General features: G+C 46.4%; 2 protein-coding genes and 1 long non-coding RNA gene across 7 annotated transcripts in view; 1 reads left to right on the forward strand and 2 right to left on the reverse strand.

Annotated features, from left to right (window-relative positions):
* Positions 1-21910: 21910 nt before the first annotated feature.
* LOC115083916 (retinoic acid receptor responder protein 2-like) lies at positions 21911-71046 on the reverse strand. Its single transcript, XM_029588012.1, has 4 exons — positions 70816-71046; positions 58370-58474; positions 52076-52174; positions 21911-22243 (listed from the first exon to the last, which is right to left on the reverse strand). The coding sequence occupies exons 1-4, from the start codon at positions 71011-71013 to the stop codon at positions 22133-22135; spliced, it is 513 nt and encodes a 170-aa protein (XP_029443872.1). The 5' UTR covers positions 71014-71046; the 3' UTR covers positions 21911-22132.
* Positions 71047-74426: 3380 nt separating this feature from the next.
* On the forward strand, positions 74427-115489 carry LOC115086016. 4 transcript variants are annotated; one of them, XM_029592595.1, is made up of 7 exons: positions 74427-74684; positions 90256-90387; positions 92681-92839; positions 96333-96497; positions 102363-102536; positions 108487-108636; positions 115332-115489. In XM_029592595.1, exons 1-7 carry the CDS (start codon positions 74568-74570, stop codon positions 115353-115355), a joined length of 921 nt encoding a protein of 306 aa, XP_029448455.1. In that variant the 5' UTR covers positions 74427-74567; the 3' UTR covers positions 115356-115489. The 4 variants fall into 4 exon arrangements, with proteins under 4 accessions (XP_029448455.1, XP_029448456.1, XP_029448459.1 ...); XM_029592596.1 differs by having other exon boundaries at positions 102363-102506; XM_029592599.1 differs by lacking the exon at positions 108487-108636 and having other exon boundaries at positions 102363-102506.
* A 27193-nt stretch (positions 115490-142682) lies between these two features.
* Positions 142683-144179, reverse strand: part of LOC115083917 — a 15367-nt gene continuing 13870 nt past the window's right edge. For both annotated transcript variants that reach the window (XR_003854423.1, XR_003854422.1), the window contains one exon: positions 142683-142928. This is a non-coding gene — a long non-coding RNA (uncharacterized LOC115083917). The remainder of the gene's footprint in view (positions 142929-144179) is intronic.

Here is a 144179-nt window from a genome sequence, read left to right on the forward strand (position 1 = left end):
GGTTAATACTTCCTCTGCCTGTAGAAGGGTTTTTGGGGAAAAACCAGGAAAAAACCCTATACTTGCCAAGAAAATAAGAAAAGGAAAGAGCTCCTTGCACCATGAGGCAACTGCACTGAGGAATAAAGAGACTGAAAAGGGACCTTGCATGGACAAGAGGACATGCTCAGTGTGCTGTCAAAGCTTTTAGAAAAACTTGAAAAACGTTTTCCGTGCTGGGCTCCATTGGATGATGACATCCACATGTGAGGACCAGCATCCTGCTTGTCTTAGGAGAAGGACCATGTTTCACCACTCCAGCTGCGTTGGGAGGGATAAAATGAAGAGACCAGATAAAACAAAGATCCATAAACAACAAGAGGGTACATAATATTGTAGTAGCATTATATACAATCATACCCAATGAAAAACAGTATATTGAAAAACAGTCAGCGTGTCCAGACTCTGAAAGCAAGGAAATATAACAGAACTTTAAGCATTACCACAGGGAAACTAAGACAGCAAAATAGTTGGTACATAATGAATAATAAAGGGGGAAGCAATACATACCACAGTATAAGATCACAATAGAATACCCATTCCCCCTAGAGAGTTTGTGTCAACATATTTATGAAGGACCCCATCAGAGAATTGTGCACTTAGGCCCTGTTGGATTCCCTGTGTCATGTCAGACAAATGTGCCTCTCTAGATTATATACTTCAGGACATCCAGGGACATGCACAATCATACCATGAGGATGCTGTGTTTCTACTATGACATTTGTGGCAGCTGTCATGTACAGTTTCCATGCTAGAGGGGTGCTAGAAATGGCTTCCGAGAGCTTGGTAGTGAGTGACATGGACATGTTGTGAGGGAATTCAAGAAGCTGTTTCCCACTCAAGAAGATCTAACATAGCATAAGGAAGAACTAGAGTGTTCATATTCTGTCCACAGGAAAAGGTGGCATTGGCTTAGGGCTTTCCAATAGCCTTATAAGCCTCATGTCAGGCTAGAGTCTAGCGACAATTGTCTGATATCATACTGTGTGTTGGCAGTGAAATCACAAACTAAGGGTGGTAATAAGAATGATACAGCCGTTCTCTGTTTGTTGCCGGAGATTTGGGATATGGTTGCAGGATGTGGTTTCTGACACCAGTTGCTTTTCCTAACACGCCCGCAGAGATGAGATGCAATGAGGCCTTATGTTCTACATGCTGTGTCATAGAACGCACCTTCGGATTCTCAAAAGTAGATTTCACTGTTTGGACAAAATGGGGGGAGCTAATAACCTAGCCTGTCATGTCACAGGTAGGCATGGGAACTATTGAGATGTCAGAGCACAGCAAGGCCCTTGGCCTATCCAGCTCAGGGTTAGTCACACAGAGATTATCTTTAGCTAACAGACATATTCAGATCCATGACCTAGGCAGTATAGGGGTGGCTGCCAGTCTGTTGACATTTGTCTGGTCCCAAGCAACAGCAGGTCTCATTGCTGTCTGCTCTTGGGCTGTGGGGATTCTCTATCCTACACGAGTCCATGACTCCTCCTCATTTGTCACACAGCAGCTGACATGGAGTTACAACAGGCTGCAAGTAGATGACAGTTTTTTTGGTGTGAGACCTAAAAAGAGTTTGGTTTCAGTTGCCTTTTAAGTGGATTGAGGACATAAGCAAGGGGCCCATTGTAATGTCTTGTGGAGTGATTAGTGTCACTTCACCTTAAAACCACACAAGATTTACATGTGTACCTTATACTTTCTGGCCTCTACCCAGCAGCTGCACATTTTGGCTCCCTAGACATGAACCAGACCTATGGCTTTCTCACTTTTCAAATAGGCCTCTAACTAATGATTTATGTGATGACAGCATTCGGTGCTAGAGCCAGAGAGAAGGCCCATTGTTGCTGACCCCCTGAGGCTTCCCTGAATTCTCCCCAGGTAGCTTCATTGTCCGCCGGGCTCCTGGTAGATAAGAATAGGGGGGGGGGGGTGGGGAGCTGGTCTCGTCAGTTCGCCTGGGCTCAAGGTTATATCGAAGGCCAAGGAGAAGGGAGTTTGCTCTAGCTCCCCTCCTCCAGCGGCCGCCTCCTTCGGCATCGTAACCACATTGCTGGCGAAGAAACCCTCTATTTGCGGCAGGAGTCCTTTTTAAAGATCGGGATTACATTGGCCACCCTCCAGTCTTTGGGTACAATAGACAATTTTAATGATAGGTTACAAATTACTAATAATTTTCATATTTTCATTTGCAGGAAATCCAAACTTATTTGTGGCCTTAGACTTTTAAGACCTTTGTAGCAGGGTCATGTCACCTTCTATCAAAGTCAGATTAAAAGGGATGGGAACTGAGAAGGCTTCAAGCCCAGGCCCTCAGCTTACTCATAGTAACATAACAACATAGTAGATGATGGTAGAAACAGACCAATTGGCACATTCAGTCTGCCCAGTTATTCTTTTCCACACTGCGAAGGATATATCCCAGCTGCCAGTCATAGATGGTGATTGCCTACTACACCACTCTGTGTTCCAAAAGGTAGAAAATGTATTTAAAAACCTCAAAAACCTTAAATTTAGTAATGACAATAAGGATAACTTTAATGTACAATCCATACTCTCAGTCCTTTTCCCGTCCAGGTTGGTCATGTTATCCAAAATACTAGTACCCACGTTTTCCACTGTTTAGATGTTGCATTTAAATCTCACTAGGCTACTCCCAGAACTTCACGGGCTCTGGTTCACCTCCCCTTTACACTCTGCCAGGTTATTCCCAGAACCTTAGAGGGTCCTGCTTCACCTCCTCACAGTCTCTGAATCACAAAACTCCATAGGGTTCTATTTCTCCACACAACTTTCCCTCACTTCTCTTCACACTGCCTCCGCTTTTCAGGACCAAAAGGGTGGTCCTGGATGAAATCCTCCCTTTTCTTACAGAAGTCATATAAATTTATGCATATTTCGGAAGCTGTTCAGCTTTCAGACATCTCATTTCAGCCGCAGCTCCAGGGTCAGGGCAGTCCTGAGCTCTGAAATGAAATAACCAGCTGGTATCTCTCCCTAAGGCCCAGCCAGCACCCCCACCACAGATTCTTAATACAATCTCCAATCTCAAAACCTCTTCTATCGCTGCACGCTGTAATCACACTTCTGACAAATCTCATTCAGCAGCGCTGATGGGAGATCTCAGTTGATATTTCGATCCTCAATTGGTTTCTTCTTTCACCTCTGTTATCCATGGTCCCCACACAGATAGCACTAATTTCCTTTCACACCTTTTGGCCTGGACCCTCCAGATATGCTTATTCCACCTGTATCAGTGACTGGCCCCTTGCAAAGGTCAAACATTCTCTTTTATAATCACACACTCTCGCTCTGTCACTGGCCACCACCACACAAGCCACTCACGCATTGTCACACTCTCATTGAGTTCTTCCCTTAAAAATTCTCTGGAATTTTCTCAATATAACAAATAAGTTAAACTTTTAATCTTTTAGAAAAACCCCACGCTGAACATCTAGAGCAGAGGTTCTCAACCGGTGTGTCGCCACACTTCCCAGTCCCCTGCTGACCCAGCTGCTCCCCCTACCCAAGTGAAATAGGTCCTCTGCCCGGGCTTAAAATGCTGATAGCCCGGGCGGAATGCTGCAGGACAGCTGAAGTCAGTGGCACCGGAATGCTCTCTTCTTCCCCCCCCCCCCTGCAGCCCGGAAGAGGAAGTGATGAGCATCAGGTGCATGCGCAGGAAGAAGAGACCATGCTAGTGCGGGCAGCATCGGCCTGAAGAAGAGAAGAGAGGCATGGCCTGAAGAATGAGCAGCGTGGCTTGGAGTAAAACGAGTAACAATGTCAACCCCCGTGGCCGATGGGACTCCTTTCTCTGCGAGGGATGAAAGTGAAGGAGATTGGTGCTGCCTTTAGGGTTAGAAGTGGAGGAGGCTCCTGCTGCCGCTAGTTTGAGGGGGGAGGGGGAGGGGGAGGGGGAGGGGGAGAGTGAGTGAATGAGCAAGCATATGTGTTTGAGGTGCTGTGTATGTGTGTGAGTGAGACAGCATGTATGTGAATGATTGAGAGCCTGTATATGTGAGAGTATGTGTGTGAGAGAGAGCATGAATGGAAGTGTATAACTGAGAACCTGTATGTGTAAGTTTTTGATTGAAAACCTGTTTGTGTGAAAGAATATGTGTGTGTGAGATTAAGATCCTTTGAGTGAGAGAGATCATGTGTATGTTTGATTAAGAGCCTGTGTGTATAAGTAAGAGAGAGCATGTGTGTCTCTGTGTGATTGAGAGCTGATTTAGGTGAGGGAGTATGTGAGTATGGGATTGGGAGCCCATGTGTAAGTGAGAGAAAGAGAGAGAACATGTGAGTAAGCATGTGAATGAGAGTCTGTGTGTGAGAGAAAAAGTTAGCATGTATGTGTGTGATTGAAAGCCTGTGTGTGTAAGCGGGAAGATAGACAGCCTGTGTGTAAATGTGTAATTAAGAGCCTATATAAGTGAGAGAGAAAAAGCATGTGTATATGTGAGCGATTGAGAGCCAGTGTGTGAGAGAGAGTAAAGGAGAAAGTTGCAAGCAAACCGTCCCTCCTCCTGCTAATTCAAAACAATCTCAGGGCACCTGGATATCAAACATTCCCAGGTATGCAGAGCAAAACATTTTTTATCTCATAATTTTGCATTATTGGGCCTTTGTGTCTATTTTGAAATATTTTATCGGTATCTAGAAATTTTTTATATGAGTTTTTAATTATTTGCTATTCCATTCATCGGCTGTTTTGAAATAATCTGTTCTTGTTGTTAGTATGGTTTTACTGCTGTTGATTTTATATTTCTTGATTTGTTTTATGAGGACTGGTGATGCTTCTCTTTTTCCTTTGTTACACTGCATACAGTCTCTCTGGCTTGTTGTGGTTTCCAGTTCAGCTTTTGTCTGCATGTTTCTTGTTATGCTTTATGGTCTCTTTATTCTTTGTTAGGTGAGGGTCAGCACGTGATTCAGGTGAGGTTTTCTGCTGGCGTGTAGTTTCTGTGTAGGGCTCTATAGTTGTTACGATCCCGGTCACTAGCCTAGTGACCGGGCTCTTACCTTCCTCCGTGGCGCCGCGAACCGCCGGGTTTCTGGCCTCCAGGGCCACATGGCAGCGGCGTCTCCTCGTGGAGACGTCGTCAGAAACTCCTCCCCCCAGCCCTGGTACGCGCGCGCGCGAAGAGCCGTGTTTTAAGGCATCTGCACCCGGATGTGCAGACACGCCTCTTTTGACGTCAGCTGATTGAGCAGAGGATTTAAGCCGGGACTTTTGAAGTTGCAATTCGCCTTGCAACGAGGTTTCTCTTCGGAGTGCTAGTTGCCATCGTTTATCTGCCTGCCTGGTTCCTGACTTCAGCCTGCCTGACTCTGGTATCGTTTATCTGCCTGCCTGGTTCCTGACTTCTGCCTGCCTGACTCTGGTATCGTTTATCTGCCTGCCTGGTTCCTGACTTCTGCCTGCCTGACTCTGGTATCGTTTATCTGCCTGCCTGGTTCCTGACTTCTGCCTGCCTGACTCCGGTATCGTTTGCCAGCCTGGTTCCTGATCTCTGCCTGCCTGACTCCGCTCTCTGCCTGCTTGTACCCCGGTTCGTATCGCTTCCTTGGATTCTTCTGTTATCACCTAAGACCCAGTGGTCCGGGTCCCTACAGGCTCCTCCTGGGGGGATCTCGGGCTTCCAGGGCGAAGACTCCTAAGCCCTAGTGACCCGGGCCTCCACAGCTCCCCTGGAGGGGTCACGGGTTCCCAGGTGAAGATTCATCGTTTCATCTAGTCTGCCTCCCGTCCGTCTCCCTCCAGCGGTCGGCCCAAGGATCCACTTCCGGATTGGTCAATCACAACAGTTTGCAAGGCCATGGATCCGGCAGAGCTCGCTGGGCTTCAGGCCATTCCTGGGTTGGCACAACGCCTGGTGCAGCAGCAACAGGTGTTGGATTCGTTAGTAGCCACGGTTGAGCGCATGGCTACTCGAATGGACAATGAACCTCCTGGACAGGCTCCGCCTCCGGTTCCGGCTCCAGTAGTCACATTCCAGACTCAGACCCAGCTGCCTGCTCCTTCTTGTTATGCTGGGGATGCCAAAGCTTGTCGTGGTTTTCTCAATCAGTGCTATGTGCGGTTCGCTCTACTTCCCAATCAGTTTCCTACTGATGCAGTCAAGGTGGCGTACATTTTCTCCCTGCTGGATGACAAGGCGCTGAATTGGGCATCTCCTATGTGGGAGAAGAATGATGCCGCTCTCTCGAGTCTGGACCTCTTTGTGGCTGAGTTCAGAGCCGCGTTCGATGAGCCTGCTCGCCAAACTTCAGCGACTTCGGAGCTCTTGCAAATTCGCCAAGGACCACGTACACTGGCAGAGTACGCTCTGGAGTTCCGCACTCTGGCGCTTGAGGTGGGGTGGCGAGATGATGCCCTTCGGGGGATTTTTCTTGAAGGTCTAGCAGGCCGGATTAAAGACATTCTTGCTGCCAGAGAGCTCCCTGAAGATCTCAATGCTCTCATAGAGCTTGCTGGACGCATTGATCAGCGGTTGCAACAGCGGGCTAGAGAGCTACGCCCACTACGGCGCATGTCGCCACTAGCGCCGGTCTTGTCTAGACCTCTTGCCTCTGTTCCCCGGTCTACGGGGGCTACCGCAACACCATCTTCTGATGAGCCAATGCAGCTGGGAAGAACTACCCTGACTGAGGAGGAGAAGCGCCGCCGCAGGACACAAGGTCTGTGTTTGTATTGCGGCGGGAAAGGACATTTCCTGTCTAATTGCAAGGAACGGCCGGGAAACGCCCACGCCTAGGAGTAAGGGAGGAGTGTCCCCTGGGCTGTTTGAACGCTGCTCCTCAATGTACGGTACCGGTAACTTTAAAATTTCCCGAGGAGTCTTTTGAAACTCGGGCTCTGATCGACTCAGGGGCTGGAGGGAACTTCATTGCTCAGTCTCTGGTTGAGCGCCTGCAAATAACTACTCAACCTCGGGAGCCCTCCTTGCAAGTCACCTCCATTCAAGGGACTCCATTGGCCGGGAGTATCTCCTTGGTTACAGCTCCGATTTCTCTCCAGACCGGCCTATTCCACAGCGAGGTGATCTCTTTCCTGGTCTTGGAAAAGTCGGTACATCCTATAGTTCTTGGCCTACCGTGGTTACAGCAACACTCTCCCATAATTCACTGGGACAATTTACAGATTGCTCAATGGAGTCCACAGTGCTTCCAGTCCTGCATTACTACTACTGGGAGTTCTCCCATCACTCTGGCACATGCGGGGCCAATTCTTCCGGCGGTGTACAGTGAGTTCTCCGATGTATTTTCTAAGGAAAAGGCGGAGTTGCTGCCACAACACCGTCCCTTCGACTGTGCCATCGAGCTTCTTCCCGGTACTACACCACCCCGGGGTAGGGTGTATCCGTTATCCCAACCAGAGACTAAAGCCATGTCCGATTATATTAAGGAGAACCTCGCTAAGGGGTTTATACGTCAGTCTACGTCTTCTGCAGGGGCAGGATTCTTTTTTGTAGCCAAAAAGGACGGATCTTTACGTCCTTGCATCGACTACCGTGGTTTAAATAGGATTACTAAAAAGAACCGCTACCCGTTACCCTTGATCCCAGAACTTTTGGACAGACTCCAGGGGGCTCGAGTTTTTACCAAACTGGACCTAAGAGGAGCCTACAATCTTGTGCGCATCCGTCCCGGGGATGAGTGGAAGACTGCTTTCAACACCCGGGACGGGCACTACGAATATCTGGTTATGCCATTCGGCTTGTGCAATGCTCCTGCCGTATTCCAGCACCTCATGAATGAGATTCTTAGGGAACTGCTGAACACTTGTGTCATTGTCTACCTGGATGATGTTCTCATATTTTCGCAAGATTTGGATTCTCATCGCCGACAGGTCCGGCAAGTTCTTCAAATTCTCCGAGACCAGCACCTTTACGCCAAACTGGAAAAATGTCTCTTTGAGCAGGACTCTTTGCCTTTCTTAGGGTATATCGTGTCTGCCACAGGATTTCGCATGGACCCAGAGAAGGTTTCGGCCATCAAGAAGTGGCCTCAGCCTACAGGATTAAAGGCGTTGCAACGCTTTCTGGGCTTCGCCAACTTTTACAGACACTTTATTCCAGGATACTCCCGGCTGGTGGCACCTTTGACAGCCTTAACAAGGAAAGGAGCGGATGTTCGCCACTGGTCTGCAGAGGCTTGTAAAGCGTTTCAAGATTTAAAGGACGCGTTTCTGTTGGATACTTGCCTACGACACCCTGATCCGTCACGTCCCTTCATAGTGGAGGTAGATGCGTCCAGTGTGGCGGTAGGTGCAGTACTTTCTCAGCACTCTAGTGCAGGAACTTTACTCCCATGCTCGTATTTCTCGAAGAGATTCACTCCTGCCGAAAACAATTACGGTATCGGCGATAAAGAACTTCTCGCCATCAAGTTGGCGTTTGAGGCATGGAGGCAGTGGCTAGAAGGAGCTCAGCACCAAATCACGGTGTACACTGACCATAAGAACCTGGAGTTTCTTTCCCAAGCCCAATGCCTCAATCCCAGGCAGGCGAGATGGTCATTGTTCTTTAGTCGGTTCGATTTTATCCTCAAGTACCGACCCGCCGCTAAGAACATCCGAGCCGATGCTCTGTCCCGTAACACCATCCTTGAGGAAAGGAGTGACTCTCCACAGTATATCATTGACCCAGCCAGGATTTCTCTTGACTGCACTAGTGTATCTCAGCAAGGACGAGTAGTAGTACCTCGACGAGACCGAAGGAAGGTTCTGGAGTGGGCTCACGACTCCCTTACAGGAGGTCATGCCGGCCGAGTAAGAACTCTCACTCTCTTGAATCGATTCTACTGGTGGCCTCGGGTACGTCAGGACGTTCAGGAATACGTGGCATCTTGCCCAGTATGTGCCAGGCAAAAGCCACTTTCGGGTCGACCTTGGGGTCTGCTACAACCGTTACCCATTGCCACAGAACCATGGACACATATTGCCACAGACTTTGTGGTAGATCTCCCTCCTTCAGAGGGTAAGACTGTAATTTGGGTTATTGTGGACCGTTTTTCTAAAATGGTACATCTCGTACCACTGGACAAACTGCCTTCTGCACCTGAGTTAGCACAACTGTTCGTACAACACATCTTTCGAGTCCATGGTCTTCCACAAAGTATAGTCTCTGACCGTGGACCTCAGTTTACAGCTCGCTATTGGCGAGCCCTTTGCAAACAGTTCGGGGTTCAGTTAAATTTCTCCACCGCTTTTCACCCCCAAAGTAATGGACAGACGGAAAGAATGAATCGGTCTCTCAAGTCTTTTCTCCGCAGTTTCATTTCTGAGAAAAGAGATAATTGGGTGGCGTTGTTGCCTTGGGCAGAATTTGCATATAATAACCATGAACACTCTGTCACGGGCCAATCACCTTTTCAAACGGTTTTTGGTCGTCATCTCAAACCTCCTGTCCCAGTTCCAGTGGAGGTGGCATCTCCTGCGGCTCAGTCAGCAGCGACTCAATTTCGTCACCTATGGCAATCTCTTCAGCATCGTCTTTCTTCTGCAGCACGGAAAGCACAGACAACAGCAAATCGTCATAGACGGGCTGCTCCGACACTACTACCTGGTACTAAAGTATGGTTAAGTACCAAAAATTTGCACCTTTCAGGCTACTCTCGCAAGTTGGCTCCTAAATTCTGTGGTCCATTTCCAGTGGCAGAACGTATTGGATTGGTATCCTACAGACTTCGACTGCCATCATCATTGCGCATTCACAATGTATTTCATGTGTCCCTGTTAAAACCTGTGGTCCACTCCCGTTATCATCACCTCACTCCGGATGATGTCTCAGCATCATCTCCTGGGGATCCGGTCTATCAAGTACACGAGGTACGGGACGTACGATTTCACAATCGTCGGTGGGAATATTTGCTAGCCTGGGAAGGCTGTGGTCCTGAGGAGGATTCCTGGGAACCTGCGCGGAATATCCTGGATAAGACTCTGCTGTCCCAATTTCACTTGGACAACCCTGGAAGGCCCGGTCCTTCAAAGAGGGGGCGTAAAGTGGGGGGTACTGTTACGATCCCGGTCACTAGCCTAGTGACCGGGCTCTTACCTTCCTCCGTGGCGCCGCGAACCGCCGGGTTTCTGGCCTCCAGGGCCGCATGGCAGCGGCGTCTCCTCGTGGAGACGTCGTCAGAAACTCCTCCCCCCAGCCCTGGTACGCGCGCGCGCGAAGAGCCGTGTTTTAAGGCATCTGCACCAGGATGTGCAGACACGCCTCTTTTGACGTCAGCTGATTGAGCAGGGGATTTAAGCCGGGACTTTTGAAGTTGCAATTCGCCTTGCAACGAGGTTTCTCTTCGGAGTGCTAGTTGCCATCGTTTATCTGCCTGCCTGGTTCCTGACTTCAGCCTGCCTGACTCTGGTATCGTTTATCTGCCTGCCTGGTTCCTGACTTCTGCCTGCCTGACTCTGGTATCGTTTATCTGCCTGCCTGGTTCCTGACTTCTGCCTGCCTGACTCTGGTATCGTTTATCTGCCTGCCTGGTTCCTGACTTCTGCCTGCCTGACTCCGGTATCGTTTGCCAGCCTGGTTCCTGATCTCTGCCTGCCTGACTCCGCTCTCTGCCTGCTTGTACCCCGGTTCGTATCGCTTCCTTGGATTCTTCTGTTATCACCTAAGACCCAGCGGTCCGGGTCCCTACAGGCTCCTCCTGGGGGGATCTCGGGCTTCCAGGGCGAAGACTCCTAAGCCCTAGTGACCCGGGCCTCCACAGCTCCCCTGGAGGGGTCACGGGTTCCCAGGTGAAGATTCATCGTTTCATCTAGTCTGCCTCCCGTCCGTCTCCCTCCGGCAGTCGGCCCAAGGATCCACTTCCGGATTGGTCAATCACAACAATAGTAGCCTGGCTTGTTCCGTTTTCCTAATAGGAGGTGTATTGGTGTCTTAAGGCCTGGTGTAATATTTTCAGTGTTGTCTTTTCTTAGGTAAGGTGTTTACTATTTGAGTACTGGAAATTGGTTCTGTTTTGGTGTGGGATGTTTACTATTTATGCAATTTCTGTTCAGACAGAATACGTAGATTTCTCTTGTGTCATTCTTAACAATAAAAATAATACTGGACCTTTATTTTTTATTTCTGCCGTGAATTGTAATGAGCAGTGTGTCACACATGTGAGTGTAGTCTGTCAGGTGTGTCACGATGGGAAAAAGGTTGAGAACCACTGGTCTAGAGGGTAAGAGCTCCTACTAAACATCCCCCCCCCCCCCACCCGGATTCTTAATAACACCCACAGGAAACCAGTTGAGTTCACTTTTGAACTCAACTGTAAAACACAGGCCTAATAACAGATTAGCCCATAACACATATAGCAAGTATGCCATCTAGTGACCCTTTAGGGTTACAGCAGGGCAAGAGGCAATAGGCATATATCGATGCAGAAACTAATTCATATTATGTTATTGCCATGACCAATGTACATTTGTAGGGAAAATACCATTGTTGGTGCCTTCTCCTGCCGCGTAAGCCACTGCCGATGCCCTCAAGGCACTTTGGAACCAGATGAATCTTCGCTTATGCCAAGCCACTTCCCGGACCAAGAGATCTGCTGACAGCCATTGATGCTCGGCTCCTGAGTTCCTTCCTGGCCAGAAAGTCTGGTTAAGCATCTGTTATATTCGACTCAAAAGATACCTTCTCAGAGGTTTGCACCAAGGTATATTGGACCTTTTCCAATCATTCGTCATGTCGGACCAGTAACTTACCAACTCCAGCTGCTGCCTACATTGGGAATCCACAATACGTTTCATGTATCACTCTTAAAACTTGTGGTCCTATCCTGGCCTTCATGAAAGGCTCCTGTACTTTCTCCGCTGGTCGCGGAGACCGACACCACTTATAAGATCCACAAAGTCCTTGGCGTCCGTTGTAGGGGCCACCGGTGGGAATATCTCCTTTCCTGGGAGGGTTACGGCCCTGAAGAAAATTCATGGGAGCCAGCCTGTAACATCCTGGATAAGAAACTCCTCCTCCAGTTTCATCGTGCCCATCTAGGCAAACCCAGACCTACAAGGGGGGGGGGGCTGTAAAGGGGGGTACTGTTACGCGTGCCGGCCGCAGCAGACCCGCGGCTCGGCCCCCTCACCTCTTTCAAAGTAGTCCAGCTTCTGGTCCCTCGTCTCTGGCGACTGTGGGCCGCCGGCTCTGTCCTCAGGCTGCCCCTGGTGCCTTCGGCTCTGCTGCAGTTCCTCATGCTCCATGTCGGGCCTCTCCACGTAGCCCGCAGAGAGATGCCGTCCCAACCAGCGTCGCGCCCCTGTCTAGGCAAGCGCACGTGAACAGCTAGTCATTAAATAGGGCCATGGCGGGAACCTGGCCGCAGCCCCGGATGATGACGTCGGCGGAGCTCTAGTATGTAAGCCTGGGTTCTGCTCTCTCGAATTGCTTTTGCAACAGGTCCCCTCGCTAGTCGAGTACTCGTTGCCTCTTCAGTTCCTGGTTCCTGAACCCAATTGCCTTCGTTCCTGTTTCCTTGTTCCTGTGTTCCTGTTCCTTTGTCTCTCCTTCAGATTGCTGACCTGGTTTGACCTCTGCATTGCCTGACTACTCCGTTGCCTCTCTCCAGCCCCGGATCTCTGCATTGCCTGACTACTCTGTTGCCTCTCTCCAGCCCCGGACCTCTGCATTGCTTGACTATGCCGTTGCTTCTCTCCAGCCCTGGACTTCTGCTTCATCTGACCATCCTTTTGACTCTCTCCTTGTCTAGACCTCAGCCTTGCTTGCCACTGCTTCCAGATTGCTGCCAGCCCTGATCTCAGCTTGCTTAAAGACGCTTCTTCAGCTTTTGTCCTGAACGTGGTTCATTCAGGCTTCGGCCTGCTCTTGCTCGGGCACCCTCTGTCAGACTGTGTTCCTATTGGCGCCCGGGTCTCCAGGACTCCGTCTCGTCTAGTACAGATTGATACCTATACTAGTTGCTGCCTCTTGGCTGACCTCGATCCACCCATCGACGACCACTGATGGAGGCCACCTAAGTCCAGCCGGTCCCGGCACCCAAAGGCTCAACCTGCGGGGAACGAGGGCTGGTATTGGTGAAGCACCAGCCAGCCTCTGTCCATCAGCTCTCTCTGCCTGCCGACGGTGGGGACCCGTAGGATCCCTCCTATGGGTAGCGTCAACCCCACCTTGGCCCAAGGGTCCACCTCCGGCGCAACACTCTGGAATTTGTTGCCAGAGGATGTGGTTAGTGCAGTTAGTGTAGCTGTATTTAAAAAAGGATTGGATAAGTTCTTGGAGAAGAAGTCCATTACCTGCTATTAATTAAGTTGACTTAGAAAATAGGGATGTGCAGCCAGAAAGTATTCATTGCATTCGGGATATGTATTCGTCAGGGCCCAGATACGGTCGTTGCATTCGTTCAATGGCATCCTGATACTTTGATACGTACATTTGTTTTCCGGTTCCCATTAAAGTCAATGGGGGAAGGATTTGCAGCCTATTTTTGGCTGCAGAATTGGGGTTTTATTATCTGATGAAACTTTTGGGAAGCAATCATCAGAACAAAACAGCTCCAAGGTACTTAGACTGTGGCAAAGTGGCACCAAAGTGGCATGAATAGCCTAAGGTACTTTAAAGGGGTAAAGGGGTACCAGGAGTGGCAAGAACAGTGTTTTAATAGAGGCACAAAGCAGCAGCGAGAGTGTCAAAAACACACCACAGCTTCAAAAGAGAGCACCGATAAGAGATGCATAAACCCTCGAAGGCAGTACTTCAGGCGAAGCGGCAAGACAAGTGGCATCGACATCCTACAGCACAGTGAAGGGGGAACATAGCAAGCAGAAACACTAGCACCAACACACTGAGCAACCATAATAGTGGCCAGAACACCAAAAGGAGTTGAGTGAGTTATCTGGTGTATGGCAGCAAGGCAGAGGGTAGATACAGGCTGGCTATACCCGGGGAGAGTTCCCTTTCCTTTGTGCAGGAAAGTGCTCCCTAGAACGGGTTCGCCCCTAGAGAGGGGTGTTTCCCTTGGCATCTAGTGAGCTCTCGCTGGTCTTTTAAAATCTGTTAGAGTTATCAGATATATAAAAGAGAATTTTCAAAGCTGAGGGGGAGGAGGTTACCATGTAAACAGCGGTTCAACATGGGTCAAAGGATAGATACAGGCTGGCTACACCAGGGAGAGTTCCCTTTCGTTTGAGCCGGGAAGGGCTCCCCGGAATGGGTTGGACCCTAGAGTGGAGCACAAGCCTTCAAAGCGTGGCAACCTGGAGCAGGATCTCACTGTGTTGTGTTTGCCACAGTCTAAGTACCTTGGAGATCTTTTCTTATTCTCAACATGGGTCAACAGGTGGTATGAGATAGGCTGCAACAACGGGGAGAGTTCCCATTCCTTTGAGCAAGAAAGGGCTCCCTGGAATGGGTTGGCCCATAGACTGTATAATGGTACAAATTGTTAGGATTTAAACATTTGCAAACAGATCATGACTTCATAAGCAAGACGGAGGAAGTTCTCTTCTCTGCCATGAAACTAATGAAAACTGTTTGTTTTATTTAAGGATCCATGCTGTGAAGGATTACTAATTTGAATTGCCAGAGACTGAGGTTTCTCTTTGCAATGAGGGTTCATCCGTTAGGACTGGACATAAGGCCTGGACGGACAGGCAAAGCAGTCGAGGACAAAGGTGAATCCCATCTAGGGACATAAGGCCTGGACAAACAGGCACAGAAATCGAGGTCAAACCCTTGTAGGGACATAAGGCCTGGACGGACAGGCACAGCAATCGAGGACAGAGGTCAAGCGCATGTAGGGACATAACGCATGGACGGACAGGCACAGCAATACAGGACAGAGTCAATCCCACCAGGGACACAAGGCCTGGACGGACAGGCACAGCAATTTTTTTAAAATTTATTTATATTCCTCTTTTCACGCTTTTCTAGCACTTCATAGTGGATTACACTCAGGTACTGTAGGTATTTCCCTATCCCCAGAGGGCTTACAATCTAAGTCAAACCCTTGTAGAGACATAAGGTCTGGACGGACAGGCACAACAGTCGAGGACAAAGGTGAATCCCATCTAGGGACATAAGGCCTGGACAAACAGGCACAGAAATCGAGGTCAAACCCTTGTAGGGACATAAGGCCTGGACGGACAGGCACAGCAGTCGAGGACAGAGGTCAAGCGCATGTAGGGACATAACGCATGGACGGACAGGCACAGCAATACAGGACAGAGTCAATCCCACCAGGGACATAAGGCCTGGACGGACAGGCACAGCAATTGAAGACAGAGTCAATCCCACGTAGGGAAATAAGGCCTGGATGGACAGGCACAGCAATTGAGGACAGAGTCAATCCCACGTAGGGAAATAAGGCCTGGATGGACAGGCACAGCAGTCGAGGACAGAGGTCAATACCACATAGGGACATAAGGCCTGGACAGACAGGCACAGCATTTGAGGACAGAGGTGAATCCCACCTAGGGACATAAGGCCTGGACGAACAGGCACAGCAGACGAGGACAGTGGAGAATCACACCTAGGGACATAAGGCCTGGACGGACAGACACAGCAGTCAAGTATAGAGGTCAAGCCCACGTAGGGACATAAGGCCTGGATGAACAGGCAAAGCAATCGAGGTCAAACCTTGTAGGGACATAAGGCTTGGATGAACAGGCACAGCAGTCAAGGACAGAGGTCAATACCATGTAGGGACATAAGGCCTGGACGAACAGGCACAGCAATCGAGGACAGAGTCAATTCCCCGTAGGGACATAACGCCTGGACGAACAGGCACAGCAGTCGATGACAGAGGTCAAGCCCACGTAGGGACATAAAGCCTGGAAGAACCGGCACAGCAATCGAGGACAGAGTCAATTCCACCTAGGGACATAAGACCTGGACGGATAGGCACAGCAGTCGAGGACAGAGTCAATCCCATGAAGGGACATAAGGCCTGGGTGAACAGGCACAGCAATCGAGGTCAAACCCTTGTAGGGCCTCAAGGCCTGGACGGACAGGCACAGCAGTTGAGGACAGAGGTCAATACCACATAGGGACATAAGGCCTGGACAGACAGGCACAGCAGTCAAGGACAGAGGTCAATACCATGTAGGGACATAAGGCCTGGACGAACAGGCACAGCAATCGAGGACAGAGTCAAACCCTTGTAGGGATATAAGGCCTGGACGAACAGGCACAGCTGTCAAGGGCAGAGGTCAAGCCCACGTAGGGACATAAGGCCTGGACGAACAGGCACAGCAATCGAGGTGAAACCCTTGTAGGGACATAAGGCCTGGACGAACAGGCACAGCAATCGAGGTGAAACCCTTGTAGGGACATAAGGCCTGGATGGACAGGCAAAGCAATCGAGGTCAAACCCTTGTAGGGACATTAGGCTTGGACGGACAGGCACAGCAATCGAGGTCAAATCCTTGTAGGGACATAAGGCCTGGATGAACAGGCACAGCAATCGAGGTGAAACCCTTGTAGGGACATAAGGCCTGGATGGACAGGCAAAGCAATCGAGGTCAAACCCTTGTAGGGACATAAGGCTTGGACGGACAGGCACAGCAATCAAGGTCAAATCCTTGTAGGGACATAAGGCCTGGATGAACAGGCACAGCAATACAGGGCAGAGTCAATCCCACCTAGGGACATAAGGCCTGGACAGACAGGCACAGCAGTCGAGGACAGAGGTCAAACCCTTGTAGGGACATAAGGCCTGCACAGTGGGCAGCCAGGCACAGCGTTTGAGGTCAGGCCCTTGTAGGGACATATGGCCTGGACAGTGGACAGTCAGGCACAGCATTTCAGGTCAGGCCCTTGTAGGGATGTACAGCCTGGACAGTGGACGGTCAGGCACAGCGTTTCAGGTCAGGTACATGTGGTGCAGTGCTTATATTATCTGGAGCATAAGAAGCAGTTGGAGCTGCTGCAAGGCTTTCAATTGCTTTTATTCATCTTGCCATTCACAGGGAAAATTTGGAAACACAAGCAAAGGCAGGTTTACTTTCAAAAACCCTAGCATTTCCATCAACTCTGGTGCCAGCCTTGAGCGGTGAGGGTTCATGATATCCCCTGTCATTGAAAAGACACGTTCACTGGGCACACTGGTTGGTGGACATGACAGATATTGCTGAGCCACTTTGGCTAGGTGTGGCTAAACAGTGGACTTGGGTGCCCAATATGCCAGCGGAGCTGTCTGCATGTTCTCTGTTGGCTCTGAGAGATACCGTGTCACTGACAGCTGTGCTGGTGTCTTCTTTGCTTGGGTGGGCTGAGAGTCACTCATGCCAGCTGCTTTCTCTCTATCGCCCGTCGCACAACAGATGAATCTTTATGGGCAACATGCCTTTGGCATTCTGAAGTGGAGGAGGAGGTACTATCTGTCGCTGACAGAGTGCTGCTCCTGCTTGGGCTAGCAGCACAACTCTCTGAAGTGCCCGCCGTTTCCACCTCTGCTTCACGCCTAATCTGTCTCCTCCTATGGCGCTCCTTTTCACACACTTTTGCTAACAGTGCTCCTTCACCAATAAGAGAGAATCGTACTGTAGGGCGAGTTTCCCTTTCACACGGGGATCACAGATTGTGGCGAGAATGTATGTATTCTGTTCTGTTAAAGGCCTTAATCTCTCTTCCACCTTCTGCTGCAAAACATCCAGAAATGCAGCACCTCAACTGTCATTCCCTCTTCCTGTTTAAATGCCTCCAAATGTTCATCCAGGAGATTAACTATAGGGATGATGTCAGCCAAGGTGGCACTTCTGGAACTCAGCTCCTCCGTGACATCCTTGAAGGGCTGCAAGATTTTTACCAGCTGACTCATGACTAACCAATCATGATGCCCTAGGGGATTCTGCATACCTATGTCCATTGTACCAGAAAGTTCATGAAGGGGTGTCTGCAGCTCCACTAACCTTTCCAGCATCATAAAGGTGGAATTCCACCGGGTGGCAATGTCTTGAATGAGACGCTTGTGAGGCACCTCCAAATCAGTTTGCTTTTGTTGGAGAACCTGCCCCGCCTTCACACTTCTGTGGAAGTGCGCTGATATGTTCCTGCACTTCGGTATTAACCTATGCAGGTATTCATTCTCTTTGTAATTGGAATCCAACCCCAGAGATGACTTCACTACCAGGTGCAGAGTCTGTGCAAAACATTAGATGTTCTTAAAGTGCCCGTCGTTTATTGCCTTTACCATGTTTGCACCATTGTCTGTGACAAAGAACCCTGCCTGAGTATTCCTGACTCACTGGTGTAGTTGCCAGCCCTCCAGCATCTGTCTGATGCATGCTAGAATATTGGCTGCGGTATGGCCCTGGTCCGTCAGGTGGGTGTGCAGTAAAGCCCACCTCCACCCTGATACTTGTTCTGTAATAGAGCTGCTGGCTGCCCCTGCCTCAGCCTGGTCCCACCAGTGTGCTGTCAGGGAGAGGTAAGAGTGTGCAGCATTCATGGCGGTCCAGAAATCACAGGTGAAATGCATTCTCCCCTCTGCCTTAGCTAGCAGCGCTTGCATGCGACTGTGATACTGCTTGTACAGGCTGGGGATGACCTTACTGCTAAATGTGGTTCTGGAGGGGACTTTGTAATTTGGAACTACGACCTTCAGAAAATGCTTGAAACCCACATTCTCCACTAACCGCAAGGGCTGGTCATCAAGGGTAATCATTTCCCCAATGCTCCTGGTTACAACTTTTGAGGCTGCCTGCCTCCTACCCCGGGATAGCGTTACCGCACTCCACCCCATTTCCTCCATGGTAGGTTGTCGCTTCTGCCACATGTCAGGGGGTGCTGGCCTGCCACCTGACTGCTAGAAGGGGATGAGGGCATGGGCTGACTCTGCTGCTTTTGAACTACTTTACGCTGCTTTGAAGGGGTCCCCTAACTGGTACTGCCACCATCCCCAGATGGCAGTACTCTTGTTGGGTATTGCCTCGTCATATGATGCATCATGCCAAAATTAGATAGATGTCCCATTTGCTTGCCTCTGCTAATAGCCCTGCCACAGTAATTACACCGAGGAAAACGTGGGTCATCCGACACTTTAAAGTGGCTCCAGATCGCAGATGTCTTTCGTGATCCTCCCTTCTCTAAAGCATTGGGGGTGGATGCTGGTACTGGAACTGAAGTACTGGGTGCACCCTGAGAAGCAATGCCAGGGGCTTCAGTCACCCTCTGTGCCTGCGCTGACTGCTCTTCCTCCTCCTCCTCATCAGTTTCACCTCTCCCCTGCTGCAGTGAAGTGGAGGCTAAGACAGGACTAGCTGATCCTCCTAAAGCTTCGTCAGCTATTACTTCTTCCATTTCTGATGAGAATTCCACACAAGATGATTCTTCATCTGAATCAGAAGCAAACAGTGACTGCGCTACATTGTCAACACTAAGTGTTAGTTGAGACTTCTGTCCCCCTGCTTCTTTTGGGTGTCGACATTTTGTCTGGCATGACTCAGCCTCCCTTTCCCTCACCTCCAAAACTACAGGGTCAGAAACAGGTGGTGGCGATGGTGATGCATCATGGTCAGATTTCTTTTTTTTCTGGATGGAACTGCCTGCCCCTACAAAGAGTTTAGATTGCGACAGGTCCCTTTTTAACTTTAATGGGGGAGTGGCACTACCCACTGCCCATTGTCACAGTGCCTTGATATGCACTAATCTAAAGCGTGTGGTGTGCACACACACACGCAGCTTGCTTGTAAGCACAAAAGAGGTAGACTGGGGATTTCACTGCACAGACCGTCCCAATAATAAAGTTCAGTCTGTTAAACTACCCACTGCCCACTGTCACGGTGCCTTGCTGTGCAATAATGTAACGCGTGTGGTGTGCACACACATGCAGTTTGCTTGTAAGCACAAAAGAGGCAGACTGGGGATTTCATGCACAGACCGTCCCAATAATAAAGTTCAGTCTGTTAAACTACCCACTGCCCATTGTCACAGTGCCGTGATATGCACTAATCTAAAGCGTGTGGTGTGCACACACACACGCAGCTTGCTTGTAAGCACAAAAGAGGTAGACTGGGGATTTCACTGCACAGACCGTCCCAATAATAAAGTTCAGTCTGTTAAACTACCCACTGCCCACTGTCACGGTGCCTTGCTGTGCAATAATGTAACGAGTGTGGTGTGCACACACATGCAGTTTGCTTGTAAGCACAAAAGAGGCAGACTGGGGATTTCATGCACAGACCGTCCCAATAATAAAGTTCAGTCTGTTTAACTACCCACTGCCCACTGAAGCCCAGTGCACAGAGAGACTGAGTGAGTTGAATTAAACAAACTCAGTTTTAAAAAGCTGGATTTGTTGCCACAGCACGAAAGTCGATGAATATATTTTCCAATGCAAATTCTAGCAAAATCAAATATATCTCTCCCAGCCACAACACCCAAATCATGCTTGCTTGCAGCCTAGCCCAGAGGGTGAATGAAAAAAAAGGGCACTGCTAGTAGCTTCTCTCCCTGACACACAGAGACCATCTCAGATCACCTAAATAATAAACTGCTTAAAACACAAACAGGGCTAGCTGGCACTGCAGCAAAATAAAGAATAAATAGCTTTTTTTTTCTCTTTACTAACTAGCCTATCTCTCAGTGCAGCCTCCTTCACAAAGCCCACTTCCCCACACCACCCCTGCAAAGAAAGTGCGTGGCATGCCTCGTGCTGAAGAATATATAGTGCTGGGTCATCAGTAAAATGGTCACCGAGCACTGAATGACAGCACGAATGGCTGCATTCAGTGCATTTCACAGAATGTAAGTACTGATAGGCTGCATTCCGGTATCCGTGCCAACCTGTCCGACCCTTTCCTGTGAGTCACTGATGACTCACAGGAAAGGGCTGGTTTTTGGCTCTGGATACTGTGAAATGGCGTCCTTTGGGACGGATTTTACAAGGGTTACGTGCGTAGGTTACACGTGTAACCCTTTAAAAAAAAACCTGCGCACGCCGAGCCTATTTTGCATAGGCTCGGTGGTGCGCGCAAGCCCCGGGACACGCGTATGTCCCGGGGCTTGCAAAAATTGGCTGTCCGGGGGCGGTAGCTCCGGGACACGCGTATGTCCCGGGGCTTGCAAAAATTGGTGGTCCGAGGGCAGGGCCACAGTCCGGGGGTGGTCCGGGGCGTGGCTGAGTGCCCCGATACAGCAGCCTGTGTCGGAGCCTACAACAAAGGTAGGGAGAGGGGACGATTTAGTTAGGGCTGGAGGGGTGGGTTACATAGGGGAAGGGAAAGGAAGGTGGGGTGGGGCCATAATAAAGTTCCCTCCGAGGCCGCTCCGATTTCAGAGCGGTCTTGGAGGGAACAAGGAAAGCCATCAGAGCTCCCCTCGGGCTCGGCGCACCGACCCCGGATTTTATAGGAATTAAAATTAAAATCGCCATCGCAAAATGGCGGACAACGAATGCAACGGATGATAAGTTATATTCGTGGGGAGGCGCGATATGTTTCGCCTCCCCACGAATATAACGAATAGGGACATATACGTTGCGGCACCCCTACAAGCAAATCTAGTGCTTGTATTATCCTATTGTATGCATGGACTGTAATCCTGCTTTTCTTAAGATTAGTCAGTTCCTTATGACAGTGATCCTTAAATTCAATGCTCGTGGGCAAAAACTAGTCTGGTTTTCAGGATTTCCATAGTAAATATGCATCATATCTATATGAATGCACTGCCTCTATTGAACACAAATATACCTTATTCATATTCACTGGGGAAATCCTAAAAAGCAACTCGGTTAAGGTTCCAAGGAACAGGCTTGGAGAGTCCTGCCTTATAACATGGAGCCTAGTTGACAACCCTTAGTCTCTACGCCAACCATTGTGCAACATTGAAAGTACTATACTGATCAAAAGGGTAAAGGATTTATGTACCCCAATAAATTCTGAAGTTTTGAGCTGGAACACAACTCAAAGATCTCAATATTACACAGTATTTATTTTTTAACATCAAGAATATTTGAATAACATGTTTTTAATGTTCACAGCTTGCAAATATATTTACTAGATCTCAGACTTGCTACATTTTGATTCAGAATCTTTTCTGAAGTATTTTCATTTGTTTAAAAAAATCAAAATTTGATTGTTCAATTAAATACAATTTTACAAAGGCTTGTGCAGGGTTTTCTTGCAGCAGAGGCATCATTGTTGCTCGAACGCATTCATCTTCAAGAAAGAGTACTGGCCAATGTGATGAACTGGGATTTTCTGTTTCACTTCTTCACATTTCCTTTGCTGCTGTGCAAGTCGCTCCTGCAATAAAATCACAACCAGCAATAAGAAAGCTCTGAGCCTGAGAGGCCAGGGGCATAGTTTTATTAGAAGCCTACTCCAAGGCACGCTGGTGAGTCCAAAACCACAAAAGTCCGGAATGATAAAGAATAATGTCAAAGATAAGAGGAAAAGGAAAGAAGAAACATCTGAAGCATGGGGGGAGTTCTAGCACTTTCTTTTATTTTACAGCTATTAATAGAATCAGATAATACACACAGGGGTAGATTTTAAAAGGTTTCGCGCTTGCAAGGAGGTCCACAATTGTGGACCTCCTTGCAAGCGCCGACCTTTTCTTGAAGGTTGAGAGGCCTCCCAGCCTCTCAACCTTCAAGAAAAGACTCAAGACCTGGTTATTCATGCAGGCTTTTCCTAACTCCAATATTATTTAACTCATAACAATCAACACACATCACCACCAAGATCACTATTAGCTACCTCTTACGATGTAATCATATGTAATTATCTGGTTTTCCTTTTCCTTTCTTCCTTCTTACTCCAAGTTCTATTTTCCCCTGTTACATGTAACTGCTTTTTCCGCACTATTGTTCAAGTTTAAGCTTATTTTGCACCCCTGTTTCATGTGAACCAGCATGATGGGACTATTGTCTTGAATGTTGGTATATAAAAAACTTAAATAAATAAATAAATAAATAAATAAAATAATTTAACCTGCTCCATGTAGGTTTAATTTATATTTTCATAATTTTTTTATGACATATGTAGAGATTCATTGGAACCCTACTGGGAAAGGGAATAGAGGCAAGCCACTTTTGTTTTGGCAGGAAACATAACATCTGTAGTATGGTTGTAGAGCTCCCCCATAGAGATGAGCGTAAATGATGTATTCCTTTAGCCAGCCCATCATCTTAAGGTGTGGATTTTAGTTTATTTTTTCCAGAGGCAGCATGTCTTGGCTTTCCTCTGCTATTTTCTGTTATTTGAGCTTACCTTCTTCATGGACTTTTATTTTGATTATGAGAATTTCTGTCCCTCTCTCATATCCTATCCCTTTTATATTTTTATCATGATTTATTTGAGTTCTAAGTACCTACTAACTAGGGACTTAGTTATTTTGGGGTTTTCCTGTTCTAACAACAAAAGGGAGAGGTCCCTTCCTTGAGAAGAAACCTGAGGATCATTATTATCCAAAGGAGAGATGACTAATAGCCATCCAAAGGAAAAGGAGAGAGGGGAGAAAGGAATTGAGATGGACCACCAACAGGGTCCAAAAATATCTACTGGAAATTTTAAGAAGAAGAGTAACAGGAGTAGCCTTCTGATACTGGAAGGAAGAAAAGGAGTATACTTGGGGCCATTCAGGTACTGTGAGGAAACTAAGGAGTTCAGAGGAGAAAACTATGTGGAGAGATAGGAGATAAATGTCTGTGTAAAATGCATTTCACCTTACTTCACCAACATTGGGAAGGAAGCTGTTATGGGTGTCGGCCGCAGCAGACCCACGGCCCCGCCCCCTCACCTCTCTCAGATTAATCCAGTGCCTGGTTCCTCATCCCTGGCGGCGGTGGGCTGCCGGCTCCATCCTTGGGCCGCCCCCGGTGCCTCAGTCTCAGCTGCAGATCCCTGTGCTCCGCGTCGGGCCTCTCCGTGTGGCCCGTGGAGAGACGCCACCATCCAGCGCCCCTCCCTTGGCAGGTGCGCGTGCACCATTGAGTCTTATGAAGGGCCCGCGGCGGGAGCTGGCCGCGGCCCCGGATGATGACGTCAGCTGAGTCCCGCTACTTAAGGCCGGGCTCCACTCCTCAGGTTTGCCTTTGCAACAGGTCTCCACGCTGGTTGTGTACTTGTTGCCTCCTGGTGATTCTCCTTTGTTCCTGGTTCCTGATCATCGCTGACTCCTATTCCTGGTTTCCTCGTTCCTGCGTTCCTGATTCCTAACCTTCACTTGGATTGCCTTCTCGGAGATGACCCTTGCTTTGCCTGACCATAGAAACATAGACATGATGGCAGAAGAAGACCAAACGGCCCATCCATTCTGCCCAGCAAGCTTTCACACTTTTTTTTTCTCATACTTATCTGTTACTCTTGGCCCTTATTAGTAACTTTTTACCTTCTACCCCTGCCATTGATGTAGAGAGCAGTGCTGGAGCTGCATCAAAGTGAAGTTTCAAGCTTAATTGGTTAGGGGAAGTAACTGCCACAATAAGCAAGCTACTCCCATGCTTATTTGTTTACCCAGCCTGTGCAAGTCAGTCCTCGTTGATTGTTGTCTGAATATACATCCTCTTTTCTTCATCCCCCTGCCGTTGAAGCAGTGAGCTGTGATGGATATGTATTCCAAGTGAAGTATCAGGCTTATTTGGTTTGGGGTAGTAACTGCCGCAACAAGCAAGCTACTCCCCCACTTTTTGTGAATGCAAATCCTTTTTTCCACATTTCCTCTTGCTGTTGAAGCATAGAGCAATGTTGGAATCGCATTAACCGTATGTATGTTTATTGAATAAGGGTATTAATCACCAGGTAGTAGCTGTCCATTTCCTGCAAGCCACCCCATGCCTCTTCTCTTCATTCACATCCTCTAGACTTTATGGATCCACAGTGTTTATCCCACGCCCCTTTGAAATCCTTCACAGTTTTGGTCTTCACCACTTCCTCCAGAAGGGAGTTCCAGGCATCCACCACCCTTTCCGTGAAGAAATACTTCCTGACATTGGTTCTGAGTCTTCCTCCCTGGAGTTTTAAATTGTGACCCCTGGTTCTGCTGATTTTTTTCCAGCGAAAAAGGTTTGTCATTGACTTTGGATCATTAAAACCTTTCAAGTATCTGAAAGTCTGTATCATATCACCCCTGCTCCTCCTTTCCTCCAGAGTGTACATATTTAGATTCTTCAATCTCTCCTCATAAGTCATTCGATGAAGACCATCCACCTTTTTGGTTGCCCTTCTATGGACCGCCTCCATCCTGTCTCTGTCCCTTTGGAGATACGGTCTCCAGAACTGAGCACAGTACTCCAGGTGAGGCCTCACCAAGGACCTGTACAAGGGGATAATCACTTCCCTTTTCTTACTCGATATTCCTCTCTCTATGCAGCCCAGCATTCTTCTGGCTTTAGCTATTGCCTTGTCACATTGACCATGCCGCGGACACTCTCCAAGCCCGGACCTCTGCTTTGCCTGACCTCGCCGTTGACACTCTCCAAGCCCAGACCTTTGTTGTTCCTGTCCACGCCGTTGACTCTCTCCAAGCCCAGACCTCTGCATTGCCTGACTACGTCATTGACTCTCTCCTCGTTCAGACCTCAGCTTCTTCTTGCCACTGCTTCCTGTTTGCCACCGACCCTGACTCCATCTTGCCCTACGACGCTTCTTCAATCTACGTCCTGGACTTGGCCTATTCAGGCTTCAGCCTGCTCTTACTAGGGCGCCCCCTGTCTGACTTTGGTTCTTTTGGCGCCCGGGTCTCCGGGACTCTGCCTCGTCCAGTACAGACTTCTTCTTTCCACTGTTGCTGCCTCTGGGCTGACCTCTCGATGCTTCCATCAACGACAGCATACGGAGGCCCACCTAAGTCCAGCCTGCTCCGGTACCCAAAGGCTCAACCCGTGGGAAACGAGGGCTGGTATTGTTGAAGCGCCAGCCAGACTCTGTCCTTCAGCCCACTCTGCCTGCCGATGGTGAGGACCGTAGGATCCCTCCTACGGGTAGCGCCAACCTCACCTCGGCCCAAGGGTCCACCTCCGGCGCAACAGAAGCACTAACTTGCCCTATGCCAATGGATGGAAGAAGCATCAGATTAAAGACTGAATCAACTGGCTTTAACATCTTAAGCTTAAGCAAGACTATAAGAAGTCACAAATGTATTTAAAGCACTTATACCATTGAAGCATTAACTGAACCACTGTATAGAACATTTTCATCATTTCATACTATATTAGTCAAGGTATTGTTGGAAGCCAAGTCAGCTTTTAGTGTGTTTTTACCACACAGCGACTTTAACACTTGTCAGTGCTGTTATAATCACTGCTGTATCCAAGACATTGAATTCGGACTTAAGGGAATGCAATGCAAAAACCTTAAAAATAATTTTTCCCCCTGCTCAGGGAACCCTGCAGTTTCAGATATTTTAATGTTATGAGGAGTTTACCACCTGAAACTGTGATTTGAGATATAGCCTCTGATACCACTATCAAAGTACAACCAGTCCAATATATAAGTGAAATCTGCTTTCATATTTATTTATTACTATCCAACATCCTGAACTGGAAAGACACTAATACTGCTAGTACTACTAATATCAATTATTTCTATAACATTACAAGATGCACACAGTGCTGTACAGATACACATAAGCGATTGTCCTTGCTCATGGAGCATACAATTTAGTCAAGACAAATAGATAAAACACACAGACAAAACAACTAATAGCCTTCTGGTTAAATCAATAAGGCCATGATTGTGGAGTACCAGAACTACATGAGATATAAATGGGAAAGGGTCTAATTTATCTGGGTAAAGTTGCAAGAAAATCATGCCTCCACCTCTGAATGGGACTCTGACTAGTTTGGTTTTCAGAATATCCATAATGAATATGTTGAAGATATATTTGCCCAACTTGGAGACCCAGTGAATGCAAAAGTATTTTGTGCATATTCACTATGGATATCCTGAAAAGCCAAACTGGCTAGGTGCACCTCCTAGACTGGATTGGGAAACATTGATTTATATAATGTGTATGAGATATTATTATTGATGACTGGTATTATAAATAAAACTACAACTCTTCAGAGGCCAGCCAGCTGTGTGACAGCTTGGAGGTAGTAGGATATCATCCAAAAAGGCTATGGGTACCTAGCAGGCCAGATGTTTGAGCCAGAACCACACAAATTATATTAGATTTAGACAGGGACTTAAAATGTGAAACATTTCAATGTTATGGGGCCAGGGCCAGATAGGCCCCTGAAGAATTGAACACCTCACTGAACTGTATAAATTGTAAATATATATATATGTATGATTTGTTAAGCCTTTTGGCAACTCTTTTCTGTTAAGCTTTATGTCTTTTCTGAAAATCTAAATCACTGAATTTTGTGTATAAGTGGCGAGTCTCTGAGGCTCTCCGGAAATCCGCATTATTGAGTTGCCTATAGGTCATATTCTGCTGACCTTATTATGATCCAACATATGGCAGGGCCTCTCTGCCTTAAGACTAGAATGTATGAGAATGAAGAAAGTGAACAGTATGATTGATGGCTGGGTATTGTCAGGAAAGTCAGACAAAGAACGAGATATTCTATATAAACCACTTTACGAGACCAACACCTCAGTATTGGCAGTAATGCAAGATGTTCAATGACATGCCATGCTCCAGCTCACTGAGTCCTAAGAGTGACAGATTGCTTCACTGCTGAAAATTCATGGGATGACCTCAGGGATGTGAGTACAGACAGGGTTATATATGTCATCTTATGCCCATGTCTAAAGTTGTACATTGGTCAGACTAAATTACCCATATGAACCCGCATTATACAGCATAGGAGCTGCATACATACGGGTAAAATTGATTCCCCTTTGGTTAAACATTGGCAGGATCATGGTCACACAGAGGATCAGTTAAAATTTTGCATTTTACAGCAGCGCCCTAATAGGAGGGGAGGACATATTTCCCAGGATCTTCGGCAAACAGAACAGAGATTTATTTACTATTGGCAAACTACAGCACCTAAGGGACTTAACGCCACAATTGAATGGGAAGCGTTTATGTAAATAACAACATTGAGTTATACAGATATCTGGTATGATGAGGTATATAAACAATAAGGAAGAGAGATGAACAAACCATTCTTGTACTTCAAAATAGGCTGATGGTTATAGTGGTAATGAAAGGAATATGAGAGGTAATGTGTAGTGGAGGTAATGTAGTGGCCTTATTATGTATATGAACAGATGTGGACTCAGTATAGGTTGATCATAATTTATCTCTGGAATATTAACTTGAGGAAGTTTGGATAACACCTTATGGTTAGTGAAGTACAGATGAACATAATTCTTTATTTTGTTATTAGTGAAGAATTATATTCTTAGTTGATTATGTTTTTCAAACATATCTTGGGAGGTTTGTGAAGCATAGCTAAAACACAAACGGGGTAGATACATAATCTAAAGGTGGGGCTAAGATACACTTTTTACTCTAGTATGCTGGTTGAAGAGCAAGCGGGTAAAGTGAAGGAGAAGAGGTAAAAGTAGTATGGGCAAGTATTGATTGAGCTAGTTAAATGGCAGAGACTGTGAAGAGGCGGAGTTGATGCATAGACATACGTCTGTGGATTGGTTTACAAAAAAGAGGTGGAATGATTGGACAGGCTTGTGAGTGTGAGTGTGGATTGGATGATACAATATAGAGAGGAGGAGTATAAAAGGAGAGTCTGGCGATATCAGTTCCATTAAGAAACAGCACTGAGACAAGACGCACGGCTATAAGACGACTAAGGTGAGCGTTGCAGCTTTCTTTAATATATGGTGAGACTCATTGGTAGAGGATCGTCAAGCATTTAACCCTGTTCTGTTTTTTGTATTCGTATAAATAGACAGTGGTAGAGAAATTTTGGGACACACTATGAAGATATCTAATAAGGCACTTTGTTTGTACCGTGCGGTTCATTAAAGAGTTAGTTGGAAGTCCGGTGGAGCAGTGGATTCGTCTTCATCTTGAAAGTTGTAATAATTTAAAATCAGGTACAAAAATAAACCTTATACTGAATGCATGATATTTTTAGATTAGCGTGGATATAAACTCTGTGGTCCTTGTAGGTGTGGAGAAAAATTTGGAGATCCCGGGAGAGAAATTTATGGTCTACATATGTGGAGTCGGGTTTCTGACGGAGCAGAGAGGTAATATAATGATGGTTTCATTGTGGGAGCATCTTAAGATTATCCTGACTAAAAAGAAATATATTTAAATTATTTTTTTTAAATTATTTTTGAGATGATTATAATCAAACTGCTGGGGAACAAGAAGTTGAAAACATATTCTTGTTTGAATCATTTCACAGGTTTACATTCACATTCGGGAGTTTTTTCACATTAAATGATGGGAGCTTTCGAGCCGGAGTGAATTGAATGTTTTTCTGAGTCCACTCCTTGATGTTCAGGTAGGAGTGGGACTCAGGAGAAGGTTTTATAAATTGTAGTGTTGATTAATTATCATTTATGAATTGTAAATTAATATATTTATATATGTTTAATGTTCTAAATGATGTCTGTGATAAGAATAGGGCAAATATGATGATATATTATATATGGTATTTGAACATATTTATTTTAATATTGTTCTATGCATTATAGATACAAGTGATGGCAATTGTGGGTTTCTATTGATGTTTGGTCTTAACGAGAACATTCCCCTGAAGAAGCCAACAGTGGCGAAACGAGGTCCTTGTCGGGATGGAAGATAGAACCTGTTGAACGGAATACACCATTAATATATGTTCATTGAAAATATATTAGACTAATATCATCTGATTAATAGAAATAAGATAAGAACATAAGAACATAAGAAAATGCCATACTGGGTCAGACCAAGGGTCCATCAAGCCCAGCATCCTGTTTCCAACAGTGGCCAATCCAGGCCATAAGAACCTGGCAAGCACCCAAAAACCAAGTCCATTCCATGTAACCATTGCTAATGGCAGTGGCTATTCTCTAAGTGAACTTAATAGCAGGTAATGGACTTCTCCTCCAAGAACTTATCCAATCCCTTTTTAAACACAGCTACACTAACTGCACGAACCACATCCTCTGGCAACAAATTCCAGAGTTTAATTGTGCGTTGAGTAAAAAAGAACTTTCTCCGATTAGTTTTAAATGTGCCCCATGCTAACTTCATGGAGTGTCCCCTAGTCTTTCTTTTTTTTTTTTTTTTTTTATTTAAAGTTTAAAGGAGGCTGAAGCAGTACAAACACAGACAGCAAAAAATGACACATACCATCACTAGCTACAGGCTCCCTTGCCTCAACATGGTAATGAAACTGAAATACAGTGTAAAGATCCAAGCTGAAGCATACTTTAACCCCATACCCCCCAGAACCCCACCCACCCTCCCCCTTACCCCTCTCATCAGCAAAATACTGTACGGTGTTGAAGAACTTAATACCTCTCAGGGAGAAAGTGAGAACAAAGAAGTGGTATAAGAAAGATCTGGAATAATACAAAAAGCATGGTACCATCTGCCATTCACCCCAAAATACTCATAAAACTCTTCTCCCCCCATCTCCAACAAGAGCAGTCCGTCAGTGTCCAAAGCTCAACCTGTATCTGCAGGAATCCCAGGCGGTTGGGCAGCAGCTCGGGTCCAGTCCACGAACGGCTGCCATCTCAACTGAAAGCGAGAAAGTTTCTTCTGCTTGATTGCTGTTAACTGTTCCAGGCGATGGATCTGCAACAACCTTGTAATTACTTGCTGTCTGGTGGGAGCCTTTTCTTGTTTCCAAGCACGTGTCCCCTAGTCTTTCTACTATCCGAAAGAGTAAATAACCGATTCACATCTACCCGTTCTAGACCTCTCATGATTTTAAACACCTCTATCATATCCCCCCTCAGTCGTCTCTTCTCCAAGCTGAAAAGTCCTAACCTCTTTAGTCTTTCCTCATAGGGGAGTTGTTCCATTCCCCTTATCATTTTGGTAGCCCTTCTCTGTACCTTCTCCATCGCAATTATATCTTTTTTGAGATGCGGCGACCAGAATTGTACACAGTATTCAAGGTGCGGTCTCACCATGGAGCGATACAGAGGCATTATGACATTTTCCGTTTTATTTTCCGTTTTATTCATCAGAAGTAAGTGGTGTATCCACTAAAGAAGACCTAACATTACATCAATGTGGTCAGATTGCACAAAGTTCTATTAGGGTAAGATTCAGGGAAGTAGTAGGTAAGGATTGAGGGTCAAAATTCAGTGGACTTAATGTTGACTTTAGTGTATATATAATATCTAAGGATATATGGAAAATTTTGATTATTGTTAAAACGTTCAATAAAAGAATAACAATTTTAAGAAACATCACCTTTTGAAATGACTTATTGAATACACAAGAGTGCTTGGTGTCTCCCACATTTTTATGTTGGGGTTTTTTTTGCATATATGCTAGTTACAGCACTGGTAGAGACAATACTGCCAACAATTTTTTGATTGCTATATATATATATAATATATAGTCTCTGATTTTTAATTAACTTATTCTATGCATATACTTTCTTTTATCTTATCTTTTATTATACTTGTTTTATTTGTTCTTGTTTACATTATACCTTATTCTTATGTGCATTGCAATTTTTATTAGACTTTCATTATAATATATACTCAATTCACTGAGACAATAAAAGTGAAACTCAACTAAGTACAGTGTATAGACATTTCTGGGAATTACAAAGAGATTTAATACCACCTGGTGGCCTTAACCACTCCCTTGCCATTACACTAATGTTGGTGTCTATTTAAATTATCAAAAGGTTTTATGCTTAAGACAGGGGGAGAAAGGGGTACTGGGTGTGAAATAAGTTGAGGATTTTGTTTGCTCCTCTATTCAAGATGGTTGGGTGCAGATGAGAAAGATAACAAAACAACTGCCTCAGATAAGAAGCAGTATCTTGTAGGCAATCACCATCTATGACTGGCAGCTGGGATATATCCTTCGCAGTGTGGAAAAGAATAACTGGGCAGACTGAATGTGCCAATTGGTCTGTTTCTACCATCATCTACTATGTTGTTATGTTACTATGAGTAAGCTGAGGGCCTGGGCTTGAAGCCTTCTCAGTTCCCATCCCTTTTAATCTGACTTTGATAGAAGGTGACATGACCCTGCTTCAAAGGTCTTAAAAATCTAAGACCACAAATAAGTTTGGATTTCCTGCAAATGAAAATATGAAAATTATTAATAATTTGTAACCTATCATTAAAATTGTCTATTGTACCCAAAGACTGGAGGGTGGCCAATGTAATCCCGATCTTTAAAAAGGACTCCTGCCGCAAATAGAGGGTTTCTTCGCCAGCAATGTGGTTACGATGCCGAAGGAGGCGGCCGCTGGAGGAGGGGAGCTAGAGCAAACTCCCTTCTCCTTGGCCTTTGATACAACCTTGAGCCCAGGCGAACTGACGAGACCAGCTTCCCCCCCCCCACCCCCTATTCTTATCTACCAGGAGCCCGGCGGACAATGAGGCTACCTGGGGAGAATTCAGGGAAGCCTCAGGAGGTCAGCAACGGGAAAAACTCACCGAAGAACGTGGGGAACCCTGGTCACCGGCAACGAGGACCCTGTTAGGGTTGGAAAGCAGAGAAGACCATGCGGACCAACAAACGGTGAGAGCTGCCGTGAAGATTAAGGAGAACATTGATCAAGAATTAGAGGAAGGAGTGGGCAGCAGTGGGAGTGAGGCGCTGGCTAACACGAGCTCTCTCGGTAATGAAAAATCCTCCGATTTGATTAAAGCACAAGGTATGTGGACAGTTATGAAATCAATTGAAAAATCTTTAATATCACTAACTCAAACGATGACTGAGACAAAAAATCAAGTTCTTATTAATACAAATTTGCTTACAATGTATAACCTGAAGCTTGAAGACCTAAGTCAACGGGTTTCTCAGCTTGAAAATGTTCAAAATAATTTGGTGAAATCAGAGACTTCTCACAATAAAAGGCTGGAAAATGTGGAGAACTCAATGAGGGCGTTGAATCTGAGGGTACTTAACTTTCCTGTTGTTAACCTGGTATCACCGCTTGATCTTTTCAAAAGTTATTTACTGCAAGTGCTTAAATTGCCAGAGGCAGCAATGCCAGTTATTACTAAGATTTATTATTTACCCCAAGTAAATCAAGTTAATGTATCAGGACCAGGAGGTTCAGTTTCATTGGACATTTCAAGAATATTGGAAACATCTTTAGAGGAGGAGGTCCTTCAAGGAAGATCTATGCTAATTTCTTTTGCATTCTTAATGGACTGTAACAATGTTTTAAAACAGTTTTTTCGTAATAGGCAATCTCTTTTTCTAGGCCAAAAAGTGTGGATGTTCCCTGATCTAGTGGAAGACACTCAGGCTAGAAGGAAAGAGTTTCTTTCGTTGAGATTAGAGGTTCAAAAAATCTGAGCTAAATTTGACCTCAGATACCCCTGTAAATGTTGTATATTACATAATAATGTTAAATATGTTTTTTTTGAAGTGTCACAACTTAGAGGGTTCTTGGAGGGTCAACCTCAAAATACCACTACTGCTGCGTCGATAGAATAGTTAATAACCACATTAATCACTTGAGCCACTCTTTTCCTTTTTTTTTTTTTTAATTATTTTGCCTAATTACGATGCTCGTTTCCAATGACGCCCCCCTATATTACTTATATTGTGATGCATAGATAAATATGGTATTTCAATACTGGATATTTCATTTTGTAATTAGTAATATTAAGTTGTATTATATCTATGTACCTGATTTCTCAAATGATATTCTCTATAAAAAAGAGTGAAAATAATGAAAATTAAAAAAAAAAAAAAAGGACTCCAGGGGTAATCCAGTAAACTATAGATTGGTGAGTCTGACTTCAGTGCCAGGAACGATTGTGGAAGCTATTCTAAAGAACAAAATCACAGAACATATAGAAAGACATGGTTTAATGGGCCACAGCCAGCATGCATTTACACAAGGGAAATCTTGCCTCTCCAATCTATTACATTTTTTTGAAGGGATTAATAAATAAGAGGATAATGTTGAGCCAGTGGATGTAGTATATTTGGATTTTCAGACGGTGTTTGACAATGTGTCCCTGAGAAAATTAAAAAGTCATAGGATAGGAGGCAGTGTCTTGTTGTGGATTGCAAACTAGCTAAAGGATCTGAAACAGAAAGTAGGATTAAATGGTCAGTTTTCTCAGTGGAGAAAGGTAAACAGTGGAGTGCCTCAGGGATCTGTACTGGGACCAGTGCTTTTTAATATAAATGATCTGGAAAGGGGAATGAGTGAAGTGATCAAATTTGCAGATGACATAAAATGATTCCAAGTTGTAAAATCACTGACAGATTGTAAAAACAATTGCAGGAGGACCTTGCTAGACTGGAAAACTGAGTATTCAAATGACAGATTAAATTTAATGTGGAAAACTGCAAAGTGATGCACATGGGGAAAAGTAACACACACTGTAGTAACACAATGTTAGGTTCCATATTAGGAGTTACAACCCAGGAAAGCATCTTAGTGGACAATACTTTGAAATCCTTGGCTCAGTGTACAACAACGATCAAAAAATCAAACAGAATGTTAGGAATTATTAAGAAAGGAATGGAGAATAAATCAGACAATGTCATTATGTCTGTGTACCACTCCATGGTGGGGCCACACCTGGAGTATTCTGTGTAGTTCTGGTTGCCATATCTCAAAACAGATACAGATGCATTGGAAAAGATACAGAGAAGGGTAATCAAAATAATAAAAGGGATGGAATGGCTCCCCTGTGAGGAAAGGCTAAAGAGGTTAGGGCTGCTCAGCATGGAAAAGATATGGCTAAGGCGAGATATGATAAAGGTCTATAAAATCATGAATGGATTAGAATGGGTAAAAGTAAATTGGTTAATTACTCTTTCAAAAAAACCAAAGCCTAAGGGACACTCCATGAAGTTAGTAAGTAGCACATTCAAAACAAATCAGAGAAAATTATTTTTCACTCAATGCACAATTAAGCTTTGGAATTCATTGCCAGAGGAAATGGTGGAAATGGTTAAAATGATTAGCATAGATGGGTTTAAAAAGGGCTTCAAAACGTTCCTGGAAGAGAAGTCCATATATTGTTATTAACCAAGTAAACAGAGAATAGCCACTATTTATCACTGCGAGATAGCAGCTTGGGAATCTATTTACTGTTTAGGATCTTGCCAGGTACTTGTGATCTGGATCGGCCACTGTTGGAAACAGGATTCTGGGTTTGATGAACCTTTGTTCTGACCCAGTATGACAGTTCTTATATTCTAAATTAACTTGGTTCTTTGTTCAACTTCATGCAAAACGGGGAAAGCCATCAGGGCTCCCCTAGGGCTCAGCGCGCGCAAGGTGCACAAGTATGCACCCCCTTGCGCGTGCCGACCCCTGGATTTTATAACATGCGCACAGCTGCACGCGCATGTTATAAAATCGGGATAGATTTTTGCGCGCCGGGTTACGCGCACAAATCTATGCCCACGCGTAGCTATTAAAATCCAGCCCTGTGGGTATTCTAAGAACCAGACTCCCTTGCTTCAATATTTACTGAGGAAGATGTAAGGCAGATACCAGGCCAGAAGTGACATGTAAAGGAGATGATTCAGAGGCACTGTAATAAATCTCAATGAACCTAGGGCAAATTGACAAACTAAAAGACTAAGGGGCGGATTTTAAAAGGCGCGCAAATAGCCTACTTTTGTTTGCGCTCCAGGCGCAAACAAAAGTACGCTGGATTTTAGTAGATACGAGCGGAGCCGCGCGTATCTCCTAAAAACCTGGATCGGTGCGCGCAAGGCTATGGATTTTGTATAGCCGGCGCGCGCCGAGCCGCGCAGCCTACCCCCATTCCCTCCAAGGCCGCTCCGAAATCGGAGCGGCCTCGGAGGGAACTTTCCTTTGCCCTCCCCTCACCTTCCCCACCCTTCCCCTACCTAACCCACCCGCCCGGCCCTGTCTAAACCCCCCCCTTACCTTTGTCGGGGGATTTACGCCTCCCTCCGGGAGGCGTAAATCCCCGCGCGCCAGTAGGCCTCCTGCGCGCCGGGCCGCGACCTGGGGGCGGGTACGGAGGGCGCGGCCACGCCCCCGGACCGCCCCGGGCCATAGCCACGCCCCTGTACCCGCCCCCAAAACGCTGCCGACACGCCCCCGAAACGCCACGACGACCGGGCCCGCCCCCCGACACGCCCCCCTCGGAGAACCCCGGGACTTACGCGAGTCCCGGGGCACTGCGCGTGTAAATCCGCCCGGTTTTGGGCGGATTTACGCGAGCAGGGCTCTGAAAATCCGCCCCTAAGAGTAGCAAATCACTTGAACCACATGGTATACATCCCAGAGTGCTGAAAGAACTTAAAAATGAAAATGCAGGGGGAGCCTAAGGAAGGTGGTGAGAGGCTTCAAACGTACCTGGGTCCGGTGAGCCTTACCCTGGAATATCGTTTCGAACCCCCGGCAGAGCTCGAGAGACCTAGCCAGACTGTGGAGGAGGAAGAATGCGGGACTGACCTACGTGAGTGACGTGAGGGCAGCCCGTGCCCTATAAGATCAAAGGGCAGGCGGCGCCCCGCTGTCGCAGCGCGCTGCCTAAGCCGCGCGCTCCTTTGGAGCGCGCGGCTTTGACCGGCTTAGGCCGGAGAAGGCTGGTAGGCTGCCCTTTACGCTCAATTGTTTTCTCACATCACCTCTTGAATTACGGATTTAATTGCAGTAACTGTGTGGAAGTTGCAGCTTGTTTTTTTGTACCAGAGTTTTAAGTTCCTTTACGCCGCACACCAAACGAAAGGGCAAAGTTAGGCAAGAAGCCTCAACCCTCGCCAGACCGAGCCCTAAACAAACAATGCTGACAACTTTCTATCCGGCTACGGAGCTTTTGACCCCAGAGATTCCCGCTACAGATCTGGCAGGTGAGCAAACTTCAGTTCTGTTGGGAGAAGCGACTCTCAGTCCTGGGGCCCCAATAACACCTACACCACCCGTGAGCGCTACAATTGTCACCGCAGCAGGCTTGGCAGAGGAACGGTATCCGTTTTTTTTTCAATCAAGTCCGATTGAGGGGGGCAGTGACATGAAAGTTCCGCTAGAAAGGGGGAGAAAGGAAAATCCCCCCCTGGAACAGGAGGTATCGAACCTCGGAGGTAGATCCGACCGAAGTATTGAAACACCTGGAGGAAGTACCCCACCCCTTTTAGGGACTGCTACTAACTAGAAATTGGCTAACCCTCAGGAATTATTATCTACGCCAGTATTAGATAAGGGTACAGCGACAATGGAAATGTTATGGCAAGCGATTTCTACGCTTCAAAATAATATTGTGAAATTAAATGGGAATATCGAGGATATGCAAGACATCCTACTAAATATAAACCCATTGGTTACAAATTATGGGGTGACTTTGAAAAAAGTTGAAGATGAGATTAATACTGTTAAGAAAGGGCAATCTTCTATTATTCAGGGGGAAATGTCAATTACAAAGAAAGTTGAAAATCTGGAAAATCAAATTAGATATTCTAATTTGAGAATGGTGAATTTCCCAAAATGCAAAATGGTCTCATTAAAAGAACAGCTGAAAAATTATTTCTTAGAGATATTACAAATGTCTCCAGGTAACTTCCCAGCAGTTCTAAGTGTCTATTTTATAAATAAAGATCGAGGTAAAACACCTCCCCCAGATATACAGGAAATATCATTGAACGTAACCGATTTGATTGAGACGTCATGTAGTTCCCAGGTAGAGGAGAGAGGGACTCTCTTAGTAAAATTTGCTTTATCATCGGATAGAGACACAATTCTTCAATTATTTATGTTAAAAAGATCCTCCCTTTACCTGGGACAAAAAATATGGGTCTACCCCGATGTCTCAAAAGATACACAGCAGAGACGGAAAAAGGTTTATAACATTAGCCAATGTGGCAAGAACATATGGTATTCAAATAATGGTTAGATTTCCATGCAAATGTATTATGTATAAAGATAGTAAAAGATATGTTTATTACGATCCAGAGCATTTGGAAAAATGTTTGGAGGAATGCAAGAAACAAAAGGAGGGTAGTACTTCATAATGTTATCCTAGGTAATTGGTTAATATATAGAGAGATACACTCCGCAATCTGCAATTTATGTTGTATTAATTATAGTATTTCTTTTGCTCAATTAGGCTCCCCAATATTGTTTTGTAACAGGAATACCGGGGGACATAGAGTTTCTTTTCTCCTTTCTTTTTGTTGAATTATTGAATAATATTATGCGAAGTAACCCTGGTCCTTAAAAATGTTCAATTGGGATGTTGAATATATGTAACGATTTGAATTTTGTTTGCATGTTCGTAAAAAATTCATAAATAAAGAATTAAAAAAAAAAATGAAAATGCAGACCTACTGTCAGTAATCTGTAAACAATCATTACAATCAGCTATGGTAGCTGAAGAGTGGAGGGTGGCCAATGTAAGGCCAGTTTTTAAAAATGGTTCCAGGGAAGATCTGGGAAACTACAGACCACTGACTGGTGAGCCTGGCTCCAGTGTCAAGAAAAATGGTTGAAACTATTCTAAAGAACAAAATTACTGAACATTTACATAGACATATGGCCCAATTTTAAATGGCTGGCGCACGTAAAAAATGGGGGTTACGCATGTGGCTGGGCCATGCGCGCACCGCTCACATTTTAAAAGGGGCCCGGCTGCGCACGTAACCTTCGTCACACGCACAAGAGCCGGGCCTCAGCAGAGGGGCGGGGAGGGGTGGGGCTGGAGGCACCGGTACAGCAGCCATTTGCCGCTGTACCGGGGAAGTGCACGCTGGCAAGTTGCTTCTGCTCTGGAGGAGCAGCAACTTAAAAAACAAAAAAAAAAACCCCGAAGGTAGGTACCATTTAGGGGGTGGGGAGGAGAGGGGAAGGGGAAGAGAGGTTAGGGTAGGTGGGAGGGAACAGGGGAAGGCCACGATGCGTCGCCAGGCAAAACTTGCAAATTTCTACTCCCCCTTGCGCGCACCACCCCGGATTTTATAATGTTATAAAATCGTGCATCCATGTGCGCACGTCGGGTAGCACACGCACATGGATATGCGCGCGTATGTTTTAAAAATCTACCCCATAGTTTAATAGGACGAAGTCAACATAGGTTTAGCCAAGGGAAGTCTTGCTTCACCAATTTGCTATATATTTTTGAAGGCATAAATAAACATGTGGATAAAGGTGAATCAGTTGCTGTAGTGTATCTGGATTTTCAGAAAGCATTTGACAAAGTCCCTCATGAGAGACTCTTGAAAATCATGATATAGGAGGCAATGTTCTATTGTAGACTGAGAACTGGTTAACAAAGAGAAAACAGAGAGAAGGGCTAAATGGTCAATTTTCTGAATGGAGAAAGGTGAATAGTGCAATGCCCCAGGGATCTGTACTAGGACCGCTGCTTTTTAATATATTCATAAATGTCCTAGAGATGGGAACAAAGAGTGAGGTAATCAAATTTGCTGATTATACAAAATTATTCAAAGTTGTTAAATCACAAGAGGATTCTGAGAAATTGCAAGAGGACCCTTGCAAGGCTGGGAGACTGGGTATCCAAATAGCAGATAACATTTAATATGGACAAGTTCAAAGTGATGCATATAGGAAAGAGCAACCCAAATTATATGTACACAATGCAAGGTTCCACATTGGGAGTCAGCATCCAGGAAAAAGATCTAAGCATCATCATGAATACTATGTTGAAATCCTCTGTTCAGTGTGTGGCAGTGGTGAAGAAAGCAAAGAGAATACTAGGCATTATTAGAAAAGGAATGAAGAATAAAACAGAGACTATCATAATGCCTCTGTATTGCTCCATGGTGTGACCACACCTTGAGTATTGCATGCAGTTCTGGTCACCACAGTTCAAAAAAGATACAGCTAAAATTAGAAAAGATACAGAGAAGATCAACCAAAATGATAAAGGGGATGGAATGATTCCCCTATGAAGAAAGGCTATAGAGGTTATGACTCTTCAGTTTGGAGAAGAAGTTTATAAAATAATGAGTGGAGTGGAACAGGTAAACGTGAATTGGTTGTTTAACCTTTCAAAAAGTACAAAGACTAGAGGCATTCAATGAAGTTACAAGGTGATACATTTGAGACAAATAGGAGAAAATGTGTTTTTATTCAACCCATAATTAAACTCCGGAATTCGTGGATTGGGCTGAAAGATATTAGGGTAGCTGGGTTTAAAAAAGGGTTAGACAAGGTCCTGAAAGAAAAGTCCTAAACCATTATTAATGTGAACTTGGGGAAATCCACTGCCTATCACTGAGATAACAGCATGGAATCAATTGACATTTTTGGATCCTTCCAGGTAATTGTGTCCTGGATTGGCCACTGTTGGAAACAGGATTCTGGACTTGAAGGACCTTTGAGCCAACCCAGTATGGAAAATCTTATGTTCTTATGTGTTGCACCGGAAGGTGGACCCTTGGGCCGAGGTGGGGTTGACGCTACCCGCAGAGCAAGCCCTACGGGTCCCCATCGTCAGTAGGTAGAGCTGGCTGATTGACGGAGGCCGGCTGGAGCTTCACCAATACCAGCCCTCGTTCCCCGCAGGTTGAACTCTTGGGTACCGGGGCCGGCTGGTCTTAGGTGGGCCTCCGTCCAAGGTCTTCCGGAGAGCGATGTGTGAATCATCCAGGGGCCAGCAACAGTGACTATGATTGGAGAACAAGTCCAGACGAGGCTGAGTCCAGGAAACTCGGGCGCCAAGGAACTCGGAATAAATAGGGGGTGCCTGAGAGAGAACAGGCCAGAGCCTGAAAGGCCAAGTCCAGAGTAGATTCAGCAGAGGCTTGGTAGAGCAGACTGGGATCATGGCAGGCAGCAAGCAAGGAGACATGGCAGATAGGTACGGGTCAGAACCAAAGTCAAGCGGAGGATGGTCAGGCAAGACAAAGGTCAAATCCAGGAATCAAGCAAGAACGTAGTCAGACAAAGCAGGGGTCAAGCCAGGTATCAAATAGAAAAGTAGTCAGACGAAGCAGGGGTCAAGCCAGGTATCAATCAGATGCGTAGTCAGACGAAGCAGGGGTCAAGCCAGTTATCAATCAGAAGTGTAGTCAGACAAAGCAGGGGTCAAGCCAGGTATCAATTTATTTATTTATTTATTTATAACTTTTATATACCGAGGTTCAATTAACAGGATTAATTATCACTTCGGTTTACATTACAACCAACAAAAATATAACAGAGACAAAGTCTTGTTTTACAATGAACAGGGTAGAAATAACCTGGATAAACAATGAACCGGGTAGAAATAATCTGGAAAAAACATATTCTGGAAAAACATAAAGTGGGTGAAGCAAGTATAGAAAATTGGGTCTGTATAACTTGGGCGAAAAACAGGGAAAGTGAGTAGAGGAGGACTATGAAGGCTTAAAGTTGTATAGTGTACTCATGATACGGATAAGAGCCATGGCTGAGGTGAGTAGTTATGGAAAGGCTTGTTCGAACAACAGAGTCTTAAGTCTCTTCTTAAAGGTGACTGGACATTGTTCTAGCCTCAGTTCAGGAGGGAGCAGGTTCCATTGCTTGGGGCCCGAGGCAGATATAGCTCTCTTACTGAAGGAGGTCTTGATGGTGGGTGTTTGAAGAGTTCCTCTCTGGGCAAGTCTAATTGGACGGACCGAGGTGTGGAGTTGTAAAGGTATTGTAAGATCCAGAGGAGTAATGTTGTGTATGGCTTTGTGAGTGACTGTTAATAGTTTATGAAGGATTCTAAACTTAATTGGTAGCCAATGTAGATTCTTTAAAATTGGAGTTATATGGTCCCTCTTGTTGGATTTTGTGAGGATCCTGGCCGTAGCGTTCTGTAGTAGCTGGAGAGGTTTGAGTGAGATATCAGGCAGGCCGTGAAGGAGTGAATTGCAGTAGTCAATTTTGGAAAATATATCAGTCAGAAGCGTAGTCAGAAGAAGCAGGGGTCAAGCCAGGTATCAATCAGATGCGTAGTCAGACGAAGCAGGGGTCAAGCCAGCTATCAGTCAGAAGCGTAGACAAACAAGGAAGACACAGAACTCAGGAGCAGGAACAGGTACCAGGAACAAAGCAGGATCAGAATCAGGAACACAGATGAAGCAGGAACAAACTGGGAACCAGGAATGCAGGAACAAGCAACTAAGCACATGACAAACGTGGAGACCTGTTGCCAAGGCAAGGAAACACTGGCTCGGCCCGGCCTTATATACCGGGACCCAGTGACGTCATCATCCGAGGCCGAGGGGTGGTTTCCCGCAGCGGCCCCTTTAAAGGAAGCCTGGTTGCGCGTGCGCGCGCCTAAGGTGAGGCGTGGCGTGAGATGGTGGTGTCTCCCCGCGGACCATGTGGGGAGGCCCGCCGCGGAGCTGGAACATCCGCGGAGGAGATGGGAGCAACGGGCGCAGCCCGAGCACGGAGGTGGCTGCCTACAGCCACAAGGGAGCGTGAACCAGGTTCTGGAGCAGGCAAATGGGGGTAAGTGGGCCCGGCTTCGGGCCTGCCGCAGCCGGCACACGCAACATTCTGTTTATATCATAAAAACGTATAAGAACATAAGATATGCCATACTGGGTCAGACCAAGGTTCCATCAAGCCCAGGATCCTGTTTCCAACAGTGGCTAATCCAATGGATCTAATCTAATGGATTTTTCCTCTAGGAACTTATCCATATCTTTTTTAAACCCAGTCTAGCTGAAATGCTGTACAATCAGAAAAAAACATTCTTGGGTTGGACTGTGAAGTACTATAAGAAAATTATTATTTACCTGCTAATTTTCGTTCCTGTAGTACCATGGATCAGTCCAGACAGTGGGTTATGTCCCCAATCCAGCAGATGGAGTCAGCACAAGCTTTGAGGGGGCGTATCCATATATACTACTACCCCCTCTGCAGGAGTTCAGTATCGAGTATATCAAAGCCCGAGTAGAAACCCCCGAAGGATCAAGTTTGTGGAAACAGATAATGAAAACAATTGTAACCGCAACAAGTAACTGCAAACATCCTACCAACTTGTAGGGAGCTGTGAAAAACAGCGAAAAGAAACAACTGTGAAGACACAGAACACTGCGAGCAAGAAGCAGCGCAGAGCTGAGCAGGATCAAGAACCCAAACGCGGTGGGCGTCTGGACTGATCCATGGTACTACAGGAACGAAAATTAGCAGGTAAATAATAATTTTCTTTTCCCTGTACGTACCTGGATCAGTCCAGACAGTGGGATGTACCCAAGCTTCCCTAAATCGGGTGGGGTCCTGCGAGGCCTGCTCGGAGAACCTGCTCGCCAAAGTGTCCAGAGACCGAAGAGGCGAGGTGCAGACGATAGTGCCTCGAGAACGTGTGTAACGATTTCCAGGTGGCTGCCCTACAAATTTCCTGCGAGGATACCGAGCGAACCTCCGCCCAGGAAGCCGCCTGAGAACGTGTAGAATGCGCTACGATTCCGGGTGGGGGAGTCCGACCCGCCCCAATGTAAGAAGCAGCAATGCCGGCCTTCAGCCATCTGGCAATGGTAGTCTTCGAGGCCTGAGACCCCTTCTTAGGACCGGCCCAGAGTACAAAGAGATGGTCAGAGGTTCGGAACTCATTTGTAGCCTCCAGATAGAGGCGCAGAGTGCGCTTGACATTCAAGAGACGGAGAGACTTCGGCTCTGAGGAAGAGAAGGACAGCAACTCCACCGTCTGGTTCACATGGAATGCAGAAACCACCTTCGGAAGGAAGGAGGGAACGGTGCGAAGCGAAACTCCAGAGTCGGAGAAACGGAGATAGGGCTCTCTACACAACAGAGCCTGCATCTCCGAGATGCGTCGAGCGGAACAGATGGTCACAAGAAATACAGTCTTGAGAGTGAGATCCTTTATCGTTGCGCTGCGCAGCGGCTCGAACGGTGGTCCCGACAGGGAGCAAAGCACAAGGTTAAGACTCCAGGAGGGACAAGGGTCCCGTAACGGAGGACGCATATGCTTGACACCCTTGAGAAAACGAGCAATGTCAGGATGCTGTAGAAGAGAGCCCCCATCGCTCAACAGCGAACCAAGGGCGGCCACCTGAACCCGTAGTGAATTATAGGTGAGCCCTTTTTCCACCCCCGCCTGTAGAAACTGAAGGATCTGAGGTACAGAAGCCTTAGCGGGTCTCGTGGCCTGGCTGGTACACCACAGCTCGAACACCTTCCAGACTCGAACATAGGCCGATGTCTTTCGTGCCCGCAATAGCGTGGATACTACCGCCTCCAGGTAGCCCCGACGCCGGAGGCGGCGCCTCTCAAAAGCCAGGCTGCAAGACAGAAGAATTCTGCCTGCTCGAAAAATACCGGGCCCTGATGTAGGAGCTGGGGGAGGTGCCCCAGCCTGATTGGCCTGTCGATTACCAGCTGTAGCAGGTCCGCAAACCAGGGTCGCCTGGGCCATTCTGGGGTGACGAAAACCACGGTCCCCTGATGGCTTTCTATTCTGCGGAGCATCCTGCCCACCAGGGGCCATGGTGGAAAAGAAAGATATGGCGGCCACGGGAGGACCAGGGCATCCACTCCCTCCGCGCTCTCTCCGGCGACTGAAGAAGCGTGGAGCCTTGGCGTTGAGAGCGGACGCCATCAGATCCAAGTGGGGGGCCCCCCACCGATGGACGAGAAGTTGCATTGCTTTGTCGGAGAGAGACCACTCTCCGGGTCCAGCAGTTGACGACTGAGGAAGTCCGCCTGGACGTTGTCCACACCGGCGACGTGCGAGGCCGCTAGCCGGACGAGATGACGCTCCGCCCATTGCATCAGCAGCGCCGCCTCGAGCGCGACCTGCGGGCTGCGAGTGCCTCCTTGTCGGTTGATGTAGACCACGGTGGTAGCGTTGTCCGATAGGATTCTGACTTCTCGGTTCCGAAGAAGCGGGAGGAAATGTCGCAGAGCTAGCCGGACCGCTCTGGTTTCCAGACGGTTGATTGACCACTTCGCCTCCACCGTGGACCACGTCCCCTGCGTGGCGCTTCGATCGCAGACTGCACCCCAGCCTGCTAGACTGGCATAGGTGGTCACCACCACCCAATTTGGCAGATCGAGGGACATGCCACGGGCCAGGTTCGGCGGATCCAACCACCAGCCCAGACTGTCCCTGGCATTCTGTGGGAGCGGGAGAATCATCTGATAGTCCTGCAATACTGGTTTCCAACGGGAGAAGAGCGCCCACTGTAAGGTCCTGAGGTGCGCGAAAGCCCAAGGTACAAGGTCGATGGTGGACCCCATCACTCCCAGGAGTTGCAGGTAGTCCCAGGAGGTGGGCTCTGGTAACGCAGAGAACCATCGTGTGTGATCCCGCAAGGATTGAGCTTTGTCCTGGCGCAGAAAAACTTTGCCCAGTAGGGTGTCGAAAGTTGCCCCCAAAAAAAACCCAAGCGTTGCGAGGGCATGAGGGAGCTCTTGGAGAAGTTCACTACCCATCCCAGGGAATGTAGAAACCGTACTACTCGAGTCACCGCTGAGCGTCCATGATCGAATGACTTCGCCCGGAGGAGCCAATCGTCCAGATAAGGATGAACCAGGATGCCCTCCTTCCGGAGAGCTGCCGCCACAACTACCATGATCTTGGTGAAGGTGTGCAGCGCCGGCGCCAATCCAAACGCGAGAGCCGTGAACTGAAAATGCTGGTCCAGAATTTTGAAACGAAGGAAACTGTGGTGGTCCGGGCGGATGGGAATGTGCAGGTAGGCCTCCGTTAAGTCCAGGGAGGCGAGGAACTCCCCCCGATGCACCGCCGCAATCACTGACCGGAGCGTTTCCATGCGGAACCGAACGACTCGAAGGGATTTGTTGACTTCCTTGAGGACTAGGATAGGCCGGAAGGAACCGTCCTTCTTTGGTACGACGAAATAGATGGAATAGTGGCCCGAGCCCACCTCTCCGAAGGGCACGGGCGCAGTAGCGCCTATCTCCCGGAGTCTGTCCAGAGTCAGCTGCACCGCTCCTCTCTTGAGGTCCGAGCCACAGGGGGAAAAGATGAACCTTCCCTGCGGGGGGCGGACAAATTCCAATGCGTAGCCGTGTTTTATGGTATCCAGGACCCACTGGTCCGAGGTGATCCGTGCCCACTCCGCTTAGAAATACGTTAGTCGGTCCCCAATCCTGGGGACAGGGGAGTGGGCGAGACTGGCATCATTGTGAAGACTTGGTATAGGGGTTCCCGGTTCCGGGAGTAGTGCGTGCGGGCCGATGCCCGCGGAAGGCGCGCAACCAGGGCTGAGACCTGGGGGCGGATGGCCGGGAGCCCGTCTGTCTGTAGCCCCTGTAGCGCCGTTGCGCTCTGGCTCTGGTCCGAGAAGAAGAAAACGCTCTGGATGGTCGAAACCTATCCTCCGGCAGCCGATGAACAGCGTTCTCCCCCAGGGACTTGATGATCTGGTCCAAATCCTCCCCGAAGAGGAACTTGCCCCTGAAGGGAAGAGAGCCCAGACTGGACTTAGAGGACGTATCAGACGCCCAATTGCGTAGCCACAGTAGTCGTCGTGCTGCCACTACCGAAACCATGGATCTTGTGAGGACCCGAAAAAGGTCGTACGAGGCGTCCGCCCCATACGCCACTGCGGCTTCTAGCCGATCTGCCTGGGCAGCCTCATCGGACGGCAGGTTCTGAGACGTGAGGAGTTGTTGCACCCAAAGGAGACTAGCCCGCTGGGCAAGCGAACTGCACATCACCGCCCGCATACCCAGAGCGGAGACCTCGAAAACCCGCTTAAGGAAAACTTCCAACTTACGATCCTGTGTGTCCCGCAACGCCGCACCTCCCGTCACTGGGATAGTCGTCCTCTTCGTGACCGCCGACACTGCGGAGTCCACCTTTGGGACCTTGATGAGGTCCAGAAAATCTTCGGGGAGCGGGTACAGCTTTTCCATAGCCCGGCTGCTTTTCGGGTAGGAAGGCGGGAGGCCCCCACTCCCGGAGGGTCGGGGGGGGGCCGGCGTCGAGGGCGACATCCGAGGGATCTTAGGAGGGGGGGGGGTCCCACAGGTGCTTCCAGCCCCTGCAGATAAGCGGTATGCATGAGCAGGATAAACTCCGGAGAGAACCCCGGCCTGCTCGGGTGCGCTTCGGGGGCGGCGTGGTTCCTGCTCCCTGGCTCTGGGTGCTTGGTTCCTGCACCAAAATCGGGGGAACACCCCCGCTGGTAGAGTCCTCCAGGGATCCGTTCTCCCTCGTGGCCTCCAGGGATCCGTTCCCCCTCGTGGCCTGCGCCTCAGGGCGCTCAGAATGTAAAATGGCCGCCGTTCCCGCCAAAAATGGCGGAGTGGCCGGCCCGCACCGCCCGGGCAAAAAAGAGAAATCAGTCAGGGACTGTGAGGTACCTTCCCCCCCGGGAAGGCATCGTGCACAGATGCCCTCCCGGGAAATCCGGGACCCCGGGTCTCCGCAGGCCGCACAGCGGGACGGCCGCGGCATCGGGATCGCTGCAGGAGAAAAGAAAAAGCCACGGGGGGGGCCACGCGCACAAAGGCGCCGCTGCGGGGGGGCCCGGTCGGCCCGCACTGCCCGCTGTCTGAAAATAGAGGAGGGTGCCGCGGGGGGGCCTTCCTGGCCACACGACCCGCCCCAGACATCTTTCCCTAAATGGCTCAGCAGCCCATGAGGAGCTGTAAAATGGCCGCGGGTGAGGGAGTAAAGAGCGAAGAGGCCGGCTCCACCGGCTTTCGCGGGCACCGGGGGCTGAGCTGTAAAGGAAAAAACTACAAAGGAAAAACAAACTTACCCCTGGCTGCAACGAGAAATAAACAGCAAGGCCGCAGAGAAGAGACAAGGAAGATAAGCCACTCCCCAGAAGTTGAAAGAACTCTGCCTTTTTTTTTTTTTTTTTTAAACTTAATACAAACTTGATCCACAGAAAAAGACAACAACAAGCCATAATCAAGCAAGAAAGTGAAGGAAAAGGAGGGGAAGCCTGATTCCCTACTCGCATCTGCTGGAGTCAGAAGATACTGAACTCCTGCAGAGGGGGTAGTAGTATATATGGATACGCCCCCTCAAAGCTTGTGCTGACTCCATCTGCTGGATTGGGGACATAACCCACTGTCTGGACTGATCCAGGTACGTACAGGGAAATGATGGTTAGAAAATATAAATAAACCTCTCTTGAGTGAGTCAAGTATGCATTTGGCAAACAATCCTGCTGGCTAAATCCTTAATCTCCTTCCTGTATTAGCTTCAAAACAAATCAAAATACCAGCAGCAACTCATGGGGTTCTCATTAGACTGAAAAACAAATGGAAATAAATCTGTCATTATGTCCTACTGTAGAATAATAATGAAATGAGCTTTTTATGATTTTATTGGTGGAGGGCTGCAAGAAAAATGAATGTGAACCGCCAACAATGATCCTTCCAACTATTGACAAACATGCTTTGATCAAAAAGGTACTTTTTTGCTTTTCAGCTTAAATGGACTTAACAATGTCTCTATAAGCTATGAAGATGGGACATCTCTGTACATGCTCCTGGAGAGTAGATGCAGAGTTAACGTTAAATATCTAAAATACTACTATCTTTAATTCTAGGGAAAAGGTTTCTGCTGTTATTATAGGTAAACACATGCAACATCATTCCACATTCATTGCTTCTTTCCACTGTCTGAAGGATGGACAAAAATGTCCCATGTTTTTTTATGATAGCCCCTTATTTATAACATGCTCTTGCTCCCTTTCCAACTCTCTCATTGGGCTACAACACAAGTCCCAAATGTGGGGAGTTATCTTAAAAGAAAAGTAGCATGGAATCTCTTTAGTTCTTCTGCAGTGCTTCAGAGAAATCCAGTAGCCATCTTCCAGTCTATGTGTGCCATGTGTCATTGACTGCAAACCCATCTCTTTTATGTAGGCCCTAAACTGTATCCTCCAAAAAACTTTAAAAGTCCCATCACCCTCTTACAAAGACAAATCTCAAAATTATTTCTGCTCTGTGGCACGGTTCTCTGGTCAAAGAAACCTGCTATAAAAATTGAGATTTTAATACGATGAGGTCCTCTGCCATACAGATTTTCTAGTTGCCCTACTGTCATTAAGGCTGGCAGTTCGTTATCAAAATATCCTAGGGGCTGGCAGACACATTGCCAAAGGTGTGGCGATGTGTACATGTAGGCCCCCACCTCATGTGCTGTCTGGTAACTTGTGCTGTGACCCCGTTAAATCTTCCTGGAACTATAAGGCTAAATCGGGTGGACAATGATTTCACCCAACCCGCATAAGTAATCCCTAGTTTGGACTGATACTTGGTGGGATCAAGTTTGCATATTATAATATGTGAGGATTTTTAGCCAGTCCTCGAAGCAAGTGATACAGCTCTGCAAGGCTTCTTAGCCAATCAGGAATGAGTTTCCTCTGAGGAGGATGCCTGGGTACTCGCCTCAGAGGGAAGGGACAGAGAGAGCTACAGAGAGCCTCTAAGAGAGCTGTGGAGGGGATGGACGTAGAGTGCAGCTGCTCCCCAAGCCGTTGGGAGAAAGATGAAAGTTCAAAAGGCTGAAGATAGAGACTGCAGCAAGTCTTCTGAAATCCCATCATCTGTGGATTCCCATTGTCCAAGAGACGGGAGTTGGTGTGAAGCATAACTCTAGAGGATGCAGCCATGGAGTGGAAGGCGTGCCCTCCTGAAGGAAAAACAGGGTCGAGCAACCAGGACTGAAACCAGACGCTGGGACCCAGTTTCGAGAGTTCATCCTACACACGTGGAGAACCATGAGTTATGGGTTTCCCACAGAAAGCTAAGGTGCCGGTGTATTATGAAGTAAAGGTATCAACATAAACTGCAAGATGAAGAAAACTAGGATTCTGAGTGGCGAAAGGAGGAAAAGAAACCTAAACTGCACCATCTAGAGATCTCTAATTTTATTTTTGCAATTTTTTTCAGAATTGCATCTATTCCATTTTTTCCTTGGGACTACAACATTTTCAGATACACCGCATCAAGAACTCAATTTGTAAGCTTTAAACAGATTCTATTATTACAGGAGTTGAATAGTGAAGTGGTGTATAAATGTGAAGTACATTTCTACTCTGATAATGTTTAACACATTCACCCCTAGATGCATCAAACTGCAATATTCTTTCACAGAAGTGGTCCCACTGTCGTGGGCGGATGTCGCCGAGATAGTGGGGCCCCCTCCCCCGAAAAAATATTGTGGCTCTAAGGCAAGCTATTTTGTCTTCCAGCCAAACACCGTGGGCTATAAGAACACGCCCAGCGGCCCTTTAGTGCGATGGCAAACCCAACCTCACAAGGCCACCATCGCCTTAAAGGGCTGGCAGCCCAAAAAGAAAAAATTGTGGCAAAAAGGGGAGGTTGAGTGGGGGTCAGTGCTGATCCCCCATCTCAACCCGGGGTCTCCACTTGAGGCGGCCCCAACTCCCCCAAATTGTAAAAAAAAAAAGTTAAAATGTTGCAGCGAGGCAAGGATCTCAGCCCCCACCCTCCACCCCAAATCATCAATAAAACATTGTGTCCCAGCCACCCTTTCCACACCCTCCTCACACACACACCCCCCCAAGTCAAAAATAGGGTCCTAACCCCCTTCCCATACCCCCACCTTCCCAAAAAGCCCAAAACATAAATTATGGTACCGGCCTCCACCCCACCCCCAATCCCCCCTCATGGCACCCTCCCCCCCCCCTTGCACTTCCTGAACCTTCAAATTAAGTAGCAGATCCCTTGACAGGGCCGGGGCACCACCTAGCACCCTGCCCGGTCAGCACCATTTTCCAAAGTGACGCCGACCTGAGTTTGCCCCAGCTACGTATCAAGGGCAAGGTCAGGTTGGCACCATTTTGGAAAATGGCACTGATTGGGGGGGGGGGGGGGTTGCTAGGGGGCACCCTGGCCCCGACAAGGGATCTACTACTTAATTTGAAGGTTCAGGAAGGGCAGGAAGGGGTCGGGGGATGAGGGAGGGTGCCATGAGGTGGGGTCAGGGGGTGGGGTGGGAGCCAGGATCCTAATTTTTTTTTGTTTTGTTTTTGGGGGGTGGGAAGGGCAGCCGGGACCCTGTGTTTTATTGACTTGGATGTGGGGGGCTGGGATCATCACCATGCGGCAACATTTTAACTGGTTTTACAATTTGGGGAGTTGGGTCTGCCTCAAGGTGGCGACCTCTGTTGAGATGGGGATGAGCACTCAGTGCTCAACCTCCCTGTTCGCCCACTATTTTTTTTTTTTGCCACCTCTTTAAACATCAGACAGGAGCCTCGAGACCCGCTTTAGGGTCCCAAGCTTCCTGCCTCACATTTACTGCTTTTCCAAGAAGTGTAGGTATTTTATCACGGCTGACCACTTTCTCAGGCAGCTGCGATAAAATATTTGCATAGGATTACCTATGCATGACATTCTTTGCATGCATTTGCATTATTCATGCTTGCAAATTGCATCCAAAGAAGGTCATTGTAATAGGGGAGGGAACCTGGGCGGGAAGATACAAAATATCGCATATATCGTGCGATATACACGATAAAACGCATGTTAGAGCACTAAAGAGGCTTGATGCATCTCCCTGTCAGTTAGTAAAGTTGGGTTTAATTATATTTGCTATTGGTATTCATTTTCTTCAACTGAGGGAGAAGACAATGCTCTGAGCACACCTCATAGAAATCTGGGTCTGTGTAGTTATTCTAAGTTCTTAACCAATGGCAAGAAATTGTGTGGTGTGTACAAAAAAAAAAAACTTTTCATACTGGACCAGCTGGCTTTGAAGCTGTATTTGGTTTCCCCCCCAATCTGCATAGCATACAGTGATATAAGTGTGATATTACAACTATTTTTGCCTATAGTGATCCCCTCTCATCAACTGGCCTACTAACCTGGAGTGGGGTTCGCATACAGTTAGGCAAGAAAACATAACAGTGTGCCATCGGCAGCTCCACCCAGTCTCACACTAAGGGGCTACGAAGGGATGTTTTATGTAAAATAGCATCTGAAGCATCTGACAAAGAACCACGGTGACGCTACACATTGGAAGCTCTCCTTATCAGACAGTGCAAGACCACACGTGCTTCAGGCATGGCAAATAAGTCCAGAGGGACCCCCCCCCCATTGCTGGCTGGTCCCTGGGCGGTGACGCTGTTCCTGTGAGGGTAAACGTTTACAGGATGAATAGAAATTTTGAACTCACCTGAGCAGGTTGCCGTACTGGGACACAATCCATAAACTGGGCTAGAGGCTCTGCCGTCTGGTCTTCAAATGCAAAGCATGCAATGCAGTGAAGAACCCGCTGAAGTAAAGAAAGAGAAAGGTAATGAATCAGAGGCAAAAGCCGCTCAGAGGCACTCGGATGACAGTTTTTCCCTCTCTGTCTGGGTGCCACAAAGAGTAGTGAGGGTTTAGGATCTAAGCAATGAGTTGCAAGTCAAGAGCATTCCTGAAACACAAATCTTGCTCTGGCCTTCGCTCTGCATAAGACAATGGAGTTTTAGTCAATCAGAGAACACGTTTCTCTCAAAATCAATTTCTATGTGTGCTTTCACAGAAAATCTGTATTTTGGTTGGCAGTAGAAATTCAGTGGTCAGGGTATGGAGACCCCCCCCTGTTTTGGTTTCCTTAGCCATCGCTCACTGTCTGACCTTCAGCAAGTTGGATGAGCTCCCGGAGCTCAAACTTGGGGGTGGCCGCTCATATCAATGTACTTTGATAGGAGCGACTTAGAAATAATTCAAATAAATAAATAAAATACTCAGAAAGAATCAGTGGGAACTGCAACAAAACAGAAAGCAACCAAAGCACAATACCTGAACCCCCCTACAAACACAACAGTGTCATCTGACGGACTTACTAATACATGTATTGCAGTCTTGGCAATATACTAGGCTTTAACTTGTGGCTGTTGCATATCTTGACAAAGTGATCAATGAAACATATTCTGAATACATGCAATTTCGTATGTATGCCCATATTCCCAAAGTTCTACAATTGAAATCCATGGTCCCGTATGTTAAGCTGTACTGACTGTGGTAAAGCAGCAGCTGGCCACTGGTGATCCTTGACTAGCTGCAGGAGATCCCTGGTCTGAATCAGTTCTTTGAAGATTCAAGTTCTTTGCTAAATGTTCTGATTAGACATATTACAGGAGATCTGGGGTCTGCTTCATGAACCCTTAGCTTCGTCAGGAGATTCTGGGCCTACCAATGAGCTTTTGGCTTGCCTCGGGAGATTCTGGCTGAGCCAAAGTAGCTCTCAGTTCAGATGCAAAATTGGTCTTGAGTTCTCAGCTATTTCATCTTTGCCTGCCTCTCCCCCACTTCTTACCTCTACCCTTTCCCTAGCCTCCGCCACTCTCTCCTTCTTTCCTGAAGTCACAGTGGAGGAAACTGCTTGTCTTTTCTCTTCCTCCAAACTCACTAATTGCTCCTCTGACCCTGATCCCCACCCGATTCCTCAGCTCCATCTCCACTGCAGTCATCCCTTCTATCTGTCACATCCTCAATCCATCACTCTCCACTGCTACTGTTCCTGCTGCCTTCAAACATGCTGTGATCATACCACTCCTAAAAAACCCTCACTGGAACCTACCTGTCCCACCAACTATCGCCCCATCTCCCTTCTCCCTTTCACCTCCAAACTACTTGAACGTGCTGTTCACCTCTGCTGTCTTGACTTTCTTACATCTCAAGCCGTTCTTGATCCACTCCAGTTTGGTTTTCACCCTCTACATTCAACTGAAACAGCCCTTGCCAAAGTTTCCAGTGACCTGTTTATGGCTAAAGCCAAAGGTCTTTACTCTGTCCTTATCCTCCTTGACCTGTCTGCTGCTTTTGACACTGATGATCACCACCTACTCCTTGTTACTCTGTCCTCACTTGGATTTTGGGACTCTGTCCTGTCTTGGTTATCTTCTTACCTCTCCCATTGCACTTTTAGTATTTCCTCTGGCAATTCCACCTCTGCTGCCATTCCACTATCAACTGGTGTGCCACAAGGCTCTTTCCTGGTCCCTCTTCTCTTCTCACTATTTACTAATTCCCTTGTTGCTCTGATTTCCTCTCATGACTTTCAATACCATTTTTATGCTGATGCCTCCTAGATCTACCTTTGTATAAATCCAGTCCTGGATCTTGGCCTACTTGTCTGACATTGCTACCTGGATGTCCCACCGCCCCCTTAAACTCAACATGGCCAAGATGGAGCTCCTTATTTTTCCCCCCAAGCCCACCTCCCCTCTTCCTCCTTTCTCTGTTTCTGTGGATAACATGTTTGTCATCCCGGTCCCATTAGCCCATAACCTTGGAGTCCTCTTCAACTCCTCTCTCTCCTTCTCTATGCATATCCAAAACACCGCTAAAACATGTCATTTCTTTCTTTATTACATTGCCAAAATTGGGCCTTTCCTTTCTGAACACACTACCAGAACTCTTATCCATTCTCTCATCTCCTCCCGCTTAGACTATTGCAACCTGCTCCTCACAGGTCTGTTGGCAGGCCATCTCTCTCCACTGCAATCTGTCCTAAATTCAGCTGCACAACTTATCTTTTGCCAACTTTGCTATGCTCATGTAACCCCTCTTCTGAAGTCACTGCATTGGCTCCCTATCTGTTCCCGCATATAGTTCAAGCTCTTCTTTCTCACCTGCAAATGCCTTCGCTCTACAGCACCTCACTACCTCTCTTCACTTATCTCTCTCTACACCCCTCCTTGTGCACTCCACTCGTCGGATAAGTCACGCCTATCTGTGCCCTTCTCCTCTACTGCCAATTCCAGACTCCGTGCTTTCCATCTGGCTGTGGCATGTGCTTGGAATAGTCTTCCTGAACTGGTGCATCATTCTCCCTCTCATACCATGTTTAAATTCCATCAAAAGACCCAGCACTTTGAAACAGCTTTTAAATCTTATGCCCGATTGTCTGCTTTTAGTCTTGTTAACTAACTTTCTTTTCTTTTTAACCATTGTCTTGCTTTATGAAATACCCCAAGCCTCTTGTCCTGTATGTTTGTCTTATTAGATTATAAGCTCTGTTGAACAGGGATTGTCTTTTTGTATGTTGGTACAACGCTGAGTATGTGGTCTAGCGCTATAGAAATGTTAAGTAGTAGTAGTAGTAGTAGATGCTGAGGATTCCAGAGTCAGCTTCAGGATTATCAGTCACCATAGAAAATCCACTGCTAGAGAAGAATCCGAGACCCACAGGAGGAAGGGCTGTAGATTGGCCACAAGAGATTCCTGGGTTGACCACCCTTTGAAGATTCTTGAGAGATCCACAGAAGGTTTTCAAGTGGCCATTACAGGCCACAGACACCACATATTGTTACAATAGGCACTGTGGCTATAAGAATTATGAGAAGCTTTTAAGACTAAACATTTCATTTCTCCCCATTTGCATACCTATTTACAATTGGTTACATCTGTGCTAAATATTGCATCTTGTGCCCTGCATTAGGAACTTAGTAAATACCATGGTAAAAATAACATACTTTGCTACACAGACATTCTTTTCCCCCGAAACATATTATTAGAACATCAACTGTGACAAGACTGAGGAGAATACCCTGACTTTCATAATAGAGTGTCTGCATCATAAGTATCTATGTAATTGGATATAATTCTTTATAGAAGATATATGTCACTGGATGCTGCACATTGTAGGATGCCTATGAAATAGAGCAATCACATGATAGGGTACAGAGTTTGAGCTATAAAATGCCTGAATTATAGAATACTCATGTAATAGTCTATAGACATTCCACATTATAGGATACCTGCGTTATCGCTGGGTATCTGCTAATAGGATAAATACCTATGTAATACAACTCACAAGCAACTAGGTATCCATTTTATGGGATGCCTGCATGAAAGCATGTCCAGATTATCTGATGCCCATGTAATAAATTACTTATGATACAGGATGCCAATATCCTGAAAACAGAGAGATCGCACCTGCAAACTCTGTAACAAAAAGGCAAAGCCCTCAAATATATGGAAAAAAATATTTTCAAAGCACTGAAAAACTCTTAGGGCGTGGATGTACAAAAGGTTTTGGTACATAAAACTGGAATTTAAACACGTTAAGTAGCATATACGCTCGCAAGTAGTATTCTATAGAAACCTGAAGTACATGTGTTCTAGCAGTGTCGCATGTAAGGTGAAAGGAATTTACACTTTCGGATAATAGAAGGACTAGGGGGCATTCCATGAAGTTAGCAAGTAGCACATTTAACTCTAATCAGAGAAAATTCTTTTTCACTCAATGCATAATTAAGCTCTGGAATTTGTTGCTAGAGGATGTGGTTAGTGCAGGTAGTGTTGGGTTCAAAAAAGGTTTGGATAAGTTCTTGGAGGAGAAGTCCATTCACTGCTATTAATCAAGTTTACTTAAGGAATAGCCACTGCTATTTATTGCATCAGTAGCATGGGATCTTCTTAGTGTTTGGGTAATTGCCAGGTTCTTGTGGCCTGGATTGACCACTCTTGAAAACAGGATGCTGGGCTTGATGGACCCTTGGTCTGACCCAGCATGGCAATTTCTTATGAATTAAAAAAAGAGGAGATTTAAGGGCGGTCTGGGGCACGGTTCACAAGTTCTCGCACAAGCTGCTATTTTTTAAGCGGGATTCCCGCATACACTTCCAAACTGACCCGTGCACTTTTACTCCCGCTAACTGACTCATGGAAGTGAATTTGCACTCGTCTTATGTCAGCAGTTCATGGGTGGGGACGAGATCCGGGGTTAAGTGTTGTGGGGAGAGGTCAGGGTGAAGTGCCGGAGGGTCTGAGTGAATTGGTGGAGGTATGGGTGAACTGGTGGAGGTATCGTCAATCCGGTGATTGCAAGCGTGCGCACTTGGAGATATTATCATAAGCAGAGCACGCATGTGCTTTCTACGATACCTACGCCCACATGTGGCTGAGGGCTATCATACACACTTTACAATTATTATGCACCTAATTTGTATGGGTCGTCCTTGATTAAAACAGGCAGGAAACATGTACACGGGCTTGACATACATGCATGTTCTTTTACGGCCGAGATAAGTGGTACTTTATAATTATCATCATCGTCATTGTTTACTTGTTTCGTGCCTTTCCAGCCAGAGAGTTCCAGTCAGGTTACAGATAATGCAATAGGTAACAATTTTAGAGACCATCAGTATAGAAGTTATTGTGGCTGCATGACTAGAATATAAATCTGTTCGAAATCATCAGCAGGAAGTTGCTATGGTTACATGACTAGAATATAAACTCCCGAGGAACGATCGGAGGAGAGCAATTCCTACATGGGATTTGCAGGAGAAATATTTGATAGGTATTGATGGATACCATCTGTTGAATAATATTGTCCCATTTCTGATAAATCTTATTTATGGCACATAAGTCTAGGAAATGGGGGAGCTATTAACAGCTTGGGATCTGAGTCCTAAGTTACTGGGAAGAGTATACAAAGGTTGGCTCCTGATGCACAGTTTATAAAATACTGCTCTTAACTCTTCACGGGCTGACTTACATGTGTATGCGCTGACTTGCAAAGACTGCTGAAAATTACTCTTACAATGAACGTTTTTTGACAATATCATACACGTCAGCTTACAGTCATATTTAAATCCTTACAATACAATCATCTCACACTACAGTCCATTTTTTAAAAAATATTTTATGTAAACCAGGGTCCAGAATAAATCTTCCAAATAAATCAAACATGTCTCCATTCCTTCGAAAAAGCAAACACACCACAAAAAAAGTTCAACAACTTTCAAAGCAAACCGTATGGGAAAAACCTTCCACTTGTGATATCAGGCACCAGAAGTCTTTTGAGATGATCAGCTTTCTGTTGCCTTTCCCCTGTATGTCTATAATCAGAGTTTCAAGCACAAGCACCGCTCATGAATAAAAAAAAAACCTCATTGATTCCTTAAAGCACATCCTGATGCAGACTGCATTTCACATCAGGCTGCATCAGGAGAAAAAAATTCTGCGCAAAGAATACAACAAAGTTTAAAAAAAAAAAAAAAAGACAAAAGCAATCACTGCATTTGTCCTCTTTGTCTTCTTTTTAAATTTTTTTGTATCGCTGTTTTGACACTTAAAGGGGGAGGGTGGGGTTCCCCATGAGATTTGTATGTTGGTAACATTTTTTTATTGGATTTATTTGCAAAATTAACTGTGAGCACTGCTTGCATAAAATATCTTTTTAGTGGTTTAAATGTGGCAGGATATATCATAAGGCTTTGCCAGGTATAAATAAATCTTGCCAAAAATCTTGCCAAAAATGTTCCATGCTATGAGTTTTTCCGAGCTTTTTAAATAGTTTTTCATGTTTGAGCGTTTTGCTTTTTTCCTCGCAGCGCACATTCTAAGGCACCCATATTAAGTGCCATCCATGGAATAATATGCCCGGATTACTTGGACATCTGCATTATTGGCCCTCCAGATTTTTGGAGACTTTCATAACCGCAGGACAATTTAACCGGCTCTCCCTTACCCCATTTCTCTTGTGCGGACACTGGTCTGCTTGAAAATTGTGTTTGTGGCAATTCGTTTGTTTCATGGAAAAGGTGATCCTCACATCATTCCCGCTATACACAACCTGAAGATCAGAAAAACAAGCTTTCATTAAAAAGACTGGAAGTGGTGGAGGTAGCGAACGTCTATATTAAAGTGATAAAAGTCTTTGAGGGCAATAATGAAAGCATTTTACCCACAGAATTCAGGACTTTGATTCTTTCGCAACTCACCCATGGCTAAAAGTACACCTTGTTCCTCAAAGCACATACGTTTTTACCCACTGACGGCAGAGGTGAGCCTGGATTCAGGGAGGGGTCAGGCCAGTGAACAACGCACATAAATTTGTGTCATCATAACTATGCATATTCGTTCTGATGGGAGAATTGCATGCAGAGAAAGCAGAGGCAATTTCTGTGTGCAAGTGTCCCAGGGACAATAATCAAAGCAAAACCTTGGGCAGACTTTTGCTTTAATTATTGATGCAAACCCTGCAGGTAAAAGTACCAGAAAATTTAACACTAATGCTGGCAGCTTTGATTATTGCACACTATCGTGCCGATTCAGTAAAAACACAGGAGAGCGGGCGAGTGCCCGCTCTCCCAGCGCACACACAGGCAACTCTCCTGTGCGTGCAATTTAGTATTTTAATTTATTAAAATTAGGCCCAGCAGTAAAAGAGGCGCTAGGGACACTACTGTGTCCCTAGCGCCTCTTTTTTGACGGAAGCGGCGGCTGTCAGCGGGTTTGACAGCCGACGCTCAATTTTGCCGGCGTCGGTTCTCGAGCCCGCTGACAGCCACGGGTTCGGAAACCGGACGCCGGCAAAATTGAGCATCCGGTTTTCGACCCGCCAGCCGCAGGTCCATTTAAAATTTTTTTTTTTTAATTTTTTACTTTTTTAAACTTTCGGGACCTCCGACTTGATATCGCCATGATATTAAGTCAGAGGGTGCACAGAAAAGCAGTTTTTACTGCTTTTCTGTGCACCCTGTATGTGCTTCTGCCGTATTTTTGTGAAACGGGGAAAAGACAGGTGTATATATCCCATAATGCTTTGCATTGGATGCTAAATGCAATAAACAATGATATCCTGATGAATATGAAACCACCACACCATCTTAGCTATGCTGAAATAGCCTTCTCTTTGATTTACCTTTAACTCAGCTTCTTTCAGCCTCACTCACATGCTTCACCTCCTTCTCCCTTTCCTCCGTCCTTTCTTTCTCTGTCCTATCTTTTCCCTATCTCTTTCCCTCCCTTTTTATATGTCAACCTATTTCATTCTCACATTCCTTTCCTGCCTTTCTCCTCCTCCCCCACATTATTTTGCTCTTTCACGTTATGTTTCCTTTTCTTTGTAGACGTTCTTTACAGTAGGAATACTGTGGAATGCCTTATGTGTCAACTGTGTTGATTCCATGCCATTTTTCCATTGGGCATGAGCACGCAGTAACTAAGGCAAATAACTTTCCTGTCCACGGAAATGTATACATGTAATGGAGAAGTTTTGTGTGCAATTTGGAAAACATTGATGGACAGAGGCATATCGGGTGGCAGCATGGAGAGGTCTCTAAGTACTGCATTGGCAGCAGATATGGCTTAAATGAAGATACACAGGCTGCAGCAGAGAGGCATCATCAGCAAAGGCCACAGCAGCAGATTGGTATTGGCAATATGCCCTGAGAAACACAGCCATGAGTGGAGCAGCAGAGCTCCCTATGCAGCGAGCATCAGATCAGATAAGTGCACCACAACTGCGGTGAGAGTTGTGCTAGTGCAAGCTTTGAGAGATAGGCACTGAGGCATTAAGTCAAGCTGGCACACAGTGATGGCCATCAAGAGTCATGTGTCGGTACCAGAGGGAACTGTGAGGGCTAACGACAGCCGCAATACTGCCATGGGCAGGGCTGCAAGATGCTGCATCGGGCCATGAGGGCACTGGTTCCAAGATCTCTGCTCCACAGGGGAGTGGGGAGAATGTCAGAGTGATCAGTTCATCACTGACACATATTCTTCTAGAACCCGGTCACAGATGCAGCACCACACACACACACACCCCCACAGCAGCTCTTCATCCCCAAGGGATGTTTTGGCAGCAGAGAGTGGCTCGTCTTCAGCTGCAATGGGAGGGAGAAGTGGTCATACACCCCCAAAAGCCAAACCTGGTTGAAAGAGTAGGACTGCTGGGGGCTCAGGTGGGAGAGGTTGAGAGTGAGGCTGCTGGGGACTTGGGAGGGAGAGGGGGGTTTAGAGAGTGAGGCTACTGGAGACTTAGGGGGTATAGAGGCACTTGAGAATGAGACTTCTGGGGATTCAGGAGGAGAGGGGTTTAAGACTCTAAATACCCACTACAAACACCCCCTCGCCATGAAAGACTGCTGGGGCTCGATGAATGAGCTATAGCTGCTGCTTCTTCTGTAAGGAACCACTGGTATCCTTACCAGAAGGAATGTACTCACAAGCATGGAGACGTTCAAAGAGAGTGTTAGTGAAAAGAGGTTTGAGTTTTATTGCCCCATATGACAGCCACAGATGGTGTGTTCTAGGTGTTCATCATCCTCAAACACCATCAATCCTCATGGATTTCAGTTTGGATTTCCTGAAGTCAGAAGCACTCAGTCTCCTGTTTTTTTTATTTTTTCTAATTTATCCTTTAAGAATTGTATATTTTCCTTTTTTTGGTAGTCAGCTGTTCAACCTGACCTATGTGTAGCTGATTTACTCTTTTAATCCATTGTTTTGGAGACTTCCATTTGTGAGACTCTTGTGTGACCGGTGCACAGGGCACTGGGGCATCATCTCTGCGTATGGTTAAATCAAGAGTGGAGGGGATTCAGACGGTGCGCTGTAACTCCTCTAGAGTTTGGACCTGTCCGTGACCTGATGCAGCAAAGTTTCAAGCTTCAGTTGGTTTTTCTGCCGGTAACCATCTCCTTATTTGGAGAAAAGGAAGGGTTTGGTTTTTTTTTCCAACCTTCCTGTCTTTTGTTCATTTTCCCTCATTTGCAGACAAAACTTATTGTTTGTTCCACCTGAATTTGAATGACCTTGGTACCGGGGATTCGGTTTCCATTATATCGGGAAGAGGCGTCGTTTACATAAGAAGAACCTGAGGAGCAGAAGTTTTTTCATCTAAGAAGTGGAGTCCTGGCCCTGGCAGAGGGAAAGAGCTGATGGTAATAAGAACAGTGTTTGCTGCTGACTCAGGCGTGTTACACGTGAGAGGACACAGTGCCCATCTGGTACTTCATGAGGAGAGAAAAAGTTAACAAGAAGACTTCGGGGAAAAGTATGGGAACTGGGATTTATTCTGATAAGGTATTTGGAACTTTATTCTCACCACTCAGTGACAAAAAAAAAAATGGGAATTGAAAGGCGGGTTGAACTATCTTCAGTCTGAATAATCTGAGTAGCTGGAGTAACTGGGAAGAGAAAGAGATCAAGTGTTAAGAAGTAGGCGTCCACAGAATTAAGGGACTTTGCTAGAAGAGTGAGATCACAAGTTTATTATTCGTCTGCTCTCTTATCATTTATTTGACTTTATTTAATGCTGAACCGAAGTTGAATTCTTCAGTCATCTAATCAACTATCTGTAAAAGACGTTGGCAACCATATTGCTTCTCAGTGTGCTTTTTTGGAAATAAAATCCTGTGATTATTATTGGTGCTGTTTACAAGGACGGAAAGGGGCTTGTACGGGAAATAGCACAAAAGGGCATGGGCACTATTGTTCCCCCCACCCATCACCCCCAGTAAGCCCTGAAACTCAGAGTGAAATTGCTCTCCGTGGAGAAACTGAGAGGTGTGTGGTGCAAAAAGGGTCCGCCTCTCTTTTCTATGTGCCCCTGGGTGCAGTTTACAGGATCCGTCCCACCCAGAAGTTACACTTCTGCTTCTCTAGCAGAGCATGAGACACGGAAAGAATTTTATATTCTCACAGGACAAGCAGGATGGTAGTCCTCACATATGGGTGACATCACAGGATGGAGCCCAATCACGAAAAACTTTTGTCAAAGTTTCCAGACCTTTGACTGGCCCCTACTGGGCATGCCCAGCATGGCACTAACCCTGCAGCCAGCAGGGGTCCCCCTTCAGTCTTCTTTTTTCCTCGCAGCAGTAGCCTCGCGGTAAAGGAGCTCTGCACAGATTCCTGACAGGAATTTTCCTCATGGAATTATTAAAAATTAATTTGTCCCACAGGGGTCCCTCTCTTAACTTTTTTCAGATTGCGGTACTCCGGGAAGTTTTTACCCATTTTCCGTTGATTACCGTCGAGTTTGGCCCTCGCGGCCTACTGGCCGTAGACCGTACCGCGGCTCGATTTTTTCCATGGCCATGGCTTTGGGGTTCCTTCGGTGGCCGCGCTGTAATCACACCATGTCCATCACAGACCCCCATAAAGTCTGTGTTATGTGTCTAGGATGCGAGCAAGATGTCTTGACCTGCACCAAATGTGCCCTAATAACACCAAAAGGTTGCAAGGCCAGAATGGAGAAGATGGAACTTCTCTTCCGTGCTCAAACCCCGACTCCGTCCATTGCATCGACGTCGTCAGAACCAGCACCGTCAACTTCGCACCACCATCGACCACTGGCCGGTGACCGCCCGGCATCGACGACATCTCGGCCTTTGACACCCTCTACTACCCCTCAGGATCGAGGGGATCGTAGAGACAAACATCGCCATCGACACCGTAAGTCTCAGACCATCGAGGGAGCGAAATCATCGACATCGCCATTGTCCGAGCCGCCATCGAAGAAGCCCCGTCCAGAAAAGGCACCGACCTTTTCGGCGACCGGGTCACCGAGGCAACCCTCACCCGACAGGGGTTTGGGAGCCGCAACTCCGCCTGTAATGGTGGTCCCTCCAGCTATGCCTCTGCCTCCTTCTTCTGTTCCAGAGCTGGGGCTGCTTGCTCCAGGTCTCCGAGAAGAACTGGACCAGTTGGTTCAGGAGGCCATCGACAAGGCAATGAAACGACTCCAGGTTTCTCCGGCACCGACACCGGTACCGATTGCGGAACCGTCCACCGACCCAATTCCAACAGTGTTGGCACTGCTGCTCTCCAGGATGGAAGCGCTCATTGCCGGTTTTCCACCGATGGACCCCGGGTCTCCGATGGCTCCAGTGGCCTCCCCGCTCACATTGTCATCGGGAGGAGAAACACCGTTTGCATCCCTCCATCGGGAGTTCTACCTCAGTCATCGATGCCGATACGTCCCTCACTCCCGATCCAACCATCGGTGCCGATACGGCTGTCAGTGCCACCGAGCCATCCATCGATGCCCTCGATGCCTGTGCTGGAGCCTTCGATGCCTTCATCGGTGAATTCCTCCGATTCCTTCGGAGCCTAGACCAGGACCTTCAGGTATCCCACCACCCCATACCCCTCTAGGTCCTAGAGGGACAGGTGTTGATCCCTACGATACCTGGACGATGATTCCTCACCGGACACCGATGATTTACCTTTACCACCTTCACCCACTGAAAGTAGGAAGCGTTCTCCTCCAGAGGACCTCTCCTTTATAAATTGTGTGAAGGAAATGTCTGAAATGGTTCCCTTCCAATTACAGACTGAACACGATGACAGACATCAGATGATGGAGTTGTTCCAATTCTTGGATGCTCCCAAGGAAATAACCTCCATCCCTATCCACCAGGTTCTTCTGATCTCCTCAAGAAGAACTGGGAACATCCTGGCTCCATTGCTCCAGGGCACAGAAAAGCTGACACTACCTATTTGGTGCAGGCAGCTCCAGGCTTTCAGAAAACTCAATTGGATCACCAATCTGTAGTTGTTGAATCTGCACAGAAAAGAGCAAAGAGATCAAAGCCTCACACTTCTTTTCCCCCTGGCAAGGAACAGAAGTTTCTAGATGCCATTGGCCGCCGAGTATTCCAAGGCTCAATGCTCATCTCCCGGATTGCCGCCTATCAGCTCTATATGACCCAATATAACAGAGTCATTTTTAAGCAGATACAAGATTTGACAGATACCCTGCCTCAACAATTCCAAGATCAGCTTCAAACCCTAGTAAACAAGGGGTTTGAGGCAGGCAAGCATGAAATCAGATCATCCTATGATATCTTTGACACTGCTACTAGGGTGTCTGCAGCAGCTATTTCGGCAAGGAGATGGGCCTGGCTCAAGTCTTCCGACCTTCGCCCTGAAGTACAAGACGGATTATCCGACCTGCCCTGTGTGGGAGACAATCTGATTGGCGAACAGATTCAGCGAATGGTGGCGGACCTTAAGGACCATCATGAGACCCTAAGACAGCTCTCTCTGATGCCTTCTGACTACTCTTCCAAACAGCCCTTCCGCAAGGACACGAAGAAGTTATTCTTCCACCCAAAGAAGTCCTATCCGCCACCAGCTAGATCCTGTTCCACGAGATCTTTCCAAAAGGCCCAGTCTCATCAGACACAGAAACAAAAACCGCAAGCAGCTCCTCAACCAGGTCCTGCTTCAGGTTTTTGACTTCTATTGGAGAGCAGCAGCCAGCTTCCATTGCCTCACATACCAGTGGGAGGTCAATTGTGCCACTTCAACAACAGGTGGCACTCAATCACCTCAGACCAGTGGGTACTGGCAATAATTGCTCAAGGTTATCATCTGAACTTTCTCTACGTTCCACCGGAATCCCCACCTCTGCCGACGTGGAGAACATCCGATCACTCCATCCTTCTGGATCAAGAGGTCTCCCTCCTTCTCCAGTCCAAGGCTATAGAACCTGTGCCCTTCTCTCAGCACAGCCTAGGGTTCTATTCCTGGTACTTTCTAATCCCCAAAAAATTGGGAGGCGTTCATCTTATTCTGGACCTAATGGCCCTCAACAAGTACCTCTAGCGAGAGAAGTTCAAGATGGTAACCTTAGGCTCACTTCTTCCTCTTCTACAAAGAAAAGACTGGCTCTGCTCTCTGGACCTCCAGGACGCATACACTCATATTGCGATAACTCCATCTCATCGCAAATACCTGAGGTTTCTCATAGGCCCCAAGCACTACCAGTGCCGAGTGCTTCCATTCAGCCTAGCGTCTGCGCCACAAGTCTTCACGAAATGCCTCGTGGTGGTTGCACCCTTCCTAAGGACTCAGGGTGTTCACATCTACCCCTATCTAGGGGTAATCAGGGTAATCAGGGCTCCCACTCAGCAACCTGCTCTGCGTCCCTCAATCTAACCTTACACTCTAATTTCATTAGGATTTCTCGTCAACTACGACAAATCCTCCTTAATCCCATCTCAAACCTTATTGTTCATTGGGGCAGACTTGGACACCTTGCAGGCAAAAGCTTTTCTGCCTCGACAGCGAGCTCTCATCCTCGTGTCTCTTGCGCACCTGCTGCAGTCTCAGCAATCTGTGACTGCACGTCACTTTCTCAGCCTCCTGGGACACATGGCGTCCTCAGTACAAGTCAAACCAATGGCACGATTGGCCATGAGGGTCATGCAGTGGACTCTACAGTCACAATGGACTCAAAGCGTTCAGTCCCTGTCAACCATGGTCCATGTAACTGCCTCACTCCGTCAGTCTCTTGCCTGGTGGAGACATCAGAACAATCTCCTCCAAGGCTTGCCCTTTCAGGCTCCAGACCATCAAATAACACTCACCACCGATGCTTCCAACCTCGGCTGGGAAGCCCATGTGGCTAATCTGCAGACACAAGGATCTTGGTCTCCAGAGGAAGCCAACCACCAAATAAATTTCCTGGAACTTCGAGCAATAAGATTTGCTCTCAGGGCTTTTCAGGATCACCTCTCAAATCAAGTAATCCTGATCCAGACAGACAACCAGGTGGCCATGTGGTACATCAACAAACAGGGAGGCATGGGCTCCTTCCTTCTGTGTCAGGAAGCTGCACAGATATGGGCAGAAGCTCTCTCCCATTCGATGTATCTCAGGGCCACCTGGTTGCTGGGAGTGGACAATGTGTTGGCAGACAAGCTGAGTCACATTTTTCAACCGCACGAGTGGTCTCTCAACCCCTCAGTAGCGCACGCCATCTTCCAACAATGGGGAATTCCTCAGATAGACCTCTTTGCGTCTCCTCAAAACCGCAAAGTAGAGAACTTCTGCTCTCTCATTCGCAGCAAACACTCTCAGCCCAAAGACGCATTCTCCCTCTCGTGGACATCCGATCTGCTTTATGCATTCCCTCCACTTCCTCTTCTCTCAGACTTTCGTGAAGTTATGTCAGGACAAGGGAGCCATGATCCTGATAGCACCTCACTGGCCATGCCAAGTGTGATTTCCAATACTGCAGGATCTCTCCATTCGCAGGCGTATCCCCTTAGGGACGGACCCACTTCTGATCACTCAAAATGACAGGTGCCTCCGTCATCCCAATCTTCACGCCTTGTCCCTGACGGCTTTGGATGTTGAAAGGTTAATCCTTCAGTCACTTAACCTTTCTGAACCAGTTTCCCGTGTCTTGATTGCTTCACGGAAGCCTTCCACGAGAAAAGCTTACTCTTACAAATGGAAAAGGTTCACATCATGGTGCTCTTCTTAGTCCCTTGACTCCTTTTCCTGTCCAATCACGAAGTTTTTGGACTATCTTTGGCATTTATCAGAGTCAGGTCTAAAGACTTATTCCATCAGAATGCATGTCAGTGAGGTAGCCGCCTTCCATAAAGGTGTCGAGGATGTTCATATATCAGTACAACCCCTTGTAACATGTTTTTTGAAGGGCTTGCTTCACCTCAAGCCTCCACTGCGTCCTCCGGCCCCTTCTTGGGACCTTAATCTGGTTTTGGGTCGGCTCATGAAACCACCATTCGAGCCTCTTCACTCTTGTGAACTTCGATATCTCACATGGAAAGTGATTTTCCTTTTGGCAATCACTTCAGCTCGCAGAGTTAGTGAATTGCAGGCCCTAGTTACCTATCCGCCTTACACTAAACTTCTGCAGGACCGGGCAGTACTCCGCACTCACCCTAAATTCTTACCTAAGGTAGTTTCGGATTTTCACCTAAATCAATCCATCATACTACCTACCTTTTTTCCCAGGCCCCATTCCAATCCAGGAGAGCAGGCTCTGCATACCCTTGACTGTAAACGGGCTCTAGCATTCTATCTAGACCGTATAGCTGCCCACAGGAAAAACACTCAATTGTTCATCTCTTTCCACCCTAACAAATTAGGGCAGCCTGTGGGTAAGCAGACTCTCTCCTCCTGGTTGGCGGACTGCATATTCTTTTGCTATCAGCAAGCGGGCATTCCATTTCAAGACCGTGTTAAAGCACACTCTGTGAGGGCCATGGCGACTTCAGTAGCACACCTGCGATCGGTGCCGCTTCCTGACATTTGCAGGGCTACCACCTGGAGTTCCCTCCACACCTTTGCAGCCCACTATTGCTTGGACAAAGCCAGAAGACAAGACTCCATCTTCGGCCAGTCTGTCCTTCGTAACCTGTTTACAACGTGATGTACCAACACCTTTCCGCCTGCCCATGGGGTTCAGGATGCCCTCTACCAAATTCCACCCCAGTTGTTGTGCCTGTTGCACACCTTTGGGTACTTTTGGTGCATGTTCGGACATCCTCAGCTCGGTACTCACCCATATGTGAGGACTACGATCCTGCTTGTCCTGTGAGAAAGCAAATGTTGCTTACCTGTAACAGGTGTTCTCACAGGATAGCAGGATGTTAGTCCTCACGAAACCCGCCCGCCACCCCGCGGTGTTGGGTTCGTATCGTTTTCTTATTTTATTTTTCGGCAATGCCTGTAGCTTTTAAACAAGACTGAAGGGGGACCCCTGCTGGCTGCAGGGTTAGTGCCATGCTGGGCATGCCCAGCAGGGGCCAGTCAAAGTTCTGGAAACTTTGACAAAAGTGTTCCGTGATTGGGCTCCATCCTGATGATCTCACCCATATGTGAGGGCTAACTTCCTGCTGTCCTGTGAGAACACCTGTTACAGGTAAGCAACATTTGCTTTCTCTGTCATTTTGGGAAAATATGCATCTCTGAATCTTTATGATTAGTACAACACAGGAGGAAATGCATTTCTCTTGTTATTTCTCCACTGTTGCCCTGCAAGCAGAATCTAGCCTTTCTGGGGTTTCCAGTTCAGGTTTTGTCCCCATGTTTCTGTTTCTAATTTACGGCCACTCCTTCCGTATTTGGTGAGGATCAGTCTGTGTTTCACATGAGGGACTACGGTGAGCTATTTTGCCAGCATTTAATTTCTGTGTCGGTAGCAGTCCGGCTTGTTCTGTTTTCCAATCTGCACCTCCTGTTTAGGAGGGTGTATCAAGCTTTAGGACGGTGGCTCTAAAAACCATCATGACTACTGTACCCCTTTCAAGAGTTTTAGATGTCTTGTGTGTTATGTCCCCTTGGGGGTCACAAAAATTCAAAATTCACAGCAAAATACTACGAACTCTTGCCTAACTCCCCCGACTCTCTTCCCCCTCCCCCCATACATAAGTACACACCAGCATTCCTCCTGGCTCCCCCCTACCTGACAAGCTTCCACTCTCTCTCTCTCTCTTTCACCTCCTTCCCCAGAGTTGGGGCGAGGGATAGGGAAAGAAAGTGATTATGCCTGGGGACGAGAAGGTAGATGGTGATTACGACACTGGGTGAGGGGAGAGGGAAGGCAAGGTAGTGATTATACCAGAGATGTGGGAAGAGAAGGAAGAGAAGGCGGAAAGGTGATTGTGCAAGAGATGTGGGGAGTAGAGGGAAGGTGATTATGGCTGGGAGTGGTAGGGTGAGGGAAGAGAAGGCTGTTATAGCACGGAGTGCATTTACTGAATCTCCGACTGTGAATGTCACCATACGCCACTAGAAAAAGGAAAGGGGAGATATATACGCAGTTGAATACTTCATTGGTTAAAAAAAATAATAATAATACGCGGTCCTCTACAGGCCAATAGATATGGGGCTGTGGTTACGAGAGGGAACTTTCCAGCTAGTGTGAAGTTCTGGGAGGTGGGCTTGGGCCCTGAATGAAAGGGAGTTCCTTCCCTTAACGGAGAAGGGTTTGGAAGAAAGTTATTTAAGGCGCTTCCACAAGCCCAGAGGAAGAGTTAAAGAGTTGGAGCAGTGAAAGAAGTGGTGAGCTGAGACCCTCACGAGTCAGAGGTGTGCAGTTCTGGGGCTTGCAGCTTTCAGTTGCGTGCAGAAATGGTATTGAGACGATCTGAGAGTTGGAGTTGTTGAGGAAGCCTAGGCAGGTTTACAAAGGGATAGATAATTCCCTCAATCAACAGAGATAATTTTGTCTACCTTGGGAAGCCCAACAGCCAGGGATAGAGATTTTCTTGGAGGAGAGGAGTTTCCAGTGTTGCATTTTGGGGTCCCATAGGAGTAAGGGGCCTTGGATGGGGTTGGATTGGGAAAACCCCCTGAAAAATGGTCAGCTTTAAAGTGAAGAGAATCGTGAGTAACCTTTGCAAGCTTCTTGGTGATTAGAAGTGAAAAGCCGTGTTTTCAAGTTAAATTCTGGACTTGGACTACTGAAGATGTTCTTTTCTTCCCATCTTTATTCTGCTCTATCTGGACTGTGATTTTGGATTCTAGGAATAAATTCTGACTTTGCTTTTGGGACAACACATGCTGTGTGGACTGTACTTCTCTTTTTGGGGGCGTGGATCCCCTTGGGCGGTACAGAATTGCTGTACCCCGCAGGACTGAATCCTGCTGTTCCGGGGCTGCAGAAAGGTTTATCTCACGCCCTGCAGCCACTGAAGTTGAGCCTCTGCTGAAAGGGGGGGGGGGGGGGGTGTTACAAATGCTTAAAAGACAAATAATATTTTAGTGGAAAAGAAGTTTCAAAACAGAGTCATGATAAGAGGCTGAAGTGGAATAGACTCAGGTTAACATAGAAAGAGCAGTGGATGCAGGCAACAGCTGCCTAACGGAAGTGGTGGAAGCAAAAAACAGTAACTGAGTTCAGTAAAGCCTAAGGTAAGCACTGAGGATCCTTAGTTGGAGAAATGTGAAAGGAAAGCTAGAGATCTAGTGACAGGAAGGGAAAGGGGCAGATCAGATAGGCCTCGCTGTCTTTCTCGGTTGCAATATTCCATTTGCAAGTAAGCATAGCTAGAACTTCTGTAACATTTAGCTAGAAACATGGCCGCTGATACGCAAAAAAGCTGAGCGCCTAAATTCTGGCACCTATTTTCAGCACATAATTGAGGCATCTAAATTGGGCTGGCTATTCAGTTGCCTACATTTAGACATCGACGTCATGCACCTAGTGCTGGAAATCAGTGCGGCGCCCTTAACTTACTGCCACAACCTTACACCACCCCTGGTCCTGCCCACTTTTTAAGTGGCTAAATTTAGGCGCTCAGCGAGGCGGGAGGAGATATTTTCATTTAGGAAGATCTAGGCTCCTAATTCCTTAGGTTTAGGTGCCTAGCTCATTTGAATATCAGCCTGATAGTTATCAGATATTTTTAGTATACGCACGGTTGCATTCCTAAGTCTGATGTGCAAGATTTTGAAGGCATGAAGATTCACGTTCTTGTTGAAATCCTCCACTGCAGTCTCCAGTGCTTTCAGTTCATGGGGAATCAATTCATTAACTTGGATCCAGTTATCACTGCCTGGAAGCGCTATCGTGCAAAGCCAGAGGGCTAGGAGCAATTCCTTCATTTTCCTTAACATCTTCTAATGGTTAAAACTAAAGCAAAGTCCGAATTTTGTTAGCATTAGTGAAAAATTAACTTTACCAATATAAATGCCAGGAAAAATAAAGCAGTTTGTGTGATGTCCTACTGGATCGATACCATGGCAGGCAGTGAACAAGAAATGGTGTCCGGTACAGTGCATCTAATTTCAAAAGGGTTTCTGCCATTCTGTGGCTACGGTAAAGTCAAGGAGAAACAGAGCCAAAAAAAATTTGACCCATTCTCCAGTGCCTTACATGACCGATAGATAAAATGCAAAACACACTGGGGACAGATTAATCATAGCATGGCTCTGGGTTAATCAGTGAAAATTTCTCGGTATTTTCAGTGGGGGAAAAAAAGAATGCCAGGACAAAACTTGACCAGATATTTGCACCGGAGCAAAACTGAATTAAATGTTTGATAAATCATCCCCAACCTGCTCTATCACCACAGTACATTCTCACCCGACTCCCCACCCAGGCTTGGTTTATAGTTTACTGTTTTATTTGCTCCTGCCACAGTGATGACGATTCCAGATTCCGCCCACTGAGCGGTGACCTCACTCCGTTCGTAACGCCGTCCCTACGGAGCACGTGCAGAAAGAGAGCTGCACGCTGCGCTTTACCCAACACTGGTGAGCTGGGCTGCACAAGGCAGTTCTGTAGGAAGCGGCCAGGACTGAGCTTTCTTGATCATAGGGTGCACCCCTCTTTGTTTACAGTTGTATTTGCTGCTTCAGCAATGTGGCTGATTCCTAACACCGCTCCCGAGCAACAACACTCCCATTTAAGGGGCAGGGCCCAGAGGTGGAATTTACCACTGGCAAACTCATGCTGAAGGGGTGCACCAAAGGATTGAACTACTTCAAGTGTGCCTGAGTGGAATTTAATAGTATTTGGTAAAAAAAAAATAATAATTCTTTGTGTTTTATTTTAAATGTGCTGGCTCAAATTAACCCAACAGTGGGATTTAGAACTGGAAAAGTTTGTAGTGCCAGTGGTGACAGGGAAAGGCTGCTATAATATTGCAGCAAATTCTTCTTTGACCCTTGGAATGGCACAGCCTTCATGCTTTTAGATGTACGCCATTCAAGGGATTATTGACAAAGCTGGGAATAAGGGTCAGTATAGTGATTATTTTAAGATCTCTAATAAAAGGTTTAGGAGGAAGTGTTTACTATTTCCAGTTCAGAATAGTGTTTACTAGCTTCAGGGAATGACATTCCTACTTATTAATGAAGATCTGCAAAAATTAAAATAGAAATTCTGAATGCTTTAATTTTACAGTATAATGCAAATTTTAGGGATGGGCAAAGGGAAAATGTTCATGTTAGTCTGTTTTTTCATTAAAACAATAAAAGGGTTTACTTAAGCTTGAAAAACAGGATGCATGCAATGATTCCAAAAATAACAACGAGCATAAGGAAAATACAAATAAAGAAAAAATTGGCTTCTCTGCCCTGAGTGCCTCTTTTGATGACCCGCCAGCTCTTAGCTGTGTCCTGATCCAAAATGCCTTCTCCAACAATGGTAGGTAAATTCTCTTCCAACTCTAACATGCGCCAGGGCTGCGGGAAAAACATTTCCCAGACTCCAAATCGGTTGACTCTTCAAATCACTCTCAAAAAAGCTCAAAACTCCAGAAAACTACAACATATCACAGAAAACGTCAGTCTGTCTTTCACCTTGCTGTTTACTGGGTGCAAGATGCAAACAGGGATCCAGTCCTGTCCTCCAGGAGCTCCTTCCTCTAGGTTTGTTCCTGTCTCTTTTCTGTTATTCTTAATTACATGCATTTCAGAACATGATTATATACCATACTATTGTAAATCGCTAAGAGCCCTGTACACCAGGCGATTCACACATTTTATTAAAGTTTAGGTGAGGAGCTGATCCAAGAATCATCTCTCAAAACGCTTAATCTTAAAACCATCTTCACTGGAATAGGCCTTGAAGACCAGCCCAAATCTTCTCCTATCAAAAACCTCCACTACACTTTGAGATCCAGGGGTGATCTCCCAACCCTCTTTCCTCTTGTGCCACCAACCCTCTCCAATGTCTCCTAACCCGCTGACTATTGCACGTGCTCAGTGGAAATTTATAGCCCTAAGACCCATCCCAAAAAGGGGGTGGTTCAAAAGCTGGGGAGGTGCAGGATTATGCAAAAACTTATCTGCAAAATCCCTCCATGACCATTGGGAAAACAGAGCGGGTTCTAATCCCTGCTGCATCCATTTCTAAGCAATGGGTTCCCAGAGGACAAAGGTCTTTGCTGTCATTGACATTGGCCACTGTAGGCATTCAGAAGCTTGAGGCTGAAGAAGTCTGAGACACAGTGATGAGATGAAAATTTTCACAAAAGCACAAGGCAACTTCCAGCCACTAAAAGCAAAACTCATTTCTTACCAAAATATTTCCAGGTCCAAGGAACCAGAACCCTGGAAGACCAGGGACTTTTCTCTAGGTCTTGGGCAATCTCTCTCCTTTCTCCTGGAAAGGAAGGATGAACAAAAATTTTCTTCCCAAAACAAAATTACAAAAGAGAGAAACAACTGACTAGCCCCCTGGGTGTGAGCAGCAGCAAGTCTTTCACCCAACACTTAGGTTTCTCACCAATGCTTTGAGCAGGAGGTAAAAAGCTTCTGTTCTTTCAAAATCCAATTGAAAATAGTAACTATAATAATTCTTTTTACAAATTTTCTGTTGATATTCTGCCTTTCATGACAATTCAAAGTGGATTACATTTAGATAAAGTGTTTCCACAACAAAAACTTATCCACAAACACCACTAGGGGTCACTCTCTGATACGGAAACAATCTTGGATCATTAGAATAATCTCCTATTGGGTGCTGTGGACAGATGGTACATTCGTATAACCTGTACCTAGATGGATGAACAAATCTTTGGGGGAGGAGTGAAACCTGATCCTGGAGAGCAGAAGCAGAATCCAACTTCTGCATACTCCAAATCTCTTTTTATTGGGGAGTGGGGGGGGGGGGGGGTTTGAATAAGATTCTGCATGTTTTAAAACATCTGATTCATGACCAGTTATCCCCTTTGGTAACAGTTTATACAGTATTTGTGAAAAACCTTTTTTTTCCACTCCTTTTTATCTAGTGGACGCCCAAACCTCTGTGGGGGAGTTGAACCCTTGTGGGTAATGGTTGCTAATGCCTTGGAAAGACTTCATTCGCATTACACCAGTCCTCTCTGGCAGAGGCTTCACTAGAACCATGGGAAAGCTACAAGTCCCAGGAAATGTTTTTAAATGCAAACATACAATCCGATGAAAGGTTCAGTTCACATGTTTTGTGGTTGCCTCTGTTCAATAGTCCCGAAGGCGGAGAATAAAAGCACCAATACAGTTACACGGTCAGACAGGATATCAGTGATCTCCGTGTTGTTCACCTCCAAAGAGAGAGAGAAAGCGAGAGAGAGAGAGAGACAGAGAGAGAGTCCGTGATATTCAGAGCTGATCTCGAGCCCCTCCGTGTAACTTTTCCCGCTGTCTGAGCGCCTGCTTCCCCCACGGCTGGGAGATTCCTGGAGATGAGGCTCTCACTGCTGGCCAGTTTTGTTGCTTTGCTTGTCTTGGTGATGGTGGTGGTGATGGCCACAGCTTTCCCCAGCCCAAGAGAACCCAGGCAGGCTGCTGGAGACAAACAGGTTTGTATTTCTGGGAGTTTGGAAATCAAAACATGAGAGAGAGAGCGAGAGAGAACGAGGAAATCGTAGCATGAAAACATGGAACTGATAAACCAGGTAAACACTGGCCCTCCCCATACCTCCCCATACCCACCCCACTCCACCCCCACGACCTCCTCGATGTTTGCTTTCTGTTTAAAATTTGAACTTGAGGAGTTAGGGAATGGAGAAAGCGGTGTGACTGTGCGAAACTGATTATAACTGGAATAAACTTTAGACCCCGTCTGTCTTTCTCCCCCCACCCCTTTATCAGTGCTGGTGGATAACGAGCAGGGTCTGAGGCTACAAGATACATATAATATATGCGGGTGTTAAAGTGTTAAGGGCTCTAAGGCAGCGTGAAAGTCTTGGGAACATTAATGATAGATTCACTCATAAAAGCTGTGTTTACAATGCATACAAAGGTGTGCAAGCCAGGATATTCTGAGCTACCATGACTTCCACAGCAACCATCGCACCATTGTTGCAGGTGGCCTCACAAACGACATCAAGTATGATGTCACAAAGGACAACAGAAATAGGTGATGTGAAATGGAAATAGGATGTCTCAGATTCTAAAAGGTACTTTGACCCTTCTTGTCTCACTTTAATATGCTCACCTCATGCTTTTCCCCCTGTCCGGTGAATCTTCCTTCTTATGCCTCTTCCACCCTATGGGCCTGATATAATGAGGCTTTGCTCCCATTCTGTGTCTATGGGAAACAAAAACCTAGGCCTGGATTTATCAAAATGCACTAAATATCACATGTGATAGGAAAAGGGGTGTGTTTTATGGTAATAGGCAGTTTATCACAAAGTGCACTATCTTAGTGCTTAGCAGAGGTATTAGCACTTTGCAGTAAGTACCACAATTGTTGCAATTCTTACCTACAAGGTGTGAGAGAGAGAGACTATCCTGGCCCTCATACTAGGTAGGTATTAATACCTCTATAGGAGGCCTACCTAGCTACTCGAGGTGAGGTTTAGGTATTAGTGTAGGGGTTACGGGCCACTTTGACATTCATATGAGACGTGCAAATAGAACAGTGCACTCTTGTGTAGATTTGATGACCTTCGGAGTGAGGAAACTCACCCAAAGATGAGATTTGTGCAATGTTCTCTCAACCTAGCTTGATGGACTCTACCTGGGTAACATCAAGCTAGGTTGAGAGGACATTGCACAAATCTCATCTTTGGATGAGTTTCCTCACTCCGAAGGTCATCAAATCTTCACAAGAGTGCACTGTTCTGTTCGTGCATCGCACTATGATTGTCAAAATGGCCCCTAACCCCTACACTAATATCTAAACCTCACTTTGAGTAGCTAGGAGGGCCTCCTATAGAGGTATAAATACTTACCTAGTATGAGGGCCTTATAGATAGTCTCTCTCTTTAAAATGCTATTTGTGAAAGCATTGCAAAGTACAATAAAGCCATATCACACAGCTTAATGAAAAAGGTGTAGTTAAAGCTGTGCGATAAGGCTTTGCAAATTGCAAAGCCAGCCCACTTGGCCAGAACTCCTCCCCCTTTTCCTAATTTGCATCGCACCATGTGTTATGGTGTTTTCGCATGCATTAAAGGTGCTTTTCGCATGCGAAAATGCCATGCAGCACTTTGATAAATGACCCCCTTAGTAAATTAGACCCAGATATGTTCCTTTTCCCAGCCCACCATGGCCCCTCTCCATTCTATTCCTTCTCCCAACCCTTCCCGTCATTACTTGTTTCCCTCCTATTTCTTCCCCCTCCCCCCACTATGGCTCCTCTACCTTCTATTCCTTTCTACTCTACCGTGACTCCCTTCTTCCTATTCCTTCACTACCCCGCCATTGCCCCTCTCCCTCCTATTCTTTCCCCTACTCCACCTCCATCATGGCTCATCTTCCTTTTGTTCCTTCCCTCCTGCCACCACAAACACAACACACAAACACATACACCATTCCATCATGGCTCCTCTCCATTCTATTCCCTCCCCCCCCCCCACCCCAACATGGCCCCTCTCCATTCTATGTCCCCCACCCCAGGTCCTTCTCCATTCTATTCTTTCTCCCCCCCTTCCACTATGGCCCCCCTCCATTCTGTTCCTTCCCGCTCCACCAGGACTTCCTTTTTCCTATTCCTTCACCAGCCCTCCATTACCTCTCTCCCTCCTATTCTTTCCTCTACTCCACCCCCAACATGGCCCCTCTTCCTTCTGTCCCTTCCCTACACAAGCCTATACCACACACAAACAGACCCCATTCCATTCCCTCTCCCCATCCCACCTCACCCATCGTAGACTCCAACCCATCATGGCCCCTTTCCATTCTATTCCCTCTCCCCATCCCACCTCACCCATCGTAGACTCCAACCCATCATGGCCCCTTTCCATTCTATTCCCTCTCCCCAGCCCACCTCACCCATCGTAGACGCCAACCCATCATGGCCCCTTTCCATTCTATTCCCTCTCCCCATCCCACCTCACCCATCGTAGACGCCAACCCATCATGGCCCCTTTCCATTCTATTCCCTCTCCCCATTCCACCTCACCCATCGTAGACGCCAACTCATCATGGCCCCTTTCCATTCTATTCCCTCTCCCCATCCCACCTCACCCATCGTAGACTCCAACCCATCATGGCTCCTTTCCATTCTATTCCACCCTACCGAAACCTCAACATGGCCCCTATGCATTCAATTTCCCATCATTGCCCCTCTCCATTATATTCCTTCCCCCCACCCCATCATGAACCCTTTCCCTCCTATTCCTCCCATCCACCACAGTATGGCCCCTCTTCCTTCTTTTCTTTCCTATCCCACCCCACTATGACCATTCTTCCTCCTATTCCTTCCCCCCCCCCCCCCATCTCCACCCCACCATGGCCTTTCTCACCCTTATAGCCTGTACCTTACTCCTCTTCCTCTTATTACCCCCAAGGCCCTTCTTTCTCAATTACTTTCCCTTCCCATGCCCATTTATCTGCTTCTCTCTCCTCCCCACTCAGTGATCCCTTCTCTTCTATCTCCAGCCCTCATAAGAACTTAAGAACATAAGGCTTGCCATACTGGTCAGACCAAGGCCATCAAGCCCAATATCCTGTTTCCAACAGTGGCCAAGCCAGGTCACAAGAACTTGCCAGTATCCCAAGGGGTAGATAAATTCCAAGCTGCTTAACCCAAGAATAAGCAGTGGATTTCTGCAACTCTCCCTTAATAATTGTTAAATGACTTTTCCTCCAGGAACTTGTCCAAACCTTTCTTTCACCACATCCTAACAGCTTTCACCACATCCTCTGGCAATGAATGCCAGAGCTTAATTATGTGTTAAGTAAATAAATATTTTCTCTTATTAGTTTTAATTGTATTACCCAGTAGCTTCATTGTGTGTCCCTTGGTCTTTGTACTTTTTTGAAAGAGTAAACAACCGATTAATGTTTATTCGTTCCATTCCACTCATTATTTTATAGACCTCTATCATATCTCCCCTCAATCCTTCTCCTAACCTGTTTAGCCTTTCCTTATACTGGAATTGTTCCATCCCCTTTATCATCTTGGTCACCTTTCTCTGTACCTTTTCTAATTCTGCTAGATCTTTTCTTGAGATGTGGTGACCAGAACTGAACACAATACTCGAGATGAGGTCGCACCATGAAGCAATACAGAGGCATTATGATACTCTCTGTTTTATTCTCCATTCCTTTCCTAATAATCCCTAGCATACTATTTGCTTTCTTATCTGCTGCTACACACTGAGCAGAAGATTTCAACGTATTATTAACGATGATGCCTAGATCCTTTTCCTAAATGGTGACTCCTAATGTGGAACCTTGCAATTTGTAGCTATAATTTGGGTTTCTCTTCCCTAAGATCGTTAACTTTACACTTGTTTACATTAAATTTCATTTGCCATTTGCATGCCTAGTCTCCCAGTTTTGCAATGTCCTCTTGCAATTTCTCACAATCCTCTTTTTACCTTTTTGGTAGGAGCAGCAGCAATAGCAAAATAAATAAATTGGCACGGACCAGGTTGTTGTTATGCGCAGCCTAAAGCTCCTGCAGTGCTTCCTCCCCAGTATGGATTACATGAAGCCCATGCAGTAGGATGGGGCAGGCCTGGATTTACGGATAGGTAATACAGGCACGTGCCTTAGGCGCCAAAATTTTGAAGGCACCCACAAACTGAGACTCCTCTCACAGCACTTTGCTTTCATGAGGGCAAACGCAATCATGCCCAGCCCTCTATCTATGGGTGCCATATTCGAAAATCTGGTCCAGGTAGGGGGCAGGGCCTTGCAAACCCTTTAAGCAAATGCACGCTGGCTCCTGGCTCTGTGCTGATTTTTTTTTCTTTACTGTTTTTCACACAGTAGAAGCTCTCCAGTGGCCGGCCTGTGCCGCTTTTATCTTTATTAAAATGTACGGATCACTTAACGTATAAACTAAGCGATATACAAGTGAACAGTCATGAAAAGCATAAAAAACTCACAGAGCAACAAAAACATATAAATCAAGCATCATAACTCGAGTGTCGCTCTTGCTCTTAAAAACCAGAGGCTATCAGACACAAGGTAGGCCTGTTTGAACAGAAAGGTTTTAAGCAGAGTCTTTAAAGTTCTCATGCTGTCAGCTAAGTGCAGTGCTTCAGGGAGAGAGTTCTAGAAGGCAGGAGCCAGAACTGAGAAGGCGCAGTTCCCTTGTCGTGCTGAGACGAGCATGCTGCAAAGACAAAAGGTCTAAAGTCCTCTCTGAGAGGACCTTAATTGACGAGAAAGACAATAAACATGCAACAATGCATTGCAGCAGGGGGAGGCTGATGAAGAGAATAGTCTGAAAACTGTTGTGCCAATCTTATATAGAATCCTTTGTTGGCCCTCACGTGACTATGCTGCCTCTCCTTTTCCCCCTTCCCCAGGCCAGCAGCAGGATACCCAGCGGCACTATAACGTCAGTTTCTACTGTGCAGGGCCCTGAGCACCGGAGGTTGACACTATCATAAGCGCCTGCTGCTCCCGGCCTGCTAAAGGTGAAAAAAAAAGATGACAGTAAAGCTGGGCATGGCGCTGCGGCTGCTCACTCCTCCTGCCACTGGGGCTCTGCTGGGAATTTTGCCCAGACTTTAAATCTGGCTTTAATTGTTTTGGTGCAGTAAATGAAACAGAAGTCCTTGAAATCTTGGAAACAATTGACTACAGCAGGGGTAGTTAACTCTGGTCTGGGAATGCCACAAACATCTCTGTTTTTCAGGATATCCACAGTGAATATGCCTGAGGTATATTTGATTCGCTGCTTCCATTCTATGCAAATATATCTCTTGCATAATCATTGTAGATGTCCTGAAAAACCAGACCTGTTTGTGGCACTCCAGGAGCAAAGCTGCCTACCCCTGGACCACAGGTACCTACCTTGTAAGAACTGTGGGATCTGAGGTGAGCCGAGGCTTTTTAGCCATGCATTCAGTCTCTTAGGGAGCAATTTTTCAAATTGTCCACATCGGTACACTGACCGTGCATACGTTTTACCAGCAGGCTTCACGACAATTTTCAAAGCAATAGTGCGCGTGCACTTTCACTCTGAAACTTGCTGTACAGCCACCTCCACCCTGGTTTTGTCTGGAAAATTATGTGCAAATATTTGAAAATGCTATCTATGTGCATGCTTTTCCTCCCATGCTACATAAACACACCCCAGGAACACCACCTCTCAATGTGGCTAAAAGTGCATGTATGGACTTTTAGCCACATCGAGGGAGGGCAGTGCTCAGATGGCAAATTAATGCAGGCAAAACACTTTTTAATCATGACATTGCTTTGAAAAGCGTCATCTTCCTCAAGCAAAGGTGGATCTCTTCTTAGTTCTCTGAGGTCAACAACAGAACAAGGAAAGAAGGGTCAAAGTCTCCCAATTACAATACATAAAAATAGCTAAGATGTACTTAATCCTCTATGCAATGATTTGGTCCTAATATGGCAAGGTCCTTTAATAATACTGAAACAGATTATGGATTACATACATCTTCTATTTTCATCTGCTGTAATTGGGAGGATTTGGATCTACTTATTCTGGATTATTATTTTGCTGCTTTGGGGATTTTTATGGCATATTTTGCTGACTGCACCTACTTTCTCCAAAACCTTTGGTTGGACCTGTGTATGCCTTTTCCTTCCTGTATTCTTCATTAGGCGAAGCACACCTGGCATGGTTCTGAACCAGCCACTAAACACTCTGGCAAATATGCAACTGCTCCTTCATAGTTAGACTGCTACTATAATAACTGAAAATATGATGTAATTCAATTACAGTTAAACAAAGAAACATCATATGTGGAAACTAGATTTCTTATTTAATGTGAACCGAAATCTCATAAATTATTCACTTTGGAAAGGCTATGAAAGCTTTAGACAGTCAAATGTATTTAGACTGTTATGCTCAATTTTTTAATCATTGATTTCCATTCACAATTTGGATGTATAAATTATGTGGGGCACTTGACTTCAGCTTTTTCTTGCCATCTTGATATCGAACCGGCACAATGTTGACAAGAGCCGCCGCTCTCCTTTGGAGCTTTGTCAGAGAGTCACCGCTCTTTACCGCTCTTTTATCCAGGAGCTACCGCCAGCAAAGTAGAGCGGCGACTCTCGGGCAGAGCGGCGGCTCTCACAGCATTAAGCCTGTTTCGAATCAAACGAAACTAGAGCGGTGGCTCCCAGACAAAATAACGGTGAGAGCGGGAAACCAGAGTGGTAGCTCCCGGATAAAAGAGCGGTAACTCTCCGACAAAGCTCCAGAGGAGAGTGGCGGCTCTTGTCAACATTGTGCCGGTTCGATATCAAGAAGGCAAGAAAAAGCTGAAGTTAAGTGCCCCACGTAATTTATACATCCAAATTGTGAATGGAAATCAATGATTAAAAAATTGAGCATAACAGTCTAAATACATTTGACTGTCTAAAGCTTTCACAGCCTTTCCAAATTGAATAATTTATGAGATTTCCGTTCACATTAAATAAGAAATCTAGTTTTCAAATATGATGTTTCTTTGTTGAACCTTCATTGTTAGAGGTATTGAGGTTACAGGCAAGAAGGTCCTATTTGGAGATCTATTTTTCCCAACTGCTCCTTGACACCCTCTGCAACAGTGTTTCCTAACCCTCTCCTGGAAACATTAAAGACCCAGGGTATGCAAATCTATATCATACATATTCATTGCAGCAATCCTGAAAATCCAACAGAATAGGTGTGCCTCCAGGAAAGGGTTGGGAAACGCTACTCTACAGGAATACACTTGGCCTACAAGATCTGTATATATAGTAATACGGTGTTGAGCACCTTCAAGCAAATGGCATCACTCCTCTAGAGCTAGTTTGATAGCTAGTTCTCTGTCACTAATAACATTGCTACGCTCTACGGATGAAAACTTCTTTGAGAAGAACAAACAGGGATAAAGAACTCCCTTAGTCAAATGCTGGTATAATACGGCCCCTACATGCAAAGTGGAGGCATCCTCCTCCAGGATGAACGGGCGTGTAGGGTCTGGATGGTGAAAGCAGGGTTTCCTCAAGAAGACATCCTTCAGTTTTTGGAAGACTGCCATAGCTTTGGGGAGCTAATCCTTTGTGTTAGCTCCCTTAACAGTGAGGGCGGTGAGTGGCGCCACAATAGCAGAGTAATTGGGAATGAATTGGTGATAATAGTTGATTAAGCCCAAAAACCTCTACAGGACTCAAAGTCCTACTGGATGAGACCAGTCCTGGATGCTCTTTACTTTCTTGGGTTCTATGTGGAAGCCTTCTCTGGATTCGATGTAGCTCAGAAAGGGCAATCTTTCTCTTGTGAATAGGCATTTTTCAAGCTTTGCAAATAAATTGTTTTCCCGAAGCCATAGTAGAACTATACATACATCCCGATGATGGGTGCTGAAATCCTGTGAGAATATTAGGATGTCATCAAGGTATATGCTATGCAGACGTAGAGTAGATCCCAGAAAATTTCATTCATCATTTTTTGGAAGACAGCCAGGGAATTGCACAGCCCAAAGTGCATCACTAAATACTCAGTATGTCCATCATTTGTATTGAACGACATCTTCCATTTATCACCAGGTTTGATCTGGATCAAATTGTAGGCTCATCAGATTTCTAATTTGATAAAGATTCTAACCACCTGGAGCCAGTCAAAAAGTTCAGAGATTAATGGCAGAGGGTAATGATCCTTTCTGGTGATAGCATTTAACCCACAGTAATCAATACAGGTTCTAAGCGAACCGTCATTCTTGGCTACAAAAAAGAAGCCAGCTACCACTGGGGATGAGGATGGTCAAACAAAACCCTGCTCTAAATTCTCCCAGATGTATTCCAATGTAGCTCTGGTCTCAGGGAGAGACAAAAGGTAGACCCTACCCTATGGAGGGTTTGGCACCTGGGAGTTACTCAATTCCACAATCGGTTGACTGATGGGGTGGTAGATTCTTGGCCTTCCCCTTAGAGAACATGTCCTCAAAGTCATGGTATTGTGGAGGAAGGCCCAGAAGTGTAGTAGTCACTGATAAGCAGAATGGGGGTTTCAAATGTTCCAGGCATTAATCATGTCATTACTGATGTTGCGACTGGGCTCTTACCCCCTCCAAGACCGCTCAACTAGCTGCTGATGTCCCTGACGCTTTTCGGGGCTGGTCAGGCCTCCTCCGCAGCTGAGCACCCCCTTAGATGCGCGCATGCAAGGGGGAGGAATTTAAAGAGACAGTGGCGGGAAACCTCGGCCGGCCCCCGGGATGATGTCAGACGCCGGCAGGGTATTTAAACCGAGCTCCTGCCTTGAAACATTGCCTTGTAACGAGGTTCACTCCTGGGAGTCGTCTAGTTGCAGTTCCAGCCTTTGTTCCTGATCCAGCCTTGCCCTGATCCTTCGGCCTGATTTCCTGGTTCCTGACTCCGGTACGTCCTTTGAAATTCCTGACTGCTGCCAGCCCTGACCTTCAGACCGTCAACCCTTCCTGCTTGCTGTCCCTTCCGGGAGACCGCACCTAAGTCCAAGCGGCTCAGGTCCTCATAGGCTCCTCCCGGGGGGACCTCAGGTTTCCAGTGGTGAAGCTCCGGATTGGTCTCCTGGCTCCGTTCTGCCTCCCGGCCATCTCATCTCTGCAGAACCCTCTTCAACGTTCCTTCTTCATCTGCAAGGCTGGCCCAAGGGTCCACAGATCATAACAACTGACCTCAGCAGGTGAGTTGCAGAGTGGCCCAGTTGATCTCCAGAAAATGCTACTGGAGCCTGGGTAGTCCCAGTATTATGGGGTGAACAGATCTGGCGATGATGTGGAATGTCATTTCTTCATGGTTGAATAGCCCCATGCACAGAGTCAGGAGTACCATCGCAAGGATGATCTGGCCAGGCAAGGGATCTCCATAGATGGATGGTGGGAATTCACAGATTATCTACCAGTTCCTCCATCAGGAAATTCCCCCTGGAATCAGAGACCACCACAGCTAGGGTGGGAAAGTTCAAGTGATCCATGGAGATGGTTACTGGGAGTATCAGTTGGTGTCATTAAGCCTAGGATTATCTCCCCACCAGATCCTAGGCTTGGACGTTTCCCGGCTTCACAGGCATTTGGTGAGTAGGTGGCCTTTGCCCACGCTGTATAGGCACAGGCCTAGTTGCCAGCAATGAAGTCTCTCTTCAGGAGCAAGGCGGCTGTGGCTGAGCTGCATAGGTTCATCTGCGGGTCCAGTAGAAGAGGACAGAGTCAGCGGAGACAATGATCGCTGGAAGCTAGAAGCCAGCGTGATAATCTTTCACATTGCTGAAAGGCGACAGTCTATCTTCCCCATCAAGTCTATGAGACCCTTCAGAGACTCTGGAAGATCTCGAGCCGTCAGCTCATCTTTGATCCTGGGGGACACATCCTCCAAGAAAATACTGCAGAGGCAGTCCTCCCTCCAGTTGAGTTTGGTTGCCAGGTTCTGGAACTTGATGGCATATTCTGCCAAAAGCAGGTACCCTGCCATAGGTGCAGGAGTTCTGAGCCCATGGTGGTCAGCACCGGCCGGGATCCTCAAAGAATTTCTTGAAGGCAGTAGTAAATAGCTGCAGGTCTCTTAAAAGCAGATCTGAGTGCACCCAGAGGGGAGATGCCCAGGCCAGAGCCTTACCCTCCAGGAGGAGCAGTATGTAGGTGGTTTTCACTATATCATCTGGAAATAGAGCTGTTTGGAGCGTAAAATACATATAGAACTGGTTTAAAAACACCTGGCATTGCTTGGGGGCTCCTGCATACCGGGGTGGCAATGGTAACTATGAGATAGGGCAGCTTAGGGCTTCAGGCATAGCTGGTATGGATGGTGGAGGCACCAGAGCAGGTGAGGCTGTGGCTGCATCCAGTCAAGACGTGGAGGCTGCCAACAGTTCCAAAAATCCCTGCTGTTCCTGGTGCTTGTGTACAGAATGGCCTGGAGAGCAAGGACATCTGCCAAATCTATGGCCTCGGAAATCTGTAGCAGGCATGGATCCTTGGATTGAGGTGGAGTTGGTGCAACCTGCAAGGTGGAGCCCTGAAGGTCCCCCTGTCAGCTGGTGGAGCTGGCTGAGGCAGAGGTCCAACTGGAGTTTCATCTATACCAGCCCTTGCTCCCCTTAAACTGAGCCCTCAGGAGGCGAGGGCAGCAGGTCAAAGGGCCACTGCTGAGCTGGAGATCAGTGGAGAAAGGTTTGTCACAGGGACTGGAGCAGGTGGTACAGGTATAGTTGGAGAGCAGGCAATGGTCGAGGCAGGCAGAGTTCAGATGTGGTCAAGAGTCAGGCAGTGGTCCATGGCAGGAGGAATTCAAGCATAGTCAGGAGGCAAGCTGAGGTCAGAACCAGAGATCCATCCAAGGGCAGGTGGGACAGACAGGCAGGCAGGAAGGCAAGGAACAACAAAGGTGGGTAGGCAAGGTCACTGAAGACACCAAAGAATAGAAGAACTGAAGACTGACCATAAACGAATTCCACAGGAACAAAAAACAAAGGAGACCAGGAACTGAAGAGGTGAAGACCAGGAACAGATAAGACGAAGACCAGGAACAGTTGAGATGAAAATAAGGAACATTAAGGCAACTCACTCTACTTCTTAGTAGTGGACCTATTGCCCAGGCAAGGAGGAAGTATAGTCATGGCCTTTTATAGGTCTTCGTCTGAGACGTCATCCTCGGGTGCCACTGGCCTTTTCCTGCTGTGGGCCCTTTTACAGTAGCGACATCAGGCATTTGCACACCTTAGGAGGACCCGGAGAGATGGCACATCAGAAGCAGGAGAAAGCACCAATCTGTCGCAGGTCCGTTTGGGAGCCTTCCCCAGCATTAGGGCTTCTTCCACCGGGCTCAGAGCTGGAAGTAAGTGTAGTGGTGCATAGGCATGTCCCACAGAACACCAAATGCAACAGATTCAACTGCCAACAGAGTTCTTTGGCTCCCTAGATCGGCTGAGGCCGGGGGTGCTGTGGAGGCAGTGTGCACAGGCCCTGGAAACATAGAAACATAGAAATGACGGCAGAAGACGACCAAATGGCCCATCTAGTCTGCCCAGCAAGCTTCACACATTTTTTTCTCTCATACTTATCTTTTTCTCTTAACTCTTGGTTCTATTTCCCTTCCACCCCCACCATTAATGTAGAGAGCAGTGATGGAGCTGCATCCAAGTGAAATACCTAGCTTGATTAGTTAGGGGTAGTAGGGGTAGTAACCGCTGCAATAAGCAAGCTACACCCATGTTTATTCCCTTTACCCAGACTATGTCATACAGCCCCTATTGGTTGTTTTTCTTCTCTCCTGCCGTTGAAGCGGAGAGCCATGCTGGTTATGCATTGAAAGTGAAGTATCAGGCCCTTTTGGTTTAGGGTAGTAACCGCCGTAACAAGCCAGCTACTCCCTGCTTTGTGAGTGCGAATCTTTTTTTTTTTTTTTTTCTTCTCCCCTGCAGTTGAAGCTATTCTGGATATGCGTGAAGCCTCAGCTTTTCTTATTCCCCTGCTGTTGAAGCAGAGAGCTATGCTGGAAATGCTTGATGTATCAGCCTTTCTCCCATGCCATGAAGCAGAGAGCCATGCTGGATATGCATCGAAAGCGAAGTATCAGGCACATTTGGTTTGGGGTAGTAACCGCCGTAATAAGCCAGCTACTCCCCGCTTTGTGAGTGCGAACCCTCTTTTCTTCTCCCCTGCCGTTGAAGCAGAGAACTATGCTGTATATGCTTGGAAAGTGAAGTACTAGGCTTATTTGGTTTGGGGTAGTAACCGCCGTAACAAGCCAGCTACTCCCCTCTTTGTGATTGCAAATCCTTTTTTCCACATTTCCTCTTGCCGTTGAAGCTTAGAGCGATGTTGGAGTCACAGTAAGCATCTGTATGTTTATTTAATAAGGGTATTGTCTCCGGGCAGTAGCCATCGTTCTGGTGAGCCACCCACTCTACATTGGCGGTCTCTTGACTTTATGGATCCACAGTGTTTATCCCATGCCCTTTGAAGTCCCTCACAGTTCTGGTCTTCACCACTTCCTCCGGAAGGGCATTCCAGGCATCCACCACCCTCTCCGTGAAGAAATACTTCCTGACATTGGTTCTGAATCTTCCTCCCTGGAGCTTCAAATCGTGACCCCTGGTTCTGCTGATTTTCTTCCTACGGAAAAGGTTTGTCGTTGTCTTTGGATCATTAAAACCTTTCAAGTATCTGAAAGTCTGTATCATATCACCTCTGCTCCTCCTCTCCTCCAGGGTGTACATATTTAGATTCTTCAATCTCTCCTCGTACGTCATCCGATGAAGATCCTCCACCTTCCTGGTCGCCCTTCTCTGTACCGCTTCCATCTTGTCTTTGTCTTTTTGAAGATACGGTCTCCAGAACTGAACACAGTACTCCAGGTGAGGCCTCACCAAGGACCTGTACAGGGGAATAATCACTTCCCTTTTCTTACTCGATATTCCTCTCTCTATGCATCCCAGCATTCTTCTGGCTTTTGCTATCGCCTTGTCGCATTGTTTCACAGACTTCATATCATTAGATACTATCACCCCAAGGTCCCTCTCCTGCTCCGTTCACATCAGCCTTCCCCCCCCCATCGAATACATTTCATTCGGATTTCCACTCCCCATATGCATGACTTTGCATTTCTTTGCATTGAATCTCAGCTGCCATGTCTTCGACCACTCTTCCAGTTTCCTTAGATCCCGTCTCATTCTCTCCACTCCTTCCGGCGTGTCCACTCTGTTGCAGATCTTAGTGTCATCCGCAAAAAGACAAACCTTACCTTCAATCCCGTCCGCAATGTCGCTCACAAAGATATTGAACAAGACCGGTCCCAACACCGATCCTTGCGGTACACCACTTATAACCGCTCTCTCCTCAGAGAAGGTTCCATTTACCATCACACATTGTCTTCTGTCCGTCAACCAATTTGCAATCCAGGTCACCACATCGGCACTCACTCCCAAGCTTCTCGTTTTATTCACCAGTCTCCTGTGCGGAACCGTATCAAAAGCTTTGCTGAAATCCAAGTATATGATATCGAGTGCTCTTCCTTGATCCAATTCCTTGGTTACCCAGTCAAAAAAGTCAATCAGATTTGTCTGACAAGATCTTCCCCTGGTGAATCCATGTTGCCTCTGGTCCATCGATTCTCCGGACTGTAGATTGTTCACTATTCTCTCTTTCAGCAGTGACTCCATTACTTTTCCCACCACCGAAGTGAGGCTAACTGGTCTGTAGTTTCCAGCCTCCTCCCTGTTGCCACTCTTGTGAAGCGGGACCACCACCGCTCTTCTCCAATCACTCGGCACCACTCCCGTTTCTAGGGATCTATTGAACAGGTCACACAGTGGAGCCGCCAGAACATCTCTGAGCTCCCTCAATATCCTTGGATGAATACCATCAGGCCCCATGGCTTTGTCCACTTTCAGGTTCTTTAGCTCTTCCCACACATTTTCTACTGTGAAAGGATTTTCATCTATTCCCCTTCCCTCCAGTTTCTTGTTGTTTAGAGATGGTCCTTCTCCAGGGTCTTCTTTAGTGAACACAGAGCTGAAGTATTTGTTTAATATTTCTGCCATTTCTTCGTCACTCTCCACACATTGATCATTACCACCTTTCAATTTTGCTATACCACTTTGGACCTTTCTCTTTTCGCTGATGTATCTGAAAAATGTTTTGTCACCATTTTTTATCTCCTTGGCAATCCTCTCCTCCGCTTGACTTTTTGCCAACTTGATTAATTTCTTTGTCTCCCTCAGTTGATTCAAATATGCTTCTTTGTGCTCCTCCCTTTGGGATCTTTTATATATCTTGAATGCTGTTCTTTTAGCTTTAATTTTGTCAGCCACCTCCTTTGAGAACCAGATAGGTTTCAGTTTCCTTTTGCTTTTCTTTACATTTCTAACATATAGAGCAGTTGCCTTGGTGATTGCTCCTTTTAGATTAGTCCACTGCTGATCCACATCTCTCTCTTCTCCCATCCTTTTAGTTCTTCCTCCAGGTACTTACCCATTTCCTCAAAGTCTGTGTTTTTGAACTGTAAAACTCGGGTCTTTGTGGTTCTTTTCCCTATTCTTTTATTGATATTAAACCATACCGTTTGATGGTCACTGCTGCTGAGGTGGGCGCCCACCTGGACATCTGAGACATTATCTGCATTAGTGGAAGGGGATGGAATCATATTCATCACGCAATAGTGACATCTAGAGGCCAGATTTAGGGCCCATGATTGCAGAGTTAGGGTAAGAGGCCTGGTGCATAGTCTCCTCTCCCCCCAATAGAAGACCATCAGTGCAATGTTAATAATGTTAATATATATTTCTATACCACCTTTATTGAGCAACAGAACAATCCAAACCAGTTTATAATTAAATAATACAATAAAATATTCAAAATACATCATAGAACATAAAAATATCTAAAACAATGGCTCAGCCCTACCCCCCTCTCTCTAGGGATGGACAGAGCCATGAAACCAACAAATCAATAAGCATGATATCAATATCAGCGTAATGCATTATAATAATGTCAAAATGATACAACTAAAACCCTCAACCATCCCCAAACCACCCAATAACACCTCCAACTCCCATGAACCACTAATTTACTACTTAACGTCTCTGGTCCCCCTGTTCCTCCTAAAGGAGCTCCCAATGATTGGAGCAAGTTGGGAGAGGACTTAAAATAGGGAAAAAAAATCCCCAGGTAATTGCAAAATAAGGTTCACAGTGCCAGATTTTAGCTTTGGTTTCAAATGAACTAAAAATTCAAAGGAGAAGTATGAAAACTGCTGGATCAACAAGAAAAAAAATCAGTTTGGCAGAGCTATCAACTCATGCAAGCCATCAAAAGACTTTGAGTCAGTCCTGATTTTTAACTACTCCATCCCTTTGTGGTTTGGGATTTTGAATTCTCCTGTCCAGATTAGGAAAAGCTGGCCTTCGTATCCCAGATTTCTTAGAGATGGGACCTAAAACCCCTAGAACTGCCTCAGAATGTGGCTGTTGTTTTGGATTTAGTTGGCAGGTCTGCATGGATGGGCCATCGATGACATGGACATTAACCTTCTGCTGTCTCCCTGCAGCCTGCACAGGATAGGCCCATCGCAAGGAGAAGGGAACCAAGGAGGAAAGGCAGACCAAGCCAGCCATCCCGACAAGGAAAGAATTACTTTGGCCAGCAGTATAACCTTGGCCATGGCGGTGTAGCATTCCTGGTAAGAGGAGACGGGATGGGGAAGAAGGAAGGGGTAGAAGTGAAGTGTGAAAGGTAAAGATAACAGAACTATGAATCCTGATAATCCAGGATCCTCTTCCACTTAAGGGTTTCCAATTGTTCCTGAATTATGGTTCCTCTAATTCCAAATCTACTAATCACCAAGGAGTCCTAAGCAACCCTACAGAAAGGAAAAGTGTCATCCAGTAAGTCTGTATATTGTAGAAGTTAATAGAAACATAACTAAAGGAATATTAAACTAAACATATTTTCCATTCCTTAAAATAGTATGCAATCTTTTAATACACGGTCATGTTTGCAGAGAGTGATGTCATTGTCGATATGCATTGTATCACTTTAAACTCATTGAAACAGCAGAGGTTTACCAGATATTTTGCCATAAGACGTGCCTGTGACATATTGGCAAATCAAAGTAGAAATGAGAAGGATTTGTTTTACACTCCAAACTCCCATCCAAGGAGTATGGGTTCTCATGACCCACATACACATTTCAGATCAGTCAGGCCACAGGGACTGTGTATGACAAATCACTTTGGTGGCTCAATAGGGATGTGAATCGTTTTAGGACGATTAAAATTATCGTCCGATAATTTTAATATCGTCTTAAACCGTTATGGAACACAATACAATACAGATTCTAACGATTTATCGTTATAAATCGTTAGAATCGTGAGCCGGCACACTAAAACCCCCTAAAACCCACCCCCGACCCTTTAAATTAAATCCCCCACCCTCCCGAACCCCCCCCCAAATAACTTAAATAACCTGCGGGTCCAGCGGCGGTCCGGAACGGCAGCGGTCCGGAACGGGCTCCTGCTCCTGAATCTTGTCGTCTTCAGCCGGCGCCATTTTCCAAAATGGCGCCGAAAAATGGCGGCAGCCATAGACGAAAAAGATTGGACGGCAGGAGGTCCTTCTGGACCCCCGCTGGACTTTTGGCAAGTCTCGTGGGGGTCAGGAGGCCCCCCACAAGCTGGCCAAAAGTTCCTGGAGGTCCAGCGGGGGTCAGGGAGCGATTTCCCGCCGCGAATCGTTTTCGTACGGAAAATGGCGCCGGCAGGAGATCGACTGCAGGAGGTCGTTCAGCGAGGGTTCCGGCGCCTCGCTGAACGACCTCCTGCAGTCGATCTCCTGCCGGCGCCATTTTCCGTACGAAAACGATTCGCGGCGGGAAATCGCTCCCTGACCCCCGCTGGACCTCCAGGAACTTTTGGCCAGCTTGTGGGGGGCCTCCTGACCCCCACGAGACTTGCCAAAAGTCCAGCGGGGGTCCGGAAGGACCTCCTGCCGTCCAATCTTTTTCGTCTATGGCCGCCGCCATTTTTCGGCGCCATTTTGGAAAATGGCGCCGGCTGAAGGCAACAAGATTGAGGAGCAGGAGCCCGTTCCGGACCGCCGCTGGACCCGCAGGTTATTTAAGTTATTTGGGGGGGGGGTTCGGGAGGGTGGGGGATTTAATTTAAAGGGTCGGGGGTGGGTTTAGTGTGCCGGTTTTTTCGATTTTTTCGATTTTTAACGATGTTCCGGCGAGGGATGGGGTTCGGGAGGGTGGGGGATTTAATTTAAAGGGTCGGGGGTGGGTTTTAGGGGGTTTTAATGTGCCGGTTTTTCGATTTTTCGATTTTTAACGATTTTTCACGATATTTTACCCCCCCAAACGGCAACAATACGATTCCCTCCCCCTCCCAGCCGAAATCGATCGTTAAGACGATCGAGGACACGATTCACATCCCTATGGCTCAATTCACATACTTGCAATCTACGAAATCCCTCATCCTGCTTAGCAGAGAAGAGAATGTCTCTGTTCTGGCCAGTGAAGAAAGCAAATTTCTCAGGTGTCTGCTGCACACCCATCCACTCGTATGGGATGTTCCTCCCCCCCACCTGACCCGCTTACAGTCTGGAAAAGGGCCGTTGGTGGGCCAGAGAGGGGAGACTGAGTGATTCCTTTAGATTGGCTCCACTTAGACAGCTCAATGGAGATCCCTCCACCTGTTTCCAACATTCCTTACCTGAACCAGTGAGCCAGTTTCCCCAAGTAAGGCACTCTTCCACAGTGCAGAGAGGACACCCTGAACCTACATGGGACAAAGCCTCTCCCAGATTTGCTCTATCAAAGAATTTCTCAAACTGGGAGCAATAAATCAGATCAATGTGTGCTGGATCTCTCATTGTCTCCCAGTCTCTGTGACATTTTATGATGTTTTACGATAAAAGAGACATCTTCTATAACATGCATTTGTGTCCTGTACTCTCTCTCACCTGTGAACAAGATGACAGGAGAAGTTGAGGTCATGAAACAGCCTGAAGTGGAGTTAGAACCCAATATTGAGATAGATCGTTGCTTTGGCTGCTGCGATGTCAATGTGACTGACAATCCAGAACTGCAAGGAACAGAACGGGGAGATGGAGACTGGATCTCAGCCCAGACTGTAAGGAAAGATTATGTATTTAAATATGAATAATCATATGTACATAGCATAATTGTAATGTTATAGCAGGTATGCAGCCAAAACAAATTTACAAATATATAAAGTTAAGGCTATAATATTATGTTGTGATATGAATACAATAGTTGTCGAGATAAGGCTATTGGATGTACAGAGAGGTAAGGCTACAGTGGGAAAACCAGAGAAAATCTACAGCTGGTACATTCATACACTGAGATTTTTAGCTACAGTAGAAACATAGCCTGCGGTTCACCTCAACCACAATCTTACCTTAGAAACCCGCATCTCAACAATGGTAAAAACCTCCTTTTTACATCTTCGCCAGATCTGCCAACTGTGCAATTATTTTGAGAAGCGTGATCTGACCATCATGATACACTCATCAATCACATAGACTATTTTAATTCCCTATTTAACAATATCTCTCAATACAATGCCAAACATCTCCAACTTCTGCAGAGCACAGAAGGTAGACTTCTGGTAGGAGCCAAGGCCAGTGATCACAGGAAACCAACCTTGAGCCATTTATATTGGCTCCCAGTCAAAAACAGGATAAAATTTAAACTCTGGTTTGTCATTAAATGCATGAATCAACTGGCCCCAAAATATGTCTCCCAACTTCTGTTCTCCATTCCCACAAGGGAGCTTCAATCCTCGTAACAAGCTCTTCTAGCATCCCCTCCACTGACTTACACAAGACTAATCTGCATGACACTTTACACATTCATCTGCTTTGCCCCCAAAATATGGAACATACTGATAGCTGTCTCTCATGAACCTTGTTACCTAACCTTTTGGAAAACAAATCAAAGCTTGGCTATTCAACCAGGCCTTCCCCTAGATTCTAAGCACTGTCTCCTCCCTCTACTTCCTGACTTCCAGAACTTTTTCATAATTGAGTCCACTTCTTGTCCACCACTGAAACAATTCTATGCAACTGGTTCATACTAGCTATGTAGGTATCAGATGCTTAACATTCTGTTTCTATCTATGCATTCTATCCTTGTGCCCATTATTATTTATACTTCTCAATTATTTTATTGCTACCCAATGTACTAAATATACTCTCATCCTTTCTTTTTATTAGATTATTTAGTTTACCTCCAAGATACCTACTCAAAATCCACCTCAAGTCTTTAGGTCATATCTGTATTATGCATCACTACATGCTGGATGTTTTTCAAATTTATTTAATCTGCCTTGTGAATAACTTAGGAAAGGTGGATTAGCAAAAATTCATATATAAATAGCAGTAAATTTACAATAGGAGAGAATACAGAAAGTAAATCTATCGTAGGTTCATAGACTTAGGAAATCCTTAAAAGAATGATTAAGAAGGGCCTAGGTAGCACTTTTAAAAACCTCATCCCCAATTACTGTAAAGAAAAATGTTTGCCCCATTATATAACAAGCTGATTCTTCATTACACTGCTTGCTTGGATTGTTAAGAAGGCCAGAGATCTATCTTGTAGTTGACTGGGAGCTAGCGGGTGTATGACAGTCTAAGGGAAGCCAAATGAAAATGCTACAATATCTGTAGTCATAGTCAATAATCACAGGACAATGGAAAAAATGTTTTCCTCGCCCCAGATATAATGGTAAACTAAATATAGAGTCCCATTGGGGTCCCTAATAAAGTATGTAGCCTGGCAGCAAGGTCATGCTGTGGAGTATAGAGAAGAAGATGTTCCATCATGGCCACAGTGGGAGACTGCCGCAGTGCCTTATTCCTGCTTTCATACCACAAAGTGAACCCTAGTGTCAAGGTGGATTTTTCAGTTGACGTTTAAGAGAGCAGAATCTTTTTACCTCCTTTCGCCATTACTTGATTTTGTTGGCCTTGGTGAGAAGCCCGGACTCTGGGAGAGAGGTTTTCTCCTACTTCACACCCAGTGGCTAATTAGCTATCTGTCTGGTTTGTGATTTTGATTTGGAAGGAAGTTTTGATCCCACAGAGAGAGGACAGAGGTTTAACTAATATCTAGCATGGAGCTCCAGTTCTTCTAGGTTCCTGCTTCTTATGAGACCCTGGTGGTCTTTTTATTTCTGGAAGTCAGGAGTTTTATTTTTGTGTCTGGAGGTTTCTCTGAGATTTTTGGAAACTCTCCAGTCACCCTTGCCACTCAGCCAGAGAAACTCAGTTGCATCCCTTGGAAGAAGGAGAGGGCACTGGGATGGGGCACTGAAGAAAAAGAGGTCCGTATCTGGCGCTCACCCAGCAGAGATAGAAAGATACGAAAAGCAGACAAGATAGGAAGATAAAGTAAGATCAAGCCATAGATCCCACATAAGGAAGGGAAATCTTAGGAGGAACCTGTTTGCAGCACCCAGGGAGAGTCCTAATAATCCAGGAGAGGATAAAGGAAGCCCCAAGGCAGAACCCAAGGGGTCACAGGCACAGATTTTAAGACTCTGAGGTTCACCATTACCCTCTCACCACAAAACACTGAAATCAACCCACTAGTAGGAATGAGAGGATCTTAAAATATGAAAATAACTTTTCAATATTTTGCTAGCGAGGGTAAAAGAGAAGAGTAAATTAAACATTTAAACAGGCTCCCCATGCCCTCTATCAATTTCTCTTTCAAGGAAAATAGGATGGGACGCATTGATGCTCTAGAATAATATTCCTCCCATTTCTAGCAAGCAGTCCTTATTCTATAGAATGACTGTGTTTTATTACCAGAGATCCGAGAGCAAGTTGTAATTCAAATCAAACCAGGAAGTCTCTCAATTTTTCCCCGGTCAGTCTAAGAAGCATATCTGAAAAACGCAAAGTGGATCTTTAAATATTATCCGAAGCAAACTTAAGAAATCAGGATTCGCCTCTCGAGCCCAGCTTCTGTTCCTCAAGAGAGCAGGGGCTGGGGATGCCGCAGAGGCAGCGTTCACAACCTCAGCGGGGGAGGAGGTCCCAGCCATCACCCAACAGCGATACCAGGCTCAGGGTGCAAGCATACCGGATTCCAGAAGGAGCCCCTGTAACCCCTATCCAGGGACTGTCACTGTGATTTTTGGGATCAGTGATTGGGGGGGGGGGGGAAGGAGAGAGGATTAAAAATGGATAAAATCCCCAGGCTTATGATGAACTGTGGGTCGGATTGCTTCATTCCACTTGTGAATACAGAGGACAATTTTCAAATGGATCTAGCAGCCTTACTACATGGCTCTAGGCACCTAGATCCCTGGGTTTGAAAAATGCCCTGGGCAGAGTTCCTAAATATAGCCAGAGAGTTTCACCATGTGGCTATATTTAGCTGCTCTCATGTAGGCATTAGGGGAGCATGTTTGGGTGGGAGGAGAAAACTGCCCATCAGTAATGGAATTTATAGCTTTATGCACGTAGATTCTCTCCCGAAACCCATCTACATTTAGACAATTCTCAAGGGTTAACATTTCCTAAGCATGAAATACAGTAGCTATCAGCTCATGTGTCAAACCTGGGTCTCCCGCTTCTTTCTCTCTCCTCTCATAGAACAAAAACGTAACCTTTATGGTAGGCGTGGATGTTCCAGACCTCGTGGGGGGAGAGGCCTTCTTCATTGATGATCAATGTCTGGGCTGCTGCATTATTGTTTCCGTGACTCCCGGCCCAGAACACGAGAACGGCACAGAGACTTCAGTGCTTCCTGCCTTGAATGTAAGTAGATTACAGGGGGAAAAAAAAAGCAAAATGCAGAGCAGTGCACCTCCCGGGAGTGACCTAGAGCTTTAGGATGAGATCGCTACATTCTGACTGGCCGACGCGCCATATTCTGTTCATTTCCTCACCACTGAGATAATGAACCTATGATATATATATATATATATATATATGTATACCATAAACGTGAATGAATATATATATATATATATATATATATATATATATGTATACCATAAACGTGAATGAGGTGAATTGAGGAGGACAATTTTCAAGAGGACTTATTTATTTATTTATTTGTAGGTCAATATTCAAAGGGATTTATCCGGATAACGTCTTGGTTATCCAGCTAAATGCCGATGTTTGAACATCACCAATCGTTATCCAGCTTAGGTTTTGACAGATAATGTATGGCCATTTAGGGGGCATTCCTGGGCAGAGTTGAATTAAACAAATTATGTATCCACTAATTCTGATATTTAGAGTAGCCAAATCAATTATTCAACTCTATATGTGGCCACGAGTAGGAATAAATTTATCTGGGAATGTGCTTTATTTTTCAATTCTAGCTGATTAGGTTTAAAGGTATCAGCATACTGTTTAGCCTGTTGAATATCCCAGATAACTTATCCGGGTAACTTTAACCGGATAAGGTGTCGCTGATTTCTTAGTCACCTTCCCAGCAAGGACCCTGTTGCGATTCCTCCCATGGCTGGAGCCACGGGAGGCCTCTTACCTCACGGCCCGGAGGCCGCTGCAGTCTTCAGACTTTCCTGAGCGGCAGGAGCTGCTGCCGATGTCCCTTCATGGGCTGGAGACTGCCTTTCTTCTTGGCATGGCAGGGCCGTGCCGGCGTCCTGGAGCACCAGGAACCACTGACGTCATCATTCTTCTGCGGCCTGGAGGCCACAGCCCCCAGACTCCCATGCAGCAGGGAAGCCGCTTCCAGCATCATCTTCGCGGCTTGGACGCCTCCTCCTTCTTCGGGGCCTGTTCCCTCAGCCCAGCCCTGCTTCTCCTGCTCCTGTATGCTCAGCGACCGCGTCTTCTTCCTAGATTTAAAGGGCCCGTGGCCAGATATGCCCCGGACCCCACCTGAACTCCTCCCAGGGCGTCTCCTCATCTTCAGCCCTACTTAAAGGCCCTGCTTCCACTTCATCCTCGCCTTCGCAAGGAGCCAGTTCAGGCGTTGGACTGCTCCTGGATCCTGTTCCAGCTCTCCGATCCAGGAGCTTCTGAAGACATCCTCCTCCTCCTCTTCTTCAAGGCATTCCATTCCTCATCGTCCTTGTCCTTGATGTTTCGTGTTCCAGTCCTGATGTCCAAGTCCTGATGTTCCGTGATCCAAAGTCCTCATGTTCCGTGATCCAAAGTCCTCATGTTCCGTGATCCAAAGTCCTGAAGTTCCGTGTTCCAAGTCCTGAAGTTCCTTGATCCAAGTCCTGAAGTTCCTTGATCCAAGTCCTGATGCTCCAGGTCCTGAATAACCTGTGCCTCTGGAGGTTCCTTGCTTTTAATTCCGAGTTCCGGTTTCCAAGTTCCAAGTTTTAATCCTGAATCTGTATCCTGTTCCGACTCCGGAGGATCCAAGGGGTTACTTCACTCCTGTGCTGTGAGACGTCCTGAGCTTGTCCCGCTCCCCTCGTGGTCCGCAACCAGCCCTCTGGCTGTGTAGGGCGTGTAGGGGACAGTGTGGTCCGCGACCAGCCCCCGGGCTGTGTAGGGTGCCTAAGGGCCTTGCTTGTTCTCCTCTGTGTTCTCGTTCCACATTCCTCGTCTGAGTCTCCAGTGTGGTCCGCGACCAGTGTGTAGGGTGCCTGAGGGACTTTGCTTGTTCCACATCTGAGTCTTCTTTCCAAGTTCCACGTCTGAGTCTTTGTTCCAAGTTCCACGTCTGAGTCTCCTACTCTAGAGCCTCCGTCCGCCCTTGTCTCCTGTCCAGGCTGCCGCCTGGACCAACCTTGCATGGTTGGCCTCACGAAGGCTGCGCAGGTCAGTGGGGGCCTGGGCTTCCGGTCCTAGCCCAGACGGGTCCTGGTCTCACCTACCCCGGCTCTTCCTTGGAGCTCTTCTCCTGGTTCGCCGGGACCCAAGGGTCCACTTCTCCCAGGATTGGGAGCGCTCCCTCCTACAGATCCCCAACAGACCCAAGGCAAAGAACCTTAATAAAACATAGAACATCAATGTATTACAATAAACACACTTAAAATAAAACTACAAGCTACAATAAATTATCAAAACATAAATCATTAACAAACAAATCACATTATCTTCAGTCATCATATCAAACAAAAAGTGCAACATATCATAAAATCAAAATGTAAACTAAACCTGGTAATTAAATCATCACCTGGCTTGATTTCCCTGTGTAAAAATTGTTCTCCTCAAAGTGGCTAAGAGTATGTGTAGGCTTTCATAATACACATACTTAGAAATCAAATAAATACATAAATAAATAGCTTTTAGCCAGATTAAAACGATGTGTTCCTGGGATGGAGATGTATTGGGGAAGGGAAACCATGTGCTTATCTTTGATTTTCAAATGGATGTGTATCGGTTTGTGGCCCCCCCTCCTCCCATTTCTGATCCGCCAGCTGCAGAAATAGCAGATGCAAAGTATGCAGACATTCTGTATCCGCATAACTTATAGGAAATTAATAAAATTAGTTACAAAATATGGAATACATTTTCGACAGGGTTTCCCGCGTAAAAAAATAGCATATATGCGCATAAGTAGCACGTACCTGCGTATATGCTATTTTAAAAACATTGAGAGTCACACGTATTTTCCATTTTGTGCGTACATTTTACTGGCAGAAATAAAGGGATGGTCTAGAAGTGCATGTGGTGGTTGATATTTTCTAAGAGATATATGCGTACATATTGCTAAACTTATTTGTACCTTTTTGCACCTGTTAATTGTCTGGGGCAAGTGAAATCTGGCTTGTCTGTTGGCTGCAATTTTTGGATGGGAGGTCTGGATCATCTGGTGGGGGCTCAGTGTGACACGCTAGAGCAGGGGTGGGCAATTCCGGTCCGAGGGCTGCAAACCAGTCGGTTTTCAGGATCTCCTTAATGAATATGCATGAGAGAGACCTGCATGCACACTGCCTCAGTTGTATGCAAATCTATTTCATGCATATTCATTAGGGGGATCCTGAAAACCCGACCGGTTTGCAGCCCTCGAGGACCGGACTTGCCCACCCCTGCGCTAGAGGATCTAAGCAAACTGGGTGAGCTGCTGGAGATACCGGTGAACTGGTGATTCCACGTACGTGCGCAAGTATTTTCAAAATGGTATGCACATGTACTTTATAAAATATCTGCCTCTGCCTATAAATCAGGGTTATTGCGCGTACATGTTATATATCTTTTAGCCTCCTACAATATACACACGTATGTTTATAAAATAGGTCAAGAAAGTAAGCGTTTTCTTGCATTGGAAATATTCGGGCATGTTGAACCATGTGCATGTACTTTCAGAGCAGAGCTAAATGGTATTTTATAAACTGTGCGGTGGGAGCTGCACAATTTATAAAATGCTAGCATAAATCTAGGCATGTCCACTTGCACGTGCAAATGCGGTACGGCGGGTAGGTTTGAAAGTTAGGCTCCCCGTGAGAACGGAGCTACTCGTGTACCTTGCAGCAGCTCGAGCTACTTAAAATCGACCCATTTCTGTGTTCAGGATTTGCGCATTTCGGGAGTAATTTTCAAAAGAATTTACAGGCATACATCCCGGTTCATGCATGTAAATCTGCTTTTGAAAATCATCTGGTGGGGGGGGGGGGTTGTCCGGGAAAAAGTACACATGGAACACAATTTTGTGCGTAGTTTTCCTTGGATTAGCAAGAGCCATTCCGGGAGGCAGAATCGGGATGGGGAAACCATTTCCATGGATAATTGAAGTTTCACAGGAGTAGCTGTAGCTTCTCATCCATATGTCAAATGTGCATACTGGAAGTCAAAGCAGTCTTTTGTGCCTGAGTCTGCTTTGAATATTCGGGCTACTGAAAATTATCCTTCTAAAAGGCTGGGCCTGAAGATAGCTCTTTCGTGGATCGATATGGTTGTACAATGCCCACCACACACTGCATGAGATGCAGCTCCTAAAAGTGCTCTAGACTCTATTACCATTCCTTTTGTCACTGGTGAAGCATAAATCTCTTTGAAAGAGCTTTGCCATCTGATTTGACTGACCAGTGAAATAATCTGAAAGTTTGTTGAATTGGTTTGATGAGACTCCTTTAAAACAAAACAAAAAAAAAAAACCCTAGTGGCAAAATCTGCAGTGGATCAGTGGAAAACTCAAAGCTGGTCTGGGGAATTCCAGGTATGCACTTCACTTTTCCACAGATCTTGCCCTGTATTCTTCCCAGGATCCAGTGGGGAAAAAATGTGACAGATTTTCCCAGCAGATCTGGGGAAAATCCATGTTTGCCCCAGGCCGATATCTCCCTTGTACATATGTGACCTTGTACAGTTTGCACGTCTCTAATTTTTACCACAGGGCCATTTTAAAATAATGATTTGGCTAGCATTTTATTCATTTACATTTTCTGGCACTAAGCTTATAGTCACTATATTGACATTTGCTGTGGCTAATATCCTGGTGGGCTAAGAGCTCTGGTTTTTATCCCAGATCCTCAACTTCTCTTATGGTTACTCTGTCCCCGGCGCCATTGAATAAAGATGCAGGGTTATTAAGGCACAACTCTTTCTCGTGGCACCAGCAAGAGATTCCTATATTCCACATACTGATGAGAGAGAGAGAGTTCCCTCCCACTGCTTCAGACTGTCACTTTGGGAGCAAACAGAAACTTCCAGAGACAGGGACCTTTCTCCTACATCTTGGGAGCTGTTGTGACTGTGTCCCCTGCTGTTATAATGGACATCTCAGAGTCAAATGTTGGAACAACTGCATTCAAGTTTGAGCAGACCACCTTATTTAAAAAAAAAAAAAAAAAAAGGGTAAATTTTAAGACAATTTTAAAATATTGCTAAAAAAATTTTTTAATATTAAGGAATTAGAAGCCACAAATAAATTAAGAAGTAAATTTGATTTTGTTATTTTAAATATGGTACAGACTCTTAATTCAGACATTTAGCCAGAATTTGCCAATATCATAATGTGGGCATTTTAGTCGAATACTAAAACCACACTGGCTGAGCTGGTGCTAAGGTGAATCAACCAGCATTTCATCTGTGTTGATTGCATCATACTGCAGGAAATCACCAGAACTTGTCAGGGATTCATCAACTATATGAGGCCAAAAAGCCGGAAACACCTTTCATTTTGATTACATGCATATTAAATGTGTTCAAAATGTGGAATCAGAAACATACAGAAAATTCATGAAACAGCTGGTCAGTCATTGATCGGGTTAGCTAGTCTATAGTGCAGCGTACAAGAACATGTTGCACCAGTGAAGAGACTTCATCAGCCTGTACTTTCCTACATTCTGTGCCTATGGAAAAAAAAAGGTATCGAAAAAGGAGCCCAAGTATGTGCGTCTGAAGTCTAAATTCCCTACTTTGGTGATAAATGCATTAGGAGGATGCTTCACTTCAAAAGAATGGATGCTCAAAGACTTTCTCCCCAGGCTTCCTCCCAAAAGAGAACTATTATGATAGTAATAAAATCATGCATGATTGTGAAAAAGACTCCAGAGAATAAAAACGTGGCGTTATTAAATGTTGACCCTGCTGGTCGTGGCAGCATGATGCTACAAAAGGTGGCAATAAGACAAATATCTAATGTTGCGAACTTTAAAGTAAACTGTGGCTTGTCCCTGCAGTGAAGTAGGAAACTATGACATCATCATAAAATCAACACTGACCTTCTGCTATCTTCCTGCACAGGGTCACCCTAAGCCTGAGACAACTAAGGAGAAAGATGGCAACTTAAACCCACCAACCCAACAAAAGGGAAAGAGAAAATCTCCTTATCTCCATCTTGACTATCGAACTTTTGGAAGGAGCTCTTCAGAAAGCTCAAGTGAAGAGGTCAGATATTTGATGCTGATTCATGCAAGGGTAATACAAAATTTATTTTATTAACAAGACCAAGCTGCAATTAAAGCATCTACTGCTATGATCTTTCTGGTGGGTAGTGGAAGTATAATCTAAACCTTCCACATATAGTGTTGCATTTGAGGATCTTTGGGCCAAGGTAGGGTTGACACAACCTGCAGAGAAGAGCCCTGCAGGGCCCCACTGTCGGCAGGGGGACCTGGACGAAGCAGAGGCCCAGCTTGAACTTTGCCTGTACCAGTCCATGTTCTCCTCAGGTTGAGTCTTTGGGTGCCGGGCCCAGCAGGTCCTAGGTGGGGGCTTCTGTTGATGGTAGAAAGATTTGTTGTAGGGCAACTGGGATGGACTAGATAGAAGACAAGCATATCCAGAATCAGGCAATGGTCAATGGCAGGCAGAGATCAAGCTTGTCTGAGATCAGGCCAAGGTCAAACCAGGTATCCATCCAAAAGGAATGAAGAGACAAATAGGCAGGGCAGGAAGACAAGGAGAAGAACAGGCAGGCAATGAGGGAGACACTGAAGAACTGAGGATTCAAAGACAAGGACACTGAGACTGAAGAACTGAAGACAAGGACACTGAAGACAAAGCACTAGAATGAAGACAAGATGCTGGAGCAACTCGCACTACTTCAGAGTAGATGGACCTGTTGTTGAGGTGCTGGTAGAGTGTTAACAAGGGCCTTTTATAGGCCTGTGCAAGTGATCTCATCAGGAAGCAACTCCAGGCTTTTCCCACCGTGGGCCCTTTAAATACGATGAATTCGGGCGCTCATATGCCCTAATGAGAGCAGGGCAGTGGCTGGAATCAGCAGTGTCCTGCTGTGTGAAGCATTGGCAGCATCTCACCACATTGGAGCATGGAGGCCCACCACAAGAAAACCAGGAGAAGCCACACCGCATTAGGAGCAGACGAGGAAGGCGGGTAAATGTGGCGGCTCATGGGAGCAGCCCACGGACTGCCAAACAAAACATATACTACAAGACTTGGGTTATCAAGAAGGAATCTTCTCCCTGTGCAGCATATTTTGCATAAATTCAGCAAAGAACTTGCCTTCCTCTAGATCACCATAAATGTTGATCCTTTGAAGATTGTTGTACATGACAGACTTGAATCTTCTTGCAACTCACTCTAGTGTGTACCTGCAGTATGATACAGATCATCCAGAAAAGCTGGAGATTTCTGTGTGCAAGTGTAGGGATCCTGTTCCTGTAGTCCCTGACTAATCCTAGATCATGAATATACCATTCGGAATGGGAAGATACAGGTTTGTAGCATGTTGGGTTTGCAGTTCCCCCATGTGGCAGCTAGCAATGGTAGTGTCCCCAGCGTGTTTCTAGAGGGATCGCCAATTTACCCTTGTGGATCCTTTTCACTTTTAAGGAGGAAGCATGTCCTAAGCTGTGCTCTTATTTTTCTAGCTCTTAACTTTAAGCTCCAGGGATAATTTTGAATTTGGATGAGAGTTTCTTTCCACCCTCTCATGCCACTTTTAACTTATTTGAGTTTGGAGTGCCAAATCCTTTTAGACTCAATTAAGCTGTTTTGAGTTTTCTCTTCTAACTAATGGAAGAGGTTCCCTTCCTGCTCGTGGAACCTGAAATCAGCTAAGATCCAAGGAGAGGATGACTTCCAGACATCCTAAGAGGAGATGGGAGAAAGGAGAGCGAAAGAAAGGAGATGAACCACATCAATGGCCCATGAGTATCTACTGAAGATTGAGAGAAAGAAGAGTAAGGGGTATCACCCTTGATACTACAGGAAGAGATAGGAGAGAAAAGAGAAAATACTTCATCTTTGATACTTCTTTTACCATGGAAGGGAAGTACCACACTTGCCCAACACTCTATGGGAGGGAAGAAATCAAGTAACTAAAAGAACTAATTAAACTGGAGAAACATCTGAACAAACAAGAGACTTTAAGAAGTCACAAAATTACTAAAACCATTTTGTACCATCTTGATAAAAAGAAAATACAGAGCTGTAAAGCTTTAAACTCATCATTGCACCTTCTCAGTAAAAGAGAAATGTTGGAAACCACCAAACAACTCACATTTATCTTCTTGAGCAGTGACTTTAGTGTTCTCTAATGCTGATGTCACAGTTTTCTGGAGGATTTTCCTGTTTCCTGAGGGTACACAAAATAATTTATTTCCGGAGCTGTCTCCACAGGCATATTTCCCCCTAGCTGCATGTCCCAAGGAATGGGTCCTTTCTATGGGGGGGGAAGGCTGACCTTCTTGGCCCAGACAATGTACTGAAATCCCTTTCTCTTGTGTGCCAGTAACTTCCTTGTATGTTGCTGTGTTGCAGGAAAAAGGACACAGTGCTGGGTGTTCAAAATAAATTTAACAATGATTCTTCAAAAAAATAAATAAATGTCCAATCCCTTATAATGGCTCCACTTAACATCTACGTTCCAAATGGGTATTTACACTTTGGAAACTTCACCAGCCTCTGTATATAAGTCCTGCTACTAGTCTCTGGGAGGCTGCTTACCCCCTTCCTGCTCTGGATGGGCACGTGTCCCAGCCTAGAATGGAAACCCTAATTGTGAGGGTACCCAAAGCCAAGGAAAAAGCATACCTGTGTTCCAACAAAGTCCAGGGGTGGAGATCCGGATGAGGGTCTCCAAAGGTCTTGACTTTTCACCCTGCCCGCCAAACCACTTGAAGTGACCTCTCTGAGGGAAAAGTCTGATGGTGAAAAAAATGGAACCAGGCTATCCAGCTCCAGTGTGAGGAGGAGGTAGAACAAAATCCTCCTCAATAAACAAGGGAAAATTACTTATACAGTCACTAAAAACTGCCTCTGGGGTGAACACTATGGGGCGAATTTTAAAAGGGTTACGCGCGTAATATACGCGCGTAACCCTATTAAACTCGCTCCTGCGCGCTCCGAGCCTATTATGCATAGGCCCAGCAACGAGCGCAAGCCCCGGGACGCGAGTATGTCCCAGGGCTTGAAAAAGCGGGTGGGGAGTGGGCAGGGTGGTCCAAGGGTGGGACCGAGGCCTCCGGCACAGTGGCTGTGCCGTCGGATCGCGCGCCGGCATGCACAACCTACGCCTGCCCAGAGGCAGGCATAAATAAGAAAATAAAGGTAGGGGGGGATTTAGGTAGGGCTGGGGGGCAGGTTAGATAGGGGAAGGGAGGGGAAGGTGGGGGGGAGTGGAAGGAAAGTTCCCTCCGAGGCCGCTCCGATTTCGGAGGGACCGGGGAAAGCCATCGGGGCTCCCCTAGGGCTCGGCACGAGCAAGGTGCACAAGTGTGCATCCTCTTGCACGCGCCGACCCCGGATTTTATAACATGCCCGCGACTGTGCCCGCGACTGTGCCCGCATGTTATAAAATCGGGCATAGATTTGTGCGCGCCAGGTTGCGTGCACCTTCTACTCCCGCTCGTACGTACTAAAATCTGGCCCTATCAATGCAACTCCTCCCCTTGCTGGCATAGGGACTGACGGATCTTCAGTTCCCTGGCCTCCAGATCTGGGAACTGTCCATCGCCAAGAATGGACCAGGTTCTCACCACTAGTGAAAAACCACAAAAACAGACAAATTCTTAACAAAGTCTCTCTTCCAGAAAGGGAGGCAGATCCTCACAGGCAGGCAGCACTCTGTTAAGAATCTCCTCTATAAAAGAAGCAACAACTTAGGATAAAAGGCCCCCAACTCTGCGGGGAACATCAAAATAGCTCTTCACTCCTCAGATCCCATTGTATTGCAAGCTTTTACCTCCCATTTATTCAATTCCTCAGTCTTGTTACTTTAAGGGAAAGAAATTTTCCCTCCTCTGCTTCTAAAGCCTCAAACTCTGCTTCTCCCTTTGTGTCAGTAACACTGTCTTGTGTTTAAATCTCAGTTGAAAGCTCATCATTTCTTTTTCTTCTCCCTTACCATTGATTCTTCCCTATAAACTTGATTAGAATCTTTTCAGCCAGGTTTTTTCAGGGTTTCAGTCGGCCCCGCTGCACCTCCCCTCATTATATTCCCCAGCTACCTGCCATTTAATTATTAATTTTTAGCCTACGTCCAAAAGGGAAGAAGGCTTATGAGATCACCATGTCTGTGTGTGTTCTCCACCCCTCAAAACATTTATCTAACAAACTATTCAAAACAACCCCGGCGTTTTTCAGGTTGTCTGGGGCACAACTCATTTAAATGTTAAAATCAAACAAAAGTGAAAAAGATAAATATTATTTCATTTCATTAATTAATAAAATGCATATTAAAACTTAGAGAACCCCTCCATAATAAACTACACCGACAGTCTTGTTGTCTGGCAGCAACAGTATATTTGACATTTCTCATTGGCCAACTCTGATGAGCACTACATACAGCTGCCCGTGGGAGAAACAGCCAGGAAAATAATGCTCCTGCCTCCTCAGACCAACCCCAGCACTGTCCCCATCTGTACATACTGTATCCTCTTTCTTCCCTTCTGCTCATTCCTCCTCTTCCTTGGTGCCCCTTCATCCCTGCTCTCTGTCTCTGACCCACAGATTGTCTTCCAGTCCCACAGGGCTTTGCAGACAGACCATATTGTCTTTGTGCAGTGCCACCTTCTACTATTCAGACTGCCCCCTGTTGGCCAACATCAAGAGAGCACAGACAGACACAACTGACCGAAACAAGCCAATATATATATATATTGATAGTGTTATGGAGAAAATTATAAACAGGACAACAGCATTCAGGAGACAGGTTCTCTGTAGTACCTTTATTAGTGCGCACGAGAAATCAATTAAGCACTAACTCCTGAATTGCATGGCACGCTGCAGTTTTTTATACAGTCTCTCTCACTCAGGCAAGCAACTAGGTGGTGATCTAATGAATTAAAGTTAGCAGGAGTGAATACATGCACATTCCTAACTTCCTCCCCTTCACTGGGAGAACTTGATCAATCTTGAGAGTGTCCTGTGGGAGGCCAGGATCTGTCTTCCTTTAAGCACAAATCAGGAGAGAGAAGCTTATCTCATACCCAGCAACTCCCGCTACCTCTTGGCCCCACATTCTGCTAACTCAACAATATATTTTACCTCAACCATCTTTATTAAAATATTAGACCACTTTAACATTTCAATAGATAGACAGACAGATAGATAGATATTCATGCTTATGAGTATATACTGGAAAGTAAGCTCTTTTAGTTCTGTGTGGAACTTCTTGTTTTATTGTTGTTTATAGGACTGCAGAGCATTTTAGAATATATATGTGTAAGAAAATAGAAAAAATTGTACTATTTAGTGCTGTGGTATAGAACGCTGTGCCAAGCTTTGATTGTCATAGCTTTGTGAACCATATAAGGTATTCGTTCCCAAATCTGGTCCTCAAGAAATCCCAACAGATCTGATTTTCAGACTACCCATGAGAAGAACGATTTTTGAAAGCCAGTTACTTGGGTAAACAGGCTGGCATAAAATTGCCCACCCTTAACTTATCTAAAATAATGCACAGGAGTCATGGACATATACTCTTAGCTAAGTTAAGGGAAGGCTTCTTGAGGGTACGCTTTGGGTGGGATTAAGAAATATCGGGTGTATATTGTATTTTCAAATGCGTGTGTGCTACTTCCTAGCCAAGTTCAGCCTGCACAGAAAAAGCAGGTGCAACATCCACAGGCCGGTTTTACCCATGGGCAATTTTCAAAGGAAAGCTATGTGCAGATGTCCCCTTTAAAAATCTGTGCAAAGTTCACACGGATTTTGCAACTAGATGAGCTGTTTTGAAAATGTATGTGATTTGTATGCACACGTTTGCTCTAATAACCGGGTTATTATGCGTATTTGGTTATCCTTCAAGCCAGGCCTGTTGAAGATTGGTGAGGTTGGGAGTTGAAACCCACTCGCCTGAGGTGAAAAATGGAAGAAAGTAATTGAGCCTCTGACATCCATCAGGCACAGCATCTGCTCGTGAAATAAGCTCTGACCCATTTGCCCCTTTGTTTCATAGGACGGAGCTGTTGATGGGGCCAGAATTCAAGAGCTAATGAAGAACGGCCAAAATCGGCCCTCACGACAAGGAGGAAGGAGAATGCAATCGCACTCCTCTCGTAGCAGCTCAAGCGAGGAAAGTTTGGCCGCAGTGCTGACTAGAAGAAGGGTAATAAAGCGCAGAGAGCTAGCAACACTCGCGGAAAACCAAACAAGACCCTCTCGATCGGGGGAACAGGGGACTTTTAAAATGAAGTTTTAAAAAAAAATTAGAACCAGATTTAAGGATTGGGTAAACGTATGTCTATCTTTTAGCGGGTGCAGTTGTTTCCCTGCAGGTGCTCACCTAGCACCAAACCAGCACTATGGACAAAACTGGCACCATTTCATCATTTGCGCAAGACCATGATTTATGTCAGTTTTTGCAGGGTGGGTTGGGATTTGTTTTGCACAAATTTTTCTTTGCAGAATGTTGGCAGTTGACAAGATTTTACCTTAAATTTATATATGGAGCAAACACAAAGGAGCGGATTTTCAAAGGGTTACGCACGTATATTACGCGTGTAACCCCGAAAACTCGCTCCTGCGCACATCGAGCCTATTTGACATAGGCTTGGTGATGCGTGCACATGTTATAAAATTGGGCGTAGATTTGTGCGCGCCGGGTTGCGTGCACAAATCTACGCCCGGGCGTAGGTTAGAAAATCTTGCCCAAAATTAATTGTGCATGCCAATTTCTCATAATGTTGCTTTTTATTATTTTTTGCAAATATTTTTTTACGCAGTCCTTGATTGTGTAGAAATACATCCAGGTGAAGAAATAGCTGTTCAAGCTGATAAGATTACTATTGATTCATGTTTACACATCCTTCAAATGTGGCATTAACTTGTTAAAACTTCCATAACTCTTAAATGGAAGACATCGATTTGGAAATTGAGCCCAATATGTTTCCTCCACTGTGAATGACATGGGGAATGTAAGAACACATCATTTTAAGGACCAAAAATGTGCTATTTACTTTATTATAGGGCACAGTAAGGAACACCAGCCAATCAAAGCCCACCTTCTTGTGTGTATAAATGACACAGAGGCTGGTGGTAGCTTACAGGCTAACAGATTGATTGGGGCATAAGCTTTCAAAGACAAGAGTCCACTTCATCAGAGTCTTGTCCAGAAAAGCTTTACGCCTCAATCAATCTGTTAAGTCTGTAAGCTGCCACCGGCCTCTGTGTGATTTTTGTCACTTCAAATTAACACATCGCCCCCTCTGAAACTTCTTGTGCGTGCAACCCTCATTTCTGTAAGAAGGGTTCACAAGAAGGCCAGTGATTTCAGAGCAGATCTTTAATCAAAGGATTCTGTAAAACCTGCAAAACTGCTTGTGGACTTTGTCATTTGCAAATTTGTACTTCTCCGTTATCTATGTTATTTGAATGCTATCATACCCCGTTAACCTTTTGAGCGGCTTCACTTGCTTTCTTTTGTCATAGAAACCATTCACAAGCACAGTAACGGAGAATATCGTGACACTTAAAGTCTGTAAGGCCCATCCAGTCTGCTCAATTTACTTACTTTTGCAGTTCCATAAGGCTGACTTTTTTTTTTGTCATACTGTATCTTCTTAACTGGGGATCCTCTGTGCTTTTCTCAGGCTTCTTGAACTCTGTTACTGTTTTTAATCACTACCAACTCTACTGGGAAGCTGTTCCATACGTCTACCACCCTTTCCATGAAGAAATATTTTCTAATGTTATCCCTGAATCTGTGCTCTTTCAGCCTGATATCATGACCTTTTGTTCTAGAACATCCTTTTGACTGAAAAACAAATTTCCTTCTTGGGCATTTTGGACAATTTTTATATATTTGAGGATATTTTATCTCTATGATATCTTTCCTCCCTCTCTTCTTTTCTAGTGTGTACATATTTGAGGCCCATATTCAGCGCCATTTCTCCTTCTAAGTTAGGACTTAGCGAAACAAATGGTGGAATTTGAAAACACCTGTTGGCTGACCCCCTTCCAAGTTATTTGGCTAAGAGGTTAGTCAGATAAAACTTAGTCAGATAGCTTGCAGACATTTCAAGAGAATTTCAAGGGAAAGCTAAGTTAGCTGGATATGTTATCTGGCTACCTCTGATATTCAGAGTTAGCCAGATATTGTTTCCAGCTACTTCTGGTCTTTAAGATAGTTGGGAATATTCAGCAGTGCCATCATGATACTGAATATTCCAAGAAACTTAACCAGATAAGTTTATCCAGCTAGGGGTTTCCAAGATGGTGGCAGCAAGTGGTTTACAGGTAGGTAGAGCTCCGTTCCTTCGTGTGCTGTTAGCACTTTTCTTATCTCTATATGGGTCTCAAGAGGAAGGGAAAGTCAATGGCTTTCCCTGCAGCCCCACTTGCTTTGACTTCACGCAGCCCAATGGATGCTCATATCCTCCGGGGTTCAGTACCATTGATGACAGAGCCAATGGGGAACTCAGGAAGGGAAGGATTGCTTCCTTCCTCCCCTGGCTCGCTGACATCTCTATGTCCAGTGTCGAGAATGCCTCCAGCTGACCCTGCGGTGGTTAGGCTACTCTCTATTTGGGCAAGTGAGTCGTATTCAGATGACATTGGTGTGATCGCTTTGGGAGCCAGGAACACTAACAGCAGCAGACCTTTGAGTTTCAATGTGTCAGCTGATTCTAATCTCCAAGGAGACTTGGTGGCATGGCAGGAGGAGGTTGTAATAGGTACTTTTCCTTCACTGGCTAGCAACATTTCCTTCCAGGAGTTTTATAGTATGATGAGACCCACAGTTGTTACCCTTGAATCCATCTGGGAAGCCATTGAGGGCCTTGGGAAAATGATCTCTGTTCAGTTGGGATTTTGCACCAATTCATCTTTGGAATCGCATATGACTGTCTTGGAAGATTCTAAGGAAGAGATGGTCTTTCAATTATCGGAAGTAGAGTTGCCAACTGGCTCCAGATTTTCAGGCCAGGTTGATCCAGTTCTGGTTTTACCCCATTGCATGCTGGGATTTATTCTGATTTTTCTATTGCATTCTCTAAGAAAAGCAAGACTATAAGTACCTGCATGCAGGTGAGTAAAAGCAGGACTGGATCAACCTGTCCTGAAAATCTGGAGCCAGTTGGCAGCACCAATCGGAAGTCAAATCAAGTATAGTTCAAATCAAGCCCTTGCAAGAGAGCTTGATTAAAATTATTTACAGCTCTCCAACAAAGTAGAAAGCTTAAGAATCTATGCTTCGTGAACTTTCCCTGGTATCTCCTAGGGACATGTTTAAAATATACATGATGGAGGTTCTCAAAATTCCAGAAAACACAATTCCATCTATTGTCAGGATATACTATTTGCCTACTTCTAAGAAAGAAGTTGAGATTAGAAGATCTCAGGAACTCTCTCCAATATCGGACAATTCTCTGGATGTTACAGCTTTACTAGAAACCTCTGATTCTGCATATTTGAAACCTTCTACATTGCTGGTTTCTCTTGTTTTGGACTCTGACAGAGACTGGCTCTTTAGAATGTATTTCAGGCATCAAGTTGGTACTTTTCTTTTTCTAATGTAGGGTCTTGATGTTTCCAGATGTGGCAAGATCAACTCAAAAGAAAAGGAAGCAATTCCTTTTGTTGAGACCCAGAGTGTTACAACTAGGAGCTTGATTCTTTCTTAAATTTCCCTGTAAATGTTGTGTAAAATATAGGAACACTGTGTATTTTTTCTTGAACCTAGCCAGCTTTCTTTTTTCTTGGTCAGTAAGATTGTACCTTCACAATCCCTTGCTGTTGCTCCCGATCTCCCCTTGCAGGTGTGATTTTGCACTCTCTTTTTTGTAGTAAGTCCGGGGGGGGGGGGGGGGGGGAGGGGTAGCTGCTTGTCTGCTCCTATTTTTTTTATATATTCTGTTGTTTTTTCTGAGATTGGGATCCTGGATCCTCTTAATTATGGACTTGATATTTAGCTGATTTTTTTCTTTTTTTTTACTGTATACATTTTCCTTTACTTCTTTGTTATCTGCTTTCTGCTTTTCCTTTTTCAAGATTTTCTTGATGTACACATTTTGAAACTGAAGAAATAAATTGAAAAAAATAGTTTATCTAGCTATCTTTGCTGGCCGTATAATGGCTGAAAATGAACTTCATTTAGGTTCTTCAGTCTAATCTCAAAGGGATTTTGCTGCAGACACTAGAGATGTGAATCGTGTGATCGATCGTCTTAACGATCGATTTTGGCTGGGGGGGGGAGGAAATCGGATCGTCGCAGTTTTGTTTTTTTTAAAATCGTGTAAATCGGGGGAGGGCGGGAAAACCGGCACACTAAAACAACCCTAAAACCCACCCCGACCCTTTAAAATAAATCCCCCACCCTCCCGAACCCCCCCCCCCAAATGTCTTAAATTATCTGGGGTCCAGTGGGGGGGTCCCGCTGTGATCTTCCACTCTCGGGCCATGGGAGCGTTAATAGAAATGGCGCCGGCGCTACCTTTGCCCTGTCATATGACAGGGCAAAGGTAGCGCCGGCGCCATTTTGGTTCCTGTCCCCCGACGTTGCGAGCGCAGGAGATCGCTCCCGGACCCCCGCTGGACCCCCAGGGACTTTTGGCCAGCTTGGGGGGGCCTCCTGACCCCCACAAGACTTGCCAAAAGTCCAGCGGGGGGTCCGGAAACGACCTCCTGCAATATGGCAATATGGCCATACGGCCGGCGCCATATTGCCGTATTGAAAAATGGCGCTGGCCGTATGGCCGGCGCCATTTTGCAATACGGCAAATACGATTCGAGTGCAGGAGGTCGCTTCCGGACCCCCGCTGGACTTTTGGCAAGTCTTGTGGGGGGTCAGGAGGCCCCTCCAAGCTGGCCAAAAGTCCCTGGGGGTCCAGCGGGGGTCCGGGAGCGATCTCCTGCGCTCGTGATGTCGGGGGACAGGAACCAAAATGGCGCTGGCGCCATTTCTATTAACGCACCCGTGGCCCGAGAGTGGAAGTTCACAGCAGGACCCCCCCACTGGACCCCAGGTAATTTAAGACATTTGGGGGGGGGTTCATTTTAAAGGGTCAGGGTGGGTTTTAGGGTTGTTTTAGTGTGCCGGTTTTCCCGCCCTCCCCTTCCCCTTCCCCTCCCCCTTCCCCCGATTTACGATTTTTGACGCTAAATCGGGGGAATTCCTATTGTATATCACCTCTAACGATTTTTGACGATTTAAAATATATCGGACGATATTTTAAATCGTCAAAAAACGATTCACATCCCTAGCAGACACTGCAAAATTTTGGAAGCCCTTCAATAGGCCATCTCCACTTTGTCAATATTTTTTGGGAGATATCGTCTCTTGAAATATACACAATTCTCCAGATGAGATCTCACTAATGATCAGTGCAGAGGTATTATCATCACATTTTTTTCTAGTTATTATGACTTTCCTTTTGCATCCTAGCTTTCCTTTGCTATGGTCACCCATTTATTGTGCTTATTTGCCACCACCTTTGTGATGGACATCAGGGATGTACAACTGAAAAATGTTTGTTGTTGTTTTTGTTTGTTTTGGATTTTCCCATTTGTTTTGCTTTTTTCTTATTCATTCATTTTTCATTTTGATTTAGTGTACACTAAATGTATTTGGCATGCATTATTTTGATTTATCATGCATTATTTTGATTTAGTGCACACTAAAAACTGAAAATGAATTAAATTCACATTCCTACTGGATAAAATAATGGAAACTTTATTAATGGAGAAGATCGGAAAGTATCTCAAATCCTGCAGTTTTGGGGATCTGAGGCAGCATGATTGTACCAGAGGGAAATTGTGTCAAGCAAACCTGAGACATGTGCTGGATGTGGTATACTTGCATTTCAGCAAAGCTTTTGATAATGTCTTGCAAGGTGGTTGACCGAATTTGGAATTGGTTGAGTGTTGACAGTAGAGCATAGCGATAAATATAGTAACACAATAATAGTTGGCAGAAGAAGACCAAATAGTCCATCCAGTCGCCCAACAAGCTGCACAGGTAGCAATTCAGACCACCCCAAGTCTCCTGTCAAAAGCAGAAACTGCTATTCTGTGCAGGTTACTCCAAAACCTTATGTTAAGGGTAATAATATTTGCAATCAAAACCAAGCAATTGTCAACCCATAACAAAATTACTACTAGCAAACATTTTTACAGGGTGACTAGCCTTGATAATTCAAACAATGCTGCTAGAACTTGCAGTGCTGTTGGACTTGGCCATAGAAGAAGCCCTGTGCTTCATAAGGCTTTTCCCCAAATATCTGCGTACCATACCCCAAACTATAAAAGTCAGGGCCCAACATTGGCTGTCAACTGAATCCAGTTCCCCTGCCGAGAGAGCCAAGTTGCATTTGTGTCTAAATCATCAAGGCTAATCAGGTTGCAAACGTTAAAGTTGAATTTACCTGGCTAAACTGCTTTGAAAATTGTCCCCAAAATATCACTGCGATTTTTCCTACAGTAATATATTATGAAAATATTTTCTTTTAAAATATCCTTTTTCTAGAGTGCAGGTTTCGTCCGCAGAATGCTGACAATATATTTATTTAACGCTTTTTTATACCGGTATTAGTAGTTACATTATACCGGTTTACATTGGAACTGAAGGTGGAAATTACATCAAACAGGTAGAGGGGATGGGACTACAGAAACAAAAGGAAAAGTATCCGAAACTGGCAAGCAAGGGCAACATCATATATAAAGCTAACAAGTAAAAAATGGGCCAAGGGCAGCATTAAGATGCTCAGTGTCACGTGCTCCTCCTGGCCACGGGAGTCCCCGTTACACGTGAATGCACGGATGGTCCCAATAGAAGGAGGTGTAACCTGCTGCTTTCTCCTTCCGCAGGACAAGCTGTCAAGGAGAGGATGATGCACGTGGTGAATCACCAACCCAAGCCCTCCTAAGGGTTCCACCTATCCTGCCTTCTGGCGGCCGCAGCAGGGAAGAAACAGGAGACAGCAGCTGTGCGCCGCCGAAATAAATAAATAAAGATTTCCAGCTTTTTCCTGGAGAATTTGTTTTCATTTGTAGTGGGGTCCGTTTCCCGAACTTTAATTTTTAGCCCCCCCTACAGTTCTTAAAAAAAAAAAAAATCTGAGGGAAAAGGTAACATAATTAATTAATTAAGAGCAGATAAGGATATCTTGGTCCACCCTGCTGACAGAAATCCAGCTGCTGAGCCAATGCAGATGCTGCTCAGTCGCCAGCACCACCCTCTGTGCCTGCCCCAGTCATTCTTGAGCTCTGCCGCTGTTTCGATTCCTGTCGCCTCTTCTGATACCCTGTCCTAGGCATCCACTAACCAGAACAGAGATTGAGGGTTGTCTTGTATAGGTATAAAAAAAAAAAAAGGTCCCCCATGGGCAACCCTTAAAAGGGTGACTTTTGAGTAGTATTCAGAACCAAGGAGTTCTGCAGGAGGCTGAGGGCAAGTATAGCAAACGGCGTATTTTCAGAGCCATGCTGTGCAAGCCGCATAGAGCTCAACCTTCAGGCAAGGTTGAGCACCTCAATGCCTAAATTTAAGCACCTCATGAATTTAGGGACTAAGAATGCCCTGATGTAGGTGCCCAGTCTCTTAAAGGGGGTCATTTTCTAAGGCTTATCGCATGCGATAAGCCTCCATCGCAGGCGAAAAGTCCCTTTTCGCCTGCAATGGCATGCCGGGGGCGGAGTCGGGGTGGCGAGGAGGCAGAAACGGCGATGTCTTCGCTGGCGGCAATAAGGTAAGTTACGTTATTGTCGCCAGTAGAATGTCCAATAGCACCACCTTTCACGATGGCGCTATTGAGTGCAAAAGCCGGCAGCGAAAACACCGCGGTGGTGCAAAAGCTGCCAGCTTTCGCAGGCCCGCCCCCCTGTTATCGCTGGATTCACCATTCTGCGATAGAATGGTGAATCCAGGCCAAAGTTAGGTACCTAGATCTTTTGACTAATGGGCTGCTTGGGCCTGATGTTCAAAGACGTTTCAACACATAAGATCATGTTTTATGCATGAAAATGGCTTTTACAAAATAGCCCAAGACGCAATTCACATAAAGGCATGTGCATGTAGCCCTCCCACCCCGCTTCACTGGGGATCAGTTTCCGAGACTGCTGAGCAATAGGCAACTCACTGAGCGTTTAGAAAATGCACAGATTTGTGCTGTGGGGAGCAGGATTCATTGAGAGATCAGCGGAAAACAAAATATAGTCTACGCCAAAGTTGTGTTCCAAAACATGAAAAAAGGATTTATTTAAAGTGCAAAAAAAAAAAAAATCTGAGTCCAGAAAAACACAAAAAAATCAGTAAATGGTCTAAAGTACAAATAACAGATTTAGCCTCTTAGGTAGTCCACATGCCTTGCAAGTTGTTATTCACTTTCTTCTCATGCAGCTTGAGCACGGTCTCAATAGAAGAATTTTCCCTAAAGATTACAACTAGGACCTCTTCCTTCCTCAGACCCCAGTGACAGACAGGAAGCCTTTCATCTATCCCAAAATCAGTCCCCGTGGGTTACAGGTCCTAATCCTTCCAGAGGGGCCTGCTGCCTTTACCCCAGGGCTTGCTTTCTGGAATAAAAAGGTGCCGGTGCTCACATGCAGGAGGTATGCAAGGGGCTTTTTGAGGGACCACGGGACAGATCGAGCAGTGGAGTAAAAGGTGCTAGAACTGAGTACCAGTGAGTGCCCCTTGAAAAATAAAAAGCCCTGCCTTTACCGGAGAGAATCTGCACCCTACAACAGATCACTGGAAACCCAGAGATGGGCACCTCGCTGGGGTGGTCCTCTCTGAACTCCTAAACAAGACATCTCTTTAATCTCCTCCCAGTATGTTGTGTAGCGCTACAGATGTTAATAATCTCCTCCCAGTATATTGTATAGCGCTATAGATGTTAATAATCTCCTCCCAGTATGTTGTATAGCGCTACAGATGTTAATAATCTCCTCCCAGTATATTGTATAGCGCTATAGATGTTAATAATCTCCTCCCAGTATGTTGTGTAGCGCTCTAGATGTTAATAATCTCCTCCCAGTATATTGTATAGCGCTATAGATGTTAATAATCTCCTCCCAGTATGTTGTGTAGCACTATAGATGTTAATAATCTCCTCCCAGTATGTTGTATAGCGCTATAGATGTTAATAAGTAGTGGTAGTAGTGGTTCCATGTAGAATCACGGCATCATATATGTATACTCAGACTGTTCCTCCTCTTCTATAACTTGCACTAACAACTGACATCCCTGAAAAGCTCCTGTTGCTGGAAAGTGCTTCATTTTAAAGAGTAGAGCACTGTAGTGAAACCCAGGCAGGGGGCACATGCATAACCCAAATTTCTGCATGGTTTTATACAAAATGAGGATAGGAGTTCCATGGGCGAGAGTTGGAAGTTAGGCACATACTTTTGTGTTTTAGAAGGTACATGCATGATTTAACCCACACAACTTACGCCCTTGATAGAACAGGGTAACTTTCTGTGGGTGAGTCTGAGAAGGCTCACATAAGTTCACGTTGGGGATAAAGTCTGGGCACACAAGGCACATGCAGTCTATACCCCAACGTGCACAGTTTTAAAAAAATTGCCCTTTCCTATATTTTACTTTGGCAGTGCATGTGAAAAACGTCATGCCAATAGAGATATCTGAATCTGAGTCATGGCACCAGGAAGAGGTGCTGCTCCCTGCAGGTAGCAGGCAGGGGCTGACCAACATTAGCCTCTCTCATGGCATTACCCCTCTCCAGGGGTGCAACCACAGCCCAAAGAATCCCCAGGTAGCTGGCAGACCTAAAGAAGAGGTACAGGGAGTTGCTTTTACCCAGGGCTTTCTTTCTGGGGAAAAAGCGTGCCAGCCCTCAGCCTGATTCAAGTTTCACCTGCACCTGATGCTGGTGAATCTTGCAGGAACTCTCTCATGCTGCTCTTTTTACTTTCACAGGCTATCTTTAAGCGTCTGTCAGTATAAATTCTTCTCTGTATCCTCCGTGAGTCTTGCACGCAAGCATGCACACATACACAAACTTGCAGTGCTGCTTCACACATCCATTAACACTGCTGTCATTAGATCTAACACTTTTCAAGTAGACTAGAATGCCTATGCAGACCCTGTGCAATGACTGTCTTTTCGGGAAGTATCTGCTTCTGCCATGTCTAAGATTTTATCGTATCTCGCCTCTCCTGTCTTTAGGCCTTACACCTTTTTTCTATCTTTGTCTCTTTTGCTTTGGATGCATACTTCTGACGGCACTGCAGAGCTCTTATACTTTCTCTGCATTGATTATATTCTCAATCTCATGCTGAAGATATGCATAGTATTAAGATACTGTTGCTTGTTCTTTATTTGATTATATTATTCACCATTATGAATACATGTTTTATTATATCTATATGTATATTACCAGGGGCATGGTAATTAATTTAATACAAATAAACAAACAACTACTCCATAACAAACGAAAAGATATTTTCATGTTTGAGTCTTGAGTAAACAAAATAAATAATTAAACCTTGGACTTTTAAAATTATGTTATATACATAAATCATATACTTATTTCTATAGCACTGTAGCAATTGGTGTATATGGAATGGACAGCCAAACACGTACACACATTGATAACGAGATTTTCACTACATGCCTTTACATTTGTAGACAGTGTGTGGGCATATGTTTAAAAAAATAAAAGGCCTCTGTACTATTTATCACTAGTAAGCTATCTATCTCAAGGTCAGTGTTCTGTAAACTGGCGAACAGAAAACTTAGGCAAATAAAGTTATACAGCAACTTTATTCAAATATTCAGTGGGATGTACGCGCATAACTCTGCTGCCAATTATTTCCAGATAAATTGATGGGCACAATTTCATTTGGCTAACGGACAGCTCTTTTTATGACCAGACCTGCATCAAGCCAATGCTCAGGACAGGAAGTCTACCTTTCAAATATATCTGTACACCTCCGTATACACAGGTCAAGGGGTCCATGCAGATTTGATCAAGTATTTTAGGACCTGCATGGAGTCATCTGCGCAGATTTATTTATTTATACATTTTTTATATACAGACTTTCTCAAAGATATCAAGTCGGTTAACAGTGCAACAAATACATCTCAATTAACAATGCAATAAAATATGACATTAAACAATAAAATTAATACATAAAACCATTAAACGTTGCATATCTCATCTCAAGGGAAGGATTTGGGCCCGAGGAGAATAGTTGGAAACCCGCAACCAACATCGTTGACAAGGCCCCTCCCCCCGGGGAGGGGCCCTAAGAAGGGGGGTACTGTTACATCCATCAGTCACAGACTGCTGCGACCACTAATGCTCACCTCTTTCTTTGCTGACTTGTCATCATTGGGGAGAGTGGCAGCCTCTGCCAGCAACTGCCGACCTTACTGGCGTTCCCGGGACAGCATGGGTGTTGCCAACCGCCATCTTGCCTTTGGGATCACTTAGGCGCGCGCGCACACGCACAGGCCATTCTTAAGCATGTCATGGCGGGAACATCGGGGGCGTCCCCTCCGGATGACGTCTTCACTCTGCTATACTTAAGCTGGCTGGCCCTGCCTATTGACGAGTTAGCAAGGACAGCGTGAGACGCTCTGGGTACCCGCTCCTCGGGAGCCCTTCCTTGTCTCTGGCTATCCACTCCTCGGAGGGCCTTCTGCCTTGGACTGCTGTCTGTTCCCTGGGACCTCTTCTGGAACCACCACTCTGTGAGTACCTTAACTCCACGGACCACTATTATACCAGCCTTGAGATGAGATACTCCCAACACCTTCCACGCTTCCTTACATCCAAGATGTCTTCAACCTGATAGGTGATATCCTCTTCGGCTGTCAGAGTTTGGAGTTCATGTGGTTTCCTTGAGAACTCAGACAGGATGAGCAACTTTAAGAGAGAGATATGGAAGGTGTTGTGGATCTTCAGTGAAGAGGGTAACTGAAGGCTGTAAGAAATTGGACCAAGGCGGCTAAGTACTGCAAAAGGCCCAATGTATCTGGGCGCAAAGCGAGCTGAAGGCAGTTTTAGTTGGATGAAGCAAGTACTGAGCCACACTTTATCTCCGGGGTGCAACTGAGGAGCTGCCCAGTTATGGGCATCAGAACTTTTTAGCCTTTTGACCAGCTTGTTGGAGAAGTTGTTTGGTGTGCTCCCAGAGTTGGTGTAGTTCTTGCACCGACGTCTGTGCTGTAGGAGATGACACAGACAGAGGCACTGGAAGAGGAGGCTGAGGTTGGTGTCGTTAGACAATTTGGAAGGGTGAAGAACCAGTAGAAGCAGACTGGTGAGAGTTTAAAGCAAATTCAGCCCAGGGGAGCAAATCGGACCAGTCACTCTGCCTAGAGTTTATGTATGCCTGGAGAAACTGTTTTAAAGTACGGTTCGTCCTCTCTGTCTGTCCATTGGCCTGTGGATGGTAGGCTGATGTGAGGTCCAGGGATATGTCAAATTTTCGCTGTGAATTGCACCCTTCGATCAGAGAGGATGTGTTTTGGGATGCCATGGAGACGAAAGACGTGGCAGATGAATAGTTTCACTAATTCTGGAGCCGAAGGTAACCAGGTAATGCCATGAAATGAGCCATCTTTGAAAAGCAATCCACAGTGACCCAGATGGTGTTGTTGCCACTGGATAGAGGTAAATCAACAATAAAATCCATGGCTACAAGTGTCCATGGCTCGCTAGGTGCAGGAAGTGGTTGAAGCCTCCAAGGGCGGCCCGCTGGCAGCTTTTGACGAGCGCAGGTAGGGCACAATTCTATGTATGCATGGATGTCTTTCTTCATGGTTGGCCACCAGTAGAACCTTTGCAGAGTAGAGAGTGTTCTAGCTTGTCCAGGATGGCCTGCGAGCAGAGAGTCATGTGCCCATCTGAAGATCTTCTTTCTGAGTGGTTGGGGAACCACCGTCTTCCCGGCTGGAACCATGTGTGTAGCAGAGAGGAGCATCCTCGTAGGGTCAATGATGTGCCACGGAGTATCTGGAACATCTTCCGTGGTAAATGAATGGGAGAGTGCATCGGCTCGGGTGTTTTTATCAGCTGGCCGGTATCGCAAGAGGAAATTGAACCGGGTAAAAAATAGAGACCAATGGGCCTGCCTGTGATTCAGGCATTGAGCATGATGTAAGTACTCGAGGTTCCTGTGGTCAGTGTAAACTGTGATTTGGTGTTGTCCTCCCTCGAGCCATGGATGCCATTCCTCAAAGGCTAACTTAATTGCCAACAATTCCTTGTCCTCACTTCCATAATTTCGCTCTCAGGGGAGAAGCATTGGGAAAAAACTAGCATGGGTGCAAGATGTGAATGGCTGAGTGTTGGCTGAGAACTGCACCCACACCAACATCAGAAGCATCCACCTCGACTATGAAGGGTCATCGAGGATCCGGGTTGCAAAGGCACAATTCTTGCAGGAATGCCTCCTTGAGTTCTTGGAAAGCAGTTACAGCTTCAGGAGACCACTGAGAGGTATTGGCTCCCTTTCGAGTCATAGCTGATAGTGGAGTGGTCAGAGTTGAATAATGGTGGATGAACGATCTGTAGTAGTTAGTGAAACCCAAGAATCTTCACAGAGCCTTAAGACCAGTGGGCTGCGGACAATCCCGAATACTCTTGGTTTTTTGTGGGTCCATCTGGAATCCCTGGCTAGAGACCACATAGCCTAAAAAGGGAACAGACTCCTGGTGAAAGGAGCATTTTTTCTGTTTGGCATATAACTGGTTGTCCCTCAGTCTTTGTAAGATGTTGGTGACATTCGAATGATGGCTCTGAAGGTCTTGCAAGAAAACCAGAATGTCATCCAGGTATATCACTACATAGCTGTAAAGCATGTCCCTGAAGATTTCGTTCATCATATTTTGAATACTGCCGGGGCGTTGCAGAGGCCAAACAGCATTACTAAATATTCAAAATGGCCGTCACAAGTGTTAAATGCTGTTATCCATTCGTCACCCTGACATATCCTGACCAAGTTATATGCTCCTCTGAGGTCCAATTTAGTGAATATTTTGGCCCCTTGGAGCCTAAAAAACCTCAGAGATTAATGGCAATGGGTACTGGTCCTTCAAGGTGATCTCATTTAAGCCACGGAAATCTATGCACGGCCGAAGGGAACCATCCTTCTTTCCCACAAAAAAGAACCTGGCTCCAGCAGGGGACTTAGAAGACCAGATGAAGCCTTTCACCAAATTCTCTTGAATATATTCAGACATGTCCTTGGTTTCCATCAGAGAAAGTGGGTACACCCTTCCTCTGGGAGATTCAGTGTTGGGTAACACGTTTATGGTGCAATCAAATGAGTGGTGGGGTGGTAGAGTGACCGCAGCTTTCTTGGAGAATACGTTTTGAAAAGGAATACTGGAGAGGAAGACCAGGAAGAGATGTGGTGGTGGTCAGGCAAGGCATAGGAGTCACGACCTCTAAGCATTTTCTATGGCCGAACTTGCCCAATTGGGACAGTTTTAAGGTACTCCAATCGAATTGTGGTGTGTGCATTTGTAACCATGGCAGTCCAAGCACCACAAAGATCAAAAAGAAAATGGACTCCATGTGCAGTGACCCGGTGCGAAGTTGGATTGGCGTAGTGGAGTAGGTTACTTCGCCTGGTAACAGCTCACCATGAATTGAAGACAGGAGCAATAGCATAGGTGTCCGGATGGTGAGGATTAGTAAGTGCTCCACGAGTTGTCTGAGTATAAAGCTCCCACCGGCCCCGGAGTCCACCAGAGCTAGGGTGTGCAATTCTAGGTCATCCAAGTTAATGGAGACAGGTAGTGTTAGCGGAGCATGGTCAGACCTAGGAGGAATCCTCTGGCAGATCCTAGGCCTGGGAGGGTACCGCATCACCTGCCACAATACATGCAAAGACCTGATCTTTGCCGATGACTTCTCTCCTTAGCAGATAGATGGCTGCGACCCATTTGCATTGGTTCCTCCTCCTCGATTCTGGGTGCAGGAGCAGTCTGAGTGGTAGATGTTGGATGAATGCATGGAACCCCCGACATCCTCTTGGATCCCCTAGCCTCGTGCGACCGATCACGCAGACGATGATCAATGCGACCGGCCAGGTCAATAAGGGAGTCCAAGGGCTCGGGAAGTTCACGTGTTGCTAATTCATCTTTGATGCATGAACTTAGACCTTCCAGGAATATGGCACGCAGGCAGCCCAGATCCCAGTGTAATTCTGAGGATAAAGTCCTAAACTCAATGACAATTCAAATTGTCTCTTGTTGATTGGTTAGTTATAGTTACTGCTTAGTTCGATGTAAACCGAGTTGATTTGATTTGTATCAAGAAAGTCGGTATATAAAAGCCTTTAATAAATAATAAATTAATAAATATTCAGTCAGTGATCTGGCACCTTGTTGTAGATGCATGAGTGCGGATCCAGCAATGGTCTTGCGACCAGGGTCATCAAATATGAAGCGAAATAGGGCAAGGAAACCTATTAAGTCATTGAGAATTGGGTCCATTGCCTCCCAAAGGGGTGAATCCCAGGCCAAGGCTTTCCTATCCAGGAGGGATAAAATGTACATAGTTTGGATACTACGTCGGGAAAATATGCAGGTTGCAAAGAAAAGTGCATGCTGCACTGGTTCAAAAAGCCCCTACACAACAAGGGGTCACCTGCGAAGTGAAGGGGTGCTGGCAAGGGCACAGAAGGCTGGAACGGCAATGCATGGGAAGGAGAACTTGGCTTGGCAGGCATCAAGGCAGAGTCCAGCCGAGTGCTTAATTGATTGATGGTGTTAGCCAGAGTCTCTAATACTTTCTGTTGCTCTGAAATTCGCTGGGCCAGGCCAGGGATGGCCTGAATCACTGAGACCAGTGCCGGGTCCAAGGAGTTAACAATCTGTTATGACTTGTAGGTGTGTGGGCCCTGGGCTGAGGTGAGAGGTGGTACCACCCACAGGAAGGAGCTCTGTGAGCCTCACCATCGGGAGGTGAGGTCTCAGTGGACGTCAGACACAGCTGTGGAACAGAGTCTTTATTAGAGAGTTAGAAAGGCACAGCCCGCGGAGTGGGGGGTGCAGGAAAGTAACAAGGACTGAGCAGAGGGGTATGCCCAGAGGGAATACCTCAGATGTGGAGATCTGGTAGTGGCCCACAGAGCAGAGTATGCCGAAGAAGTTTCTCCGTAGTGGTGATACAGTAGTGGCCTGCAGCGCAGGGTACACTGAAGGATTCCTCACTTAGTGATGGTATGGTAGTGGCCCGAGGTACTCACGGGTGAGGGTCCTGTAGCAATGATGTGATAGTGGCCTGCAGCGCAGGGTATACCGGTGTTCCTCACTTAGAGATGACACGGCAGTGGCCTGAGGCAAAGGTTACACCGGAGAGGATCCCACAATAAGGCTGGTATAGTAGTGGTCCGCGGAGTTAAGGTACTCACAGAGTGGCAGTTCCAGAAGAGGTCCCAGGGAACGGGAACAGACAGCAGTCCAAGGCAGAAGGCCCTCTGAAGAGCGGATAGCCAGAGATGAGGAAGGACCCCGAGGAGCGGGTACCCAGAGCGTCTCACGACAAAGTGCAGCAGCTGGAGCAGGAAGTCCGTATGTTCTGTCCCCATTAATGGGTACATGTTTGTGTTTGTATTTGGGACAGACAACCTGTGTTTACCACAGCCCTTCCTTCAAAGTAAATGTGACACCTTTGGTAACCCAGCAGAGAAGTCTGAAGGCCCTGCCTGTAAAAGGGAGGGGGCCTTTAACAAAGGCCCCCTCCCTTCAGGTTCCCTCCTGAGTCACTGGGTCCAGGGCTCTCTCCTATAGGCTCTCGCCCTTACCTCAGCTGAGGAGATTTCTCCGGTATTCATTGCCGTGAGAGTGGGTTAGTCCCAGCCAAGCCAGCAGCTGTTTTACATGCCTGTAACCGTGTTACAGAACAGCTTTTTACGTTCCATCTACTGCTTAATTATAAGACAAATCAGCTTCAACCCCACGATCTCTTTCCCTGCACCCCAAGAATCTGCACCTTCCTTCCCTTGCCTTATGACTGAAGCGGATTCAGCAATGTGGGAACTCCTTGCTAACTCATCAATAGGCAGGGCCAGCCAGCTTAAGTATAGGAGAGTGAAGACTTCATCCGGAGGGATGCCCCCGAGGTTCCCACCATGATGTGCTTAAGACTGGCCTGTGCGTGCCTAAGTGATCCCGAAGGCAGGATGGCGGTCGGCAGCACCCACGCTGTCCCAGGAACACCAGGAAGGTCAGCAGTAGCTGGCGGAGGCCGCCACTCTCCCCAGTGATGAGAAGGCAAAAAAGATATAGTTGCGATGGAGAAGGTACAGAGAAGGGCAACCAAAATGATAAAAGGGGATGGAACAGCTCCCCTATGAGGAAAGGCTGAAGAGGTTAGGGCTGTTCAGCTTGGAGAAGAGACGGCTAAGGGGGGATATGATAGAGGTCTTTAAGATCATGAGAGGTCTTGAACGAGTAGATGTGACTCGGTTATTTTCACTTTCGAATAATAGAAGGACTAGGGGGCATTCCATGAAGTTAGCAAGTAGCACATTTAAGACTAATCAGAGAAAATTCTTTTTCACTCAACGCACAATAAAGCTCTGGAATTTGTTGCCAGAGGATGTGGTTAGTGCAGTTAGTGTAGCTGGGTTCAAAAAAGGTTTGGATAAGTTCTTGGAGGAGAAGTCCATTAATGGCTATTAATCAATTTTATTTAGGGAATAGCCACCGCTATTAATTGCATCAGTAGCATGGGATCTTCTTAGTGTTTGGGTAATTGCCAGGTTCTTGTGGCCTGGTTTTGGCCTCTGTTGGAAACAGGATGCTGGGCTTGATGGACCCTTGGTCTGACCCAGTATGGCAATTTCTTATGTTCTTATGTTCTTAAGAAAGAAGTGAGCATTAGTGGTCACAGCCATCTGCGAATGACGGGCGTAACAGAATGCAGTTTTACACAGAAACCAAGGAAAAGGTTTCATGTGTTAAGCTGCTTCCTCGTACATGGATATACTGGATCAGTGGGCAGCCCCATAGCCACAGCTAGGAGAGCAACACAGCCCTGCAAGGAGTTTCAGAGGACATCACCAATGCCCTTGTGGCGCTTGGAAAATTTCAGGGGTGGTGATGATGTGCAAAGAGCAGCCAAGGACACATGTTGTTGGGGGGGGGGGGGGGGGGGGGGGGGAGGGGGAGTGTTATTGCTGCCCTTAAATCAGAATCTGCCTGGGTTTCGGGCTGGAGTTTTGTCACAGAGCCACAGATTGCCAGTTGTGTTTATGTGCTGTCTATGTTTAGAACCTACTGTGAAATGACCCAGACGGAATACCTGGACTGGAAATAAGCTTTACCCAAACTGTGAGTTACCTGTTAGGTTAAAAAAAAAAAAAGGTTATGTTTTCACTGTTATTACATAAACTGTATTGAGATACAATACCTGTGTAAATTTATTTATTTTATTATTTGACACTTTTTTATTCTGACATTCGAAGGACATCACATTGGTTTACACGGAACAAATTTGGGAAAAAGAAATACAAAGAACTCGGTAACTTTACAGTGATAAAAATAAAATAAAAAGGAGGAGATACAGAACAAGTCTAGATAAAGAGCAAGGGTGTGAAGAATTAGGACGGATTAACCTGGAAAACTTGATATGAATAAACTCTTACTAATATATACAAATATATACAAATTGGTGCGGGGGGGAGAGGATGTGTGAGGGAGCTGGGGGGGGGGGGTATTATGGAAAGGCCTGTTTGAAGAGCCAGGTTTTAAGTTTTTTTTTAAATTTTTGTGAGCAGGGCTCTAATTGCAGTTCAGGAGGCATGCATTTCCAGTTAGTGGGTCCTGCAATAGTTAGTGCTCTCTTTTGTGGCAGTGAGACAGGCAGATTTTGAAGTGGGTGTGTGTAAGGTAACCTTGTAGGCAGATCTGGTGGGTCTGATGGGTGTATGGTAATGTAGGGAGTCTTTGAGCCAGTGTACATCTCGGTTGTGTATTGTCTTGTGTAGGATAGTGAGGCACTTGTAGCGGATTCTGAAAGGGATTGGGAGTCAGTGGAGGTTTTTTAGGATGGGGTAATATGGTCTGTTCTGCATGTGTTGGTGAGTATTCTGGCTGCGGAATTTTGTAGCATCTGGAGGGGTTTGATGATGGATGTGGGGAGGCCTAGAAGGAGGGAGTTACAATAATCTAATTTAGAGAATATTAAGGCTTGAAGGACTGTGCGAAAGTCATTAAAGTGGAGCAGAGGTTTAAGTTTTTTTAAGATGTGAAGTTTGTGGTAGCATTCCTTCATAGTGGTGTTTATGAATTGTTTAAGGTTCAATTGGCTGTCTAGGATGACTCTTAGTTCTCGAACTTGTGCAGCGATAGTAATTGCGAGGGGAAGAGTGTTGATGTTTGTGGTGGTTGAAGTGTTGGGGTTGTGAGAGATAATGAGGATTTCGGTTTTTGATGTGTTAAGGGCGAGGTTGAGATTGGATAGGAGGAGGGTGATAGATTTGAGGCAGGTTTTCCAGAACTCAAGGGATCTGAAGATGGATTCTGTAATGGGGATAAGGATTTGGATGTCGTCCGCGTAGTAGGAATCGTTAGGAGATGTTTGGTGGGAATAGTGTCGGTGGGGTGTGATGCAGGTTTAATTTTTTTTGAGGAGGCTTTCTATTTTGGAGGAGGATGTAGTTTCAAAGGAGTATAGGGTCACGTGTGGAATGTTAGGATGGTTGATGGGGGAGGTGGTGGGAAAGATGGGGGAAAGCTTGATGCAAGCTTAGAGATTTTGTCATGGAAAAAGCGGGCGAGGTCATCACACATGGTCTTATTGTTGTTGTCTGCATTGGGAGGGATGTAATTTTGGTAAGGTCAGATACAAAGGAAAAGAAGGCTTTGGCATTGAGTTGAATGTTATGTATTCTTAGGGCAAAGAAGTCACGTTTGGTATTGTCAATAGTGGTTCTGTGGAGAGCAAGTGTAGATTTGTATGAGGCCTGATGTGAGGGGGAGGGGGTCATGCATCATTTCTTTTCTAATTTCCGTAGGTTGCATTTGAGTGTTTTTAGTTCTGGTGTGTACCATGGTTTTTTGGAGTTGTGGGAGGTTTTGAGTACTTTAGTTGATAAGGGGCAGATATTGTTGGCGATTTTGTTGGTAGTATTGCTCCAATTGGAGATGGCAGATTCAGGATTGGAAAGATCGAGGTCATTGAATGCATCAGTGAGAGAGAGGATTAGGTCATCTTTGGAGCAGGGTTTTCTGAATTGAAAAGTTGTTGAAAGTGAGGTTTTAGTTATGGTGAGATTGGTTTTGATGAGGAAGTGATCGGACCAGGGAACGGGAGTGCATTTTGGTGTTTTGGGGTGGAGGAAATGGGAGTTAATGAAGATGAGATCTAAAGTGTGGCCTGCTTTGTGTGTAGGGGTGGTTATGGTTTGCATAAAGCCCATGGCAGTCATAGTAGCTAAAAAAGCTTCACATGAGGGGGAAGGGGGGTTGGCGTCTACGTGGAGGTTGAAATCTCCAAGTAGGATAGTAGGTGTATCCATATTGATGTTGTCAGCAATTAATTCAATAAGGGGGGAGGCATTGTTTTCAAGGAGGCCTGGGGGGAGGTAAAATAGGCATATTTGGAGTTGGGGGGATTTGAAGAATCCTATTTCGAATTTAGGGGCAGTGTGTACCAGTGAATGTGCTGCAGGGGCCACTAATCTGACACCACAGCTCTTAACATTAAAGTGCCATTTGCTGTGACAGGCTTTGAGGGGAGGACAGGTGTGGAAGCCACACTGCTTATATTAATGTCAGAAGGGACAGTGAAGAGCCACTGGTACAGTGGGTCAAGAGTTAAGTGGCGTGAATGGAAACATGACATTGAAGAAGTCACAGAACTTGCATCATTCAGCTAACAGCCTTTTATTGAAGTGTCTCATCTGTACAGATAGAAGACCTCAAGAAGAAGGCCTGGAAGCTGCGCCATCTGGAGGGGAATGGTTGGAGCAGCTGCATGCCAGGCAGAAGTGGATGGGAGGTTAGTTCCCATAAGTAATATGAAAGGTACACCTCTTGGCAGACTTATTTTTTTACAGGTCATCTCAACCAATCAACTTTCACTTCTGGGTTAAGCCCTGCACACTGACCCTCCCTCCCAACCAATCAATGTTCATTTCCAGTCCTTGCCCCCCCTTAGCCTCATCCCTTTGTTGACATTTCACAAAGTACATCAAAGCCACACCTGAAACATTCTTCTTTCTATCCCTTTTTCATGACATAGACCAGAACGGGAAACACATTTTTCCAAATGGCAATGGCTGTCTGAGGACAGGAAAAGATGCACATCCAAGATGGCGGATATTGTATGGGTAACAGTATAATGAAGGTACATTTAATGCCCAAAAGGCATAAATTCAAAAACAAGAAAGAAAGGAATTGCTAACTCTAATACAATAGTAAATTATTTACTAAATACTCATTCACCTAATAGTCAAAAAGCACTAATCAGTTCTCTAATACAATTTTAATACCTAAAAAATTGACACGATGTCTAATTACTTAAAAGACATATAGCAACATCCATATCATACAATCACACAAACATGGGTGCAATAAAATACAAAAAAAGTACAAAATTGTAGTTATAAAGTATAGATTGATACAATATATGCAACAAAGTACCCCAACAGAGGACACTGTTTCACCAAGGCAGCTTCATCAGGGGGATTTGTAACACCTTTGTTTTGTAAGTAACATGGTGAAACGCTCTTCCTGGCACAAAAATCTATGAGAGTGGACCAACCCAAACCAATGCGATGAGAAAATCGTTTCGTGTGCATATTTTGATTTGAAAAAAGCTCAAAAATGTACCTGATAAGAATAGTGTTCAGGGGTGAATAGAGTTCAGGTTGCCGACAGCGTTTCAAACTGCTCCTATCAACAAATTTTAACAACACATGGGTATATAAATATGAAAATAATGGACAGCTGTATATTAAAGTATTTTGATGAAAAAACATTAAGAAGAGGACAAAGTTTAAGAAATACCTTGATGGAGGTGGTGTAGGGAACACGTTCCAAGGCGCCTGCATAAAGTGCCGATGGCGTTTCAGACCGGAAGTGAAAAACAAATTGGTCCTGTGCTGATCTTTTAAACACAGAGACCTTTGACTGAGCATGTGTGGAAACAAGGATGAAAAAGGCAAGACTGTCTAATTGTGTGTACATGGGTGTAAAAAAACAATGACTGAATGATATATAAAGCCATGGGTTATATGAATTCATTCACAAAAAAATAGCCAATTACAGAAATGCTGCCCACTCAATTTCTTGGTTGAGCCCTCTCAGCTGTAAAGTGCCCCATTGGAAAATGAAATATTGTTCTCTTTGTCTCAGGGCACGTGAGATGTAAACCCCCTCTTTTCAATCATACTTTAAAAATATCAAAAAATGATAGGTCTTCAATAATGTGATTATAGGTTTGCCAATGTTCCATTAAGGGAGCTTCAGTTTTAGCAGTGTGTATATAACATCTATGTTCAATATTACACTTGCAGATTTGTCTGCCTGTGTGTCCAATATAAATTAGGGCTGGATTTTCTAAACTACCGTGGCTTCCTGAATCCTGATGCTAATGGGGGCGGGGGGGGGGGGAAGTGGGGGGCAGGCCTGCGAAAGCCAGCAGCGATCGCACCACCGCGGTGTTATCGCTGCCAGCTTTCGCACCCAATAGCACCATCGTAAAAGGTGGTGCTATTGGGTGTACTAATGGCAGCGATAAGGGTTCCTACCTTTTCGCCACCACTGATGTTTCCACCGTGTCTGCCCCGGAGCTTCTCCGACTCCTCCTCTTTCGGTGCCGACGCCGCCCCGACTCCGCCCCTATGAAGTTATTGCACGCGAAAAGTCCTTTTTCGAGTGCGATATCAATAGAAAATGACCCCCTTAGTGAACAAGGGCAAATGATAGCATATATGACATGGCAGGATTGGCAATTAAACTGCTCTGGGATGATATAAGGTTTGGTTAAATTAAGATGATGAAACAGAAATATTCAAAGAGTGAGTACAAACTGTACAGTGTCCACATGCTGGCTTTATGTGAAGGTGCCTCAATACAGAATGGACGAGTCGGTAGAGTGGAAGATACCAGAAGGTCACACAAGTTTTTATTTTTTCTAAATGCAAAGATGGGAGGTTCATCAAAAGGGCATAATCCTGGCAAAATATGCCAATGTTTTGGTATAATAGCCCTAATTTTAAAGGCTCTATTTGAAAATTGGAGTGTACAGACCATCCTTTCTATTGGAAGCCGTACAGTATTAATAAGCAGATTTTCCCGGTTTGCATAAAGGGCTCTTTTGTAAACATGGCAAATCCATTTATGGGTATATCCACGGTCCAAAAACCATTGAGTTAATATATTCAGAGATAGAGGAGCAAATCCTTCTTAAACTAAAGAATTGTCCAACAGGAATGTGTTGTTTAAGATTTCTGGAATAGAAACTAGATTGATGTAGCATGGTGTTTTTATCTACTGGTTTCCTGTAGAGAGTTGTAGTAATGGACTGGTTCTCAATTTTAATCCAAAGATCCAGAAAATAGATATGTGTATTGTGATAGTGAACAGAGAATATGAGATTTATATCACATTGATTTAACCAAACAATGAATTCTTCTAGCTCACGTGTGGTTTGGGACCAAATGGAAAAAAATGTCATCAAATAGCGTTGCCAAGTAATGATGTTTTGCCAAAAAGGTGATGAATAAACGAACCGTGTTTCAAAGTCAGCAACACATAGGTGTTACAAATCCCCCTGATGAAGCTGTCTTGGTGAAACAGTGACCTCTTTGTTGCATATATTGTATGTCTATACTTTGTAACTACAATTTTGTACTGTCTATGCTTAGCTATACCTTTTGTATTTAAAATCTGCCCCTTACTGTCTTTTACCTTATCCTCCAGCAATAAATTCCAGAGCTTAATTGTGCGTTGAAAGAAAACATATTTTCCTGGATTTAATGCACTGCTTACTAACTTCATGAAGTGTCATCAACAGCCGATTCACATTTGCCGATTCATTGTATCCCTCTTCAGCCATCTCTTTCCAAGTTGAACAGCTCTAGCCTCTTTAGCCTTTCCTTATAGGGGAGCCATTCCTCTTTATCGGTTTGGTCACCCCTCTCTGTACCGCTCTCTAGCTTTGCCTTTGCAATAGGTCTCCTCGCTGGTTGAGTACTCGTTGCCTCCTGAGAGTTTCTTCTCACTCCCGTGTTCATGTTCCTCACTGTTCCTGATTCCTGACTCCGCGCCTCTTCGTTCCTGTTCTTCACATTCCTTTGGATTGCCTTCATGGACTTTGACTTTGCTTTCTCTTGACTACGCTGTTGCCTCTCTCCAGATCCAGACCTCTGTATTGCCTGACGAAGCTGTTGCCTCTCTGCAGACCCAGACCTCTGCATCGCCTGACTACGCTGTTGCCTCTCTCCAGACACAGACCTCTGTATCGCCTGACTACGCTGTTGCCTCTCTCCAGACACAGACCTCTGCATCGCCTGATTACGCTGTTGCCTGTCTCCAGACCCAGACCTCTGCATCGCCTGACTACGCTGTTGCCTGTCTCCAGACCCAGACCTCTGTATCTCCTGACTAGGCTGTTGCCTCTCTCCAGACACAGACCTCTGCATCACCTGTCTACGCTGTTGCCTCTCTCCAGACCCAGACCTCTGCATCGCCTGACTACGCTGTTGCCTCTCTCCAGACCCAGACCTCTGCATCACCTGACTACACTGTTGCCTCTCTCCAGACACAGACCTCTGCATCACCTGTCTACGCTGTTGCCTCTCTCCAGACCCAGACCTCTGCATCGCCTGACTACGCTGTTGCCTCTCTCCAGACCCAGACCTCTGCATCACCTGACTACACTGTTGCCTCTCTCCAGTCCCAGACCTCTGCATCGCCTGACTACGCTGTTGCCTCTCTCCAGACCCAGACCTCTGCATCACCTGACTACGCTGTTGCCTCTCTCCAGACACAGACCTCTGTATCGCCTGACTACGCTGTTGCCTCTCTCCAGACCCAGACCTCTGCATCGCCTGACTATGCTGTTGCCTCTCTCCAGACCCAGAACTCTGCATCGCCTGACTACGCTGTTGCCTCTCTCCAGTCCCAGACCTCTGCATCGCCTGACTACGCTGTTGCCTCTCTCCAGACCCAGACCTCTGCATCGCCTGACTACGCTGTTGCCTCTCTTCAGTCCCAGACCTCTGCATCGCCTGACTATGCTGTTGACTGTCTCCAGACCCAGACCTCTGCATCGCCTGATTACGCTGTTGCATCTCTCCAGACCCAGACCTCTGCATCGCCTGACTACGCTTTTGCCTCTCTCCAGACGCAGATCTCTGCATCGTCTGACTATGCTGTTGCCTCTCTCCAGACCCAGACCTCTGCATCGCCTGATTACGCTGTTGCATCTCTCCAGACCCAGACCTCTGCATCGCCTGACTACGCTTTTGCCTCTCTCCAGACGCAGACCTCTGCATCGCCTGACTATGCTGTTGCCTCTCTCCAGACCCAGACCTCTGCATCGCCTGACTACGCTGTTGCCTGTCTCCAGACTCAGACCTCTGCATCACCTGACTACGCTGTTGCCTCTCTCCAGACACAGACCTCTGCATCACCTGACTACGCTGTTGCCTCTCTTCAGTCCCAGACCTCTGCATCGCCTGACTATGCTGTTGACTCTCTCCAGACCCAGACCTCTGCATCGCCTGACTACGCTGTTGCCTCTCTCCAGACCCAGACCTCTGCATCGCCTGACTACGCTGTTGCCTCTCTCCAGTCCCAGACCTCTGCATCGCCTGTCTACGCTGTTGCCTCTCTCCAGACACAGACCTCTGCATCGCCTGACTATGCTGTTGACTGTCTCCAGACCCAGACCTCTGCATCGCCTGATTACGCTGTTGCCTCTCTCCAGACACAGACCTCTGCATCGCCTGACTACGCTGTTGCTTCTCTCCAGACCCAGACCTCTGCATCACCTGACTACGCTGTTGCCTCTCTCCAGACCCAGACCTCTGCATCGCCTGACTACGCTGTTGCCTCTCTCCAGACCCAGACCTCTGCATCACCTGACTACGCTGTTGCCTCTCTCCAGACCCAGACCTCTGCATCGCCTGACTACGCTGTTGCCTCTCTCCAGACCCAGACCTCTGCATCGCCTGAATAGGCTGTTGCCTCTCTCCAGACCCAGACCTTTGCATCGCCTGACTACGCTGTTGCCTCTCTCCAGTCCCAGACCTCTGCATCGCCTGACTACGCTGTTGCCTCTCTCCAGACCCAGACCTCTGCATCGCCTGACTACACTGTTGCCTCTCTCCAGACCCAGACCTCTGCATCACCTGACTACGCTGTTGCCTGTCTCCAGACCCAGACCTCTGCATCGCCTGACTACGCTGTTGCCTCTCTCCAGACCCAGACCTCTGCATCGCCTGACTACGCTGTTGCCTCTCTCCAGACCCAGACCTCTGCATCGCCTGACTACGCTGTTGCCTCTCTCCAGACCCAGACCTCTGCATCGCCTGACTACGCTGTTGCCTGTCTCCAGACCCAGACCTCTGCATCGCCTGACTACGCTGTTGCCTCTCTCCAGACCCAGACCTCTGCATCGCCTGACTACGCTGTTGCCTCTCTCCAGACCCAGACCTCTGCATCGCCTGACTACGCTGTTGCCTCTCTCCAGACCCAGACCTCTGCATCGCCTGACTACGCTGTTGCCTCTCTCCAGTCCCAGACCTCTGCATCGCCTGACTACGCTGTTGCCTCTCTCCAGTCCCAGACCTCTGCATCGCCTGACTACGCTGTTGCCTCTCTCCAGTCCCAGACCTCTGCATCGCCTGACTACGCTGTTGCCTCTCTCCAGACCCAGACCTCTGCATCGCCTGATTACGCTGTTGCCTCTCTCCAGACCCAGACCTCTGCATCGCCTGACTACGCTGTTGCCTCTCTCCAGACCCAGACCTCTGCATCGCCTGACTACGCTGTTGCCTCTCTCCAGACCCAGACCTCTGCATCGCCTGACTACGCTGTTAACTGTCTCCAGACCCAGACCTCTGCATCGCCTGATTACGCTGTTGCCTGTCTCCAGACTCAGACCTCTGCATCACCTGACTACGCTGTTGCCTCTCTCCAGACACAGACCTCTGCATCGCCTGACTATGCTGATGCCTCTCTCCAGACACAGACCTCTGTATCGCCTGACTACACTGTTGCCTCTCTCCAGACACAGACCTCTGCATTGCCTGACTACGCTGTTGCCTCTCTCCAGACCCAGACCTCTGCATCGTCTGATTACGCTGTTGCCTCTCTCCAGACCCAGACCTCTGCATCACCTGACTACGCTGTTGCCTCTCTCCAGACCCAGACCTCTGCATTGCCTGACTACGCTGTTGCCTCTCTCCAGACCCAGACCTCTGCATCGCCTGACTACGCTGTTGCCTCTCTCCAGTCCCAGACCTCTGCATCGCCTGACTACGCTGTTGCCTCTCTCCAGACCCAGACCTCTGCATCGCCTGACTACGCTGTTGCCTCTCTCCAGACCCAGACCTCTGCATTGCCTGACTACGCTGTTGCCTCTCTCCAGACCCAGACCTCTGCATCGCCTGACTACGCTGTTGCCTGTCTCCAGACCCAGACCTCTGCATCGCCTGACTACGCTGTTGCCTCTCTCCAGACCCAGACCTCTGCATCGCCTGACTACGCTGTTGCCTCTCTCCAGACCCAGACCTCTGCATCGCCTGACTACGCTGTTGCCTCTCTCCAGACCCAGACCTCTGCATCGCCTGACTACGCTGTTGCCTCTCTCCAGTCCCAGACCTCTGCATCGCCTGACTACGCTGTTGCCTCTCTCCAGTCCCAGACCTCTGCATCGCCTGACTACGCTGTTGCCTCTCTCCAGTCCCAGACCTCTGCATCGCCTGACTACGCTGTTGCCTCTCTCCAGACCCAGACCTCTGCATCGCCTGATTACGCTGTTGCCTCTCTCCAGACCCAGACCTCTGCATCGCCTGACTACGCTGTTGCCTCTCTCCAGACCCAGACCTCTGCATCGCCTGATTACGCTGTTGCCTCTCTCCAGACCCAGACCTCTGCATCGCCTGACTACGCTGTTAACTGTCTCCAGACCCAGACCTCTGCATCGCCTGATTACGCTGTTGCCTCTCTCCAGACTCAGACCTCTGCATCACCTGACTACGCTGTTGCCTCTCTCCAGACACAGACCTCTGCATCGCCTGACTATGCTGATGCCTCTCTCCAGACACAGACCTCTGTATCGCCTGACTACACTGTTGCCTCTCTCCAGACACAGACCTCTGCATTGCCTGACTACGCTGTTGCCTCTCTCCAGACCCAGACCTCTGCATCGTCTGATTACGCTGTTGCCTCTCTCCAGACCCAGACCTCTGCATCACCTGACTACGCTGTTGCCTCTCTCCAGACCCAGACCTCTGCATTGCCTGACTACGCTGTTGCCTCTCTCCAGACCCAGACCTCTGCATCGCCTGACTACGCTGTTGCCTCTCTCCAGTCCCAGACCTCTGCATCGCCTGACTACGCTGTTGCCTCTCTCCAGACCCAGACCTCTGCATCGCCTGACTACGCTGTTGCCTCTCTCCAGACCCAGACCTCTGCATCGCCTGACTACGCTGTTGCCTCTCTCCAGACCCAGACCTCTGCATCGCCTGACTACGCTGTTGCCTGTCTCCAGACCCAGACCTCTGCATCGCCTGACTACGCTGTTGCCTCTCTCCAGACCCAGACCTCTGCATCGCCTGACTACGCTGTTGCCTCTCTCCAGACCCAGACCTCTGCATCGCCTGACTACGCTGTTGCCTCTCTCCAGACCCAGACCTCTGCATCGCCTGACTACGCTGTTGCCTCTCTCCAGTCCCAGACCTCTGCATCGCCTGACTACGCTGTTGCCTCTCTCCAGTCCCAGACCTCTGCATCGCCTGACTACGCTGTTGCCTCTCTCCAGTCCCAGACCTCTGCATCGCCTGACTACGCTGTTGCCTCTCTCCAGACCCAGACCTCTGCATCGCCTGATTACGCTGTTGCCTCTCTCCAGACCCAGACCTCTGCATCGCCTGACTACGCTGTTGCCTCTCTCCAGACCCAGACCTCTGCATCGCCTGATTACGCTGTTGCCTCTCTCCAGACCCAGACCTCTGCATCGCCTGACTACGCTGTTAACTGTCTCCAGACCCAGACCTCTGCATCGCCTGATTACGCTGTTGCCTGTCTCCAGACTCAGACCTCTGCATCACCTGACTACGATGTTGCCTCTCTCCAGACCCAGACCTCTGCATCGCCTGACTACGCTGTTGCCTCTCTCCAGACCCAGACCTCTGCATCGCCTGACTACGCTGTTGCCTCTCTCCAGACCCAGACCTCTGCATCGCCTGCCTACGCTGTTGCCTCTCTCCAGACCCAGACCTCTGCATCGCCTGACTACGCTGTTGCCTCTCTCCAGACCCAGACCTCTGCATCGCCTGACTACGCTGTTGCCTCTCTCCAGACCCAGACCTCTGCATCGCCTGACTACGCTGTTGCCTCTCTCCAGTCCCAGACCTCTGCATCGCCTGACTACGCTGTTGCCTCTCTCCAGTCCCAGACCTCTGCATCGCCTGACTACGCTGTTGCCTCTCTCCAGACCCAGACCTCTGCATCGCCTGCCTACGCTGTTGCCTCTCTCCAGACCCAGACCTCTGCATCGCCTGACTACGCTGTTGCCTCTCTCCAGACCCAGACCTCTGCATCGCCTGACTACGCTGTTGCCTCTCTCCAGTCCCAGACCTCTGCATCGCCTGACTACGCTGTTGCCTCTCTCCAGTCCCAGACCTCTGCATCGCCTGACTACGCTGTTGCCTCTCTCCAGTCCCAGACCTCTGCATCGCCTGACTACGCTGTTGCCTCTCTCCAGACCCAGACCTCTGCATCGCCTGATTACGCTGTTGCCTCTCTCCAGACCCAGACCTCTGCATCGCCTGACTACGCTGTTGCCTCTCTCCAGACCCAGACCCCTGCATCGCCTGACTACGCTGTTGCCTCTCTCCAGTCCCAGACCTCTGCATCGCCTGACTACGCTGTTGCCTCTCTCCAGACCCAGACCCCTGCATCGCCTGACTACGCTGTTGCCTCTCTCCAGACCCAGACCTCTGCATCGCCTGACTACGCTGTTGCCTCTCTCCAGTCCCAGACCTCTGCATCGCCTGACTACGCTGTTGCCTCTCTCCAGTCCCAGACTTCTGCATCGCCTGACTACGCTGTTGCCTCTCTCCAGACCCAGACCTCTGCATCGCCTGATTACGCTGTTGCCTCTCTCCAGACCCAGACCTCTGCATCGCCTGACTACGCTGTTGCCTCTCTCCAGACCCAGACCCCTGCATCGCCTGATTACGCTGTTGCCTCTCTCCAGACACAGATCTCTGTATCGCCTGACTACGCTGTTGCCTCTCTCCAGACCCAGACCTCTGCATCGCCTGACTACGCTGTTGACTGTCTCCAGACCCAGACCTCTGCATCGCCTGACTATGCTGTTGCCTCTCTCCAGACCCAGACCTCTGCATCGCCTGACTACGCTGTTGCCTCTCTCCAGACCCAGACCTCTGCATCGCCTGACTACGCTGTTGCCTCTCTCCAGACACAGACCTCTGCATCGCCTGACTACGTTGTTGCCTCTCTCCAGACCCAGACCTCTGCATCGCCTGACTACGCTGTTGCCTCTCTCCAGTCCCAGACCTCTGCATCGCCTGACTACGCTGTTGCCTGTCTCCAGTCTCAGACCTCTGCATTGCCTGACTACGTTGTTGCCTCTCTCCAGACCCAGACCTCTGCATTGCCTGACCACGCTATTGCCTCTCTCCAAGCCCAGACCTCTGCATCGCCTGACTACGCTGTTGCCTCTCTCCAGACCCAGACCTCTGCATCGCCTGACTACGCTGTTGCCTCTCTCCAGTCCCAGACCTCTGCATCGCCTGACTACGCTGTTGCCTGTCTCCAGTCTCAGACCTCTGCATTGCCTGACTACGTTGTTGCCTCTCTCCAGACCCAGACCTCTGCATTGCCTGACCACGCTATTGCCTCTCTCCAAGCCCAGACCTCTGCATCGCCTGACTACGCTGTTGCCTCTCTCCAGTCCCAGACCTCTACATCGCCTGACTACGTTGTTGCCTCTCTCCTGACCCAGACCTTTGCATTGCTTGACTTCGTTGTTGCCTTTCTCCAGACTCAGACTTCCGCAACGTTGGACCATGCTTGATCATCTCTGTGTTCAGACCTCAGCCTTGCTTGCCCCTACGTCCAGTCTGCTGCCAGCTCTGACTCAAGCCTGTTCTTTGACGCTTCTTCAGCCTACTTCCTGGACTTGGTCTATTCAGGCTTTGGCCTGCTCTTCTTCGGGCGCCCCCTGTCTGCCTATGTTCCTTTGGGGCTCGAGTTTCCAGGATACTACCTCGTCCAGTGTAAGACTGTACTATCTTCCCTCTGCTGTCTCTGGGCTGATTACCATCTTTTCATTGGCGTCATACAGAGGCCCACCTAAGTCCAGCCAGCCCCGGCACCCAAAGGCTCAATCTGCGGGGAACGAGGGCTGAAGCTCCATTTGGCTTCTGTTCATCAGCCCTCTCCACCTGCCAAGAGTGGGGACCCATAGGTCCCTACCTACGGTTTGTGTCAACCCTACCTTGGCTCAAGGGTCCACCTCTGGTGCAACATTAACCATGCCAGCAGTCGTTGCGCCTTTCTTCCTCTTTTTTAAATGTATGGAATATATCTGGTCTGGGCTTCCAAGATAGTGTTTTTAAACAATATCCACGCCTGACGTAAACTCTTAATATTTGTAGCTGCACCTTTTAGATTTTTTTCTACCTATTTTCCTCACTTCAATTAAAGCCTCCCTTTTGAAAGTTAAATATTAGAGCAGTAGTTTTCCTTAATTTTCTCCCTCCAGCTATTAAGTCAAATTTGATCATATTATGATCACTGTTACCATGTGGCCTCACTACTGTTACCTCTCACACCGAATCCTGCATTCCACTAAGAATTAGATTTAAAATAGCTCCCTCTCTCATTGGTTCCTGGACCAGCTGTTCTATGAAACTGTCATTTATTTCATCTATAAATATCACCTCCCTAGCATGTCCTGATATGACATGCACCCAGTTAATATTGGGGTAATTGAAATCTCCCAAATGTGTTAGCCTCCCTAATTTCCATTGTCCATCTGTTCATTCTGGCCAAGTGGATAATAGTATACCCCCACTGCTAAACTCTTCCCCATCACACATAGAATTTCTATCCATAAAACGTCCACGGTGCATTTAGGCACCTGCAGGATCTTTATTCTGTTTGTCTCTATGACATCCCTAACATATAGAGCCCCACCCCCACCCCCCCAAAGTTGATCCATCCTATCATAGGTTGGAGAACTTTTACCATTTGGATTTGCCTCTCCAGACATTAAGCTGCTTGCTCCTGGGGCAACCCACAGACAATTGATGTTACAGGAACTTATCACTGATTTTCAGCTCTAGACACCTAACTTAGGAGTCTAAATCTAGGAAAATGAATACCAGGCCTAAATTTAGGTAAATTTTCAGGTGAAAATGTAGGCCCCCTAAGTTTTATTGAAAATTATATTCCAAATGTGCAAGGGATCTCAGAAAGAGGAGCATCGGAAAGAATATCTGGTAAAGCTGAAAGCAGCAGAGAAAGCAGTCAGGACGGCGGAAGCAAGGCATAAAAGATAAATAGGGCAAAGGTAATGTGATATCAATTTGGTTTTGGGCATGTCTTTCTGCTAAAGAGGCTGCCACAGAAACATGGTTCTGATAAAGTAAAGCCACAAGGCTTTTTTTTCTGGTATGTCAGTGGAAGGAGAAAGAGAACAGTTGAGATTGTAAGAATAGTAGGAGAAAAGGATGACTGTATAGAAGGTGACAAGAAAAAAGTAGAAACCCTAAATAAATACTTCTGTTCAGTATTGAGGGTCCAATTCATAGAGGAATCTAGCATACTGAATAAGACGTTATCCAGCTTGGTCCCTTAAGGTGAAAATTTCACCCTACAGTGCAGCTAAATCTAGCTGCCTAGGTTCACTGGATGGTTAAGTTTAGCTTCTCTAAAACTGGGTGGCCCTAGGAGTGGGATTAGGTCAGAGGAGCAAAGTTAGCTGGCTAGGACTAGCTGGTTAAATTGGCTGGCTAATTATGACCACAGTAAAGGTAGGCTAAATCTAAACATCTCTGCTTGACCGTTGGACCTATGATCACTATCAGCCCGACCTGGCAGCCCTGATGCTTCTGACTACTCTACCCCACTGGATTCATGATCCCTATCCTCCCAATCCAAGAACCCCAATGCTCTGACAATGGCTTGGATTTCAAAGACTGTGTGGAACTTGTTTTTGGTTTAAAGTATCCTTAGCACATGATTTCTCAATGAGGATGGCCCTTATTGCTAAGCAAACCCATTGGTCAAGCACCCATTCTGGAGGTAATTTTCAAAAGCATTAATTCGGGTAAAATAATGTTTTATAGACAGGAATGGCCTTTTACAAAACTGATCATCTGATATGTATAACTTTACACCAATATGCGGGTAACCTTACACATGTACCTCATGGTTCGCACGTTAAGTTGGCCTGGACTAAGCAGAGGTGCTTCTGGGGGTGGGATTTGGGGGCGAGGTTTAGATTTACATGCATTTTTTTGTATATTTTCAAAATAATGCATGGAAATTTCCTGGAAAAACTTCTGTGCACATAATAGATTTAGTGGGATAATTTTCCAAAAAGACTCATACGCATAAGTCCACTTTGAAAGTTTGTGTAACTTATGCATGGTTTTTGCTGGGTGATTGAAAATTACCCTCCTCATGACTTCAGGCTGGCAGCCATTTAATGACCCCCGTGCATCACCTCTTCAACTTTCACTGCAGGCAGATTCACTGCAGATTTAAATGACTTTTTAAAAATTGTTTTTGTTGGACCAGATGCATAAATGTATAATCATCAGTTCATCTCTGTTTTAATGAATAAAATTATAAGGTTAACTATAATCCTGAAAAATGGTTTTAAGTGAGAATTGTGATATGATTTTCATGGCCAAAATATGAAACCTTTCTTTTTTGTGTTTGTTGATATTGGAAGGATATTTGATTTACTTGTTGTCTAAAAACTGATAAACCGATAAAGATAAAACATGATGTCCACCAAACAGCAGACTGAAATTGCTTTATTCTCCAACAGACATGACAGATACTGATGCGTTTCCATCTCTTTGAACTTCAACGATTTTTATTGAAAATTTTGGCAGACGCTCTACTTGGACATCACGGGAAAGGAAACTTCGCGCCCCAGTTAGATAATCTGAGATTTTCATTGTCACAATTTCATATTGCTGGATTGTCTTTTTCACAGCTTCACATCGCTGCATTTGCTGGTTAGCTCTCTCCTGCAATAAATAAGTAATAGTAATGAGTAAAGAATATAAAATATGACACTGTATGACTTTGTCTAATATTATTTTTATATACTGTAGCCTGAGGCAAAACATCCATTGCCACTGTGTATTGACCTAATCTGTTCCCTTGGAGTTACTGTTAGGATTTGTGGGTATGTGGGCCCTTTGGCTGAGGTGAGAGATGGTATCGCCCAGGGGAAGAGCCCCAATGAGCCTCACCGTTGGGAGGCGGAATGTCGACTGCGGGATGGGATATAGCAGAGCAGAGAAGGAGAAGGAGAGGGTGACCCTAGGAGGCAGGCCATGGAGCGACTGTCACATGGTAAGGGCAAAGGGCCATCGGCGTTATTTTTATTAGTGGTAGCCGACGGCCCAAGAGCGGGAGATCGCTCCTGGGACCCCCACTGGACCACCAGGTACCTGTAAAAGATTTTGGGGGGGTGGGGGTAGCTAAGGGATTAGTTGTAAAAGGTCGGGGTGGGTTTTTTCTTTATTGGCTCGGGCGCAGCCGATAAAAAAAAACCCGATCGGGCCGGACGAAAAAATAATCACGATGTGAATCGGAACAGATTCTGATTCCGATTCACATCTCTACTAGTATCTATGCCTTTTTATAAAAATACTGTCAAAACCCTCACCGATGCCTTCAAAACTTTCTTTCTTGATTTTGCAGGAGTAGCCTAGTGGTTAGAGCCATGGGCTATAAATAGGGAAATCCAGGGTTCAAATTCTACTGCAGCTCTTTGTGACCTCAGGCAAGTCACTTTCCTCTCAGCTGCCTCAGGTACAAACTTAGAGCTAGATTTACTAAGCAGCGATATCGTGTGTTAAACACTGTTTATTATGTGATATTGACCTGTCACATAATTATTGTGCAATATTTTCAATGTTTTCCTTCCCCTATGGAAATAAGCTCATTTGCATGCACAAAATTGCCTACTACATGCAAAGCAACTTATGCATAGGCAATTCAATGTAAATAAAATAAAAGGGCGGACTTATAAAAAAGTCTGCCCTCTTATTTTATTGGGTATCAGGGAGGTCTAGATAAACCATGGTAGGGACATTGGGATGCTAATGTGCTTCCCCAATTCCCCTGCAATGTTAATTAAACAGCCAAATGCCCCAAATCTACACCCCCCTGCCCCTGAAAATCTAACAAAAGTCCCTGGAGGTCTTTCACAACCCCTACCCACCCCACCTCCTCCACCGGTAAAGGCAGCAGCGCCCCCCCCCCCCCCC

The sequence above is a fragment of the Rhinatrema bivittatum genome, chromosome 2, assembly GCF_901001135.1.
Source record: "Rhinatrema bivittatum chromosome 2, aRhiBiv1.1, whole genome shotgun sequence".
Taxonomy (NCBI): Eukaryota; Metazoa; Chordata; class Amphibia; order Gymnophiona; family Rhinatrematidae; genus Rhinatrema; species Rhinatrema bivittatum.

Bases quoted from the DNA above. Each gene is read 5' to 3' on its own strand.
- LOC115083916 (XM_029588012.1), bottom strand. From the start codon at position 71,013: ATGTTAAGGAAAATGAAGGAATTGCTCCTAGCCCTCTGGCTTTGCACG. The intron at 58,475-70,815 runs GTGCGTATACTA...TCTGATCTTCAG, and splicing joins TCAGACTTAGGAATGCAACC to GTTGTGTATAGCGGGAATGA. The intron at 22,244-52,075 runs GTGAGTTCAAAA...ATTTTATTGCAG, and splicing joins CAGTACGGCAACCTGCTCAG to GAGCGACTTGCACAGCAGCA.
- LOC115086016 (XM_029592595.1), top strand. From the start codon at position 74,568: ATGAGGCTCTCACTGCTGGCCAGTTTTGTTGCTTTGCTTGTCTTGGTG. The intron at 74,685-90,255 runs GTTTGTATTTCT...GTCTCCCTGCAG, and splicing joins AGGCTGCTGGAGACAAACAG to CCTGCACAGGATAGGCCCAT. The intron at 96,498-102,362 runs GTAAGTAGATTA...CTTCCTGCACAG, and splicing joins CAGTGCTTCCTGCCTTGAAT to GGTCACCCTAAGCCTGAGAC.